The sequence below is a fragment of the Taudactylus pleione genome, unplaced genomic scaffold (genome assembly GCF_031769625.1).
Source record: "Taudactylus pleione unplaced genomic scaffold, aTauple2 ptg000592l, whole genome shotgun sequence".
In the NCBI taxonomy this organism is placed as follows: Eukaryota; Metazoa; Chordata; class Amphibia; order Anura; family Myobatrachidae; genus Taudactylus; species Taudactylus pleione.
The window spans coordinates 3,765,213-3,909,391 of record NW_028284994.1 but is presented as its reverse complement, the minus strand read 5'-3'; the positions used below and the strand labels follow the sequence as shown (position 1 = coordinate 3,909,391).

The 144,179-nt window shown below is 41.1% G+C and overlaps 1 protein-coding gene across 1 annotated transcript; it reads left to right on the top strand.

Moving 5' to 3' along the window:
* Nucleotides 1–25,796: 25,796 nt before the first annotated feature.
* LOC148481212 (vomeronasal type-2 receptor 26-like) lies at nucleotides 25,797–117,761 on the top strand. Its single transcript, XM_088453820.1, has 4 exons — nucleotides 25,797–26,005; nucleotides 30,642–30,933; nucleotides 103,929–104,046; nucleotides 116,842–117,761. The coding sequence occupies exons 1-4, from the start codon at nucleotides 25,797–25,799 to the stop codon at nucleotides 117,759–117,761; spliced, it is 1,539 nt and encodes a 512-aa protein (XP_088309946.1).
* The last annotated feature ends 26,418 nt before the right edge of the window (nucleotides 117,762–144,179 follow it).

The following is a 144,179-nucleotide window of genomic DNA, read 5'->3' as shown; positions in this document are numbered from 1 at the left end:
CTAATAGAGCCGGAAGCTCTCCCACTGACATCACTTGTGATGTCAGTAGGGCCGCCCACAAACGGCAGGCATTCGCTTGGGAATGCCTCCATTTGTGAAGCCACCCCCTGGCCACGCCTACCAAATGGGGCGAGCTGTCACTCACTATCGACAGCTCGCCCCCTTTGGTGCGAGACCCAGAGTGATGGAGCACCTGTCGCTAGCCAGGTCTCACGCATGCGTACGACGGAGACGGCTCCGTCGTGCGCATGCCCAGTGGGCAAATATCGACCCGGTTGTGAGCGCTCAGTGCTTGTGTCCGGGTCATCAGGCCCTTTATACAATGTTTCACTATATTAATTGATACTATTTCATGATATTTTGTCCTGAATGTTGTGGTGTAAATGTAAATTATAATAAATATGGAACCACAATCAATTTGGCATCATATCTAACCTACATGTTAAATGTGTAAACTTAGGGTTATATCAACAAAAGTGTTCTTTTTGAGAAGGACAGATTTTGGCCAGAGCAAATAATGATAGTAAAAATAACCAGAAATAAATATATTTGTTTTAAAAATGTTATATATCTAAACTTTGTGGTTGTTATGGCCAATGTATACACTTCTAGAAACTTACACTTGAGTAAATGAACCAAATACTATACCAGGGAAAGCTAGACATCACTATATTTTTCAAAAAAGTAAAATGTAACTTTGTAAAAAGATATAATGCAAACCATAATTCACCATAGAAGTAGTAATGCAGTTCATGTTTAAAACTGAAATAATCATTGAGTAAAACACACAACACATGTGTTTGGTTTATAGTATTCAATATTTACTATCATAAAATTACATGAAATTTGGCCATGTTGCCAAACACATTTCCCATGCAAAAACAGATAACGAGCTGAATAAGTGAATTTTTTAATAACAACAAAAAATTAGCTAGACATCCTTGCAGCCATGGAGAAATCTTAATTAGAAATATGGAGCTACATTTTTGCTTACTTGCAGGCTGAGTTCTAGATGGTGGTGTTGCCAGCTGCTGGCTGGATCTGTGAGAACCCTAGCCAAAGGTGGACTGTTCCTGGCCAGGGCCGGGAACTTTATTGCCAACAAATTTGGAGCCGAATCCTTGGATGTAAAGAGAGGAGTGCTCCAGTCTGTTTTCCCAGATGGCGATGGTGTTCTCTTCCACAGCCAGGATTAGCTGTTGTAAGAGCTCATTCTGTTGCCTTGACAGGTTATTCATTTCCCTTGCGAGGTCATTCCTTTCCCAAGACTCTGCAAATTCAGGGAGATTAGATATTGCTTTCCTACAACTTCCTCATGCATATCTGCCAGCAATTTGTCATCAGAGGTAGGCTTGAGAGGCAGAGCAGATGTATTGTGTGGAGGTGTAGTTTGTAATGGTGACACCTCCACAGAACAAGCCCCCACAACAGCATCATCTGGCCCATGCACAGTTTCTGGCACATCTAAAATATCAATGTGAAATAACTTAAAATTATGCACTAAAGAATATTAGGTATCCCTAAATGTTCTTAATTTACCTGTTTGAGTAACTGGAGCTACATTGATAGGCATGTCAGTGTCAATGTTTGACACACCTACCACCTCCTCTACTTCAATACACCACAAAGATCTTTCCTCCAATGGGGTGTATTCGAAGGATGGGGGTATTCCTCCACCTCCCATCACCTTGCATGCCTCCAACGGGCTGACATTTTGACCTTCAGCCTGCATCAGAAATCTCCCTATCTGTCATGAGTCTACAAATTGCCAAATATTACTATTGTATTTTTTTCTGTAAAAAAAACAACAAAATAGAATATAAAATAAAAAAACACATTAAAGCGGACATTTAGCCTACCAGTATAGTAATTTTTACTAGAAAATTACTGTCCCAGCATGTCCTTTTTTTAAAAATAGGTAGGTAGATAGATAGCTAGATAGATAGATAGATATTAACTACCACATCAAACACACTGCAAACCATGTTACATTTGTTTCTTAAATGTATCATTTAAATGCTTTACTCAATTCAGTATGTAAGTTACAGGTAGCTTACTGATTTCTGGTTCAAATGTAAATCTTAGTTTATTTTATATCTTTCCATCTTCTCACTTCACCAGTTGTCCGGATGATGAGGGCCCCCATGTTGACCGCATCAGTTATCTCTTACCATATTTTACCTTTTTGCCCTGCAAAAACATCAATATTTAAGTCAATTACTAATGAAAATTATAAAATATTTACGTTTCACAAAAGGAGGGTCAAATAAAGTTTGTATAACTAATAAATATATAATCTCACAAATCTGTTCTATAATTATCTTACAATCCAAAAGTTAATGCTTGATGTATTCGTACCTGCACCCATATTCCTTGGCCCATGGTGTAATTTCTCCATGGCTTGAGTGACAAGAATGTTTAGCTCCTTTTGGCTAAACTGTGACTGCCTTCTCTTGATGTTTGGAGTAGCTCCAATTGGCCCAGCTATTTCTTCATTTGTGTGTCCTGCACACTTGTGCTTTGGGATTGTGTGAAAGTGCCTTCCTCTCCCATTTGGTATGCTTTTGAACACTGCCTATGCTGCGCTGTGAAGTTGATTTGCAAATGTACAGTCTTTTATATCACTTTCAAAGCAAATGGGTGGATTACTGCACTTGCGTTGTTACACAGGGGCAAACGTCATCATCATGCACCCGCTACATAAATGCCAATTCTGACACTGCTTCATCTTCATCCTCTTGCTTGTGGCTGCTATAAGTTTTGACATTGATGTTTTATATCATTTTTTAAGGTTACATTTTTAGAAGCAGGTGAGTAGGTGTCTTGGGATATTTTCAATATGCCCTCCTACATGTAATGGTCTTCACATTGAATTGTTTTGCCTTAATTATCAGTTTGCTAGACTTTTCTGTTGACTACACCCCTGCATTTCATTGCCTTCATTATTGTGTTTAATTTTTAAGTATTTGTATTCGGTGAGTAGTTGTGTGTATCGAAACTCCAATTTAATTTTATTCGCTTTTATTTTTAATCTTTTTTTATTTTTTTCACTGTAAGAGTGTGTCTTAATGGAAGAGCAATATATCATGGTAATACCTAATTGTTATAGTTTAATTATTTTTTATTTTTTTTTTGGTTATTTATTTATTTTTTTTAAATCACTTTAGAGCCAGGCATGTATTGGTACACTGCCAGCCTCCTCCACACAATCTCAGGCAATGTAGGTGTCCAAGGTAAAGAATCTACCACACCCGTATTGTCCTTTTTGGAATGCCAGATGATGTGGTGAGTTATCGATAACCTAGCTGTTACCTTGAGAATGGGGTTCTGCGCAGTCCTGAAATGTCGATTTATGCTATATGCATAAAAATTTATATTGAAAAGCCTAGAGTGACCTGTGTGGATATTACTTTCATTGTTACTAACCTGAATTGCTATATTATTACAAATGGGAGCACCCAGGAGGTTGTATATGTAATAATCAGGAGTGCCAGACTATTGGACAAGTATATTATAAGGGCACAGTCGTGCCCTTATATTAAGGCTGCATCTTAAAAAACTGATTTCTCCATAGATAATTCCTAAAGGGAGGGGCAGGGTGTTTAAGGGGCTACACCTCAAAAGCTATAGGAGGTACGGATCTGAAATTTGGCATGGCCAAATACAACTGTCGCTCGGTGCTGCTTGCCAAATTTCCGGGCAAAAATATAAAAATTGAGTACTTGGGAGTAATCTAAAGCTCAAATTGTCACATTTTTCTGACATTCTCAATTAGGAACCTTTTTCTGTTTTAGTCCATGTTTTTTTTTTGGGAAGGCAAAACTCAGGGTAGGGGTGCAATTTAGACTTGGGGTTTGTGCCAGGGTACATGCTTTTGGGGTTCAGGTAAATTAGAAAGTTACAGTTTTTAAACTATTACCTCAAGAATGTGCCATTATAAAGATGTGACTTTTCAACTTGTTGCACAGCCACAGTAAGAGCCTCCAGCAGGTGTAGTCATAGTGGCTTCACTTGGGTGCAGCAAAATGGCTGTCATTTGTGGGCAAAAGCGGGTGCTGGAAAAAACAATAGATGCGGCAGCGGGTGCCATCGGCGGTGGTGGTGGGTCCGGTGGTGGTGAGGGCATTGGCAGCAGGCCTGGATCAAGAGGATACAGTCCCAACCAGCCATTCTGCCAAATACAGCAGCGACACCAATTTAAAAAAAGGCGCCTCAGTGCCATTTGTGAAATTCAAAGATTGCCGCCACAAGCCAATCATGGCTCACGGTGGCCATCTTTGAATTTCAAAAATGGTGCTGAGGCGCCATTTTTGAAATCGGCACCTCTGCAACACTCGGCAGAATGGCTGGCGGGGACTGGATCCTCTCAGACCCAGGACTGCCACCGACACCTGGACAGGTGCTAGTCCCGCAGCTGCCAGTTGCCAATAATGATGATGTTGCATGCAGTAATTGGCTTGCGGCGGCCATCATTAATCTTCAAAGATGGCTGCCATGAGATAAATCATGACTCATGATAGCATTGGAGGCGGTGGCACCTGAAAAAGACCACAGAAGCCCTGGGGAGGTGGCAGCCACCAACCAGGTGAAGACACCAGAGGCCTTGGTGGTAGGCCGCCCACCAGGCAAAGACACCAAAGCCCTGCTGAGTTGGCGCCCACCAGGCAAAGATGCCAGAAGTCCTAGTGGACGGCAACTATGAAAAAGAGCTGACACAGGCTGCCACTCACTAGGTGAAGATGTCAAAGCGTTGGTTGGTCAGCGCCCATGAGATGAAAGCACTGAAGACCTAGTGGGTTGGTGCCCACCAGGCGAAGACACCGAAGCCATGGCGGGTTGGCGCCTGCCAGGAGCAGAAGTCCTAGTATGCTGCAGCCATGAAAAAGAGCTGACACAGGCTGTCACCCACTAGGTGAAGACATAAAAGCCCTGGCAGGTTGCCGCCTTCTAGGTACAGACACCAAAGCCATGGCAGGTTGGCATCCGCCAGGCAAAAATGACTGGTTGCCAGAAGTCCTTAATGGGAGGCAGCTCTTTTCCATGGCTGCAGCCCACTAGGTGAAGATGAGCGAAAGAGAGCTGACACAGGCTGCCACCCACTAGGGGAAGATGTTGAAGCCCAGGCAGGTTGGTGCCCACCAGGTGAAGACACCATAAGTCCTAGTGGGTGTCAGCCATAAAAAAGAGCTGACACAGGCTGTTGCCCATTAGGTGAAGACATCAAAGCCCTGGCGAGATGGCACCCACCAGGTGAAGACGCCGAAGTCCTGGTGGGTTGGTGCCAACCAGGCGAAGACACCAGAAGTCCTAGTGAGAGGCAGCCAAGAAAAAAAGCAAACACAGGCTGCTGCCCACTATGCAAATACACCAAAGACCTCACCGGAAGTCCTAGTGGGAGGCAGCCATGAAAAAGAGCTGACACAGGCTACCACCCACTAGGTGAAGACATCGAAGCCCTGGTGGGTTGGCGCCCACCATGTGAAGATGCTGAAGCCCAGGTTGGTTGGCGCCCACCAGGTGAAGACACCAGAAGTCCTATTGGGAGGCAGCCATGAAAAAGAGCTGACACAGGCTGACACCCACTAGGCAAAGACACCAAAGTCCTGGCAGGTTTGAACCCACCAGGCGAAGACTCCGGAAGTCCTAGTAGGCAGCAGCCATGAAAAAGAGATGACACAGGATGCTGCCCACTAGGTGAAGATGTTGAAGCCCTGGCAGATTGCCAGGCGAATAGGCCTAAGCCCTCGGGTGGTGGGGGCAATGTAAAAGAGCTTAAAGGCCGCCCTCCCCCAGATAAAAACCTGTAAAATAAAATATTACAATTTTAAAGTGTGTTGTGTTATTTAATATTTAAGTGGCAGTGGGCACTAATGCCCAGAATACTGGTACTTCTGGTTTTCCAAGAACCAGCAAGCAGGGAGGCATGCTGCAACCTATAGTTCACCTGCAAATGAAAATATTACTTAAAATGCACCACATCACACAATCAACCTGGCACCCACTGCCCAGGAGTGCTGGAGATAGCCCCAGGCTATCAGTCTAGGTCTGGGATGCCCTGAGGTGGGGGACCCCTTTATTGGGGGGTCATCAGCTCCTCAGGCATCCCTGGCCTGAACTGACAGGCCAGGGATGATGCTGCAGCTGGGTGGCCCAGTGAAAGGGCTCCCCTGCTGTGGCATCAGCCCTCCATTAGAAATAGTCCGGTGCAGGTCCTGGAGAATACAGGGGGACCCTACTCATTTTTACCCCTGTATTTCTAGAACCAGGACCGGATCAGCGGCCAGTGCTGGTTGCATAATTTACAGGGAGACCAATACATCATTTGTCCCCCATATTTTGGCAACCAGGGCTGGTTCTGCCAAGCCCGGTGCTGGTTGCGCTTAAATATGGGGAATCCTATGTCTTTTGTCCCCTGCATTTAAGCACAACCAGGACTGGCCCCACCCCCCAAAAAACAACCAGCACAGGACTTTGGAACCCCAGCACTGGTTGTGCTAAATACAGGGGACAAATGACGTTGGGGTCCACTGTATTAAGAACAACCAGCAACAGGCTTTTCAGAACCTGTCCTTGTTGCCAAAATATGGGGGACAAATGACGTTGGGGTCCCCTGTATTTAGCACAACAAGCACAGGGATCTGAGACGGTTCTGGTTCTGGAAATACAGGGGGAAAAATGCATAGGGCCCCCTGTATTTCCCAGAACCAGCACCAGACTCCTTCTAGCAGAGGGGTGATGCCATAGCCAGTTGAGACCTTTCACCGGGCCCACAAGCCACAGCAATACCCCTGACCACTGGTTAGCCCAGGGAAATGTGGGGAGTTGGAGACCCCCTAATATAGGGGTCCCCCTCCTCAGGGCACCCAAGGCACAGTCTGATAGCCCGTGGCTATCCCCAGCACCCCTGCATGGTGGCAACCAGGACCGGTTCTAAAAAGCCGGGTGCTGGTTGTGCTTAATACGGGGGACCCCTACGTCATTTGTCTCCTGTATGTAGCACACTCGGTACTTGGGCTCCAAAGCCGGGCACTGCTTATCTTCTAGGGGGCATGGATATGTCTTTATTTTGCACATTTTTAACAGATGCGTACATGGATCTCACTGTTGCATTAGTTATTCTGTGACTTATTGATTTGATTTTCTCAGGTGCATACACACTATCAATGAGCACTCTTATGCCCACTGATGCCCCATTTGCACTGCGCCGCTGCCACTGCTCTGCACCACCACTGCTGCCACTACCCCACACACCTACAGCCATCTTGCACTCTGCACCTCCCAAACCAACCTCCTGTGTGCTTTGCCCTCTTCCACCTGCCTTAGTGTACCATTTTGTTGCCCTTCTCCCCTGCAGGTGGCCCGGTTTGCTCATTCAAACACTGATCGTTAATACATTTTAAAAAAGCTATGAAATTCCATAGACAAAAAAACTTACAACTTCACATGTCCCATTAAAGCTGCTTAAACATGATCTAAAAATTCACAAAACCTATTGATTTTCTGCCACTCAAACATCAAAAAGCAATTAAATTACAATCATGGACATGTTCCTTGTGCAATTCAGATATGGTATGCCATCACACCCTGTGGTTAACTGCAGATTCAGCACTCTCACAGAATTAGATTGCAAGTCACTCACAAAATGGTGGAGCTGCTAATTTACAGAATTGTCTGCTCATTGGAATACACACAGGCAGTCTATGCATCTGAGTCAAAGCAGAAAATAGAGCTGTGCAGATGGGATAAAAGGGGTGTGAATGGGGAAAGAGACACAGCAGCATGGATAGGTGAGACACAATGGCATGTAAAGGAGGGAAGGTTAAGCAGTACAGAGGGGGTAGCCAAAGTAATGCAGATGGATGGAAAACAGTGGTGTGGATGGGGGAAACAGAGTGGCATGGTTTGGGGGGACAGCAACATGGATGAGGGAAGAGAGTGGCATGGACATGGGAAGATAGAGCAGTGCAGATGGGTAAAGACAGATTGGGCCAGATAAGGGAATACAGACTAGAATAGGAGAACACAACTGTAGGGGTTGGAGAAGACAGATTAGTGTGGATGGGTAGGAACCCTAAGCATTTTGTCTTTTACCAAGACTTCATCAGGGGTAGATCTCAGAATAAATATTCTTACATAAGGTCATAGTATGAAAGTGTTCTAGGTGATTTTCAGAATCAATTGATATATGACCTCACAATTGATGTATATACTGTGATATATCTGATCTCTTAGATGTCTAAATAGACTATACAAAACTCTATATGTCTTTCTGCCTCTCTGTCCCACTGCCACAATCAGTGGGACAGAGAGGCAGAAAGATATAGAGAGTTTTGTCATACTATGACCTTAGGTAAGAATATTTATTCTGAGATCTACCCCTGATGAAGTCTTTGTAAAAGACAAAATGCGTAGGGTTTATGTGAATGGTGGACATTGCACTGTAAATATTCCCCTCATTTGGAAGGTGTAGAGAAATCTGTTGTATATAGTGGATGTTGACATATCATCATATTCATGTAAGATCAATTGTCCATCTGAAATTGTGTTATTTTAATAAAAATCTATTTTAATGTTTATGAATTATTAATATTGGCCTTCGGGACTATTTTGGGTGTTTTCTGATATGAGGGTATTTTTTAGAACCTCAAGGAGGATGATAAACAAGCTTTACAATTTGGACTTATCAGCCAGTTCTAAAAAACAAACATGAATATTGGTATTTAAGTCTCCAATAGAATAAGAATTGGAACCTTGAAGCATTGAAGGGATTGTTATATACAGTTTAAAGAATATAAGAACTGTTTGTATCTGTTATTTGGTTTGAAGTGCCTCGACAGTAACTGTTTTGTATATATATATATATATATATATATATATATATATATATATATACACATTTTTAAAAATATTAGAGTTCTTTATTACAAAAAAAAAGATGTTATCATAATATTTCATTTCCTAGGAGAAGACAGGAGACATCTTCATCAACAAAGGAGAAGAGCATGAAATGCTCCAGCCTTATCACCCTCACCTGTAACATTGCTTTCCCCAGCCCAAAGTCCGTCCCCAACCCAAATTGCCTCCCCAGCCCAAAGACCCTCCACTGGCCAATCTTCTACAAGCCAGTCCTCTTCAGGATCAAACATGGCAGTTTTAGAAGGACTGGTATCTGAAGGTACATGATAAAGGTAACATGTATAAACGTACTTCTACTCATGGCAAAATAATGTTTGCATTTTGCTACACTTAAATTACCATATGTTTGTTAAAGATAGACAATTACCAGGTCTATCTTAGGGACATATTCTGAGAACAATGGATTTGTACAACAACACACAAGCAGCTGTGCAAATCCATCCATCTTAGATGCAAATGAGGAAACTTATGTCACACACCTCATTGTTGAATATGCATTATACAATCACTGCTATGAATGTTGTAGAGTATTTTGACACATTTGACAAAACCCAACATCTGTTGTTGTTAGTTGAAATTGGGCAAGTGTGTTTGTTAAATGTTTACTAAAAGCATAGTTTGGTCATGCTCATGCAAGATGACTGTATTGCACCTCCAGTTGTATAGAGCATTACTTGGCAAATGTAAAAATAAGGATGCACATGTTTAGTATAATAAAGTGTATGAAATAGGACTTTCCATTTTGAGTCTTTCAGTGGACATTGACAATTTTCTTCAGTTGATCTGTGTATTGCAATTGCATTTTGGGTATGGCTACATTATTGTACTCTGTCCTAGTCTAGTTTATGTGATATATATATATATATATATATATATACAAAACAATTAATTCAAGGGCGCTACAACACACTTAATAATACAGACAATTCTTATATTCTTCATAAATAACAATCCCTTCAGGGTTTGTAGGCTCCAGTTATTTCTGTTTTGTGAATGTAGATAACTTTCGTGCTCGCTTTTCAGAGCTGATCGGAGAGTTCATATGACAAAACTTGTTTTAACGTCCTTCTTGAGGTTCTTACAAATGAATGAAGGTTTATAACTTAATGTCCACCATTACTGTAAACCCTATGCTTTTCATCTTATGTCAAGACTTCATCAGGGGTAGATCTCGAAATACATATATTTAAGGATATAGTATGACAGTGATCAGAGCGGCTCTCGGAATCAATAATTAACCTCACACTTGTTGTACATATTGAGATAAATCAGATCTTTAGATCATCAACATTAGGTTATACAACACTTTTTAGGTCCTTCTTCCTCTCAATCCCACTGGCACAATATATATATATATTAGGGGTGTGCACCGGCCACTTTTCGTGTTTTGTATTTTGCTTTTGGATCTGGATCTTTCTTCGTGTTTTGGATCTGGATAGGTTTTGCCAAAACCAGCCTTCCGTGTTTTGGGTTCTGGGTTTTGTGTTTTGGATCTGTATTTTTTTGAAAAAAAAAGCATAAAAACAGCTAAAATCACAGAATTTGTGAGTTTTTCTGCTCCTATTCTATTATTAACCTCAATAACCTTAATTTCCACTCATTTCCAGTCTATTCTGAACACCTCACACCTCAAAATAGTGTTTATATGTCCAAAAGGTTGCACCAAGGTAGATGGATGACTAAGCTAAGCGACACGAGTGGGCGGCACAAACACGTGGCCCTTCTAGGAGTGACAGTGCAGTGGCAGACAGGATGGCAGTTTGAAAAACTTTGCCCCAAACATTACATAATGCAAAGAAAAAAAAGAGGTGCAAGATGGAATGCACACTTTAACAAACCAATCATTTCAGTGCCAGGGTCTGCCACACAACTTTGGCTGAAATGATTGGTTCATTTGGGCCCAACAAAACAAGCTGGCAATTAATCTGTCCCTGAATAAACTGGCTCTATGGAGCCAAGATGTCGTCCTCATCCTACTCATCCACCGATTCCTCTCCCTCTTCAGTGATGTGTACATCCTCATCCTCACAGAGTATTAATTCATCACTGCTGGAATCCACCACCACAGGTCCCTCTGTACATTCTGGAGGCTGGTCTCCCTGGAAGAGTTGATAATTCATTTTTATGAACATCATCTTCTCCACATTTTGTGGTAGCAACCTCCTACGCCTTTCGCTGACATGGTTCCCGGCTGCACTAAACACTCTTTCGGAGTACACACTGGAGGGGGGGGGCAACTCAGGTAAAATAGAGCCAGTTTGTACAGGGGCCTCTAAATTGCCTCTTTTTCCTACCAGTACAGGTAAGGACTGTCTGACATGCCTACTTGGATGCTGTCACCAATGTAATTCTCCACCATTCTGTCAATGGTGACAGTAACATATACAGTGACAGTAGACATGTCAGAAATTGCTGCCAGGTCCTTCAGTCCGAACCAGATGTCCAAACTTGGTCCTGCCTGCCCTGTATCACTGCCAGCGGGTTGCTTAGGATACCTAAGTTGTTTCCTGGCAGCCCCAGTTGTAGGAGAAAATGAAGAAGGAGCTGTTGATGTGTCACGTTCCACTTCAGCTGACAGTGTTTTCACCAGCAGGTCTTTGCACCCCTGCTGGCTTGTGTTGGCTGGAAAGAGAGACACCACAAAGGCTATAAACCTAGGTTCGAGCGAGGTGGCCAAAATGTAGTGGTCTGATTTCAACAGATTGACTACACTGGAATCCTGGCAAAGCGAATGAAGGGCTTCATCCACAAGTCCCACATGCCAAGTGGAATCGCTCCATCTTAGCTCCTCCTTCACTTTCTCCAGCTGCTTCTGCAATAGCCTGATGAGGGGAATGACCTGACTCAAGCTGGCAGTGTCTGAACTGACTTCACGTGTGGCAAGTTCAAAGGGCTGGAGAACCTTGCACAACATGGAAAACATTCTCTACTGCAGTTGAGTTAGGTGCATACCCCCTCCTTTGCCTATGTCATAGGTGGATGTATACGCTTGAATGGCCTTTTGTTGCTCCTCCATCCTCTGAAGAATATAGAGGGTTGAGTTCTACTGCATCACAACCTCTTGCTTCAGGTGATGGTGGGGCAGGTTCAAGAGTGTTTGCTGGTGCTCCAGTCTTTGGCACACAGTCACTGAATGGCAAAACTGGTCAGAAATTTTTTGGGCCACCCAAAGCATCTCCAAAATGCCCCTGTCGCATTTCACAAAATTCTGCACCACCTAATTTATTGTGTGAGCAAAACATGGGATGTGCTGGAATTTGCACAGATGTAATGCCCGCACAATATTGGTGGTGTTGTCAGATATCACAAATCCCTGGGAGAGTCTAAGTGGGGTAAGCCACTGGGTGATGATTTCCCTTTTTCTCTAAGAGGTTGTTGGTGGTGTGCCTCTTACTGAAACCGGTGATACACAGCGTAGCCTGCTTTGGAATGAGCTGGCATTTCTGAGTTGCTGCTACTGGTGACGCTGCTATTTTTGCTGCATAAGGTGATACAACTACCCAGTGGGCTGTCACAGTCATATATTCCTGTGTCTCCCCTGTTCCACTTGTCCACATGTCCGTGGTTAAGTGGACATTGGTTACAACTGCATTTTTCAGAACACTGAGGACACTTTTTCTGACGTTTCTGTAAGTCTCGGTATCGCCTGCCTAGTGAAGTGGAATCTAGATGGGATTTGGAACAGGGGACACACTACCTCCGTCAATTGACTAAATCCCACTGCACTAATGGCGGATACCGGACGCACGTCTAACACCAACATAGCAGTCAAGGCCTCAGTTTTACGTTTTGCTTCAGGATGACTGCTGTCATACTTCATCCTCCTAGCTAAGGACTGTTGGAGGGTCAATTGTTCAGTAAAAGTAGTGGTGTTCCTACTTCCTCTCTGTGATGATGAATGACTCCCAGCAGCAACAGCAGCAGCGGCAGTAGTAGGCGTAGCAAAGCAGGATCATCTGGAGGAATCCCGGATAGGAGAGTCAGTCATGCCAGTGACATGGCCTGCAGTAATACTTCCAATCCTGACTAAGGAGGAATTTGATGAGGAGGGAGGTGATGGTGTGGTTTGCAGGCGCTTGGATACAACAGGACAAAGGGATTTAGGTGTCCCTGGACTGCTTACAGTCTTAGCCAAAGTTTCTGAACTTGACAGTAACTTTTTATGAATGTGCTGCAGGTGATGTATAAGGGTGGATGTTCCCAGGTGGTTAACGTCCCTACCCCTTCTTATTTCACCTTTACATATATATATGGCAAGACAGTTGTTTTCTGGATTTGGAGAGATATATTGCCAGACCAAAGAGGTGGAATGTTTGGTCTTCTGCCCAGGCATGACCGTGATGGGCTTTTCTTCCCTCAGACAACAACTGTCTCCCCTGGAGCCTGATTTAAATAAACCACATCACCATCAGAATCCTCCTCGCCAACTTCCTCCTCAGCGCCAGCTACACCAGTATCCTCATCATGTTGTACTTCAACAGTGACATCTTCAATTTGCATATCAGAAAGTAGACTGTGGGTGCTCCTTTCAGCACTTACAGAGGGCGTGCAAATGGTGGAAAGAGACACCTCTTCCCATCCAGTGCTGGGAAGGTCAAGCATTGCAACCGCCACCACACTTGGACTCTCCTTTGGGATTTGTGATATTTCTTAGAATGCATAGAACAACAGTTCTTTGCTGTGCTTTTGCCAGCTTAACTTGTTTGATTTTTGTAGCTGGAGTTGGGCTACCATCATCATGGGAAGCTGAACCACTAGACATGAACATAGGGAAAGTCCTTAGCCGTTCCTTGCCACTCCGTGTTGTAAATGGCATATTGGCAAGTTTATGTTACTCCTCAGATGATTTAAATGGTTTATTTTAAGGTCATTTTCCTGAACTTTGTTATTTGGGATTTTATATGCCCTCTACTATGACATTGGGCATCAACCTTGGCAGACGATGTTGATGGCATTTTATCGTCTATGTCATGACTAGTGGCAGCAGCTTCAGCACTAGGAGGAAGTGTTTCTTGATATTTCCCTAATTTATTTTTAGGTAACAAAGTTTGGTCCTCCATTTATGTTATATTGAATGATATAATTATATACGTGCGGCTAAGGCGCACACAAACACAGATAAGAAGAATTGAAAATTTTTTTGGGTGTGCAATTTGAGGGTTACAACACCCTTTAATGGTCAAGCCAGCCGACTCTTGATTTAAGGCACAGGCGCACACTTGGCACTGCTCCTTTATTGATGGACGTGCGGCTGCAGCACACACAATTCACAAAACATAAAATAATCATTTAAAAAAAAATTTGGACTGCACTTTGGGGCTTACACCACCCTTTAAGAGATGAGCCAGCTGGCACTTTACTTATGGGACACTGGCACATGCTTGGCGTTGCTCCTTTGTTGATGTACGTGCAACCACAGTGCACACAATTCACAAACACAGAAAATATTTTTTTTTATTTTTGTTGGAGTGCACTTTGGGGGTTACACCACCCTTTAAGAGATGAGCCAGCCGGCCCTTTACTTATGGGAAACAGGCGCACGCTTGGCGCTGCACCTTTGTTGATGCACGTGCAACCACAGTGCACACAATTCACAAACACAGAAAATTATTTTTTATTTTGTTTGGAGTTTACTTTTGGGGATAAAGCACCCTTTAATGGTCAAGCCAGCCTGCGCTTTACTTATGACACAGGCGCAGGCTTGGCGCTACTTTGTTGATGCACGTGCGACTAATGGGCACACAATTCACAAACACAGTAAAAAAAAAATTTTTTTTTGGAGTGCACTTTGTGGGAGCACCCCTGATGGACATATTACCCCAGGACAACACTACAGCACCCCTACAGGACTACAGCCTTAATGGGACACTGCACAACACAGTCCAGCCAACCTCTATATACTTTGGAGTGGACACAGCCCTTATGGACAACTGACTGCACCACACAGCCCAGCCAGCCCCTATGACAGCAGCACAACACAGCCCAGTCAGTGCCTATGGACAACAGCAGCACAAAACAGCCCAGCCAGCCCTAGCTCCCACCCTCCCTCTTCACTGTCCACAGTTCCGATTCAGGCGGGAAAACCCGAGACGGACTCGGTTCCCGGCTCGGATCTGGGGGGCTCAGGGCGGTTTGGATTTCCAAAATCCAAACCTGCTCATCCTATTATATTTATATTTTTTTATTTATATATATATATATATATATATATATATAATGTATGTGCATGGTCATGCAAGGTGACAGGATTCCATCTCCAGGTATGTAGATCATTACTCAGCTCATGTAAGGCCATAGGCAGAGGATTTACAATATTACTCCAGTTTTGTTGTTGTGCAAGGATGACTACAGGACCCATTGTCAACATGTTTTTACAGTATCTTACAACATAAACTGTGGTTTATGTTGCAGGGCAGGTTCCTAGAAGTGGGGATGTTCAGCATAGCAAACAATCTGTTTAAATTAAAATTTATTATGTTTTAGATGGGGTATGATAGATATTAGCACAAGTTTAGAATGTGTTTACATGTGCAATATATACACTTACAAAAACATGTAATTTTGTACAAATAGCCCCAGGAGTCCCGTGTGTGATTCTGCAGCATTTCTAAAACCAAAAAAGCTTCATGCATGCAGGGTGAATAAAGATTTAACAGGTAATATCGCTGACACTATTTGAGAGTGGACATCATCCACCACATAGCCAGCACACACTGGTTGATGCAGAGGGTTTTCATGTTATAGTTATTTGCATTGTAAATTATGTATTGCCAATGTTGTAATTACTAATGAATATTACCATTACATTTCAGATGCAGAACATCAGAGGGAGGCAGTAATTTGTGGCAAATTTCTACTAATTCAAGCTGCACTACAGATGTGCTTATATTCTTTAGATCATTTGCTGTTTATTGCTTGAAAGTTGTATTTAAGGATACAAAGTTATTTACAAAAATAAACATTTAAGTTAAATATAAAATCTGTAGTTTGATTATTTTAAGGTATCTTAATCTAATTTATACATGATAATCTTTTGTGGCCATGATTCAGCAAGTAAAGCAATTGTATAGCTACACAATGACAGTTTTACGATGGACAAGCTTTATAGTATCCCAATGCAGCAGGTGGTGTATGACACCCCCTGATGATATTGTGATCCCACTACTGCAACAGAGGTTACAGGTTGTTCTCAACATAGCAAACATTGGCACCATTGTTTTACAATGTTGGACGGTGCCAGGATGCACACTTCCTGTATGGGTTATGTACAAACACAGAGAAATCTGTGATAAACAGTGCAATTGTGTGCAATCAGGCCCTATACACATAACCTGTATCAGGCAGAGATATGCAAGGGAATGCATTAATATACAACATACATTTTTGGCCTATGCAGAATGTGTTGGTAATATGCAACATTAATTTTTTTTAGAAAGATTGTACATTTAGCCTTGCACACAAGTGCAATAATGTATCAAGATAATGCTCAGAGGGACTAGGGTTTTGGATACTAACATTATATTACACACAAAAATATTAATGCTTTGAAACATTATTTAATAGTATATAATGCAACAGAGTAGAGGGGGGGGGGAGAACCAGTGCAGCTAGGATCACAAACATTTTAGTGAGAGTTTTTTGTTGTGTTTATAAAAATGTAATAGTACATGTAATTGATTCAAGTATTGAACACATCAACATTTTTCTCAGTAAATATATCTGTAATATCAGCAACAACCCATGCAATCTACACATGCAAAGAAAATAGGGATGTCAGCTGACCCCTCTTGTTTTGGTTTTGGATCTGTATCTCCTCTTGTTTTGGATCTGGGTTGGTTTTGCCAACACCACCCTTGCAATTTTTGGTTTTTGGTTTTGGATCTGAATTTTTTCTAAATAAATCATAAAAACATCTAAAATCACATAATTTGGGCATGTTTTTGTTCATACTGTATTAGTAACCTCAATTACATTTATTTCCACTCATTTCCAGTCAATTTTGACCACCTCACTTACAATATTGATTTTCTTCATCTAGTTAAGGGCCAAAAGGTAGCATCCAGCTATCTGGCTGACTAAGCTAATCTACATCAGTGGGCGGCACTAAGATGTGGCAATTTAGCTTCGAACATAGCACAGAGTGTCATTGCAGTAGTAGACAGGATGGCAGTTTAATAAACTATATGACCCCTAGGAATTTTAAAAACCAAGAATGTTTTCCTTAACTAGGTCAGAGGCCCGACGGAGTTGGAATGTTTATGGACTGAAGACAAGAAAAGGATGGAAGGATTGATTAGTTTTTAATTTACTTAATTTAATAGTTTGATTCTTAAAAAAATATGAGGGAAGATCAATCTAAGATCAAGTTCTTCAGTTCCTAAAAGACATTTTTGATCTGGAGGAAATCTGGAGGAGGTTTTTAATTTTTTATACATGATCTAAAAAAAATGAGGTGGCCTTGCTTGTGGAGGTGCTGCTAGAACATACTGTAAATGGACATTTGCTAGTTTGTACTCAGGGAGGTTGTTAGGGATAATGGGACCAAAACTTGCTGTTTACATCAGAGGAAAGCAGCATGTAGTTCTCCGGCTAAATTAGAACTCCCAGCATCTGTGATGTTTGCTGGGCATACTGGAAGTTATTTGTCAACAACAGGTGGCATGCTCCATGTTACTTCAGCCTCCTGTACCATGTAAATATATTTGTATGTGAACAAAATTCACAATTATTTTTTTTAGTAAATGTATTTGCAGTGCAGTTTATTGCACACATTCTGGCAGGAAGATACTCTGTGCTGCTGCTGCTCATATTTGCCCACCCCATAATTTTGCTGGTTGAGAATTTTCTTTAATAATATGAAAGGGACATGCAGGAGATGCTGTCTGTGGTCATTACAATTTCTGGACATTCATAAACCGTAAAATTAAAAATGTCAGGCAGCAATGCCGCAAACAGCACATAATGCAAAGAAAAGAGGTGCAAGATGGAATTGTCATTGGGCCCTCCCACCCACCCTTATGTTGTATATATGAAACAAGACTTTCATAGTTTAACAAACCAATCACTTTAGCGACAGGGGCTGCCACTTGTGGCTGAAATGATTGGTTTGTTTGGACCCCCACAAAACAAGATGCCAATGCGCAGTGGACATTGGTGGCAATGATCCCATACACAAACTGGCTTTACAAAATAGGTAAGATCAAATGTTGTCATTGTCATCCCCATCAGTGTGTACATCCTCTTCTTCAAACAATATTATATTTTTCCCACTGGAATCCATCATTACAGACTCTTCTAAATTTATTTGACTAAATTGATGGCAAAGGTCTTCCTCATGGAATTTGTAATTCATTTTGATGAACATCATCTTTTCCACATTTTGGGGAAGTATCCTCCTATGCAGATCACTGACAAGTTTTCCGGCTGTACTTAAAACTCTTTCAGAGTACACACTGGAGGGTGGGCAACTTAAGTAAAGCAAAGTCAGTTTGTGTAAGGCACTCCAAATTGCCTTTTTTTCCTGCCAGTAGTGAAACAGACTGTCTGACATGCCTATTTGGATGCTATCAATATAATAATTATCCACCATTCTCTGAATGGTGACCATATCAGAAAAAGTATTGGTAGACATGTCTCTCATTGTAGGCAGTTCTTTCAGACCCAAGCAGATGTCATTAGGTTTTGCTGGCTTGTCTTCATCAACACCAGAAGTGGGTCTCTTAGGAAAATTTTGTTTTTCCCTGGCTGCTGCAGAAACCAAAGGAGGACATGCTGCCGTGTCATGTGCTAATTGAGCTGACAATTTTTTCACCAACAGCTCTTTGCATCTCTTTAAATTTATGTCCATCAGAAAGAAAGACACAAGTTATGACTTAAACCTAGGATCAAGTTTTGTCAGCAAAATATAGTGATGTGATTTGAAGAGATTGACAACCTTTGTATCCTGGTAAAGTGAAAGAAGGGCTTGATCTACAAGTTCAACATACTTAGTGGAATCACTCCATTTCAACTCCTCCTTCACTTTCTCCAGCAGCTTTTGCAAAAGTCTGATTAGGGGAATGACCTGACTCAAGCTGGCAGTGTCTGAACTAACTTCACATGTGGCAATTCCAAAGGGTTTGAGAACCTTGCACAACACAGAAATTATTCTCCACTGCACTTGACTAAGGTGCATTCACACTCCTTTCCCTATGTCATAGGCCATAGTGTAGCCTTGGATGGCCTTTTGCTGCTACTTCATCCGCTGAAGCATATAAAAGGGTATAAATCAATTTAGTTACTACCTCTTGCTTCAGATGATTTCAGGGAATATTCAAAAGTACTTGCTGGTGCTGCAATCTTCAACATGCAGTTGCTGAATGTCGAAAATGTCCTGAAATCTTTTGGGACACCGAGAACATCTCCTGCATGCCCATACCATTTTTTTTAAATATTGCACCACCAAATTCATTGTGTGAGCAAAACATGGGATATGTTGAAAATGTGCCCACATGTAATGCTCACACAATATTGCTGGCATTGTCAGAAATCACAAATCATGAGGAGAGTCCAAGTGGGGTAAACCATTTTGCAATGATTTCCCTAAGTTTTTCTAAGAGGTTCTCAGCAGTATGCCTCTTAGTGAAACCGGTGATACACATAGTAGCCTGCCTCTGAATGAGCTGGCATTTGTTAGATGTTGCTGCTGCTGTTTGCACTGTTGGAGGCAATACACATACCCAGTGGGCTTTCACAGTGTCATGTAACCTTTAGTGTACCTCTATTAACTTTGTAAAACCCACTGCATTAATAGCAGATACTGCACACACATCTAATATCACCATATATGTTATGGGGTCAGTAATCCGCTTTGCAACTGGTGTCTGCTGTCATACTTGTTCCCCATAGCAAAGGATTGCTATACAGTCAATTGTTTAGCTAAACTAAATGTAGTCTTCCTCCTGGTCCCCTGCTGGGATGAAGGTCCATTCGCAGCAGCAACAACAGGCGTAGCACTCAAGGATCCTTCTCAGGAACCATAGATAGGAGAGGAGTCAGTCATTCTTATTATATTAGATGCAGGACTACTTCTGATCATGGTTGAGGATGTTGATTATGATGCAGGTGTTGGTGGTGGAGATAGTAGGGTCTTGGATCCAGAGAGAAGGGAGCATCTAGGTGACACTGGACTGATTGTTGTTGTAATTTTTTTGCCAAAGTTTTTGAATTTGAAAAACCCTTTTCAATTAGATAAATGCACTGCAAGTGTTGTAACAGGGAGGAGGTTCCTAGATTATTATTATTATTATTATTATTATTATTATTATTATTATTATTATTATTATTATTATTATTATCCTTTATTTATATGGCGCCACAAGTGTTCCGCAGCGCCTTACATAGTACATAGAACTAATAGGTGAACAAGAAACAAGTAACTTACAGTACATTACAGTGCAGGACAAGGACACAACCTATAGACATTGCAGAAATAGTGATTAAAGCACTCACAATAAGCTGCCGGGAGTTGGAAGTCACATGTTAGGTGCCCTAATGGGGAGTAGAGAGTAGAAGAAAATGTAAAGAGAAGCACCTGAGGGAAGAGGTCCCTGCTCGTAAGAACTTACATTCTAAGGGGAGGGGCAGACAGACAGGCATGACACAGAAGGGGAAAATAGGAAGGAAAGAGCATGAGGTGGGTTAGGATGAGTGCTGGAAGGCCTTGATGAAGTAGTGGGTCTTGAGAGCCCGTTTGAAGATTTGTAGAGAGGTGGAGAGTCTGATGGGGAGAGGGAGAGCATTCCAAAGGTAGGGAGCAGCACGGGCAAAATCTTGGATGCGGGAGTGGGAGGAAGTAATCAGTTTGCAAGAGAGGTGGCATGCATTAGTTGAGCGAAGTGGGCGGGCGGGAGTGTGAAGGGAGAGAAGGTCAGAAATGTTTGCGGGAGAGGATTTGGTGAGGGCTTTGTAGGCGAATGTAAGAACCTTAAATTGTCATCTGAAGGGGAAGGGGAGCCAGTGTAGGGCTTGAAGGAGAGGGGAAGCAGATGTAGAACGTCTGGAGTGGAAGATGAGCCGAGCAGCAGCATTGAGAACAGATTGTAGTGGAGAGAGGTGAGAGACTGGGAGGCCAGCTAGGAGAAGGTTACAGTAGTCCAATCTGGATATGACCAGTGAGTGGATGAGGGTTTTAGTGGCATCCTGGGTGAGGAAGGGTCTAATCCTGGAGATATTTTTTAGGTGAAAATGGCAGGACTGAGAGGTGCTGAATGTGCGGTTTAAAGGAGAGGGAGGAGTCTAGGATAACTCCAAGACAGCGCACTTTGGGGCTAGAGGAGATAGTTGTGCCATCAATAGATAATGAAATTGTGGAAAGTGATGTAGTGGAAGTGGGTGGGAAGATGATCAGCTCAGTCTTAGACATGTTAAGTTTAAGAAAGCACTGGGACATCCACGAAGAGACAGCAGAGAGACAGTTGGAGACACGGGTAAGGAGCTCAGGGGTGAGCTCAGGGGTGGAAAGGTAAATTTGAGTATCATCTGCATACAGATGATATTGGAGGTCAAAGGAGTTAATGAGTTCACCTAAAGAGGATGTATATAGGGAGAAAAAGAGAGGTCCAAGAACAGAACCTTGGGGAACTCCTACTGTTAGTGGAAGTGGAGGGGAAGAGGAGTCATGAGAGGACACAGCGAAGGAACGATCAGAGAGGTAGGAGGAAAGCCAGATGGTCAAGGTCCTTACCTCTACTCACTGTTATTTGGCAATGGTTACAGATGGCTTGACAAAGGTTGCTCAGATTAGGGTGGAAATAATTCCACACATGAAAAGAGGAAATTTGGGTCCTATGCCCAGATGTCACAGCAATTGGCTTTTTCCAACCATGGGCAACAACTGTTGCCTGATTTACAGTTTTTATACAAACATCTTCGGCATCAACATCCTCATCATCATCAACATCCTCATCATCCTTGTTAGAGCCAAATACAGAAATATCCTCCTCATCCTCCTGGTGCAATTCCACAGAAGCATCCTTGATTTCTACATCAGCATGTTGACTTGGCTACTCATCCCCACATTTGCAGAGGGCACACAAATGGTTGAAGGAGGATCCTCTTTATGTAAGTTTCAGAAAGGTCAGGCTCACACATGGCAACCATGGATATTCTTGGACTCTCATCAGGGATCTGTGACTTTTCTGAGCACACAGTTTGTTCATGTGCCTTAGCGATTTTAATTTTTTTTTACACTTCTACAGAGCAAATGGCTTACATCATTATAACAAGATGAAGAACTATCAATCATAAATAAAGGTAAATGCCTTGGCCTTTCCTTGCCACTTCGTGTAGTGAATGGCATATTGCTAAATTTTTCTTTCTCTGCAGATAACTTAACTTATAATGTTTTGTCTTTAACACTTTAAAACATTGCTTACTTGATTTTAGATGCCTTGACTTTAGCCATGTATGCCCTTGGGCATCAGCTTTAGCAGATGATGTTGATGGACTAGTATCATCATGACTTGTGGCACCGGCAGCAGCTCCACCACTATGGTTCCTGCAGTCTCAACTGATCATTCTCCATAACAAACACAAAACAGCACACACATCAATTTGTACCAATTGTATATATTACACTGCAGTAACAATGACCTACAGTGTGACAATATTTTTTACAAATACACTGCCTTTTCCACTTACTGTGTGACAATATTTTTTATGAATACACTGTGTATCCACTAACAGTGTCAATATTTTTTACAAATACATTGTTTTCCACTTAGTGTGACAATATTTTTAACAAATACACTGCGTTTCCACTAACATTGTCAATATTTTTTATGAATACACTGCGTTTTTCACTAACATTGACAATATTTTTTATGAATATACTGCATTTTGCACTTACAGTGTGACAATATTTTTTATGAATACATTGTGTTTTCCAGTTACAGTGTGGTAAGATTTTTTACGAATACACTGCATTTTCCACTAACTTGTCAATATTTTTTATGAATACACTGCATTTTGCACTTACAGTGAGACAATATTTTTTATGAATACATTGCATTTTCCAGTTACAGTGTGGTAATATTTTTTACGAATACACTACGTTTTCCACTTATAGTGTGACAATATTTTTTATGAATACACTGGATTTTGCACTTACAGTGTAACAATTTTTTCTACAAATACACTGCATATCCACTAACAGTGTCGATATTTTTTTCAAACACACTGCGATTTGCACTTACAGTGTGACAATATTTTTTATGAATACACTATGTATCCACTAACAGTAAAAACATTTTTTATGAATACACTGCATTTTGCACTTAGTGCAGGGATGGGGAACCTCAGGCCTGGGGGCTGTATAAGGCCCACAGAATCATTTGGTCTGGCACTCAGAGCTTTATTCTGCTAGTCTCATCTGGCTAGCAGGGTGCCTATAATGGCACCCTATGGTCAGAATATATACAGCAGTGCCACCTGGTGCATCCTTCGGACACTTTAGATGGTCACACCGCTGCCCATACTGCTGCCCTTACAGCTCCATGCATTGCTGTAATTGCTGAAATCTCCGGTGATTGTGGCCTTGCCCAATGTCATGTAACACGGAGGGGGCATGGCCTGCACTGGATCCACAAATAATGTTATATATATCAAAATGGCCCTCGGCACAAAAAAGTTCCCCACCACTGACTATGTGTGACAATATTTTTACAAATTTTTACAAATATTGACACACTTACAGTGTGTCAATATATTTTACAAATACATTGCATTTTGCACTAACAGTGTGACAATATTTTTTATGAATACACGGCGTATTGCAATTACAGTGTGACTTTTTTTTATTTTTACAAATACACTGCATTTACAGTGTCAATATTTTGTATAAATACACCCCTGCAGCCCCTGCCCCTGGATGGACACAACAACCCCTCACACAGCAGCCCCTAGTGGATGAAGCAGCAGCCCCTCGTGGATGAAACAGCAGCCCCTCATGGATGAAACAGCAGCCCTGACAACCTGGGACTCAGCAAGCAAATGGCACTGATCACCATGGGAAGGGACTTTTATACATTCCAAAACCCGCAAAAATCCAAGACCGTAGGAAGATGATGTTTTGCCTCGCTTTGAGATCTGAGTCAAGTGGGAAAACTCAAGCCAGACTCGGATCGTGCATCGGATCTGTAAGTTCGGGTGGGTTTGGTTCTCTGACATCCGGACCCGCACATCTCTAAAATAAATCAAACCATAGATGTCCATAAATTAAGTTATGTGTAATAATGTGAAATGACAAAGGGAAAAAGTATTGAACATGCTTACTGAAATTTATTTAATACTTCGTACAAAATCCTAAATTGGTAATGACAGCTCCAAGATGCCTCCAGTATGGAGAAACTAGTCACCTGTATTGCTCAGATGTGAGTTTGCAACATTGTTACAAACAAACAGTCTTCAAATCTTGAAGGTTCAGTGGGCCTCTTATATGAACTCTGATCTTTAGTTCTTTCCATAAATTTTCAATTTGATTCAAGTCAGATGATTGGCTGGCCCATTCTAGCAGCTTTATTTTCTTTCACTGAAAACAACTGTCCAAGGCTGTGTGTTTGATATCATCGTCTTGCTGAAATGTCCACACTCGTATCATCTTTAGCATTCTGGTAGATGGCAGCAGATTTTTATTAAGAAGGTACATTTTTCCATTCATCCTATCTTCAAACACATGAAGTATGCCAGTACCGCATGGTGAAAAACAGCCCCACTCCATGATGTTCCCACATCCAAACTTCACTGTTGGTATAGTGTTTTTGGGGTGATGTGCATTGCCATTGCTCCTCCAAACATGGTGTGTATTATGGCATCCAAAGAGTTAAATTTTAGTCTCATTTGACTAGACTATATTCTTTCAGTATTTCACAGGCCTGTCCAAATATTGTGCAGCAAACTTTAAATGAGCTTCAAAATGCTTTTTCTTCAGCAATGAAGTCTTTCATTATGAGTGTGAACACAGACCATGGCGGTTGAGTGCATTACTTATTGTTTTCAATGAAACAATTGTACCTGCTAATTCCAAGTCTTTTTAAAGTTCTCCACAAGTGATCCTTGGCTCTTGGACAAATCTTCTGATAATTATTTTCAAAACTCTGTTAGAAATCTTGTGAGGAGCACCTGGTCATGGCAAATCCAGTTCTGTATTATGGCCCCAACAGTGCTCACTGGAACAGTTAGAAGTTTAGAAATCCTTCAATAACCAATGCCATAAGTATGTTTTGCAACAATAAGTTTGAAAAAGGACTTGAGAGAGCACTTTTACCCATCATTAAATGTTTCTTGTGTGACATCTTGGTAATGAGACAACGATTTACAGGCCATCAGTTAGGACTGAACCAGCTTATATTAATTTGCAAGAACAAGGGGCAGGATTGCATTTTAATTAATGATAGATTTCAGCTGGTGTCTTGGCTTTCCATGCAATTTTGCACCTCCCTTTCTTTCTATGTTCAATACTTTTTCCCAGTGTCATTTCACTTTATTATATATATAACTTAAATTATGGACATCTATGGTTTGATTTCTTTGCATGTGTGGACTGCATGGGTTGTTGCTGACATTTGGTGCAAATTTTATTACAATATCTCCATTACAAATATATTTACTGAGAAAAATGTTGTGTTCAAAACTTTTTTTACATACAATGTCAAATATGTAAAGATCAACACATTCTTAATGCATAGGTTCCACACACACACATCTATATAATACATATATGTTTTCTCTAAAAACAGATTAAAAGAGGTTAATGCATCTAAATTAACTTTTTCAATTAGTATAATAGACTCTAATTTAGTAAATCAGCCAGAACAAACATTCGCTGACCTTTGGGAATAACCATGTATATAGAAAACAACTGCACACAGGTGGCTGCAATGGGGAACTGTCAAAGGAGGGTCATCAACCACCCAACAAAAACACAGTCGGCAAAAGAAGTAGCCAGAACCTATTGCTGTGCACTGCCATACAACAACAATGATCTATTACAAATAGATGGTCCCAAAACACCACATTTCCAGTATCATGGAGAGGCTATTGTCTTACTCGAGTAAGTTGAAAAGTCCATCCATATCAAGACAAAAAATTTCCCTTCCAGTAAGTCTCCAATCAGTCCCCTTCTTTTCTCAATTGTTCTTTTGGAATGTGGAGAAGAAAAGAAAACAAAAGAAAAAAACAATAGTGTAGTATGTTACAACAGGGTACTTGACTTATAACTGTCTGATGAAATGGGGAGTTACTAGTTTGATCCTTCCCCTTTAAATAGAAGTAACAAATAGTAGTACCATACTCAAGCAATAGTGTTACAGTTTCCTCATATAAAAGCTATCTTTAATAGTGTATCACCATCGTGCTCTCATCCAGTTATTAATGTCACCCTCGTGAAGTGAATAATAAGGAGCAGAAAAATGGGCATACAACAAATCAGACAAGTAATCAAGATGATATGTCCATAAATGTATCTATTAATGTCCCAGTTTCTTTTCTTTATGATCCTGGATACTTTTTTTCTATCTAATCTAAAAGGGATATAGGTCCGAACTTTCCCACTACAGATGAAAAGTCTCAAAGTTAAAGAGAAGCCCTGTGCCATTCCACCAATGCATTTCGATGTTCAGTCTTTCCCATCTAACAAAGAGGTGCTTGTATGGTTAAAATTAAATCGTTAAACTATTTTGGTATCACAAAAGCTACTAATTTGATTTTTTTGGTGTTTTCACTAGGCATAACAACATCTACTTATCATGGGCATGAGGTAGGACCACTAACGGCTTACTTCATCATCATCAAGTATAAGTCATTCATTATCATAACCATTATCTATTCTACTTTTAATTAATTTCTAAAGTTTTCATTTTTATTTAATTATTTTATTTTTTTAATTTGAATTGAAATTGTACTGGTTTCACTTTTGAATATGAGTTCTGGTACTAATCCCTTGTTTATGTAGCATTTTGCTGCAATCTTTGAAACTTGCTTAATTGCTCTATTAAGTATTTAGCCTATACATTGCTGATTTTACTAATGTTTTCTCCACTATTTAATGCATATATATATATATATATATATATATATATATTTGTTTTGGAATTTTCAATTTTGATTTTCAACAATGGTTCTTCCACTAATTGCATGTAACATTTTTCTGTGATCATATATGCTCCCTTAATTATTCAATTAATTATTGAGCCTATATATTCCTACCCATTCTTACTAGCTTCATTTATCAACACTGCCTGAGATAGCAGTCAGATGCTGTGAAATGCATGGCAATTTTAGGTGAAATTTTCATTTTTCTCCTATGCTTTATTTTTATGCCTGATTTTTAATTTGTGATACTGTGTTTTTCAATTATTTTTAAGTTATTTATATTTTAAATTATTTATTTTACCATTGTAGTTTGCAAAAATGAATACAATGTTGTTGTTTTAAAATTTAGTTTATGCATTACAATAGTATGCTAACTAATAAATCATTTAATTATTGATTGTCAATTTTTTATTAGGTCATCTCTTTTTTGTTAATTGCAGCCCATATTTCATGTTTGGTTAGAATAGTGTTTGGCTACTTATATATAAAGTCAGAGGATCCCAAACTCGTTCCTCAAGGCACCCTGAGTACAGGTTTTCAGGATATCCATGCTTGACCTCAGGTGACTTACCCCTTTTCCACCAAAATTCCGGGTCTGACCCGGAGTTGGAACATGGTTCCTATCTGGACCAGACCCGGAATTTAGCCAGTGCCGACACGGGATATTCCCAAGTCGGCGCCGCAAACACCACAGTCAGGTCTGCATAGACCCGGCTTTTCTAGCAAGAAAGTGGACGCTTGGAGATGACGTCATCTCCAAGTGCCACTGAAGCCGGACCAATCGGCCGGCTTGTGGTGCACTGCAGGTCATCAAGACCTGGAGTGCGCCATACACACAGCAGGGTTTCACGGGTTACTCTCGTGTTAAACCCTGCTATTTACCTGGGTTGGATTGCTGGGTCACTTGACCCGACGATCCAACCCTCACCCCTTTTACACTAAGGAGCTGCCCAGGTTAGCTCCGTTGTAAAAGGGGTATTAATTATTGCCTAAGTCAATTATGCTTAACCATCTGTGCTCAACCATGGATATCTCTAAAATGTGGAATGTTGGGGTGCCTTGAGGACCACAGTTGGGGACCTCTGTCTTAAGTGCTGACACTATAGTTAATAGTCTTACAGTAGTGCTTTAAAGTTTATGATCCCTTTAGAATTTTCAATATTTCTGCTGAAATTTGGCCTAAAACTACCTCAGTTTTTCACACAAGTCCTAAAAGTAGATAAAGAGAACCAAATCAAACAAATGAGACAAAAAAATAGACATGCTCATTTTTATTCTGGAAAATAATAAAAAATCACATATCTGTAAGTGGCCAAAATATGTGAAACTTTAGGCTTAGAATATATTTTGATGGTGTAATTAGAGTTGGGTATTTTTAATCAAAGGATGGATATCAGGAGTGAGTAGACAACCTATCTTTTTAAAAGCACAGGGATCTATTGAAGTCTGATAATCAAAACACATGTGTATCATGCCACAAACAAAAGAGATTTCTGAGGAAATCCTGTTAGAGGGAAATATCTGCTTGTGCTTTATTTAAATAGATGATAATTATCTTACTGTCACATGCCACCATACTGGAATGCAGGGTGAAAAAAGAACGCAGGGCGAGCTTTTGCTGAAACTCCTCCTAGCTCCTGTCCATCATTCTGGTAGTTATCTAGATTGGCTTCTGCATCTATATCCTTCTGGAACAAACACTTACCTGATGCCGGTGATAGCGTTTCATGTGTTTCCGGTTCTGGCATGTCTCCTATAATCCATTAGAATTCCCAATATCCAGTCAGTTTTGTTGTTCCTGCTGTTTCTGCCATCCATGCGGCATGGTACACACATATACCTGCCATTTGTGTAATCTTGGTGGCAAATTCTGCATTTCTACTTTCTGACATTTGTCATCCAAGCGGCACAGACCACACTCGGTGCCCAGATTGCACAACCCAGCATCAAGAAGCTTGTGTCAATCTGGCAACACAGGTTGCAATCCAGCATATGTGATTGTGTGTACTGCCACTAGTGTCATCCCAGTGTCACTAGGTGCATATCAGTGTCCCAAGTATGCAATCCTATGTACTGCACTAGTGTCATCCCGGTGGCACTTAGCGCAACTTAGCATCCCAAATATGCAAACTTGTGTACTGCTGCTAGTGTTGTCCCGGCAGCACTTAGCACATCCTGGGTAACTATCCCTACAAACCCTAACATTATCACTGGTCAAACTATATTGGGATAGTTATTATGATGGAGCCCACCCAAAATCCAGCCAAATTTCTGGCCGTGCAGATTTAAGTCTGCACCCAAATAGTGCAAGATCTTTCCCTTTGGGTTGAGGAGACTCGTGGCACCTCTGCCCCTTTTGTGCTTGAACCCAAGTTGAATCTGCCTGATCGGTTCTCAGGAAACCAAAATTATTATTTGAATTTCAAAGAGAGCTGTCAGATCCTGACTATGTCCACACAGCACCTGTCTCATGATGGAGCACAGGAGCCAGTGAGTAACACAAGGGTGCGGCTGTGGGAGCGGGTTGTTGCACACTCCGTGGTGCGCTAGTTTCTTAATGGTAAGTCCAGATCTCCAGCCAATGTGTTGACAAGTGAGATTGTTTTTCTTTGATGCAGCGGAGAACAGCCGACTGGACTCTAAACTTACCTTTTGTGCTAACCCACTACCTTCTGGAACACCAACCATGGCTCCTTTTTGAGGTGCAGCCCGGAGATCTGGACTTACCATTAAGAAATAAGCACACCACAGACAGTGCAATAGCCCACTCTACCACAGCAGCACCCTTCTGTTTCTCACTGGCTCTTTGGCGCCATCATGAGATAGGTGCGGTATGGACGTAGTCGGGACATGATGGCATTCTTAGGAAAGACAAGGGGAGTTTGCCGATGTCAGCAGGTGGAACTCACTCTGATTGGTCCATAGCTTGCTCACAGATCTTGTCGTCATTTACTTGGTGAAGTGAGTGAAGTGTGCCATAAGCCGCAGGTATTTTCACTATAATAACTTTGAGTCCTTATAATCACGGGGATCACCTGGAATTTTTAAATACTAATTTACCCACCAGTATCTGTGCTGGGACGCCAGCATAGACAAAAATAGACTTTTTATAACTATACTATTATGGGCAGCTGCAAAATAACTTTCAATCAACCTTAATTGCATCATTGTTATTTTTTATTTTTTATAGACAGCTGTCTGGTTTACACATTTATATACATCTTATTGCATGTGTTTAGTTCCTAGTACACATTATTTATTGCTGACATTCATGAATGTACCACATATTTCATTTCTATATTGAATGTATCAAAAATACTGTGCTATTGGATTGTGTCAATAAAGTATACTTTCAGAATAACTTATTCTCTGTTATATTCTTAATATGCCAAAACTAAGTGCTGTGTACTTCTTTTTTTCTTTCATCTTTAGTAAGACCTTTTTGCAATTTGCAGTAATGATGTTACTTTTTACTATACTTTTAATATTGTCAATAATACATTATTATTTTTAAGCAACTAAATGAAAATAAAAATGTATTTAACATATATTGCTAAACATTATTGCAAAATTATTTTTGTTTTTTGTTTCAACAGTGCACATCTTTCTATGTACAGACACCTCCGAGCTTTTATTTTTATAATTAATGAGATTAACAGGAACCCAGATATTCTGCCCAATATTACTCTGGGCTATAATCTGTATGATTCTTGTGCTCATCCGATTAAAGCTGTAACTAATGTCTTAGAGATATTATCTGGACACAAGAAATTAATTCCAAATTATTCATGTGGGAAACAAGGTAAAGTGGTTGGTTTCATTGGAGATCTCAATTCTTTAACCACCATTCCTATTGCCCAAGTGTTGAATATATATGGGTATACACAGGTAAGTGACCACAGTGTTTATATGTTTAAGCAAATGTAATATTTATATGAATTTGAATGTTACAAAGAACCCAACTTAATTTTTAGACCAAGGTGAGGATTACTAAAACATTCAGGTTGGATTTACCTCCAGGAATACAGAAATTTGTGCATTAGTTTATATTATCAGTATAAATGTTACAAACACAGCTCATTCCTGTGATACAAAAGAAAGCAAGTGGTGTAGCGGTGTCTGTATTAGTCACAGATTAGGCTGGGTGTCCTAATAACCTAAACATGAAATACAGATATAGATTTAGTAATGATGTCACTGTTTTTTATGTCTCAGTTTGTTCATATTTATTTTCGTTTCTGAAACTCGTACTCTTTTTTGTTTTTCTTATTCTGACTCACAGACAGCTCTGTATGTGGCTGCATACGGAATGCAGATAATTTGCTAATAATATATTAATGTGACTAAAAGAACATCTTCCAGTGTACCCATTGTGCCGCCCACTAGTTTTCTGCCCACATTTGCAGCCTCCAACACTAGTATGGGAACTTAAACATTTTCATGTCCTGGGTGCAAGAGATCCATCTGAGACACTGTAGGCAACCTCTCAGTATACACACAACTAAGAATAGGAATCATCTCTGGCTACACACCCATATCATTCGTACAAAGAGGAGAGAGAGCAGACTCTCTTTTATGGGGCACTCTTATTGATTTGTATGATTCAGCTAAAATATAACCTTTAATAATGTATTAGTTAAAATGAATGAGTCAAAAAATTATTTAGACAAACTATGGCCCTGATTCAGACCCACTCGCGAGCGGCTGCTGCGCCAGACACGGCGAGCGAAGGAAAGTCCTTCGCTCGTTGTGTCTGATCAAAGTGGGCGTGCTGTCGATGTTGATTGACAGCAAACCCCCTTTGGTGGGCGTGCCGGCGGTGTGCCTCGCTGACGGGGGCTGTCCCATGGGAACACCTCCCGTCAGAAGCCGGCCCACTGACATCACTAGTGATGTCAGTGGGAGTGATTTTGGCTCTGATAGAGCCAAAATCACTCCGGAGCTTGCGGTTGAAAACCTCAACCGCAGGCTCCGGCTCGCAGTTTCGATGGCCGCGATATCGCGACCATCGCGGCCATCAAACTGCACGCTCATATAGGCTGTGGGTGGTGACCCACAGCTATACGAGCGTCCAGGAGGACGCTCCATTTTTATGGAGGGCGGCCCTCATTCAGAGCGTGCGCTCTGCTCAGAGCGTACGGCTCTGAATGAGGGCAAATGTTAATAATTATGCTCAGGGTATACACAGCAACATTTTTTGTTCAAAAACATGAGATCCGCAATTATCACTTGACATGAGTTTAGTTTCTCTCATAAATAAATGTGGCTACCCAATTCTGACACTCCTACTAGTCATCAAATATATAGGTAGGACATGCAAGCAACAGCAAATTTTGAGTTCCACATAGATGCACCTACATGTAATAAATTGCGTATTAATTGCAAAATAAAAAAACTCAAAAGAAAAAACCTTTAGTGCAAAACCCTTCAGTTCAGCACTAAATCATATAGGCCGACAGAGCAGGCCTGATTTCTATCATATCACAAAACCATGTAATGGACACATAGTTCCAACCCGGTTTATCACATTCATTAAATATACCCTGTAACTTTTTATACTTGTGACATCTACCACATTTGATGGTAACTGAATACCTAGTGTTCTCAGAATATTATCATAGGATTAAATCCTGTTTATAGTACCACAATTACCACATCCATATATCAATTATAAGTATGAGCTGTGGTGTTTGATATCTGAGTACCAGTGTCATATGTATCACTTTATACAGAGAAAGCTGGAGTTTGTGAGGAAGTGAGCAAGCTGCTCAGGCGAAACAATCGTCTTCCATTTACCTTAGCCGGGACCAGCCGACATGGGAAACAGCCCTGCAGACACTGCAACTTATTAGATGGTGATATGCATTTGTTCTAATACCTACACCCACTAAACGAGCATTAATCTCATGTGATACAGGAACCGAGAGCTCTGAGAGTCCTATCTCAATTAGAGCACTCATTAGCATGTGTGGTGTGATGTTTTATATTCTGACGTTATGTTTATATCTATGGGCATGCTGAGATTAGATGAGATGCGGGCATGCTGAGATTAGATGAGATGCCATGAGAGTGGAGGTTGTTATTTCCTTTTCCCTTTATTCAGTTACTAATAATATTGTGGCAATTGATATACGGACAGTAGTTGGAGGATTTAACACTGACGCACAAACACAAGCTTTCTCTGTATAAATTGATACATATGACACTGGTACTCAGAGATCTAACACCGCAGCTCATATTTAAAATGGATATATGGATGTGGTAGTTGTGTTACTATAAAAAGGATTTAATCTTATGATAATATACGAGAACACTAGTTATTCAGTTACCAGCAAAGGTGGTACATGTCACAAGTTTGAAAAGTCACAGGGTATATTTAATGAATGTGATAAACCGGGTTGAAACTATGGGTCTCATTCAGACACACTCGCAAGTGCCTGAGCACTCACAAGCGGGTCTATGTTGTGCTCTGTGCACGTGCAGCGGCCCCAGAGCGAGAGAATTTCTCAATACAAAAGGGGCAGCCGTCGATGGTGATCAACAGCTCACCCCATTTTGTAGGTGTGGTGGAGGGGTGACTTCAGAAATGGAGGCATTCCCAAACTAACGCCTGATGTTTGTGGGTAGTCCCACTGACATCACCAGTGATGTCAGTGGGAGAGCTTCTGGATCTATTAGAGCCAAAAGCTCTCTGGGGCTTGCGTCAGATGAGACCCTACCACAAAGGTCTTGTTGCAAGCCCCAATTGTCGCGATGGTCTTGACCATTGTGACCATCAACCTGGCCACTTGCTAAAGCTGTGGGTTCTTCACCCGCAGCTTAGCGAGAGGCCAGGAGGCCGGCTCTTTTTACAGATGCGGCCACCCTCATTCAGAGCGAGCGCTCGCATTTTGCGAGCTGCTCTGAATGAGGTCCTATGTGTCCATTACATGGTTTTGTGATATGATAGAAATCAGGCCTGCTCTGTCGGCCTATATGATTTAGTGCTGAACTGAAGGGTTTTGCACTAAAGGTTTTTTCTTTTGAGTTTTTTTATTTTGCAGTTAATATGCAATTTATTACATGTGGGTGCATTTACAGTTATGTGGAACTCAAAATTTGCTGTTGCTTGCATGTCCTACCTATATATTTGATGACTAGTAGGAGTGGCAGAATTGGGTAGCCACATTTACTTATGAGAGAAACTAAACTCATGTCAAGTGATATTTGCAGATCTGATGTTTTTTGAACAAAAAATGTTGCTGTGTATACCCCGAGCATAATTATTAACATAGTTTGTCTAATTAATTTTTTGACTCATTCATTTTAACTAATACATTAATAAAGGTTATATTTTAGCTGAATCATACAAATCAATAAGAGTGACCCATAAAAAAAGAGTCTGCTTTCTCTCCTCTTTGTATGAATTTTGTGTATTCTGACTCAGAGGGAGCACCACCAACACTTAATTTAATACAGGTTTTCTGTATATGGAATACTTTGAGTTGGTTTTTGTGTAACAAACATTTATGTACAATTATAGGCTCATCTGTATAGACCAATATATTTTTTCTAGTGTGTATTCAATTCCTTGTTGTTGTGTGATACATACCCATATCACCCAGAAACACCAATTTAACAGCCGCAGAGAAATATACAGTACAAGATCTATCTAACTCAGAATTGGCAACACAGATGGTGTATTTGTTGCCATTAATTCCTCACAGCACTGTGGTCTTTGTTTTGGATACCACCATGGCTCTAACTGTGTGGTATTCGTATATCCCTCCCCATGAATGCATGGCTTTTCTCACAGTATTATTGTGGTCCACTGGGTGTTGTGAAACTCCTGCATTATTACATAAGACCCCTAAAGTCTCTCCATGGAGGGTCTTGTGCCTATAACAACCACCCGCTGTTCCCTTAGTGCTAGACGCACACATTGGTACTCAGGAGGCCACTAGGTCTTATACCTACAAATATTAGGGGCTTAGTAGTATTGTATAAGCAACAGTAATATGGCAAGAAAATAGTAACTAAAGTTCTAACAGCAACCACTATTTTTTTCCAGTACACTGGAACAGGTAGCATCAATGGTATAATATGCAGACAGAGGATATGGACATCATGTAGAGTAATGTGCAGCACAGTAGTTAGCCACAGATGGAATGGTGTGGACAGAAGCTTACGTCCATGCTAGGCAAGTGGTTAATGCAGTAGCAATGGTGAAACACAGCCAATATTTTTGCAGCAGCAGCATAGCACAGCAACCCAATATAGAAAAACATGGTGTTAAAACAGTGATTCCAGAAAGGCACAGGATGATTTCTTAGCAAATAATAAATTCACTGGTCACACAGCAGTATACTAAGGAGTAAATATCAGCAGATGTAATGCATAATAGTGAAACACTTAGCTGAGGATATCCTTCAGGAAGTCAGCAAGGATATCAGTTACAGTAATCAAGAACAGGGACCAAATTACAAGGCTCCAAGAAGAACTATCACATATGGAAGTGTGGAACTGAATACCTTTTAAGAGCACTGAAAACCAATCAGTATTTTAATTAAACAGACAAATTGCAGCTGCTGGGCAGCTTGTAGCAACAAAGCCAGGACTAGGACTGCAAAGAGTCCTGATAGCCTAGCAACTACTGGGACCACAAGATAATGCATCGTGTGGCATCCCGGTCACCTAGACCGCAATGAAGGAGAGCAGGCATGATGGTTCGGAACACTTTGGCATGGACTGATGTAAATGGCATATTAATCTCTGTAATAATACTGCAGAATAAGTGTATGCTCTAAATAATTAGTGATGTACACCAACCCCTATGTTTTCGTATTAATAGTAGATTGCTTTTGTATCTTGGTTTTGCAAAACCACACACATGTGTTTTGGTTTTTTTCCAAAAATTATTAAAATAGCTACAAAATCACATAATTTGGGCCTGGGCTAATTTCCAGTAATTTCCTGTAATTTTGACCATATTAAAGCTCACAATATTGTTTTCAATACTTTTCACTAATGTAAGACAAGGGCTGCAGCAAGCTTGCTGGCTAAAGTAAGCAACAGAGCAGTGGCACAAATGCAAAACAGTTTCAAAACATATAGGACATCTACAAAACATTACCACACAGCAGTGGTAGGCAAGATGGCAGTTTAATAAACTATAAAAATGTCAGTCAGCAATGCCCTAAACAGCACATAATGCAAAGAAAAATGGTGCAAGATGGAATTTTGCTTGGGCCCTCCCTTCCACCATTATGTTGGATTTTTAAAAGGAGTATAACAAACCAAGCACTTCAGCAACTAGAACTGACACATTTGTTGCTGAAATCCTATGTTTGTTTGGCTCCCATAGAACAAATTTTTGGAAAGACTATTTCCAATCATTAAGCAGGAAGTTGATGATTAGTGTGTTGGTGGTTGAGATTTCATTTGCTTTTCAAAACTGCTGGTAGCATATACTGGACTATTTGTTATTATTTTATAAATTATTATAATTTTTAAAATAAATTACATGAACTCGCTGATGTAACAGGAATGAGGTGACAAGATGGTTAACATCCCTGCAGTGCCTCTACTAACTTCAGAAATGGTACTGTACAGATGCCTTCACAAATGTTCACAGGATTTTGCTTGAAATAATTCCACACCAAAGAGGTGGCTTTTCTGGTCTTAGCCCAGGCAGTAAAATGGCTTTCTTTTTATCACAAGCAAGAACTGCTGCCATTGGAGGCTGATTTACACAAACAACATTCACATTATTAACATTCTCATTAGCATCAGACAGTACACAAATATCCCCCTTATCCTCTTGTTGCACTTCCTCAACACTATCATCCTCAATTTCTATTATTCCACCATCTGATATAAACATAACCATTATGGTGTCAGTGATACAATGTGCAACTGTGTGACAGCTGTCATACTTTCTTGCTCTATCTAATTGTACAGTCATATGCTTTTTAAACTACTACTAGTAATAGTCTTCATGGTCCCCTTCTGGGTCTAAAGATCCACCGCCCTAGAAGCAGCAGGCCCAGCACTCATGGATTTTTCTAAGAAATCATGGATAAGGAAGGACTACATAAGCCTTATGACTTTGAATGCAGGAATAGTTCCGATCATGATTGAAAATATTGATGATTAAGGTGTTTGTGGTGGAGATGATTGTAGGTGCTTGGATCTAGCAGAGAGAAGGGAGCTACAAGACTTTGGACTTCTTTGTATACAGTGAGTTTTTAATTTTGCCAAAAACATTTTATGCATGTGCTGCAAATGACATAACAGGAAGGAGGTTCCTAGATATTTTCAGTTCCTACCTCTGCTAAAGATGGCAAAATATTGTTGTCCAGATTTGGGTAAAAATAATTCCACACATAAAAGGTGGATTTTTTTGTATTATGCCCAGTTATGATAATTGCCCTCTTCTTATAATGGGCAAAAACTGCTTCCACTAGTGCCTCACTTACTCATACAACATTGTCATCATCAAACTCCTCATTAGCACCTGTGTCAGCGACACAATTATCCCCCTCATCCTGGTGCACATCTACCATAGCATCCTTAATGTCTGGGTTAGAAACTTCTTGACTTTTGATGCTCACCCCCCATTGGCAGAAGTTTCAGAAATGGATGACAGAGGCTTTACTATGAGTTCAGAAAGGTCAGGCTTACACATAGCACTTGCAAACACAATTGGACTCTCCTCAGGGATTTGTGATGTTTGTAAACACATATTTCATTCTACTGGATAAGTGGTTTTAATTATTTTGCACTGATTTCCCAGTTTTCATTTTTTTGATGCCTCTTCTGCACTGAGTGAAAAGGGCTTGCATCATCAAGAGAAACAGAAGATGCCTCATTAACAGCAGTTACAGAACCTCCACTCAGCCACTGGACACAGGGAATGGATGGACACAGCAGAGCATCCACTGAACACACTAACATAGACTGGAGTCAGTGTGAAATGTTTCTCAAATCACAGCATTAGGGACTTATATAAAAAAAAAAATCCATAAGAATTGTACTCCATGATGATGATGTTTTGTCTTGCTTCAATGTTTCAAGACCTTTTATTATCTCGTCTTCAGGACGTCCTGAAGACGAGATAATAAAAGGTCTCGAAACGTTGAAGCATTATTCTGCCAGAGTCTGGTGACTGATTTCCGAGTGCCGCCTTTCTGTTCATATATATATATATATATATATATATATATATATATTTATATAAATATATCTACAAATAAAATATATACATATATTTTTATATGTAGATCCAGTAAGTCCACACTGTCAAGTTATAGTCCAATAGTGCTGGGGTAGCAACCAAATTAAGCACAGTAGATCCAAAATTCAGAAATAAGGTGCACTAACCTTATTTATTTATTTATTTATTATTTTTTTATTTAGGGCAGGGTGCTTTCCTTTTAGGTGTCACTGTGGTCTTGACAAAGGTGCCAAAAAGGACAAAAACATTGACATTCTCCATATAAAATTCTGCTATGAGTGAATAAACTACATGTTTCTTGTATAAGAATAAGAAATCTGCGTTTAAATTTACTAAAGTTCGACTTTGTTTTCTGTTTGATTTCACATTAGATTTTGGATCAGTTTTGGTTTGATTTTTAATGAATGGATTTACTAAAGGCAAAATCGAATGTCAAATTGAACTTAATAAGGAATTTGAAAGTAAATCAAATTTCTGAAAATCATTTATGTTTTCACATAGAGGACAATAGGATCCCTTCAATTACTAATAGTTGATTTGTATGAATGAAAAATTAATTCAAACTGCAAATCCCCAAATGAATAGAAGAACATCAGGCATTCTTTTTCAGCATGAGCAGTTCGATTTCACAGATACATGCATACATTAGTGAAATGCATGCATGTATCTTACTGTAACAAGCTTGTAAAGAGTTAATATTTTTTTAAAAATTACATTGGGTCCCCCCCTAAATAGTCAACCAGTCCCAGACTTTTCATAGCCAGTCCTGGTTAGGTAAGTACAGGGAAAAAATGTGTAGGGTTCCCCCTGTACTTAACACAACCGGCACTGGGATCTGATCCAGTCCTGGTTCTGGGATTACAAGGGAAAAAAAGCATAGGGCTCCCCTGTAGTTCCCACAACCAGCATCAGACTGTTTCTAGAGGGGGGGAGGGTAATGTTACAGCCAGGGAAATCCTATCACTGGGTTCTCCAGCCAAAACATTACTCCTGACCACTAGTCAGCCCACACCGGTGATACCTGGGGAGTTAGGGACGTCCCCCTATATATGGCACCCTGGGCTATCTCTACCACCCCTGGGCATTGGGTGGTGGGTTGATAGTGTAAGTGGCATGTAGAAAAAGATAAGTGTAAACATTGTCCTTACAGTATAATTGCAGGTCCTGGCAAGCCTCCCCTGCATGCTGTTACTTGGAGAACCACAAGTACCAGCATGCAGGGCATTAATGGCTTACTAGTACCTGTAGTTCACATGTAAATAAAATTTAAATAAACACACTACACACATACCATGACTATATAGCTTTATTACTTTCAAACACACACACTCACCTACATTACCTTGATTGGTCCCTTTCTCCCTGCAGGCATCCATGATCTTTGCAAAATTAAAAATGAGAAATGCGATCCATGCAACAGGTAACAAGCATGATGGTTGTTACTTTCCAAATGAAGAGCTCTGATGTGACTTCTCACTTTGTAGAGCCATGTTTGAGCATTCATTGGCTGAGAGACGTCAGCCCCCGCCTCTCTCAGCCAATGAACGGCTCCCTCCATTGAAGTCAATGGTGAGAACCACTTAATAAACTTTAGTAACCCTGGGGCTCTCCATAGATGTTTGCATCCATGCATTCCTTTACAGAATCAGGCCAAGTATGGCACACAGTACAGTGAACTGATTTAGCGAGGAACGCACGGATGCAGACGTATGCACCCGGCTGCTGCTAGAATATGCTAATGAATGCATACGCATGGCCATCACAGCAGAATAAGCAGCCACCCAGCACTACATAATGCCACCCACTTCCCTTTACTTGCATCCTCTATACCTGACAAGACAGTGGTAACATTGAGAACCATCGGACCCATACACACAACAGTAATTAACTTGACCCTCCCATGACCATAGCAAGACTTCCTGTGTGCAACTAGACCTCAGGCTGCATCTGCCGCCGCAAGGGCTTAATAATGCCCAACACTGAAATGCCTTCCAAATGTACAGGCACACCTGCATTTTCCCGATCACTCACCTGTCACCACCCACATACGGCACTTCATGTCATCCACTTGTCCCTGGGTCTTGGGACTCCCTGCATGTGCATATTTCATCGCACTGCCCGATTTGTGCATGCGCAGAGCTAAAACATCAACCGATTACGTGCATCTGCATCCTTGCATTCCTTGCTGAATCAGGCCCTTTGTGTCCCCATACAATCATAATCATCATATTATATACTGTTGAGCTGAACATTGATGCTATAGTCACTCCAGATATTCTTTAGTCGCACCTTTAGTGTGTTATGCAATTATGGGCTTTTCACGCTAAGACCTGTAGTACCAACTGGCTGTTAATTCTGGAGCATAAGAAACAACAAATAAACCATCTTAAAGTTCCTGTTTCCGTATACCCATATTAACCATATTATACTGTATTCAGTAGTAGAGAAAGCCGCACATACACACACTGATCATTGATGCTATTATCTCACCCACTATTCTGCACTTTAGTCCCACCTGCTATTATTAACTGACATCCACTATACTGTACTAACACTCACTATACTGCACTAACACTCACTATACTGCACTAACACTCACTATACTGTATTAACACTCACTATACTGCACTAACACTCACTATACTGTACTAACACTCACTATACTGCACTATCACTCACTATACTGCACTAACACTCACTATATTGCACTAACACTCACTATACTGCAGTAACACTCACTATACTGTACTAACACTCACTATACTGCAGTAACACTCACTATACTGCAGTAACACTCACTATACTGTACTAACACTCACTATACTGTAGTAACACTCACTATACTGTACTAACACTCACTATATTGCACTAACACTCACTATACTGCAGTAACACTCACTATACTGTACTAACACTCACTATATTGCACTAACACTCACTATACTGCAGTAACACTCACTATACTGTACTAACACTCACTATACTGTACTAACACTCACTATACTGCACTAACACTCACTATACTGCACTAACACTCACTATATTGCACTAACACTCACTATACTGTACTAACACTCATTATACTGTACTAACACTCACTATATTGCACTAACACTCACTATACTGCACTAACACTCACTATACTGCAGTAACACTCACTATACTGTACTAACACTCACTATACTGCACTAACACTCACTATACTGTACTAACACTCACTATACTGTACTAACACTCACTATACTGCAGTAACACTCACTATACTGTAGTTGCACATTCAGTGTGTCATACAATGATTGGATTTTAATTCTGGGACCTGTAGTTCTACATGGTTGTCAATTCTGAAGAAAAATAAAAATAGTAATCAAGTGTGTAAAACTTGCAGATGTTAAACAATTATCCAGCATCTGTCTTTAATGGGTGATGAACCAGAGTTTGAGGATTTGTTAATCATTGATCATAGAACTAGACCAAGGTAGTCACATAGGTACTGATTTAGAGATGGTCGGAATTTCACAGCTGCACACAAGCACAGACAGGCAGCTGTGCAATTCTGTCCATATAATATGCAAATGGAGAAGAAGGTGTCACATACTTCCCTGCTGCATTTGCGTGATCCCAGCACTGCGACCAAGGTTGACAGGGTTCACCATCAGAACAATCGCAACCATCAGTCGTGATTGTTGTCGATGTCCCTTTGGCCAGGCTGCGGGAGCTAAACCTTCCTCCAGGCTGGCCTGGTCCTGGCAGCTTGAGAGTCTTGAAAGTCTGTGTGCACCTACACAGACTCTGGCCTCGTCCCTCCCAGAAAACAATATGCCCCCATTTCCAGGAACTTGCCAGGGAATGCCTCTGCTCTGCCTCCCAAATGCTGCAGCCTGTCAATCAGGCTGCAGCTTGGAGACACTGCAAGCAGACTCACAGATGGATGCTGTGCATGTGCAGTCCTCCCACCATCAGAGATGTGCACTAACCATCGGGTTAGCGTACATCTCTGAATAAGGCCCATAGCCTGGTCCTGCACACCTGCAGTGACATAGTGATGTTATTGATTGTAGTTAATATCTTTTTTCTTTGTTGTGTTTCCCAACCCTGCCTTGACTTTTCTGCATCAATTACTCTGTGTGTGCGACTTTCTGTATTTGCAGTTAGCTATTGCAGCTGCTGCAAAGGTCACACGAGCAGATTATAATCTAAACAGAACTTTTTCTTTGCTGATACTTGTAATTGAGCAATTTCATAGAGCCCCACTCAACCCCTTCATTCATTTGTAAGGCATGTCAGCAGTGTGAGTGCGGAAATTTATGCTAGGCACATACAGGAGAATGTGCAGATGCAGAATTTATTTTATTTATTAACAGTTTATTATATAGCGCGGCATACTACATTGCACTTTACAATTTGTGACAACATTAATAGAACAAGACTGGGTTGTAAGAGACAGAAATAAAGGTATGAGGGCCCTGCTCACAAGCTTACAATCTATAGTGAAATAAGTGTTGATACACAAGGATAGGTGCTACATATTGCAAATTGGTTCAGCCAGATTTCAGAGATTCCTGGTGAACTGTATGATCCAGTCACACAGGAAAGTTGGCCTAGGATCAGGAGGATGTGAACAAAAAGACTATGGGGTATATTTACTAAGGTGCAGGTTTTTAGAAGTGGTTTTGTTGCCCATAGCAACCAATTAGATTCTACTTAACATTTATCTAGCACCTTCTAGAAGGTAATAGCTAGAATCTGATTGGTTGCTATGGGCAACAAAACCACTTCTAAAAACCTTCACCTTAGTAAGTATACCCCTATGTGTGAGTTTATGTGTGGACTGAGAGAGGTGATATAATTAGATATGGAAGCAATGAAGGTTATGTAGGAGATTCTAGAATCTGATAAGCTTGTCTGAACAGGTGAGTTTTCAGGGAATGCTTGAATGTTTGTAGACTAGGGGAAAGTCTTATTGTGCATGGAAGGGCATTCCACAGGGTGGGTGCAGACTGAAAAAAGTCCTGTAACTGTTAGTGGGAGAAAGTAATGCATGGGGTTGAGAAACTCAGATCTTATGCTGAGTGAAGAGGTCAGGTTGGGAGATATTTTGAGTTGAATGAAGAGATGTATGTTGGTGTGTTTGGTAAGTATTTTATATTGAATACAGTAGAAGACCAGTAGCCAAAGGAGGAACTGACAGAGTGGATCAGCAGACAATGAACGTTTGGCAAGAAAGATCAGCCTTGCAGCTGCATTCATTATGAACTGTAGTGGTGAGAGTCTGTTTTTGGGAAAACCAGATAAGAGACTATTGCAATAGTCTATGCTGTAGATAATGAGTGCAAGGATTAGATCTTTGCAGTGTCTTCTATAAGTTATGGTTGAATTTTGGTTATGTTTTTTAGATGTATGTAACATGATTTTGAGACAGATTGAATGTGGGGAACAAAGAACAGTTCAGAGTCAAAGGATGACACTTTGACAATGAGCTTGTGGGGTGGGGTTCAATGTTGACAACAGTGGTAGAGCTATCAGTTTGGTAACTATTATTGGCCGGTGGAAATATAATTAATTCTGTTTTGTATATAAAGGCTGAGTCTCCCATATCAAAATATTCTGAAATATGGAATATTCCGAAATACGGAATATTCCGAAATACGGAATTATTTTTACATGACTTTGATAATGACACATTTGATTGTTGATGGTTCAATGTACACAAACTATGTCTAAGGCACAAATTATTAAAAATATTTTATAAAATTACCTTCAGGCTGTGTGTATAGGGTGTATATGAAACATAAATGAATTTCATGTATGTAGACAAACTTTGCTTGAGCCACAAAATTATTGAAAATATCGTATAAAATTACCTGCAGGCTGTTTGTATAAGGTGTATATAACACATAAATGCATTGTGTGTGCATATTTGGGTCCCAGTACCAAGATATTTTATTATAATATGCAATTATTCCAAAATACGGAATATTCTGTTATCCAAAATACCCCTGGTCCCAAGCATTTTGGATATGGGAGACTCAACCTGTATTAAGTTTGAGGTGGTGAGAGGCATCCAAGATGAAATGGCAGAGAGACATTCAGTGACACAGACCAGCACAGATGGTGACTAATCTGGGGAGGATAGGTAGATTTGAGTATCATCTGCATACAGATGATACTGAAAACAAAAAGAGCAGATTAGTTTGCCAAGAGAGGTGGTATAGATTGAGAAAAGAAGAGGACCTAAGACTGAGCCTTGTGTTACTCCAACTGATAGATGTAGCGAAGTGGAGGTAGAATCAGATAAGTGAACATTGAAAGAGCGATTAGATAGGCAGGATGAGAACCAAGAAAGAACTGTGTTCTTAAGATCTAGGGACTATAGAGTTTCTAAGAGAAGAAAGTGGTCAACAGTGTCAAAAGCAGCAGAGAGATCTAGAAGCAATAGGAGTGAGTAATGTCCTTTAGCCTTGGAGGTGACCAGGTCATTTACTACCTTAGTCAGTGATGTATCTGTGGATTGTTTGGAACAAAAGCCTGACTGAAGTGGGTCCAATAAGTTGTGGGTGTTAAGAAAGTGTGTGAGGCGAGTGTAGGCAAGTCTCTACAGTAGCTTAAAGGGGCAAGGGAGCTTGGAGATAGGATGGTAATTTGAGAGAGAGTTAGGGCCAGAATTTTGTTTTTTCAAAATGGGAGTGATCACTGCATGCTTGAACAATGATAGAAAGATACCAGTAGAGAAGGAGATATTACAAATTTTAAGGGTGGGATGAGCACAGGAGACATAGATTTACTGATTTGTGAGGGTATAGGATCAAGAACAGAGGTAGTAGAGTAGGAGGATGAGAAGAGTGTAGATACTGTACTTCATCTTCATTAGTGGGGTCAAATGAAAAGAATTTGCCAGCGGGTTCATGTAGGGAATTGAGCAGGTCACTGGCTGAGGAAGAGCCCACCATTTCATTTTGGATATTATCAATCTTGTCCTTGAAATAGGAAGCAAGATCTTGTGCACCTATAGTAGCAGGTGGGTTGGATGAGAGAGGGGCAATAAGTGATTTAAATGTATTAAAAAGTTGCTTGGTGTTAGCGGCATGTGCAGAGATGACAGTATGGAAATATGTTTGTTTGGCAGTATCTAGTGCTTTACGATAAGAGTGGTAGATAGTCTTATAAGTGAGGAAGTCACTTGGAGTATGAGATTTGCACCATTTTCGTTCTGCTTTACAGTATGGTAGCAAAGGTTAAATGTAAAAGATAAACTGTATACTGCAGATAAAAATATATTGATTACAAAATCACATTGTTTAATGTTCACTGACCCACTAAGGCTGCTGGCAGAATACGTCATACTGTACCTATTGTCTATGATTTGCATATTCACCATATGATAGTGTATACAGTAGTAAAGAAAGCAAGATGTACACACACACTCTAATTTGTCATGCCATAAATAACTTTTGATGCTGGGACTTGTACATTACTGTAGTTCCACCAAGTTGTCAATAATGGAGCATATGAAAAAAAAACTATTAACCTTCTTACAGTTTGTGTTTCTCTATACCCTAACTCACCATATGTTACTGTATTCAGTAGTAGAACAAGCAACATGTGCACACATTGATCATTGATTCTATAGTGGCTCCTGCACTATGGCAGTCACGCCACCTATACAACAGTCACATGTGCTATAGGGCAGTCACACTCACTATAGAGTGAGGTCATAAAATTATGTTTTTTTTAAGCTAGGATCTGTAGTTCCAGCTGGTTGTCAATTCTAAAGTACAAGAAAATAAGTAATCATAATAATGTGTTTAAAAAAAATGAAGAGTTATTTTCCTAAAACTTGCAGATGTTAATAAACAATTATCCAGTACAGTATCTGTCCTTAATGGGAATTAAACCCCAGTTTGAGGAGTGATAAGCATCAACCATACCATTAGACCAAGGTAGTCACATAGTCTGGTCCTGCATACCAGCAGTGACAAAGTGATGCCATTGATCATAGTTAATATTTTAGTTTTTTTGGTGTGTTTCCCAACCCTGCATTTACGTTTCTGCATCAATTACTCTGTGTGTGCAAATTTCTGTAATTGCAGATACTGTAGCTATTGCAGCTGCTTCAAAGGTGGTACAATCAGCTTGTAGTCTAAACAGACCTTTTTCTTTGCTGATACTTGTACTCTGGGCCGTAGCTAGGGTAGTGCGGCCGGTGTCATCGCAAAGGGCACCGCAGGGCAGAGGGCACTGTTTGGGCCTGCCAAATTTCTGTTTATTATCATTCTTGCTTGTAGCTTCCTCTTATTTCATCCCCAGCATCTCCTGGCCTCTCCTATCTCTTCCCTGGCCCTTCCCCATGATGCCATTCCCCTTTTTGGGTGCATTATGTCTCTTTGAAAAATGAGGGGGGCGCCAATGCTCTTTCTGGCACAGGGCACCAAAAAGTCTAGTTACAGCCCTGCTTGTAATTGACTGATTTCATAGAGCTCCCCTCTACCCCATCATTCATTTGTAAGGCATGTCAGCAGAGTGTGAGTGCATGAAGGGCCCACCAGAAGAATGCAAACATATTTATAGTTTATTATAGGGGTGAGAGGGTTCGGATTTCTTAAATCCGAACCCCCCGAGCCCCCCCAATCCAAGGCGGATCCGAGTCAGGCTCAACTTATCCCGCCTGACTCAGATCTGAAATCGAGGCAAAATGTCATCTTCCTGCCTTCCGGGTCTTGCGGGTTTTGGATTCTATATAAGGTACCCGCGTTGGCACCATTTTCTCACTCAGCTGTGGCCAATGAAGAGGGAGGGTGGGAGTTAGGGGTGGCTGGGGTGAGCTGGGCTGTGTAGTGTAGTGTAGTGTAGTGTTGTGCTGTGCTGTGCTGCTGTTGCCCATAGGGGCTGTGTCCACTCCTCCAAAGTCCATAGGTGCTGGCTGTGTTGTGCTGTGCTGCTGTTGTCCATAGGGGCTGTGTGCACTCCTCCAAAGTCCATAGGGGCTGGATGGGCTGTGTTGTGCAGTCAGTTGTCCATAGGGTCTGTGTCCACTCCAAAGTCCTGTGTTGTGCAGTGTCCTGGTCCAAAAGGGGTGCTTAAGTGTTGTCCAGGGGGTACTCTGTCCATCAGGGGTGTTCCCACCAAGTGCAAAAAAAATATTTTTTCTGTGTTTGTGAATTGTGTGCACAGCAGCCGCACCTGCATCAACAAAGTAGTGCCAAGCAGGCGCCTGTGTCTTAGGTAAAGGGCTGGCTGGCTTATCTGTTAAAGGGTGCTGTAACCCCAAAAGAGCACTCCAAAAAATATTTTTTTTATTCTGTGTTTGTGAAATGTGTGCACTGCACGTGCATCCTCAAAGCAGCAGCGCCAAGCGTGCGGCTGTCTGTTAAAGGGTGGTGTAACCCCCAAAGTGCAACAAAAATAAAACACTTTCTTCTGTGTTGTGAATTGTGTGCACTGTATGTGCATCCTCAAAGCAGCAGCACCAAGCATGTGCCTGTATGTTAAAGGGTGGTGTAACTCCAAAGTGCACTCCAACAAAAATAAAACATTTTCTTCTGTGTTTGTGAATTGTGTGCACTGTACGTGCATCCTCAAAGCAGCAGCGCCAAGCGTGCGTCTGTCTGTTAAAGGGTGGTGTAACCCCTAAAGTGCACTCCAACAAAAATAAAACATTTTCTTCTGTGTTTGTGAATTGTGTGCACTGTACGTGCATACTCAAAGCAGCAGCGCCAAGCATGCATCTGTCTGTTAAAGGGTGGTGTAACCCCCAAAGTGCGCTCCAAAAAAAATCAAAACATTTTTTCTGTGTTTGTGTGTGAAATGTATGCGCAGCAGCCGCACCTGCATCTTCAAAGCAGCAGCGCCAAATGTGCATCTGTATATTAAAGGGTGGTGTAACCCCCAAAGTGCACTCCAACAAAAATAAAACATTGTCTTCTGTGTTTGTGAATTGTGTGCACTGTTCGTGCATCCTCATAGCAGCAGTGCCAAGTGTGCGTCTGTCTGTTAAAGGGTGTTGTAACCCCCAAAGTGCACTCCAACACAAATAAAACATTTTCTTCTGTGTTTGTGAATTGTGTGCACTGTACATGCAACCTCAAAGCAGCAGCGCCATGCGTGCATCTGTCTGTTAAAGGGTGGTGTAACCCCCAAAGTGCGCTCCAACAAAAATAAAATAATCTTTTTTTCTGTGTTTGTGTGTGAAATGTATGCACAGTAGCCACACCTGCATACTCAAAGCAGCAGCACCAAGCGTGTGTCTGTCTGTTAAAGGGTGGTGTAACCCCCAGAGTGTGCTCCAACAAAAATAAAATAATCTTCTTTTTTTCTGTGTTTGTGTGTGAAATGTATGCGCAGTAGCCGCACCTGCATCTTCAAAGCAGCAGCGCCAACCGTTGTGGTGCAACCCTCAAAATGTGCTACACAAAAAATAAATAAATTCTTCTTTTTTTCTGTCTTTGTGAATTGTGTGGGCTGCAGCCGCACCTGCATCCTCAAAGCAGCAGTGCCAAGCATGCGTCTGTCTGTTAAAGGGTGGTGTAACCCCCAAAGTGCACTCCAACAAAAAAAACATTTTTTTCTGTGTTTGTGAATTGTGTGTACTGTACTTGCATCAACAAAGGAGCAGTGCGAAGAGTGCGCCTGTGTCCCATAAGTCTGTTAAAGGGTGGTGTAACCCCCAAAGTGCACTTTTTTTTCTGTGTTTGTGTGCGAAATGTATGTGCAGTAGCCGCACGTGCATCAACACAGCAGCGCCAAGCATGCGCCTGTGTCATAAGTCAAGGGCCAGTTTGGACATCTGGTCCGGACTGAAGGACGTGCCAACAATTTCTAACATGTCTACTATCACTGCATATGATACTGTCACCACTGATAGAATGATGGAGGATTACATTGGTGACAGCATCCAAGTAGGGATGTCAGACAGTCCGTACCTGTACTGGCAGGAAAAAAAGGCAATTTGGAGGCCCCTGTACAAACTGGCTCTATTTTACCTGATTTGCTCCCCCTCCAGTGTGTACTCCGAAAGAGTGTTTAGTGCAGCCAGGAACCTTGTCAGCGAAAGGCTTCCACAAAATGTGAAGAAGATGATGTTCATAAAAATTAATTATCAACTCTTCTAGGGAGTCCAGCTTCCAGAACATGCAGAGGGACCTGTGGTGGTGGATTCCAGCGGGGATGAATTAATACTCTGTGAGGATGAGGATGTACACAACACTGAAGAGGGTGAGGAATCGGTGGATGAGGAGGATGAGGATGACATCTTGCCTCCGTAGAGCCAGTTTGTGCAGGGACAGATTAATTGCCAGCTTGTTTTGTGGGGGCCCAAATCATTTCAGTCAAAGTTGTGTAGCAGACCCTGGTGATGAAATGATTGGTTTGTTAAAGTGTGCATGTCCTGTTTATACAAAATAAGGGTGGGTTGGAGGGCCCAAGGACAATTCCATCTTGCACCTCTTTTTTTTCTTTGCATTATGTACAGTTTGGGGCCTAGTTTTTCAAACTGCTATCCTGTTTGCCACTGCAGTGTCACTCCTAGATTAGCCACGTGTTTGTGCCGCCCACTCGTGTCACTTAGCATAGTCATCCAGCTACCTCGGTGCAACCTTTTGGACATAAAAACACTATTGTGAGGTTTGAGGTGTTCAGAATAGACTGAAAATGAGTGGAAATTAATGTTATTGAGGTTAATAATAGCATAGGAGCAGAAAAACCCACAAATTCTGTGATTTTAGCTGTTTTTATGTTTTTTTTCCAAAAAATACAGATCCAAAACACAAAACCCAGAACCCAAAACACGGAAGGATGGTTTTGGCAAAACCAATCCAGATCCAAAACACGAAGAAAGATCCAGATCCAAAACCAAAATACAAACATGAAAAGTGGCCGGTGCACACCCCTAGTTTATTATACTGTCATCCTGTCTACCGCTCCAGGACCACTCTTGTTTCTTAGATGTGCCATGTTGGAAGTAGCACTGCCACAGCAGCTGACATCTTCTACATGTGGTTGATGAATCCCAAAAATTCCCAGCAATTGTAATGGCATGGTCATTGCACAATATATCTCTGCTTAGTTTTATATTAATATTTGCCTTTTTTGTCTATTAATAGAATTTAGTAGAATAGTAATCCTGAGAGTAAAAAAGAGATGAAGGGGAAGAAAGACTGAGGGCAGATGGGATAGAGAGAGACAAAAAAGTGACAGGAGGAAAGCAGCATGACGGAGAAGGGGTATATAGAGACAGTAGGGCTGATTTAGCAGTGGACAGAATTGCAAAGCCACACACAAGCTGCTTTGCAATTCTGTCTGGGTAAAATTGAAATGCTGCAGTATGTGTCTAAAGTGAAGAGACATCTCCTTCAGCATCTGCGATCCCATCACTGCTACTAAGGTTGCAGTCTTGGATCACCATTGTTATGCAGCATCGGCAAGCTGAGTAAGGCTTAGCTTACACAGGTTCAGCCTGCGATGCCAAGAAGTCTGCATCCATGGACTCATCCCTCCCAGAAAATATGGGCAACACATATTGGACGTGCGGTGAGGTCAATGGATAGGGAGGCAGTGGATAATATTAGAGACAGATTTACATACACATATATGAACCTTCCCCAATTGCACAGATCTCCCACCTCACACAGATCCCCCCACACATACAGATTCCTCAGAGCACAGATCCCCCTAACACATCCTCACACATATTTCCCACTAGCACAGAATCTCCCACCTAGCAAAGAATATTCCCCCAGCACAAGAGATTTCACACACACATACACACACGACACACACAGATCTGCCCCTAGCAGCAGACCCTCCTCACCTTTTTTCCTTTGTGTGTTTCCTCTGTCTCCATTTGCTATATGCAGTGATCTGATCAGCTCTGGGATCCCTGATCAGTACCTACTGGAAGAGAGTTATTGGCCTCCCAAGGTATAAGAATTAGCCATCTCTATTAGAGATTAAATACGTGAACTCTATTGCTACACTATTCACCTATTGTCTGATCGGCTGTGACGTTTTGAGCTGTGTTATTGAATTTAAGCTTGATGGAGTTAGTGGTTAAAGCTCAAATATACAATATAGGTTGGGTCTCCCATTTCCAAAATGCTTGGGACCAGGGGTATTTTGGATATAGGAATATTCCATATTTTGGAATATTTGCATACCATAATGAAATGTCTTGGGAAGGGGACCTAAATATACACACAGAATGCATTGTATATACACCTTATACACACAGCCTGCAGGTCATCTTATACAATATTTAAAAAAAAATTGTGCATCAAAAAAAGGTTTGTGTTCATACTTGAAATTCATTTATGTTTCATATACTGTACACCTTATACACACAGAATCAAGGTTATTTTATATACTGTATTTTAATAATTTTGTGCTTTAAACAAAGTTTGTGCACATTGAACCATCTGCAAGTAAAGGTTTCACATTTTCAGTCATGGTAAAAATATTCCGTATTTCGGAATAATCCATATTTCGGAATATTTGGATATGGGAGACTCAACCTGTACTGTCAAACTTCATTGGTTCAGTGCCTGATAAGAAGTGTTGGTTATACACACCAGTTCTCCTTCTTGAGAGCATTATTATGCTAATAGAGGTGTGAATACTACTAAGGAATAAAGTACTATTCAATGCAGAAATCACCTGATACTTAATGGTTATTTTATTTCAATTCACATAAGATGTTCCTTCTTAATTTGGGCTGCCATAAAGATAGAAGCTGTTTACATTTTTTTCTTATTTTAATCTAATTTTTGTTTATAGATGTATTTATGTGTGTTTATGTATTTTCTCTCTGAATCATAATAATATTTTGTCTATTAAATCTGACTTTTCTATAACAATGGTCTCTATATTATGACAGCACTCCATGTTGTTGTCATTTTCTGTTTTTGACACTCAAGAGGGTCTGCTCCTTTATGGTAGCAGTAGTCTTACAGGCCTTTACCTATTTTATCAAATAATTGTATCCTCTGCCATATAATTTACCTTTTTTATTTAACAGCATTATTGTAACAATCAAACTTATTATTCTTAAGCTGGCCATACACGCTATGACTATCGGGGCGATCCACCCAATATCGCCCCGATAATTGTAGCATGTGTGTGGGTGACCGAGGGTTAAATATTGCTCGGTCGGGCATGTCGGATTGTCCAGCATGCCCGTCTGATGCGATATTTAAGAGGAAATTTGTCGGTTACAACAGGCAGTGTATGCCCAGCCATGGCTGACAGACAGACATTTCCTGAGTTCCTTCCCATGGAAGGAATAGGGAAATGTCTCCTCCCCTGTGGGTGGAGCACAGATGTCAGGCTAATACACTGTGAGTAATCTGACCGTGTAAGAAGCAGACATCTGCAGCTGGCAAGCTGCCAGATAAAATGTCTGTCGGTCTGAGAGGTATTTTATCTTGACGTGTAAGCCCAGCTTAAGTCATCTATAATATGCCACAATTTTGAGGACAGGGAGCAGCCACTTTAAAAACTGTTTTATTTTTAGTTTCCTTTCACTCTCTAAATATCTATACTTTTAATACAGTATTTTGCTTATATTTTGCATAATATATAAAATTTATCTTGTATATTTTTCTTTTTTTTTATAGAATTTAGTCTGATACCATGGTATTTTAAAGCATATGGGCCCTGATTCAGACCCACTCGCGAGCGGCTGTCCGCTCGCAAGTGGGTCGATGTTCTGCACTGAGCATGCGCACGACGGAGGGAGCTCCGTCGTGCGCATGCGCCAGACGCGACGAGCGAAGGAAAGTCCTTCGCTCGTTGTGTCTGATCAAAGGGGGCGTGCTGTCGATGTTGATTGACAGCACGCCCCCATTGGTGGGCGTGCTGGGGGCGTGCCTCCCTGACGGGGGCATTCCCAAGGGAACGCCTCCCGTCAGAAGCCGGCCCACTGACATCACTAGTGATGTCAGTGGGAGTGATTTTGGCTCTGATAGAGCCAAAATCACTCCGGGGCTTGCGGTTGAAAACCTCAACCGCAGGCTTCGGCTCACAGTTTCGATGGTCGCGATGGTCACGACCATCGCGGCCATCAAACTGCACGCTTGTATAGGCTGTGGGTGGTGACCCACAGCTATACGAGCGTCCAGGAGGACGCTCCATTTTTATGGAGGGCGGCCCTCATTCAGAGCGTGCACTCTGCTCAGAGCGTACAGCTCTGAATGAGGGCCATAGTACCAAATAAACAATGATTTATTTTTTTTTACAAAAATTGTGGATATTAATATATGATATTAAGTGCACCTACTGGAAATGACTCCACCCTCTTTTTAATGGTTCATATTTGATATTTTGGCAAAAATCTAGCAATATTGAATCTAATAATGTAGAAAAATATTGAACAAAATTGGGCAAATTGCTCTCTATAACAATTTTGTGTTTATAAATCATAATCCCCTCATTAAATCTTCATAACAGTTTGAATGTGTGAAACAAACATGGGGATTCACTTTTTATAGACACATTTATTCCATTGTAATGAAAACTTGTACACTAAAGGGTTCATAATTCAAGAAGATAATAGTGGGACATTAAAGAAACAGGATAATTATGTCATCATTGTGCATCCAAAAATGGTGAATCTAAAAATCATCATACAAAGGTCCTGTTTCAGTATGGATCACAGCTGCGATTACGCACGCAGTCTCACTATGATGATATGCTAATCCACTGTGATCACTAAGCTGTCACAGCACAAATAAGGACACTCACCTAACCTTACACATATCAGTAATACTGAGTACCATTGGAGAATCAGGCACACTTGCACAAGGTCGGACCTTACTCAGGAATTGCTAACTTAATCGCACTAAGTGAAAGCCCAAGCTGAGCATGGCAACACAGTGGATAATTTATGCACACCCCTGCAACGGCATTCAAACACACTGGTACACCTGCTTTACGGTCACCTCCCCCATCACTTCCTGCAAATGGTAATTTCTGTCAATCACACTACAATGGGTCTTCGTGGTTGCTGTGATTGCTGTCTCAATCGCAATGGCTGGCTTGTGCATGTGCACAATGCACACATATTCGCAGAATGCAATAAATGGGCTAATGCATGCGCAATCACAGTTGTGATCCTTGCTGAATCAGGCCCAAAGTACACCCATACAGATAAACCTCCAATATGTTCAGCAGAAGTGCGCTCCTATATTTCTGTCCAAGTGTAAAATAATGTACACAAAAATTATTTGCTACAAACTGTTTTTTTACCAGTTTTTTATTCATTCTTGTTTCATGTTTTTTATTTGTTCTCTGAGATTTAAATTAATTGCTATTAATTATTGCTGGTCAGGATTTTAACTAGGGTTGTGCGACCAATGCCATGGCACAGGGCATAACATGGCATGGGGCGCTGTTTGGGCCTGTCAATGTTCCTGTTTATTATCATTCTCGCTTGTAGCTTCAGCTTCCTCTTATTTTATCCCCAGCATTTCCTTGCTCCCCTATCTCTTCCCTGGACCTTCCCCATGAGGACAAGGACCTTTTTCAGGTGCACTATCATATGTCCCTATTTAAAAAATGGAGGAGGGGGGCACCAATGCTCTCTCTGGCACATGGCACAAAAAAGTCTAGTTACGGCTATATTGCTGAATACTAGTAAATATATTTATTAGCACAAATACCCATAGAATATAGATATTGCAGAATACATAGTTAGGCTGGGTACACAGATTGGTTGGAATGAAAATCTGGTAAGGTATGAAAGCAAATGACAATCAGCAATTTGCTCCCAAATGCCAGAAAATAGACAAAAACTGTTGTTTGAACAAATTGTTTATATCAAACATTTAACAAACTTGTCTGACGACCATTTTCATCTGTTTTCTGGCATTTAGGAGCAAATTTCTGATCATAATTTACTCCCATATGTTACCATATTTTCATTCCAACCAATCAACTAGTTGGTTGGTTGGACAGAAAATCTTTAGGTGTGTACCCAGCTTTAACGTAACATTTTCTTTAATTGAAACTAATAATGTTGCAAATATCAATGAACTGTACACATGAGAAAATAAAAAATCCTTATTTACTGTAATCATTTTGCTTATAAATATACATTTATATCCATTCTAGATCAGTTATGGAGCAAGAGACCCTGTGCTGAGTGACAGAAGGATTTATTCACGTTTTTTTCGAACAATTCAAAACAACCAAATAGAATTTGAGGTCATTGCACATTTTTTGAAATATTTTGGCTGGAACTGGGTTGGAATCATTTCTTCGAATGATGATAGTGGAGAGCGGGAGCTCCAGCAGCTGAGCAGACAGTTAGCAAAATTTGAAATATGTACAGAATTCAAGATTCAAGCAGTTGCTCTTAAGGATCCTAAACTGTCAGCCATTAGAAATATTATCCATAATTCTGTTACTGACATTATAATAATTTGTGGCACACATTATTGGGTCTCTGTACTCTTTATCTATAGAATAGCAGAACTTATTGTTAATAAGACATTCATTTTTTCAACTTCATGGTCAGATGTATCAACACATATAGTGAATATTAGATCATCAGTTAACTGCAGTATTATGTTATCAGTTCCTTACTACAACATCCCTGGAGCCAAGGAATTTCTAAATGGTTTGAAACCATGCAGTAACTCATTATTGGAGGATATCTTGACATCAGTATTTAATTGCATTTCTAAAAATAAGTTAACAAACATCTCTGAGCCCATTAAAAACTGTACTTTAAAGGAGATTTCTACAAATAAGAAAAATTACATTAGGGATGCACTTCCTTATAGAGTGTACCTTGCTGTCGCTACTATGGCCAAGGCCTTGCATGATATGTATTTATTTTTAAACAATAATGGATCAAAAAACTTATTTAAAACACATTTAAATAAAGTAAGTAAATTCTGAGGTCCTTGTGCACAGTTGGTCCTACATCTATATTAAGTGCTTACAATACGTATATATATATATATATATAAATATACTAGGGGTGAGCGGGTTTGGATTTCTGAAATCTGAACCCCCCTGAGCCCCCCCGATCCGAGGCCGATCCGAGTCAGGCTCGACTTTTCCCGCCTGACTCGGATCTGAAATCGAGGCAAAACGTCATCATCTCGCGGGTTTTGGATCCTATATAAGGTACCCGCGTCGGTGCCATTTTCTCACTCGGCTGTGGACAGTGAAGAGGGAGGGTGGGAGTTAGGGCTGTCTGGACTGTGTAGTGTTGTGTTGTAATGTAGTGTAGTGTAGTGCAGTGTAGTGTTGTGCTGTGCTGCACTGTGCTGCTGTTATCCATAGGGGCTGTGTCCACTACTTCAAAGTCCATAGGGGCTGGCTGGACTGTTTTGTGCAGTCTGTTGTCCATAGGGGCTGTGTCCACTCCAAAGTCCGGTGCAGTGTCCCAGTCCTAAAGGGGTGCCTTTAGTATTGTCCTGGGGGTGCTCTGTCCGTCAGGGGTGCTCCCCCCAAGTGCTAAAAAAAAATATGTTTTCTGTGTTTGTGAATTGTGTGCACTGTGGCTGCACGTGCATCAACAAAGGAGCAGCGCCAATCGTGCGCCTGTGTCCCATAAGTAAAAGGCCGGCTGGTTTGTCCGTTAAAGGGTGAGGAACCCCCAAAGGGCACCCCAAACAAAATAAAAAAAAAAATTTTTTTGTGTTTGTGAATTGTGTGCGCAGTAGCCGCACGTGCATCAACAAAGTAGTGCCAAGCGTGCGCCTGTGTCCCATAAATAAAGCGCCGGCTGGATTGATCGCTAAAGGGTGCTGTAACCCCCAAATGACACTCCAAACAAAGTAAAAAAATATTTTCTGTGTTTGTGAATTGTGTGCGCAGTAGCCGCACGTGCATCAACAAAGTAGTGCCAAGCATGCGTCTGTGTCCCATAAATAAAGGGACAGCTGGATTGACCGGTAAAGTGTGCTGTAACCCCAAAAGTACACTCCAAACAAAATAAAAAAATATTTTTTGTGAATTCTGTGGCTGCACGTGCATCAACAAAGGAGCAGCGCCAAGCATGCGCCTGTGTCCCATAAGTAAAGGGCTGGCTGGCTCATTTCTTAAAGGGTGGTGTTACCCACAAAGTGCACTAGTCTCCAACAAAAATAAAAAATTATTTTCTGTGTTTGTGTGCGCCTTAGCCGCATGTATATATCAATATAACATAAATGGAGGACCAAACTTTCTCCGATAAAAATTAAATAGGGAAAGATCAAGAACCACTTCCTTCTAGTGCTGAAGCTGCTGCAACTAGTCATGACATAGATGATAACATGCCATCAACGTCGTCTGCCAAGGCCGATGCCCAATGTCATAGTAGAGGGCACATACAATCCCAAATGACAAAGTTCAGGAAAATGACCTTTGAAGAAAACATTTAAATCATCTGAAGAGAAATGTAAACTTGCCAATATGCCATTTACAACACGGAGTGGCAAGGAATGGCTAAGCTCTATCCCTATGTTCATGACTAGTGGTTCAGCTTCACATGACGATGGAATCCCTCCTCCCACTAAAAAAATCAAACGAGTTAATCTGGCAAAAGCACAGCGAAGAACTGTGCGTTCTAAGAAGATATCACAAATCCACAAGGAGAGTCCAAGTGTGGTGGTGGTTGCGATGCCTGACCTTCCCAGCACTGGACGGGAAGAGGTGGCTCTTTCCACCATTTGCACGCCCCCTGCAAGTGCTGAAAGGAGCACCCACAGTCCTCTTGCTGATATGCAAATTGAAGATGTCACTGTTGAAGTACAACAGGATGAGGATACTGGTGTAGCTGGCGCTGAGGAGGAAGTTGGCGAGGAGGATTCTGAAGGTGATGTGGTTTGTTTAAATCAGGCTCCGGGGGAGACAGTTGTTGTCCGTGGGATGAAAAAGCCCATCACGGTCATGCCTGGGCAGAAGACCAAACATTCCACCTCTTTGGTCTGGCAATATTTCTATCCAAATCTGGACAACAACTGTCTTGCCATATGTACCATATGTAAAGGAGCAATAAAAAGGGGTAGGGACGTTAACCACCTAGAAACATCCTCCCTTATACGGCACCTGCAGCGCGTTCATAAAAAGTTACTGTCAAGTTCAGAAACTTTGCCTAAGACCGTAAGCAGTACAGGGACACCTAAATCCCAATGTCCTGTTGTATCCAAGTGCCTGCAAACCACACCGTCAACTCCCTCCTCATCAATTTCCTCCTTAGTCAGGATTGGAAGTAGTCCAGCAGGCCATGTCACTGGCATGACTGACTCTCCTATCCGGGATTCCTCCAGAGGATCCTGCATTGCTACGCCTCATGCTGCTGTTGCTGCTGCTGGGAGTCATTCATCATCCCAGAGAGGAAGTAGGAACACCACTACTTTTACTAAATAATTGACCCTCCAACAGTCCTTAGCGATGAGGATGAAGTACGACAGCAGTAATCCTGAAGCAAATCATATAACTGAGGCCTTGACAGCTATGTTGGTGCTAGACGTGCATCCGATATCCGCCATTAGTGCAGTGGAATTTAGACAATTGATGGAGGTAGTGTGTCCCCGGTTCCAAATCCCATCTAGATTCCACTTCACTAGGCAGGCGATAGGTCATTCCCCTCATCAGGCTTTTGCAGAAGCAGCTGGAGAAAGTGAAGGAGGAGCTAAGAAGGAGCGATTACGCTCGGCATGTGGGACTTGTGGATGAAGCCCTTCATTCGCTTTGCCAGGATTCCAGGGTGGTCAATCTGTTGAAATTAGACCACTACATTTTGGCCACCGTGCTCTATCCTAGGTTTAAAGCCTATGTGGTGTCTATCTTTCTGGCTGACACAAGCCTGCAGAGGTGCAAAGACCTGCTGGTGAACACACTGTCAGCTGAAGCGGAACATGACACGTCAACAGCTCCTTCTTCATTTTCTCCCGCAACTGGGGATGCCAGGAAAAAACTTAGGTATCATAAGCAACGCGCTGGCGGTGATGCAGGGCAGGCAGGACCAAGTTTGGACATCTGGTCCGGACAGAAGGACATGGCAACAATTTCTGACATGTCTACTGTCACTACATATGATACTGTCACCATTGTCAGAATGGTGGAGGATTACATCGGTGACAGCATCCAAGTAGGCATGTCAGACAGTCCATACCTGTACTGGCAGGAAAAAGAGGCAATTTGGAGGCCCCTGTACAAACTGGCTCTATTTTACCTGAGTTGCCCCCCCTCCAGTTTGCACTCCGAAAGAGTGTTTAGTGCAGCCGGGAACCTTGTCAGCGAAAGGCATAGGAGGTTGCTTCCACAAAATGTGGAGAAGATGATGTTCATAAAAATTAATTATCAACTCTTCCAGGGAGACCAGCCTCCAGAACGTACAGAGGGACCTGTGGTGGTGGATTCCAGTGGGGATAAGTTAATACTCTGTGAGGATGATGATGTATACAACACTGAAGAGGGTTAGGAATCGGTGGATGAGGAGGATGAGGACGACATCTTGCCTCCGTAGAGCCAGTTTGTGCAGGGACAGATTAATTGCCAGCTTGTTTTGTGGGGGCCCAAACGAACCAATCATTTCAGCCACAGTTGTGTGGCCGACCCTGGCGCTGAAATGATTGCTTTGTTAAAGTGTGCATGTCCTGTTTATACAACATAAGGGTGGGTGGGAGGGCCCAAGGACAATTCCATCTTGCACCTCTTTTTTTTCTTTGCATTTGCATTATGTACAGTTTGGGGCCTAGTTTGTCAAACTGCCATCCTGTCTGCCACTGCAGTGCCACTCCTAGATGGGCCACGTGTTTGTGCCACCCACTCGTATCGCTTAGCATAGTCATCCAGCTACCTCGGTGCAACCTTTTGGACATAAAAACACTATTGTGATGTGTGAGATGTTCAGAATAGACTGGAAATGAGTGGAAATTAATGTTATTGAGGTTAATAACAGCATAGGAGCAGAAAACCCTCACATTCTGTGATTTTAGCTGTTTTTATGCTTTTTTTCCAAAAAATACAGATCCAAAACACAAAACCCAGAACACAAAACACGGAAGGGTGGTTTTGGCAAAACCAATCCAGATCCAAAACACGAAGAAAGATCCAGATCCAAAACCAAAACACCAAACATGAAAAGTGGCCGGTGCACACCCCTAATATATACGTAGTATGCATACTTTAGGTGCGTATGCATTTATATGGAGTGACTATTTCTACTTATAGGCTAATATCATGCATTTGCAAAACTCAACAAACTATAGACATCTAAATATAATGAATAATAAGAAATACCTGGGCATTTGCATTGTATGCACAGAACTAAATGGGTCTATTTGCTTTTATGCTGAGTTATATACATCTACATGACTGAGCCTCCCCTATCCATATGCTTGGTATTATAGCCATACTCATTATAAGCACACATGTACCAGCATGGCCTCGGTGCAGAAGCTGCATCAGAATACAGATAGATCACTGCATATGCACAAATCTGCCTACCCTGCATTAGCCCCACATATTCTACATCAGGGGTTCCCAACCACATTACTCAATGCACACTAACAGTCCAGGTTTTAAGGATAGCCATACTTTTGTGCAGATGACATAATTAGTACCTGAGTTATGTTGATTTAACCACCTGTGCTCAATCATGGATATCACAAAAACCAGGACTGTTAAGCTGCGTATCCACTACGCGACCTTACAGAGCAATTGCACGATTACGACATCATTACCATGCAATTGCCTAGTAATCGCTGGCAAATCAGGCAGTTAAATGTTAAAAACAACCAGCAATGCGCGTGCCCGCTGATCGTATCATCGCCCGACCATGACAGTCAACCTGACAACCATCATCAGGTTGCCAATGTTCAGGGATGATTGATGTGCGCTACACTGAATGAGAGAACGTTCAGTGTAGGTACATCACAGACATGGAAATGACAGCACAATTACAATGTCGTAATCAGCCTGTTGTTTCCATGTCTAGTAATGGATACGCACGTTTAGTGTGCCTTGAGGACCGAGGTTGGGTATCACTGCTCTACTTAGTGTAGTAGGTTGTAAAACAGACATAAACCTCTAACAGTATTGCAGGATATCCCATAATATACATGTTCCAAGGGCTTTTCTTAATCAGAAAAGGTTCAATATGTCAACTGCGATCCCTTACACAGCCTGAGGCCTCATAGCGTGCGCGGTTGTTTGCAATTTCTGAGTAAGGTCAGTGCTTCTGCAAGTGTGTGTGAGGCTGTGATGGTACTCAATGTTACCAATGGTTTCTCAGTCTTGCTAAACATGATGTATATGTGTAAGGTAAGGCGGGTGTCCCTGTGTAGTGCTGCGATGGCGTACCGATCGCAAAGGATTAGCATACTATCGCAGTTGGACTGCGTGCATAATTGCTATTGCATTCGCAGTTGCAATCTTAATGAATCAGGCCCATAGTCTGTAACAAGACAGTTAGGAGCTGATGACTGGTAGTTTATCACTCTCCAATTTATCACCTTCCAGACCTTCACACATCTGCCCCTAAGAATGTTAAATGAAACAGAATCTAATATTTAATATGAATTAAGGACTTTATATGACTTGTGATAATTATTTTCAGATTTTCATTAATAAATTTGCCCTAATGTATATAAGACATTGGTTACTGTTAGAGATGAGCAGGTTCTGTTTCCAGTAAACCAAACCCACCTGAACTTACCAGATCCAGGTTGATCCAAGCCTGGACTCCCATCTCTCCACCATTTTTGGATTGCAAAACATCATCGTCCTGGCATCAGATTTCAATTGTTTTGAATCCAAAACATAGTAAGTAACTCCTGTGTTGATTTTGGGCACCATGTGACACAAGACTCCCAGACTTGTTGGATGTTAGATTGGAGGAGTGATGACCCCACATGCAGGGCCAGATTTTCAACAAGGTAACCTATATGTCTGCCTAGGCAGCCCTGACCAACCCATTGCTCTCTAGCTGTTCTGAAACTACACATCTCATCATGCCCTGCCACTGTTTCAGCATTCCCTAATAACAAAACTGTGGCAGGGTATGTGGGGACTTGTAGTTTTATAACAGCTGGAAAGCCACAGGTTGACCAGGCCTGGCTTAGGGCCTGGAGGGTCCCAAGGTCCTTGTGGAAGGGCTCTACGAAATCCGGCCTCTCCATCATAAACTGTAAACCTAGGCTCAATAATGGTGCTCATACCAGTATTAATATCACATACTGGCACTGGGCTCCATGATGTCACATGGACCCGACCTGCACTCCCAGAGTCCCAGTTGGCACAGTGTCTGCACTCTGCAGTGCATTAGAAGGCCTGTTTAGGGTATTGAGGTTAATTTAGGGGACAGTGTATTAGTATTGGTTTGTGGTATGGGTTAGGGTATTAGGGTTAAAGGTTATGGGTGGGGTGGGGTTTGCTGTTAGGGTTGATATAGGGTCAGGATTAGGGTAAGGATGCAGTTCATGACCATTTCTGGGGAGTGTTTCTGCCTTTGGCTAAGATCATGTATGCAGAGAAACAAAACATTACGTGACCACAGCTCACTGGGAAAGTCGATGTTCCTCATTTCTGCACAAATGCTGCACATATATATGCAGTTGCTGTGGACTTTGAGATGGCTCCAGTTGGTGTCTCTGTTTTTCTTTGGACAGCTTCTTCACTTACGATGCTTAGTAAGTATGTAGGCCTCAACAATCTAGGCTGCATATACATTACCATATTAATCTGAATCAGGCCCCTGGAGGCCAGTTACTCAATGAGACAAGCCAAAATGATGCCACTTTTATTCCCATAGTAAAAAAATTAAAAAAAATGTGCCACTCCTGCATCTTCAGTGCAGCCTCCTATTACTATTCTACTAGTGTGTGGTCTGTAAACATAACTAAATGGTTGTTGTTGTTGTTGTTCTGTGATACAAATAATGCATTTTAGCTGCAAATGTGTGGGATATACTATTGGAAAAGACTGGGCCTTCTGGTTTTCTTGATTTGAGCACCATGCATAAATATAGTAGCATGTAATGGCAAGTGTTATCCAGGTCAAGAAACTTAACAGTACACAGCTACACCCTCTTCACTAACTGTGCCCAATACACAGCCTCTTCTTCATTAATTTATACACCACCTTCTTCACTCACTCTCCCCTATGTGCAGTCCCTCTTTTCTCCAAAAGTTGTCCCTTGCTTGGTGGTGTGGTGAAGCCTACTTCTAGACAGCCATGTGTACATGGATTGAGGCTTTTCCATGAACAAAGTACAGTTTGAAAAAAGAACCAGTTAGATTAGTTAATAGAGAGGGCAGGGTGAGGCCATCCTTCAGCGAGAGTGTGAGCTAGGTTTGTTACACCATTTGGCGCAAATTAGGTGAGCTTTAAAATGTTGAAAATAAAGAGTGAAAACTGCAAATAATGTAATCAGGAATGAAAATATAGTGCTATGGATTTTTTTAGGGAGTGGGGCTCGAAACCAGTTTATTGCCTAGGACACCATGAGCTCTGCCAACGTGTCCCTTAGTATAGTACTGGCTGAGATAGGTTTTGATGTAGGCAGTTAGAAAAACATTGTTTTTTATTTTTTTACTGCAGGAACATCTATTATATAATATTACTTACTAGTACTACTACTTGTTCTCAGTGTCACTTAAATGATCAGCATTAAACTTGGTGCACAACTGCACACTGGTGTTTCTTTTGTCACTGCCCACAGTGCAGCATTCACCCTTTATCCACCGCCTTAATATAATCTGCGCAGTGCATCACAGTTGGTGGGCAGTTAAACAGAAAAAAAAATGTCTACTTTTAAAAAACTTCAGGGCATGTGTTTAAGAAAACTAATGATTAGTAATGGTTAATTTATATTATCTGTGCAGTGCCTTGCAGTTGGTTGGCAGTTTATTGTTTTATAACAATAGAAGTTTAAAAAAATATTTGTGTTAAAAAAAATTCAGGCTGTGATATTATGTTTAAGAACACTAAATGTCAGTAGGTTAAGAGAAATTGCGTTATATGAAATCAAAATAATATATTACCAAAAATAGCATCACCTCCTGCAGAAATAAATATAATTGCCGACATGCAATACACAACACAAATCTGGTCTTGGTTTTTATTTGTGAGTGGAGGTCCTGCAACTGCTGTTAGTCAGGCATATTTTCTGTAACCTCACGCAACATTGCAACACCTTCTCACTCAGAGTCTAGAAGAGGTGGCAAATAAATTAGAACAGGAAAATCAGTGCTAAAAAACACTATGGCAGAAGAACAAACTGTGTGTTCAGAAATGTCAAAAAGCCCTGATAAGAGTCTATGGAGTATATTTACTAAAGTGAGAGTTTTAAAAGTGGAGATTTTGCCCATTGCAACCAATCCAATTCTAGCTACAGGTTGTCTACCATATCCAAAATGCTTGGAACCAGGAGTATTTTGGATAACGGAATATTCTGTATTTTGGAATAATTGCATATCATAATGAAATATCTTGTTTAATAGAACCGAAATAGACACACAGAATGCATTTATGTATTATATACAACTTATACACATAGCCTACACATAATTTTATACAATATTTTCAAGAATTTTGTGGCTCAATCAAAGTTTGTTACAGAAATGAAATTCATTTACTGTATGTTTCATTTACACCTTATTAACAAAGCGTGCAGGTAATTTTATACAATATTTTTAATAATTTGTGCCTTAGACAAAGTTTTGTACATTGAATCATCAAAAATCAAAGGTTTCATTATCTGAGTCATGCCAAAAAAATTATGTATTTCGGAATATTCTGTATTTCTGAATATTTGGATATGGGAGACTGAACCTGTATTACCTTCTAGAAGGTGTTAGATAAGTGTTAAGTAGAATCTGATTAGATTTTATAGGCAACATCTCAATTTCTAAAAACTTTAACTTTAGTTAATATACCCCTAAGATTTTTATGAGTGCTATGTGTGAGTCTGACCTTTCTGATACAAGACATAAAAAACAATGATGGGCATGCTTGTATTAGATATGCAAGTAATATCTGTCATTAATGCATCTGGTTTTAGACAGTTAATTGTGGTCCTGTGTCCCCTCTATTGAATTCCATCTAGATTCCATTTTACCAGAAAAGCAATTCCGTGCCTTTACAAGGACATAAAAGAAACAATTATTGGTCTTCAAAATGCCACTTTACCCACTGTCCACCTAAACACAGATATTTGGACAAGCATAACTGGGCAAGCAAAAGATTACATGACTGTGACAGCCCACTGGGTGGGTGTATCACCTTCAGCAGTAGCAGCAATAGGTAACACAAAACACCAGCACATTCCCAAACAAGCTACTGTCTGTTTTACTGGCTTCACTTAGAGGCATAATGGTGTCAAACTGTTATTAAGGGATGCCATAGCAAAATGGCTTAGCCAGCTTAGACTCTCCTCAGGATTTGTCATTTCTGATAATATCATAATATTGTGAGAGCATTACAGCTGGGTCAATCTGAACATGTCACATGTTTTGCTCATGCAAAAACTTGGTGGTGCAGAATTTTTTTCAAAAATAACAGGTTCGTGCAACAGATACTGAAAATTTTTCAGACATTTTTGCCATTCAGCATCTGCATGTAGAAAATTACAGGGGCTGCAATAAAAGTTAAATTTGTCATGCCACCAACTGAATCAAGAGGCATGTAGATAAATGGAATCCAATTGCACAGGAATAATCTTAAAGATCTCTTATAAGGACCCCCTACTGTATATACTGTATAGTATTGAATCAAATTCACATGGGGTGCTATCACTAACATATGTAATTTACATAGAAATATAACTTTTATTAGAAACATTTTAATACGTATATATAGATAGATAAAAATCAATTTTTTTTGGATATTTAAAAAAAAAAAATCACTTTTTTATCTATCTATATACATATTAAAATGTTTCTAATAAAAGTTATATTTTAAATAATCTGTGCACCACAAATGACAATTCTAATCCTGCTCTTCTATTATTCTTTAAATCAAGAGGTAGTAAGAATGTGGAATTTCAAACTTTATATTCTTCAGCAAATGGAGGAAGAGCAACATGCCATCCAAACATACACAACAAGCCATGACTTAGGGAGAGGAGGGGGATTGTACCTCAGTCCAGTGCAGTGGAGAGGTTTTAATGTTGTGCAAGATTCCGAAACCACCTGCGAAGTGAGTATAGACTCTACCAGCTTGAGTAAAGTGATTCCCCTGCTTAGAAAAGCAACTTGAGAAACTGAAGAAGGAGATGAAACAAAGTTATTCCCCTAAGGATCCAAAGATTGTCAAAATCTTGATCCTAGGTTAAAGTTGTACATCATGCCTTTGTTTCCAACTGATACAAATCTTAAGAGAAGCTCCTGGTGAGCAAGTGGCACATGAAATTACAACATTTCCTCCTTCAGCTTCTCCAGCAACTGTGGCAGCCAGAAAAAAACTCAGATTTCCCATGAGACCCACTAGTGATGCAGATAATTTAATAAAACATTTTGACAGCTGGTCAGGTTGAAAAGAATTGACAAAAATTAGTGTCACCTCTACCATAAAGCAATCTTATATGGCTACCATTCATAATATGGTGGATGATTATTTTAATGACAATGTACAAATAGACATGTCAAACATTCTGTTTGACTATTGCGAGGAAAAATATGTGATTTAGAGACCATTGTACAAACTTGCATTGCTTTAATTAAGCTGCTTCCAGTGTGTACTCAGACAGTTTCAGCATAGCAGGAACCTTGTCAGAGATTGGCATACTAACCTACTTCCTCAAAATGTGGAAAAGATGATGTTCATAAAAATGAACTATAAATTCAAAAAGGAAATCTTTTACGACCAGATGCATCAAAGTACAGAGAATTATGTAATGGCAAAAATCCAGAGAGGATGAGTTAATATTGTGGAAATGATGTTAACAATGGTTAAGGAGGAGGATGACAATGACAACAACTTGCTACTGTAGAGAAGAGATCATTGACAGCACTGTTAGCTGCCTTAAACTGATTATTATGTAAAAAAAAGTTGTTCTGAATGTGGGATGGTGCTGGTGAGGTAAAACATGGTATATAAACAAAAAATAAATTGATACTTAAATTTTCATTGTATCTAATCCGGACAAGGTTTTTCACCAATGCTCATGACCCTCATGAAGTCATATTGTAGAATTTTTTTTTAAACAACTGAAAAAAATATTATGCAAATGTATTTGAAGTAAATTAAATTTAAGAGGTCCATCCAATACTGGTATCTATCAATGACAGTGTAATAATTGGCATACCCCACTCATAATAAGAGGGGGTAAAGCCTGGCTCATCAAGCCTTCTTTTGTAACATTTAAATATTCATGCATTCCTTTACTAAAGAATACAGATATGTAAATAAGGGTGTACCCCACTTACTCTCAGCTAGTTAGTTGCCACGTATATATAAAAGATATCTTTAGGAGTGTCACAATCTGGATCAAGGAATTCCTCTGTGGAGGTCATGGAGCCGGGGGGTTAGAATGGCTAAGAGACAGCTAACAGAGTGACAGTACTAGTATTCTCTATAAAAGTCAAACCAAGGTGTTGGCAAAACCGAACCAGAGGTGTGGAGTCTAACCCACTTGGTCGTCTTTACCAGTGACCTCTCTTATTGGGATTTGGGTTTGCTGCACCAAGAGAGCACATCACGGCCCTCTGGTTAGGTACCTGGGAGGGACAAGGAGACTAGTGAATGACACTATTTCAATTAATGGAATAATGCACTGGTATGCTTTATGATATATTGCAGGATTTGGAGGCAGGATACACCAGAAAGTGACACAGGAGATCCAGGTACAGACTAGTTGAGAGTGACGAGGAGTAATGGAAGGTCAGATACTGGATCCTAGACACAGGGCAGTGTGAAGACACTCTGTAGATCCAGTCACAGAATGAAGATAACAGTGCATGTAACTCAGACACAGGCTAGTGTATAGGCACTCTGTAGATCCAGTCATGGAATACAAGTAACTGTGCAGGGTACTCAGATGAATGTGACTGAACTTGGTACTGTCACAAGTCACCGTGCTGCCAATGCTGTGCTGGGTGAATGCCGGGCAAGCGTTCGCTGAAGTCTGCTCCTTCCTCCTGTTTGGATCTGTGATTAGCAGCATGTTGTTTGCAGTTCCAGTCTTAGGCTGGGTACACACATAAAGATTTTCTGTCCAACCATCCAACTAGTTGAGATCGGTTGGAATGAGAATTTGGTAAGGTACGGGAGTAACTGATGATCAGCAATTTGCTCATAAATGCCAGGAAACAGATGAAAATGGTCGTCAGACAAGTTTGTTAAATATTTGATTTAAACTAGGGGTGTGCACCGGCCACTTTTCGTGTTTTGTGTTTTGGTTTTGGATCTGGATCTTTCTTCGTGTTTTGGATCTGGATTGGTTTTGCCAAAACCACCCTTGCGTGTTTTGGGTTCTGGGTTTTGTGTTTTGGATCTGTATTTTTTTGAAAAAAAGCATAAAAACAGCTAAAATCACAGAATTTGTAGGTTTTTCTGCTCCTATGCTATTATTAACCTCAATAACCTTAATTTCCACTCATTTCCAGTCTATTCTGAACACCTCACACCTCACAATAGTGTTTTTATGTCCAAAAGGTTGCACCGAGGTAGCTGGATGACTATGCTAAGCGACACAAGTGGGCGGCACAAACACGTGACCCATCTAGGCGTGAAACTGCAGTGGCAGACAGGATGGCATTGAAAAACTAGGCCCCAAACTGTACATAATGCAAAGAAAAAAAAGAGGTGCAAGATGGAATTGTCCTTGGGCCCTCCCACCCACCCTTATGTTGTATAAACAGGACATGCACACTTTAACAAACCAATCATTTCAGCGCCAGGGTCTGCCACACAACTGTGGCTGAAATGATTGGTTCGTTTGGGCCCCCACAAAACAAGCTGGCAATTTATCTGTCCCTGCACAAACTGGCTCTACGGAGGCAAGATGTCATCCTCATCCTCCTCATCCACCGATTCCTCACCCTCTTCAGTGTGTACATCCTCATCCTCACAGAGTATTAATTCGTCCCTGCTGGAACCACAGGTCCCTCTGTACGTTCTGGAGGCTGGTCTCCCTGGAAGAGTTGATAATTCATTTTATGAACATCATCTTCTCCACATTTTGTGGAAGCAACCTCCTACGCCTTTCGCTGACAAGGTTCCCGGCTGCACTAAACACTCTTTCGGAGTACACACTGGAGGGGGGGCAACTCATTTAAAATAGAGTCAGTTTGTACAGGGACCTCCAAATTGCTTCTTTTTCCTGCCAGTACAGGTACGGACTGTCTGACATGCCTACTTGGATGCTGTCACCGATGTAATCCTTTAACAGACAGACGCACGCTTGTCGCTGCTGCTTTGAGGATTCAAGTGCGGCTACAGCCCACACAATTCACAAAGACAGAAAAAAAAAAAGAATATTTTTATTGTTTGTGGAGCACACTTTGAGGGTTACACCACCCTTTAACAGACAGACGCACGCTTGTCGCTGCTGCTTTGAGGATGCAAGTGCGGCTACAGCCCACACAATTCACAAAGACAGAAAAAAGAAGAAGAATATTTTAATTGTTTGTGTAGAACACTTTGAGGTGTCACCACCCTTTAACAGACAGACGCACGCTTGTCGCTGCTGCTTTAAGGATGCAGGTGCGGCTACAGCCCACACATTTCACAAAGACCGAAAAAAAAAGAACAATATTTTAATTGTTTGTGTAGAACACTTTGAGGTGTCACCACCCTTTAACAGACAGACGCACGCTTGTCGCTGCTGCTTTAAGGATGCAGGTGCGGCTACAGCCCACACAATTCACATAGACAGAAAAAAGAAGAAGAATATTTTTATTGTTTGTGTAGCACACTTTGAGGGTGTCACCACCCTTTAACAGACAGACGCACGCTTGTCGCTGCTGCTTTAAGGATGCAGGTGCGGCTACAGCCCACACAATTCACATAGACAGAAAAAAGAAGAAGAATATTTTTATTGTTTGTGTAGCACACTTTGAGGGTGTCACCACCCTTTAACAGACAGACGCACGCTTGTCGCTGCTGCTTTAAGGATGCAGGTGCGGCTACAGCCCACACATTTCACAAAGACCAAAAAAAAAAGAACAATATTTTAATTGTTTGTGTAGCACACTTTGAGGGTGTTACCACCCTTTAACAGACAGACGCACGCTTGTCGCTGCTGCTTTGAGGATGCAAGTGTGGCTACATCGCACACAAGTCACAAACACATTAAAAAAATAGTTGTTTTTTTTTTGGAACACTTTGAGAGTTACACCACCCTTTAACAGACAGACGCACGCTTGTCGCTGCTGCTTTAAGGATGCAGGTGTGGCTACAGCCCACACATTTCACAAAGACCGAAAAAAAAAGAACAATATTTTAATTGTTTGTGTAGAACACTTTGAGGTGTCACCACCCTTTAACAGACAGACGCACGCTTGTCGCTGCTGCTTTAAGGATGCAGGTGCGGCTACAGCCCACACAATTCACATAGACAGAAAAAAGAAGAAGAATATTTTTATTGTTTGTGTAGCACACTTTGAGGGTGTCACCACCCTTTAACAGACAGACGCACGCTTGTCGCTGCTGCTTTAAGGATGCAGGTGCGGCTACAGCCCACACATTTCACAAAGACCAAAAAAAAAAGAACAATATTTTAATTGTTTGAGTAGAACACTTTGAGGGTGTCACCACCCTTTAACAGACAGACGCACGCTTGTCGCTGCTGCTTTAAGGATGCAGGTGCGGCTACAGCCCACACATTTCACAAAGACCAAAAAAAAAAGAACAATATTTTAATTGTTTGTGTAGCACACTTTGAGGGTGTCACCACCCTTTAACAGACAGAAGCACGCTTGTCGCTGCTGCTTTAAGGATGCAGGTGGAATCTAGACGGGATTTGGAACCGAGGACACACTACCTCCATCTATTGTCTAAATCCCACTGCACTAATGTCGGATACCGGACGCACGTCTAACACCAACATAGCAGTCAAGGCCTCAGTTATACGTTTTGCTTCAGGATGACTGCTGTCGTACTTCATCCTCATCGCTAGGGACAATTGTTGGAGGGTCAATTGTTTAGTAAAAGTAGTGATGTTCCTACTTCCTCTCTGGGATGATGAACAACTCCCAGCAGCAGCAACAGCACTAGGAGGAAGTGGTTCTTGATCTTTCCCTATTTTATTTTTATCGGAGAAAGTTTGGTCCTCCATTTATGTTATATTGATATATATACGTGCGGCTAAGGCGCACACAAACACAGAAAATATTTTTTTATTTTTGCTGGAGAGTAGTGCACTTTGTGGGTTACACCACCCTTTAAGAAATGAGCCAGCCGGCTCTTTACTTATGGGACACAGGCGCACGCTTGGCGCTGCTCCTTTGTTGATGCACGTGCAGCCACAGTGCACACAATTCACAAACACAGAAAATAATTTTTTTTTTGGTTTGGACTGGAGTGTACTTTCGGGGGTTACAGCACCCTTAACGGTCAAGCCAGCCGGCCCTTTACTTATGACACAGGCGCACGCTTGGCACTACTTTGTTGATGCATGTGCGGCTACTGCGCACACAATTCACAAACACAGAAAATAATTTTTTTTTTGGTTTGGATTGGAGTGTACTTTCGGGGGTAACAGCACCCTTAACGGTCAAGCCAGCCGGCCCTTTACTTATGACACAGGCGCTCGCTTGGCACTACTTTGTTGATGCACGTGCGGCTACTGCGCACACAATTCACAAACACAGAAAATAATTTTTTTTTTGGTTTGGACTGGAGTGTACTTTCGGGGGTTACAGCACCCTTAACGGTCAAGCCAGCCGGCCCTTTACTTATGACACAGGCGCACGCTTGGCACTACTTTGTTGATGCACGTGCGGCTACTGCGCACACAATTCACAAACACAGAAAATAATTTTTTTTTTGGTTTGGACTGGAGTGTACTTTGGGGGTTACAGCACCCTTTAACGGTCAAGCCAGCTGGCCCTTTACTTATGACACAGGCGCACGCTTGGCACTACTTTGTTGATGCACATGCGGCTGCTGCGCACACAATTCACAAACACAGAAAATATTTTTTTTTTTGGTTTGGACTGGAGTGTACTTTGGGGGTTACAGCACCCTTTAACGGTCAAGCCAGCCGGCCCTTTACTTATGACACAGGCGCACGCTTGGCACTACTTTGTTGATGCACGTGCGGCTACTGCGCACACAATTCACAAACACAGAAAATAATTTTTTTTTTGGTTTGGACTGGAGTGTACTTTCGGGGGTTACAGCACCCTTAATGGTCAAGCCAGCTGGCCCTTTACTTATGACACAGGCGCACGCTTGGCACTACTTTGTTGATGCACGTGCGGCTACTGCGCACACAATTCACAAACACAGAAAATATTTTTTTTTTTGGTTTGGACTGGAGTGTACTTTTGGGGGGTTACAGCACCCTTAATGGTCAAGCCAGCCGGCCCTTTACTTATGACACAGGTGCACGCTTGGCACTACTTTGTTGATGCACGTGCGGCTACTGTGCACACAATTCACAAACACAGAAAATAATTTTTTTTTTGGTTTGGACTGGAGTGTACTTTCGGGGGTTACAGCACCCTTAACGGTCAAGCCAGCCGGCCCTTTACTTATGACACAGGCGCACGCTTGGCACTACTTGTTGATGCACGTGCGGCTACTGCGCACACAATTCACAAACACAGAAAATAATTTTTTTTTGGTTTGGACTGGAGTGTACTTTCGGATGTTACAGCACCCTTTAACGGTCAAGCCAGCCGGCCCTTTACTTATGACACAGGCGCACGCTTGGCACTACTTTGTTGATGCACGTGCGGCTACTGCGCACACAATTCACAAACACAGAAAATATATTATTTTTTTAGCACTTGGGGGGAGCACCCCTGATGGACAGAGCACCCCCTGGACAACACTACAGCACCTCTTTAGGACTGGGACACTGCACAAGACTTTGGAGTGGACACAGCCCCTATGGAGAACTGACTGCACAACACATTCCAGCCATCCCCTATGGACTTTGAAGTAGTGGACACAGCCCCTATTAACAACAGCAGCACAGCACAACACAGCCAGCCCCTATGGACTTTGAAGTAGTGGACAACAGCAGCACTACACTACACTACACAGCCCTAACTCCCACCCTCCCTCTTCACTGTCCACAGCCGAGTGAGAAAATGGCGCCGACGTGGGGACCTTATATAAGATCCAAAACCCGCGAGACTCGGAAGGCGGGATGATGACGTTTTGCCTCGATTTCAGATCCGAGTCAGGCGGGAAAAGTCGAGCCTGATTCGGATCGGACTCGGATCGGGGGGGCTCGGGGGGGTTCGGATTTCAGAAATCCGAACCCGCTCACCCCTAATTTAAACAATTTGTTCAAACAACAGATTTTGTCCATTTTCCAGCATTTGGGAGCAAATTGCTGATTGTCATTTGCTTTCATACATTACCAGATTTTCATTCCAACCAATCAACTAGGTGGATGGTTGGACAGAAAATGTTTATGTGTGCATGCACCTTTAGTTGCTACTGAGGATCTGCACAAACTACTGCCTGTCTGTGTGCAGTGTTAGGTGCACACTGATTGATTATCCTGTCTGTACACAGGCTGTCATTAGAGAAACTTGCTCTGGTTGGGCCCTGTTTCTGTTAAATTCCAGCCAGCCCTTCACTTCATGCTGGTGATGACATTTCCCATGTATTTCTGGTTGTGGCCAGTCTCCTGTTTGCTTCAGTCGAGTTCCAGTGTTTCTGTTTGCTTTTTTCTTGTCTGCCATTTGCACGATCCAGGCGGCATGGTCCACATAACATCTCCTGTTTGTTACTTGTGTCATCTAGGCGGCATGGTGTGCATTCCTGCTCCCAGCCACTTGTGTCATCTCGGAGACACAGAGTGCACCCGCAGTCCTGAGTGCGCAATACAGTGCACCAATGCTTGTGTCAACCTGGCAACATAGGTCGCACCTCAGCATCCTAAGTACGCAATCTAGTGCACCAACAGCTGTATCAACCTGGCAACATAGGTCCCACCTCAGCATCCTAAGTGTGCAGTCCTGTGCACCTACGTCTGTGTCAACCTGGCGACATAGGCTGCACCTCAGCATCCTTAGTGCGCAATGTAGCGCACCAATGCCAGCATCTACCAGCCAAAGCCTACCAGCCCTCAAGGCTGCTACCCTGTCAAAGCTGCATCCAAGTCAGCTCAGGGGCTGCTTCTCGCCAAGACTTACCAGTCCTCAGGGGTGCTACTTGGCTAAAGCCACATCCTATTCAGCCCAGAGGCTGCCTCTTGCCAAGACCCTCCAGTCCTCAAGGTTGCAACACCTCGCTAGCACTCAAGTCAATATGGCCATCACTAGCCAAGTACTCAAGCCCTCAGGGCTCTGGTTGGACTGTCATATTGCATACAGTTGTTATCATCACCAGTCTACAAGGGTTACCCCCAACCAAACTCCTCACCTAATCCTCCACTCTTCAGTCATTGGCATAGATTCCATTCTGGAATCATTACATTATCATCATCCAAAAAAAATCAGTCATAGAGCTGCATGATTAACCATGGAGCTTGGTCAAAATCCAGCCCAAATTCTTGCGGCCCAGATCAAGGTCTTGACCCAAAAAGTCCAGGAACTTTCTCTCCTTGTCGAGGAAACACAAGGAACTCCAGTTGCAGCTCACACTCTTGAGGCCAAACTTAATTTGTCAGACCGCTTCCCTGGAAATCGGAAGGACTTCCTGAATTTCTGTGAAAGTTGTAAACTTTACTTTTGGCTTTGGCCTGAGTCATCAGGATCAGAGACTCAACGAGTCAGCATTGTTATCTCCCTACTTCAGGGTGACCCTCCGACCTGGGCCTTCGGTGTACCTTCTGCACACAGTGCTCTCCAGTCAGTAGAAGCCTTTTTCACTGCCTTAGGCTTTCTCTACAATGACCCAGACAAGGTGTCATTGGCCATGTCGAAACTTCCGTCACTCATACAGGTCCAGAAAGCTGGAGAGGACTACTGTAGAGAATTCCGCAAGTGGTCGATTGACTCCAGGTGGAATGAAACAGCACTTTGGATTCAGTTCTGCCTTGCTCTATCTGACCGGATTAAAGATATCCTGGTGTAACATGCTGTTCTGGAGACATTGTATGACTTCATGCATCTAGCAGTTCACATAGACCGCCGTCTCTGAGAATGGAGACTGGAGAAGGAGTTTCCTACATCTGCTCCTCAATCACCAGTTTGGGTTACTCCACCTGATTCAGAACAACCAATGCAGTTGGGTGCATATCGTCTCTCTGCCAAAGAGAGATGGAGAAGATGCTCTTTAGGCTTCTGCCTATATTGGGGAGAGATGGGGTATACAGCTGCAAATTGTCCTGTGAAATCTGTCTCTCCCAATAATTCAGTCCTGACATGGACATCACCTTCTTTCACACTTTGGGGCTGGCATCTGAACCTCTAAAGCAACCTCTCTCCGTGGTCAGGCTTAATGGTGAAGAACAATCCAGGATAGCCATTGTATAAAAAAATTATTCCCATTAGTCTGTCCATTGGTGCCCTACACTCTGAAGAAATTACATTCCTGTTACTCCAGTGTCCGCTTGCACCTTTAGTCCTAGGCCTCCCTTGGCACAGGAGACATAACCCTGTCATCCATTGGCAAACTGGAGAGATTCTTCAATGGGGTGACTCTTGCTCTTCTACCTCCATCAAATTCCCTATCTGTCTGGTTGCTGCCATCCAGCCTGAATTGGCTTCCAAATTTCTGTACCCTTATTGAGATTTGGCAGAAAATTTTTCTAAGAAGAAGGTGGATTTCCTCTCACCTCTTCGCTCCTATGACTGCACTATTGACCTTCTGCCCAGAGAAAGGCTTCCCAATTGTAGACTTTATGCACTGTCTCTTCTGGAGAGCAAAGCGATGGAGGAATATATCCTGGAGGCCTAGGAGATAAGCTTTATTCAACCTTCTAAATCGCTGGTTGGAGTGGGCTTCTTTTTTTGTGCAGAAAAATTATGGTTCTCTCTGACCATGCATAAACTGCTGAGGTCTAAACAATATCATGCTGAAGTATTCATACCCACTGCCTCTGATTTACATCTTGTTTGATCAGCTCCGGGAGGCATCCATCTTCACCAAGATAGATCTCAGAGGGGTGAATAATCTGGTTTGCATCAGAGAAGGCAAAGAGTAGAAGACGGCCTTCAACACCCACTATGAATACCTAGTGATGCCATTTGGCCATTCCAATGCCCCAGCCATCTTCCAGTACTTTATCAATGAAGTGTTGAGAGAATATCTCAGGGTATTTGCAGTAGTTTACCTCGATTACATCCTGATTTACTCCAACTCCATGGAAGAACATCGTAAGCACCTGAGGCAGTTGCTGTTAAAACTCATGGAGAATAATCTATATGCAAAATCATAAAAATGTGACTTCAAAGTCCAGAGGTATCATTTTTGGGATACATGATCTCCTCTCAAGGATTTTTGATGGACCCAGGCAAAGTCAAGGCTGGATTGGGTTCAGCCAACCAATCTAAAAGCAGTCAATGCTTCCTTGGCTTTGCCAACTACTACAGAAGATGTATTAAATCTTTCTCGTCCATAGTCATACCTATTGCAGAGGAGCTTACAAATAAAGGAGCAGATGTGGTGAACTCTTCAAGCTTTCAACTCCTTAAAAACTGCTTTTAACTCTGACTCTCTCCCAATCCATATCTCCCATTCATTGTTGAGTTAGATGCCTCTGAAATTGGCGTGGGCACTATTCAATCACAGAGGGACCCTGAGAATGGCAAACTACATCCCTGTGCTTTTTTCTCTCGAAAGTTTGCCTCAGTCGAGAAGAACTACGATGTTTGTAATTGTGAGCTTTTGGCCATCAAATGGGCATTCAAGGATTGGAGGCACTGGCTGGAAATAGTTAACCATGTAATCACGGTGCTTATTGACCATAAAAATTTGTCATACAGTATATCGAGTCCACCAAGAGACTGAATGCCAGACAGGTCCGATGGGAATTTTTTTCACCGGTTTCATTTAGGGATGAGTGGGTTTGGTCTTACTCAGATTTACTCAGATATATTCGGTTCTCAAAACAGCATTTTATTGGCTATCAACTATGAGATGTTTTGGATAGCTAATAAAATAAATTCAAACTAATCCAAACTTTGCTGTAAAGTGGCGATAAGAACCAAGTAAATCCAAAACTGCTCATCCCTACTTTCAATTATGTTATCTCATTCCAGCCCAGCACCAAGAACTTAAAAGCAGATGCGCTGTCTTGCAGTTTTCAAACTGTCCAGCCGAACATTGTCTTGGATGATACCATTGTTCCCACTTCTAACATCCATTTTGCTGTGACCAGAAATCTTGTGGATCTCATTTGTGCCTGTCAGTCGGAGGCTGCAGCAGGGATGCTACAAGGAGTCCTGTTTGTTCCAGAGATATTTTGGAAGGTGGTTCTGCTGCATTTTCATTCCTACAAATCATCCGGGCATTCAGGCATTACTTGGAGTTACTGTCTCGTTCAGTATGGTGGCAGTCTATGGGTCAAGATGTCTGGGAGTTTGTGTTAGCATGTAACATCTGTGCTCAAAACAAGTCTCCTTGTACAGCTCCTCCTGGTCTCCTGTTTCCTTTTCCTACTCCTCCTTCCAAGCCGTGGACCCATATTGCCATGGATTTCATTGAAGCCCTCCCACCCTCCTCCCGTTGCTCTGTTAGCTTGAAGATTGTGGACCATTTTAGAAAGATGGTGCATTTTGTTCCTCTCACCAAGTTGCCATCTGCTAAGGATTTGTCTTCCTTATTTATGCTTCATATTTTCAAATACTATGGCTTACCCATTGACATCATCTCTGATCAAGGTGCAGTTCTGGAAGAATTTCTGTTCCACCCTAGGTATCATCATCAGCCTGTCATCCTGATACCATCTGCAGTCTAATTGGCAGATAGAATGGGTAAACCAGTCTCTGGAGCAGTACCTCCGATTCTTAATCTCCAAGCTCCAGAATGACTGGGTGTCCCTTTTTTCCATGGCAAAGTTCACCTTCAACAATTCCTGTCACTCCACATCATCTGTGTCACCTTTCTTCTGTAACTCTGGGCTGCACACTAAAGCAAACTCCTTTGAGACTATTTCAACTGATATACCATCCTCCTCATCAGTGGAAGGGATATGCTCAGTTTGGAGAAAGGTTCACCAGTGTCTGATCAAATCTTTGTGTCCTCTTCCCAGTAGAGCATAATTACAATGTGGGATATTGTGAACTATTAGCTCTTAAATAGACTCTTGAAGAATGACACCATTGGGCAGAGGGTGCTAAGCATACTATTACTAGCCTCACAGATTACAAATCTCTAGAGTACCTTTGCTCTGCTAGGAGGCTTACACCTAGACAGGATAGGTGGTCACTGTTCTTTACAGGTTTAATTTTGTATTATCTTTTTGTGCTGGTTCTAAAAATATTACTGAGAATATTTTTGATGACTGTCCTATTCCTGCTCTGTCATTTTTGTTTCATTGTCTCCTGATCTCGGCAGCAATCTCTGCAGTTCTGCTCCACCTGAGATCACAGGGAGACTCTTGTTTGTCAATGTTCTTAGACAAAAGATACTATCTGATCAGCATGACCATGGGATATCTTTTGATCCTGCCATAGGAAGATGTTGTCTGTTGTTTCAAAGTTGGTCTGGTGGCCAATTTGGTGACAGGGTATTTGTGATTTGTGTTGTCCCACATCACTTGCTTTAGGAACAAGGTGCACCGTGAGGTTAGATATGGTTTGCTGCAATGACTTTCCATTCCTAAACTGCCTTGGACACTAAAGTGGGTAAGTTCAGACAACCAATAGGAGAATGAGGTGTTGCAAGCAAGTAAGCTTTTTATTACTGGCTTGAAAAGGCAGAGCCAGTGTAATGGCTTCTTCGATAAGGCTAACACAGTTCAGAATCAATAATTCAGTTTACAAGAGATATCAGTTCAAGCAAGTAGAGTATTCACAGTACAGTCATGGTTCAGATTGTCCAGCCTAGAGAGAGCTTCTAGAGGTGCAACCTCTCCCTCACATTTTCACTAACTAACTCGAGTTACCAGGTTTTTATATCTTAGTTGGTCTTTACTGAGATAAGGATGTGGTTCTGCCATGGCTACAGTAGGTTAACTCTTTCCACAGAATGTGGGAGAGACCCACTCTGTCACAGACACACAAACTGTATCTATGGATTTTGTAGGTGAGTTACCTCAGTCCAAGCAAATACTGTTATCTGGGTGATTGCTAATAGATGTCAGAAAATTTCCAACTTTATTCTATTAACACCATTTTAATCTTCAGAAATTTTGGCCCAAGTATTTATGCAGCATATAATCATGCTTAATGGTGTTCCTGAATAAGGGTTGCTGTTTACAACCTGTTTCTTGAAATAATTCTGTAGTCTCTTAGGGGTAACTTTGAGTTTTTCATAATCATATCACCCGCAGTCTAATTGGCAAATGAATGGGTAAATCAATCCATGGATCAGTTTATTAAATGCTTTTCTTCTGTAGTACATGATGAATGGTCTGGTAAGTTAGCATGTTCAGAATTTGTCTACAATAATTCTTTACATTCTATATATGGTTCTTTCCATTTTTATGTATCTGGGCTTCAACCTAAAGTTGTTTCAATCAGTTCTAGTCGTTGAGATGTATCACCAGAGACCTGTAATGTATTTTACTCACTGAATGAAGGGCCTGATTCAGAGCCGGACACAAGCGGCCGTACGAATGGAAATATGTAAAACAAAGTGCTCACACGTTTGTTCGCTCGTAGCTAGGCTTCCACCCCATATTCACCCAACCCCTCCTCTAGCTAGTGAGCATTCAAAATAGTGAGCGGTCTACTCATCTTTGGCTGATGTCTGCACTTGCACAAGTAATTTCCGGAAGTTGGCCTGTCAGTTTTCGATTGCCTTGTTTCTTGTTCTGCAAACATACTTGAATCGATTGGTGGCAATTACTTAATTGAACCTCAAATGTTTTCAATCTTGTTTTTTTTTATGAAATGTCAATAAACTTTGTTGTTTGTGTTGTGTGACGTTTGTACTGCTGAATCCGTATGGTTATAAGGACAAAGCAGATTTATAGTATAATTCCAAAGAATGTTTCCGATATTAATGTTTTCCTTTTTGGTTTACATTCAGATTATATGGTTATTCCATTTGTTCTGACCTTTGCTAACGCATCTAAATGCATCAAGCCAATCATAAGTCCCAATATATTTTTTTGGGTTTTTCACATGACTCACACATTAACTAATAGAATTGTTCCTTTTAATTATGAAAGTACATTAGCCAATCAGATTTTTCTTGTACCTTTATTAAATCTGTTTTTTGTGAAAAAAATCATTGCCATCATGAGAGCCAGAGCGTTCACTTGCCGTGAGTTGCTGGTCCTTACTGAAGTAATGGACCAGAGAATAACCACACGACAGCCCCCCATCACCAATATAATGAAGAGGTGGGCATACACGGAGGTGCGGCATCATCTGTGTTCCATGGGCTACCACCGGAACATCGGCCAATTGGAGCGCAGATGGTCTGATCTGCGACGCAGGTCACCATGCCTGCTCGAGTCTCTCCTCGGATCAATCTGCGTAAGTGTATATGTGAATGGTTTAATCTTAATCTTATTTGCATAATGTACTTTGCTAATGTAGATTATCATTAATGCGTGTGCATGTTTGCAATATGGCCTTGTTTTGTTATAAATTATACCTTGTATTTGTGTATGTGAATTTAGGCTAAATTGTTTTTTGTTAATTTTTTAAATGTATGCCAATTTATTTAATCTTTTGAACTATCCATCATTTAGGTCAAGAGCAGATAGTGAGGTGGCGAAGAAGGCCGGCCCGACCCCTATCCCCCATTCCAACCCTCTCTTCCCCTGCCCACTCCTCCCCAAATTCACCACCCTCCCCTGACCTTGCCATCCATATTTCCCCTCCCTTTCCTAGCCCCCAATCCCAAACCACCCCTCCCTCCCCTGTCATACCCATCCATATTTCTACTCGCTCCCCTGATCCACCCTCTCCATCTTCCACTCCCTCATCTCTTTCCTAACTCACCCCTCCCACATCACATCTCCATTGGCCGACATCATCCGAGGATGAGATTGGCCACTCTGCCCTGGTTCTGGATGCTGCAGGTATTTTTTTTTTTTGGTGGAAGTAATATTTTGAAATGTTCCCTATATGCATACACTTTGTTTGTTTTTTCTTTTTTTGTTTTATGGACATTATATTTCTTTTTTATCCATTTTATATGATTTTTAAATTTGCCCTGTGTACATAAAAAATTCAGTTTAGAACAAATATGCTATTTATTTAAATAAATAAAAAATGTTGGTTTAACATTGTGCATATGACACATGCCAAACCACTACCACTTGTGTCTTTCATGTTTTTGAATTAATTTTAACATTGTCAACTTGCGTTAGGCTTACTTCATGTGCAAATGTTTTAGTTCTAACCACTGTTCTATATATATTTTTTTCTTACATTTGCTTAGTGTTTGAAAGTTTACAATGTGGAGTTTATTTTAATAAATGTGAAATGTTTGCCCCATTTTGCATGGTATCTTATCTTGTTTTATATGTTAATCCTAATGACCATTAGAAAAAATATTAATGTCTACATTTTAGTAATACACACATTTCTCTTTCAACAGAGGCACGGATGCAGAATGATGCAATATTTGAGGAACTTGGGTGTCTGCGTGGCCATATTATTGGCATTCTAGTTTGTTTGGACCATTTGTTGGCCTTAAGGAGGCCTTAATTGTGCTTTATTTGCTTTGTTACAGTTGGTCATTTAAAAAAAAAAAAAAAAAAAATGGTTAATAACTCTCTTTCCTTGCCTCTATCATTTTAATCCCTGGATAAATAATAAGTTTGCATTTGTTGAATGTGTTTTGACATTTTGAAAAGGAATATTTGGAAACTCCAAGTAATTATGAAAGTCGTCATTTTAATACTATTATATTTAATAAGAATTTTTTCAAATTCCTTAACACACATTATGTTTTATTTTTATGGCTACATTGACATAAACATGTTTGTATTAGTCTTTCCCTCCATACTGCTTTGCCATAATACCTATTGTTGTTATATAAAAAAACCTGTGTAAAAAGTGAATTTCTTTAAAAACATTTTAGCCACATTTGCAACAGTTTACACTTGGGCCAAAATTAAGAAGGTATTGTCCCGTTTTTAAAATTCTAAAATTTTGTGTAACTTATTGCAAAAAAACAAACACATTTTTCAAAACAAACATTTAATAAACACAAAACAAACATGCTTAATATACATTTTAAAAAAAGGACATCAAGAACTGGATGTAGATGTAGCATGCCAACATGTTTCCACAATTTATGGTAATAATTCATTTGTCCAGATGTAAAATCCCATTTTGGAAAATATTTGTCACAGTCGTTTATTTTCAGGTAGTATGCAGGTTGTTTATTTGTTGGTAAAAAAAAGAGAAGAAAAAATAAAAAAAATTACCACATTGGAAATTTAACAGTAAAAAAAAAATCAGATAACATATGTTTGATTAAGTAAATGATTGAAAAAAATTACCTGAAAAAATGTGCCACAACGTCATCACGTATGGCCCCGCCCAGACACTCTCCTCCGACCAACCTTGGGGGGCCATCCTCAGGCAAGGCATCCTCTGGCTGCATTGGGACACCACTCCTTATGGTGATGTTGTGAACTATCCCACACAGGACCACAATTTTGGAAACCATAGCCATCAAATACATTAGGTCACCACCAGAGCGGTGGAGGCATCTAAATCGGCCTTTTAAAAGGCTAATGCAGCACTCCACCACCTGCCTGGTGGCAGTAAGTGCAGAATTATGTTGACTTTGTGGCCCTGGTGTAGGAACCAAATAAGGAGTGAGCAGCCAGGGCATGCAAGGGTAACCACTGTCAGCTGTGAAAAAAAAAACTTCAGTACCATTTATAAGTCAATAGTGTTTGTTTTTAAAATTAAGGCTACCACTTACCCAGAAGCCATGCATCACCAGCTTGTAGGTTGTTTAATTTGTGCCAAAGCCATGATTCCCGGATGACAAAAGAATCATGTGCACTTCCTGGAAATTTGGCATTCAGGGACAGGATCTGGAGGGAGACATCACATACCACCATTACATTCATTGAATGGAAATGTTTGCAGTTCCTAAATATTGCCTCCAGCACTGCTGGAGGCTGAAGTGGTATGTGAGTGCCATCCACAACCCCTATGATGTGTGGGAAGCCTGCATTTTCGAAAAATGTTTGCTTAACCACATTAAGGGACCCCATATCCAATGGCATATTAATAAAATGATGGAGGTGTTAAATAGGGCATCCATTACCACCCTCAGGATCCTTGAAAAGGAGGATTGCGAAATTCCCACAACTATGCCTACTGTGGTCTGGAAGTATCCTTAGGTGCAAAAATGTAACACTGACATTAACTGTGTAAGTGGTGGTATTGCTGTTGGATTATTAATTTGCCTTTCAAGATCACTCTGTATTAATGAAAGAGTGTATTGGATGATTTTGGGTGGTAAGCGGTAATGCCTTAAAACAACATCATCAGGGATTCCAAAAAGGGTGACACGTGTTCGAAATATCTGGGGCCTTGCGCACCTACGAGACCTATGCCTAGGAGGATGTCCAGGTTGGTCGGGGTCTGGGACCATCGCCATTATAGTTCACCCAACATCAATCTGAAATGTTAGACAATGTAGTTATGTATTCGAAATTTAGGAATGTTAAAATATACTTATCTTTTTTTCATATAAAGAAGAATCTTACTGGGTTGGGCAGTGACATCTTGCAGTAAACCTACAATTTAGATTTTGTAAAGAAATAAAAACTTTAATTTAAAAAAAACAAGACAGGCTAAGGCCAATGTTGAGTTATTCTTGGATTCTACAGTAAAACTGTAATGTACGCATAACCCACAGACAGGAGATGGTCAAACTATATGCAATACATTAAAAAATGAATGCTTAATGGTACGCTTAACCCACAGACAGGAGACGGTCAAACTATACGCAATACATAAAAAAATTTGAAACAAAAAAATTGCATTGCAAAACCAACATGTTTTTAGGTACACCAATCTGCATAGCGTGACCCCTAAAAAACCCTAGAAAAATTTACAAAAATAAAGGGTTATAATGTAGAAAAAAAACACCACACAAAGACAAACACACAAAAATAAATGAAATCCCAAAAAATAAATGAAAACAATCCAAAAAATAAATAAAAGTAAAGTAAACACATATTAAAATTTAAAATGTGAAAAATATTACCAAGTCATAATAGACCCCAGTTAAAAATTACAAACTTACCCTCCAAAAATATGAAAAAAATTATAGTAAAAAAACCCACTAAAATGCTAACGAAAATAACCAAACCAAACAAAAATCTCAAAACAAACTCCAAACTCTCCGCCAAAAACCATGACTCACACTCAAACTCCAACGCCAACTCCAACTCCAACAACAACAACAACTCCAAACAACCCACCCCGAAAGAAGGCCACAAAAATGCCTTAAATAGCCAGAACTTTCCAGCTCAAATCAATGACGCACAATAGATGCGCCCACATAATGCACACACATCTATAAAAACATCACGAGAGCCCACATTGGGTCTGCTGAATTCAAGGGTCTCATCATGACCACTGAACAGTAGCAAAGCCAAAATCCAGGAACTCACAGTAAGTAGCTAAAAAATGAAAGTTATAAAAAATAATAGACAAATAATGTTTTTTTTTAAACTTTTTGAAAGGTGTGGTGACTGAGAATGAGTAGGCTGCGGGGCCTAGTACCCAGGCCAGGGCCAAATGCAAAAGGCAGCCTCAATTCACAAGAAAGGAGATGGAGGCTTTGGTGCAAAAGTACATTGATAACCTGGCACAGGCACCCCAAAATATGGGTGCAACACAGAGATGGAAACTGTGGGAGGAAATAGCAAGTGCTGTCAATGGGGTTGGTGACTTTGTCCGTTCAACCAAAGAGGTCAAACGCCGGTACGTAAATGCTGTAACCTATTTCCAAAGTTTATTTATATATTTTTTTAAATATAACCCGACATTTTTTAACAACAGATGGAGTGACTTCAAATATCGGCTAAAACAAAAATTGGCAAATAGGGCTAGGCAGGGGGGACAGGTGGTGGGCCAACCCCTTTGTCATTGGAGCTTACAGATTTGGACGAGCTGGCACAGAGGTGTGTACAGGAAGAGGAGGTGTTTGGCGTGTCCAACATGGACACAGACATGCCAGACTTTGCAGCTCCACATGTTGCCGCAGGTAAAAATTTTTACATTTTTTCTAAAAAATGTAGAAGTAAAGTTTCAAATGTACTAATTTTATTTTATTATAATCTTTTCGACACAGGCACAGAAGAGGACGAGTCTGCTCCAGAGGTTAGCTTTGGCCGCAGCATATCTGCTGGCTCCGCAGGGGAGGAAGCAGTATATCCGGCTGGAGACCCTGTGGCAGACAGTCCAGGGCATTCCCCCTCGCAGGCAGTGGCCCTCCTCACAGATCTCAATGAAAAAACGGATAAGAACACCGAGATTCTGATGAGGATGGACGCCAATCTGCTATGGGTGGCGGATGCCCTGGAGGAAAATGCTGCGGCCAATGTGAGAATAGCAAATGCCCTGGAGCAGCTCATCCACCTGCGCATGTTGGAGCCGGCCGCACATGCGCAGTGATAGCCGGACGCATGATTGGTTGGAAAACATCGAATGCGTACGAGCGAACAAAGAATTGCGTCCGGCTCTGAATCAGGCCCTAAGTTTGGATGGGAGTCAATAGAGCATTGACTTAAGCTGCTAGTAAGAGCCATTTTGGTTCAAGTTTTGAGTACAGTATTTTGTTTGGCTCTTTACTAAGATTATCGACATTCTTCAAATTATTGCTAAATTGGGTCCTAGATTCATTAGTCCATATACAATTCTCACAAAAATCTCATAAAATGTAATACACTTACTTTACCTCTTGCTTTAATCAGAAATTTTAGAATTCCTGACGCTTTTCATTGTTCTGTGTTCTGACAGAGGACAGTCTCAAACACTCCTGGCCCTGCCATTATTGATGATTCCCCTGAGTATTCATTAGAGATGATTATAGATTCTCAGAGAGTCCTGCAACAATTTGCAGTACCTCATGCATTTGCAGGGTTCCTGGTTATGACTTATTGTGCTATCTGGCTGCCCACCATATTCTAGCCTGGCTTACAAGCACACAGTGTTTATTTCTGGCTGAGTTGGAGGCGTCCAATATTAACACATCTGCAGAACTGTTTCCCTTCAGCTTTGCTTACTCCTTCAGTTGACATCTGGTGGTATATATTTTAGAAAGTCACACTGGTATTTAGCTATACTTCATCCAGTCCAATCTGCATTGTTATAACCATCTGCACTTCTCTCAGTTATCAGCATCCACATTGAGTGGTAATAAATGTGCTAGACATAAAGTACCTTTGGGTCTCCTGATGATTATACTGAGGATATTTTGACCCATCTAAGTCATTGGATTTACCTGGACTCTGTTAATGCATATATTATACTGACTCCTATACCCTTACCATGTATGCCTAATAAAGAAGTGTACTCCTGAATTGTGTTGGCATCTTAAAGGGACAGACCTCAGATTAGCAGATATTTTTGAATGCCTTTAGGAAGCAGAAACATTAAAATCTATGATACAATATGACAAATATGCGCTTCACGAAAAGAATGTGGTTGGAAAAAGAGCATAAAAATTAGATGCTTTTTGCAAAAAAAGAGCAAGAAATTGTGGAGTTGGCCAAAGGTGTTTGGTACTTCAGAAGTGGAAGTGTTAAAGAACATCAGAGTGATGCAGAGGTGTTGAAATAAAAAGACACAGAGGTTGTCCTTCTTCAAGCTAGTCTGCAAGTTAACTCTGCATGAAACAGCATATCAAAGTGAAGTTTTGGAAAAAGAACTGTACCATGTATGGGCTGTGGTGGAGGATTTGCAAAAAAAGAATGTGATTATTGAGAAGTGTCTTTCAAGTACACAGAAACAGTTGCACAGTCTGCTGGTGAAAATGAGTATCTGAGGACAAGAGCTTGAATGCAAAGTAAAAGTGACAGAGTATGAAATAGCCAAACAATACTTGACACGTGTTACATTTGAAGATGTGGAGAGCAGTGTTCTGCAGATACAGGATAAGTTGGAATATACAATGGGAAAATTACCCAGCTGGAAGAACAGCTATTTGCAATTCAAGAAAAGTGTCACATGGAAGAGAGAAGCAAGTAAACCAGCTAAAAAGAATCTAAAATTAAAGAGGTGCAGTCTGAGTCTGTGCTGATGGAAAAAGTTGAAGATGTTCACCATATTTACAATGGCCAACACAACAAGTGGATGACCAAGAAGATTTGAGAAATAAGAAGAATATTGAAGTGGTTGATATCCATCCAACCCATGAGATGAAGTTTGTGGGTCATTGGATTAAATATTTAATTATGTTATGTGGACTAGAGAGTATAGAATCTGAGAGTGGCAATATCAATACATCCTTTGTTTACATAATGCCAAGTTCTGTATATTATAATGCTGGTGGCTCTCAGTTTGATAATGGATTTTTGAAAGAGGACCAGTTACCAATAAAGCATGCTGGTAACCATATAGTGTTTCTAAACTGAAGGTTAAAAAGAGATTTCAAACAGAAGCAGAAGTTGGCTAATGAGTGTGACTGTAAGAGGTTTAAGATAGATAAACCTCCGTCTTGTTAAGAAGAAAAAAAAAGAAGACACAATAAAGCCATTATTTGAGCCAGAAGATTCTGAGGAAAAGAATGATTTTATGATTTTCATGTAGATGACTATAGTGCTGATTAACTATGTTAGTTTGGAAAAAGTTACTTAATGTTCTTAATGCCTAACATGGTATAATTAGAATTAATTTCAAGTACTATATATAGAAAGCAAGTAGTTCAAGAGCTATCAAAAAGTTAGAAAAAAATGAAATACCAGATCCTTGAAGATGAGACCACCCGATATCAGATGAGTCTCTAAAAATGTCATGGAAATGAATGGAGTGTGGAAAGCTGAGGGACTGGCTACAAGAGAACCATAGTTTGGAATAGAAGGGGACCTGCTGTGTAGGGTAGTGGTGGTTCAAAGTAAGTTAAACATCTCTTGGTGCCATGGTTACATGTTCCTTTGATATTGACAGCAGCCCATTTACACCCCAAGGGTGGTCATGTGGGAGGGATAAAAGCCTCAATTAGGTTCTCCAGAGATTTTACTGGACAGGCATCCACATGGTTGTTAGGAGAGACTAAAAATCTTGCACAGTCTGCCAACAGACCATACCTAGACTTAATTATAGCGATCCCCAGGTACTCCTTCCTATAGTCCCATTCAAAAGTAAAGCAACACAGGGGGGGAAATGGCAACAAAAGTGGGGTTCTGATGCTCGAGTCTTCATACGCTCTTTTTACCAAGGTGACAAAGGGCTTGACTGCAATTGGGCTGCAATTGGGCTGCACCAGGCCCTTTTAAGTGATATGACTCCATAGGCCCTTCCTTCCTCAACCCCCACCTCAACAAATTAAAGAAGGAGATTACAGTAAAATAAAACCTGGGGCTCCCCAAAACAATATTGATGACCTCTCACGCAAGTTTGAGCTGTATAGTGCAGCTGAGACACCAAAGTTGGTGAAGCTAAGTGAAAGGGAGGTGGGAAAAAAAAAATCCTTTTCAGTTAAAGGGTCCACTTCATTAAGCATGGCAAAGCTAAAAAGAACTTATGGAAATAATTAATTGGCAGATGCTATATCAGACAGGACCCACTTCTCTAATGAAAAGAGTATTCAATTTGACCTCAGAATTACTGTATGTTCTGTGTGTAACACTGTCACTCAGCGGTGCTTTGGATCACTTATATTTTCACCTTGTGAGATCATGTTGGAAGGAGTACACAATTAGCTATTTATATTGTGTGAACACTTACACCTCTTCCCATCTTTATGCATTAAGTACATACTGCAATTAGGGTTTATAGAAATGGAATTTTTAAGAATAAAGAGTCAACACTCATAGGGGGGAATTCAATTCAATGTGATGATGAATATTCACGGGAGGAAGCTCCCACAGCTATTCAATTCAATGTGCTGTGTGCCTTGTCGGGAAGCAGGTAAGTCAGAGAATGCCAGTTCTTGCGATGGTAACTGGCATTCTCCAACTAAAGTGCCAGTCATGTGGCAGTTAGCATTGAGATAAGCTGGCAAACAGCTGCGTGCCTGGCACTTTTGTCAGATTTCTCCTCGCATCCCCAGTGGGGGGCGAGAAGAAATAATTTGCCCGCCCAAACTGCACGTTGTATTGAATAACTATGGGAGCTCCTTCCCGCAACTATTCTACATCACACTAAATTGAATTCCCCCATAGAGACTTATTAATATCATATTTTACTGAATTATGTATTAAAAGTTATTTTTAAAACAAACATTTATTTAAAAGTGTGCCCCCCAAAAAATAGTCTATCTCTTTTTTTTTGATGGTCTGTGGCAATAGGAACAAAATATAAATACTTACTGAAACAGAGATACTGCTGACTAATATTCTGCAGGCAACCAGGATAATGGTGCATACACACGATCAGATTTTTTCTTCAGATATGGACGATAACGATTTAAAAATCGTTCAGTCGTTCATATCTGATGGAAAATCGTTCATATCTGACATGCCTGAACGATGGACGATCAACGATGCGCGTTCCCGTTTGTCAGATAACGATATCTGACATCTGATGGGTTTGCAGTCTGACTTGGACGATTCCATTCATTTTAATGCAGTCAAAAATCGTTCAATCGTTCAAATCGTTCAAATCGTTCAAAACGTTCAAATCGTTTAATCGTTCAGTCGTTCATCTGACAAATCTGACAAGTCTGACAAATCTGACCGTGTGTACGCTCCATAAGTGCAAGCAAATGTGAGTAGCAGAGGGGTACGTGAGGCTAAGAACGTCAATGTGGGACAGGTACCAAATGAAAATAGCTCTCTGCTACCTCCACAGGGCACAGTACAGGCAAAAGCAGCACCATGATAGCCAAAAATGAGCCATGGAAATACATATCAGGCAATAAGTCCTGGTCCTTGTTCACACCAGAAATTATAAACATCAGACACTACTAAAAGTGTGGAAACATTAGGTGAAGGAATATACATTAGCAATCTCTATAACTATTTGGTAATCAAACTCCAGGCATACATGGAGAGTGAGGTAGGAGCCATTCAATATATTTTCCCACTACTGACCCTCTTGCTGACTAGCTAACACCATGCAGGACAGGTGAAATGAACATGTGCACTAGTGCCCAAAATGACAGACAAGCAGAATCTGAAGATGTATGAGGTTTTGGAGATACGTAAGTGTTAATTGACTAGTTTCTCTTGGTGCACCCATGTGTTCACCCATCATGGTGATACATGAAAAAGTAAGACCTTCAGGCACACAGCAGGTTGCTTATGAAATGATGGAGATAATCAATAAAGTAGACAAAATGCTTTAATGTGGGATAATACAACCTTCCACAGGTCACTGGGCCACAAGTGTGGTAATTGTCAAGAAACAGAACCAGACCCAGACAACCAGGTTTTCATACATTTACCATAATTTGATTATACAAAGTGAAATGTGACAGATGCATAACCTAACCAAAAATTATAGAGGTGGTGGCGATGATAATGATGATGATGATTTTAAACTATCAGGTGCTTGTTATATACCTGTTTTAGAGTCAAATTTGCTGGCGCATTCCATGCTTTCAAAAATAGCTGCAAAATTCTACCTATATGCAGAGTTGGAAATCAGGATCTATGTGGCTGCACTGCCCCCATACATCTACTTGTGGGAGCAGCTTCATTATTAGCATTTGTACTAACCATATTCTAAAATGACTTGATCTGTGCAGATGCTCACCAATAAATAACCAAAATTCCATCTTCATGCCCACAGCAAACAATGTATACTAAGTGTGAATGCCTCATCACCACCATGTTACACTCATTTAAAAACACGTTGACATATCTGTATATTGCTATTAACTTTATCTTTGCTGCATAGAATCCCCATCACTATATTGTATTCTACCATCTGTAAACTCTTGTATAATAGTTGTGCTCATAAATGGTTCTCTCTAACATGTTTCACTTCTCTTGTTTTTCTTGGAAAGCTCCACAGATACTTAAAGAAGGTTATGTATAATGATCATTATGGTAACAAAATATTTTTTAATAAAAAAGGAGAAGTTTTTACTTTTCTTACATTTGAAAATTGGGTAACAAAAAAAATTGAAGGACAAACTTTCTTAAACTTTAAATTCATAGGAACATTTCAGGATGACACATTAGAAATTTACCCACAGTTAATAGTCTTGAAAAATGGAAAGGTATGTTATACTGTAAAATTACAACGATATGAACAATTGAAAATTTAAATTAATTTTAACATTTTATTCTATTCAGCAACTTGTCCACAGAAATATATATATATATAATAATTCCACAATGCTCCTAGTTATAGTAGGGATATGCAAGAGCTCCCAAGCTTTGGTTTTTGTTTTGATTTTGCAAAATCTCCCTCATGTGTTTTGATTGTTTTTATGATTCTGAAATGGTTAAATCAGGTGAAATCATGTAGTTTGTTTTTGTTTATTTCTACCTGCATTAGTATTTACATCATTAACAATTATTTCTAGTAATTTACCAACAATGGATCAATATTTTTTATCCTTTACACACATTGCTCTCTGAATATTCCTTCATGTTTAAAATAATTATCTGATAACCAGGATGCTCCAGGACCTTCCCAGAAGATTCTGCCCTAATGTCCGTCTTATTTTAGAGATGTCTGTATAAGTTTTGATGAAACCTGAAGGACCTGTCCATCTTCTTGCACTACAGGAAACCACCCTTCCCTATCATAATCATTTTTAAATTATTATTTTTTTCCATGTTCAAGGTAACTGGGATTGGTTTATGTGGGTCAGATTGTAGGTCTCCTCTTGGTCTCAAACAGTACTAAATTTCCATCTACTCAAAAACAGTTGAAGCCAAAGTTGTAATACAGTATTTATCGCTATGGGCCTTATTTACAGTATCTCACTATGGGCCTCATTTACAGTATGTCTCACTATGGCCACATTTACTGTACCTCTCACTATGGGCCTCAATAAAACAATATCTCAATATGGGCCTCATTTACAGTATGTCTCACTATGGGCCTCATTTACAGTATGTCTTACTATGGGCCTCATTTACAGTATGTCTCACTTTGGGCCTCATTTATAGTATATCTCAATATGGGCCTCATTTACAGTATGTCTCACTTTGGGCCTCATTTATAGTATATCTCAATATTGGCCTCATTTACAGTATGTCTCACTATGGGCCTCATTTACAGTATGTCTCACTATGGGTCTTATTTACAGTATGTCTCACTTTGGGCCTCATTTATAGTATATCTCAATATGGGCCTCATTTACAGTATGTCTCACTTTGGGCCTCATTTATAGTATATCTCAATATGGGCCTCATTTACAGTATGTCTCACTATGGGCCTCATTTATAGTATATCTCACTATGGGCCTCATTTATAGTATATCTCACTATGGGCCTCATTTACAGTATGTCTCACTATGGGCCTCATTTACTGTATGTCTCACTATGGGCCTCATTTATAGTATATCTCACTATGGGCCTCATTTATAGTATATCTCTCTATGGGCCTCATGTATAGTATATCTCACTATGGGCCTCATTTATAGTATATCTCACTATGGGCCTCATTTACAGTATGTCTCACTAAGGGCCTCATTTATATTATATCTTACTATGGGCCTCATTTACAGTATGTCTCACTTTGGGCCTCATTTATAGTATATCTCAATATGGGCCTCATTTACAGTATGTCTCACTATGGGCCTCATTTACAGTACGTCTCACTATGGGTCTCATTTACAGTACATATCTCTGGGCCTTATTTACAGTATGTAACACTATGGCCTCATTTACAGTATGTCTCACTATGGGCCTCACTAACAGTAAGTCTCACTATGGGCCTCATTTACAGTATGTATCACTATGGGCCTCATTTACAATCTGTCTCACTATGGGCCTCATTTACAGTATATCTCACTGTGGGCCTCATTTACAGTATGTAACACTATGGCCTCATTTACAATCTGTCTCACTATGGGCCTCATTTACAGTATGTCTCACTATGGGCCTCATTTATAGTATGTCTCACTATGGCCTCATTTACTGTACCTCTCACTATTGGCCTCAGTTAAACAATGTCTCACTATGGGCCTCATTTACGTTATGTCTCACTATGGGCCTCATTTACAGTATGACTCACTATTGGCCTCATTTACAGTATGTAACACTATGGCCTCATTTACAGTATGTCTCACTATGGGCCTCATTTACAGTATATCTCACTATGGGCCTCATTTACATGACGTCTCACTATGGGCCTAATTTACGTTATGTCTCACTATGGGCCTCATTTACAGTATGTAATACTATGGCCTCATTTACAGTATGTCTCACTATGGGCCTCATTTACAGTATATCTCACTGTGGGCCTCATTTACAGTATGTAACACTATGGCCTCATTTATAGTATGTCTCACTATGGGCCTCATTTACAGTATGTCTCACTATGGGCCTCATTTACAGTATGTAACACTATGGCCTCATTTACAGTATGTCTCACTATGGGCCTCATTTACAGTAAGTCTCACTATGGGCCTCATTTACAGTATGTAACACTATGGCCTCATTTACAGTATGTCTTACTATGGGCCTCATTTATAGTTTGTATCACTTTGTGCCTCATTTACAATATGTCTCACTATGGCCTCATTTACAGTATGTATCACTATTGGCTTCAGTTACACTTTTTCTCACTATGGGCCTCATTTACAGTATGTCTCACTTTGGGCCTCATTAAAAGTATATCTCACTATGGGCCTCATTTATACTATGTCTCAATATTTAGAATTATTAAGAAGACTTTAATAAGAAATTTTGACATTCTCAGACAGGATCCCATTCTTAATCAAACGGCTGATCTTGGATTAAAGTAAATTTTAGATAGAATAGGAACTTGAAAAGCATATTAGCCACTAGTTCCCTAAGGCAAGAACAAATCAATATCACTGGATCTAATTCTAATTGGCTCCCTAGTGCACCTAGTGGGTGTTTTAGGTGTGGAGGTAATAGGTGTTTAATCTTTGGGTTTATAAACAAGACTACTAGAATAATATCCTCTGTCACTAAAGAAGAATTTGTCATACAAGAATTTATCAATTGTAATACTTTGTATTGCATCTACGTATTGCAGTGCCCTTGTGGCCTGCAATACGTAGGAAGGTCTACAAGATCATTAAAAACCAGATTCAGGGAACACAGACTTAACATTACAAAAAGTATGGCAATCATAGTGTTTCACAGCATTTCAGTGTTGCCCACAATGGTAATCCTACGGGGTTAACTAAAACGGGGGTCTAGCATATCAAGTTTACGAATAGAGGTGGGGATCGGTATAGAACTCTTTGTAACAAGGAAGCCTTATGGATGTTTAAATTACAGACATTGGCCCTCATTCAGAGCCGTACGCTGTGAGCAGAGCGCACGCTCTGAATGAGGGCCGGGCTCCATGGAAATGGAGCGTCCTCCTGGACGCTCGTATAGCTGTGGGTCACCACCCACAGGCTATATGAGCGTGTATTGTGATGGCCGCGATGGTCGCGACCATCGCGACCATCGAAATTGTGAGCCGGAGCCTGCGGTTGAGGTTTTCAACCGCAAGCTCCGGAGTGATTTTGGCTCTATCAGAGCCAAAATCTCTCCCACTGACATCACTAGTGATGTCAGTGGGCCGGCTTCAGATGGGAGGCGTTCCCGTGGGAACGCCCCCATCAGGGAGGCACGCCCCCGACACGCCCACCAAAGGGGGCGTGCTGTCAATCAACATTGACAGCACGCCCCCTTTGATCGGACACAACGAGCGAAGGACTTTCCTTCGCTCGTCGCGTCTGGCGCATGCGCACGACGGAGCTCCCTCCGTCGTGCGCATGCTCAGTCCATAACATCGACCCACTTGCGAGCGGACAGCCGCTCGCGAGTGGGTCTGAATCAGGCCCATTGTTTCCAGCGTGTCTCATTGATAATATCGATTTTGAATCGATTATCAAGTCTTAGATTCCCCGACCTATATACTTTAGAGTTTCAGTAGAGGGGTGTTCTGGGTATCTAGAGTAGTGTAGTATTTGTGATTAGCTACCTCCACTTAGATACAGCTGGTTGGAGTGAGATAGGTATAGTCTGTCCCACCCCTCTAGGAATAGATCAAGTCACTATTTATCTACATTCTTGTATTAATCAAAGTAGTATGGTCAGCTTGAGAGCTCCAGTGGTACGGAGCATGAGAAATGGTTTGAGAAATAGCTATAAAGATCGATGCAAGAAGTCTCTAATTATTCTCTATGTGATATAATACAATAAATAAATATCACATTGGACGGGCAGGCTGGATGATCCGGAATGCCCGACCAGTCGATATTTTACCCCCGGTTGCTCTACCTACATAATGGTCATGAGACAGGGTGGCAAACTGTCAAGGTAATAAAAGTTCTGGTGATGGGTTGGATCCAGTACCCAGGAAGATGGGTACATACCTTATATACCACAGTTCAGCTCGTGCATCCCTGTGTCCATCCCTGCGCCAGATGATGACGTCACTCTCATGCGATGCGGGCCAGAGAATCGATCATGGCAACCAATACACAGTCACTCCTTCTGGGTCCAGCATCTAGCGTTGCTCCACCCATCCCCACCTGGAGGGACAGCCCACGATGCCATGGAAAGTATCATCAATATCAATTACACCATAATATTAAGCTAAACATAATCAAACTGACATAACCCCCTGGAACCCTCTAGCATAGAAAAACAATAATAAATAGCACATAAGACATGAATAATGAAGCCACCGATGGCTCCAGACACAATATAAGAATCCATCTAAACGGCTAACAGCCAATCCAGAGCATGGTACACAATATAACAATAAGCATAATGTAAAGGTGCATACACACAGTCAGACACAGCGACGATCAGATAACGATCGTTATCTGATTGTCCTGCATTTGTTGGATGATCATTATCGAGCATCCAACACATGCATTAACTCCCTAACGACTATAATGACCCGCTATTAATGATCACGGGTCCCTATAGTAAACTGGCTAACCTGGTCAATATCGACCAGCTTGGCCTGCATGCACGGACTACGGACTATGGTCGATAACCCCATTCGTGCCTGGGCATCGACCATCGTTTGCAGGGGCAGAAACTGTCAGATTTTAACGATAGGATCGTTATTGTTAAAATCAGACAGGTTATCTGACCAACTGTGCATTAGAGTACTGCACTAAAGTTCAAACTCCAATAGGCAATGTACATATACATACATACACACACACACACACACAAATATATATATATATATATATATGTATGTATATATACACCTATATATATATATATATATATATATATATAAATATATATATATATATAAATATATATATATATATACATACACACATATATGTATATATATATATATATATATATATACATACATATGTATAAATACACATAAGTGCATATATATATACACACAGCACTTCAAGGGGGTTTCAGCATCAGCACCTACCTGATGATTGGTGCCGCTATTATCATTGACAGGGTCAGTGGTGCTCGAGTGATCATGTGGGATGGGGTGCTACTATGATAGTGGTGGGAAGAGGGGCGGCGGCACCCGCGGGGGCGCTGTTTTGATCGCGGAGGGTTATCTGCGGCGATGTGCACTGTTGTTATTGTGGGGGGGTACCCACGGGGATTTGGCGCTATTGTGATTGGGGAGGTGTGCACTTATGATGTGCAACATCCAAGGAACCAATAGCTCTGCCTCCAGCCAAGCATGTGCTGTAATACGGACACTAGAGCCCACCTCTCCCTCGGGGCTCTGGCTATTACAGGGTGGCCATTTTGGGAGGGATTTTTCTTATATAATTTTTTTCACAAGTGGTGTGCACCGGGCATCTTAGGAACCGGATCGGCCCATCTTGTCATCGGCCCTTCTGGCATTTGCCAGAATTGCAAGATGGCCAGTCCAGCCCTGGCTGCAAGTACAAGTTTTATTTTTTTTTGTTTGTGTGTTTTTGTACTGGGGCAGATTCTCACAACAGCAATACTCTATATATTTGTTGTTTGCTATCAAATATCTGATACTGCCCCTCACAACATATAACCACTTGGATTTTTTTTTAAGATACCAATCAGACTAAACTGATTATCAAAATATTTAATTTTAACATCTTTTTAACTACTTTTAAGTTTGGGGGGTTTCCTGTGCACATGCATAGAGCCTGAGTAATCAAATAGTCACATTACTCTGTGCGTGTATCCTTGCAAACAAAGGTGTCCTTACATTAATGCAGCAATAGGCTCCCCAGTAAAGTGTAATTATATATAATAAAAATTGTTATTTGACTGAATCAAACACCCCCATTAGTGCCCCAAATACTGTAGCTTTTATATACAGTACTTATATACGATAAGGATAGTGTAAGGCTGTGGCAATCTGTATGAGCCAGTTTAAACCCCGAGGTAGTATGAGCACTGTGCCTCTCAGAATTATAACTATTTTGACTAGTGTTCTTACTTTAATGTGTCTCAGGCTCTGAGTTTCTTTGAGGATGTGTTTGTTTGGTTATATCTCTTTGCTTCTTGAAATTTCCAGCCCAGAAGATAGGAAATTGCATTGGGCTATTGCTTATAATTATTGATCTTTTGTTATCATACTAGTCTTTAAGTTTATTATTTCTTCTATTCTGTTCCATATCCTTTTATCTATGTCACCGTGCCTTCCTTCTCACATTCCCTAGCTTACTACTTCTTAAATATTATTTTCTCATATTGCATTTTCAGATTTTCTAACTTTTATACTGCTTCATTTACATATTATCTTACTGATATTTTGCATGGTTTTACTGTTATTATGCCCTATCGCAGTTGTACCCCATAATGCATGCAATGAGTGTGATGCAAAGTGCCCCTCATTACAGTGTTTGTGCCATGTCACATATAGGGCTAAGCCAAGGCTGAGCAGGCTTTTGCACCCAGGTTGTGCCATAACTCTAGGTTTTGATGATGTGCCTATGAGTCCATTATTAACCGTTGCCACACCGTGGCTGGCCGTGGTGCCTTCTTGGCCCACAGTACTACAGTGAATCCAGTGGACAAGCAATGTGCTGCATTGCACTGGCTATTGTTGAGGGATGCAACTCATCTTGCTGCAAGCATATGCCTCTAATCCCCTACTCAGATGGTAGTGGTGAAGTTGGTGGAGAGTCCATCTACTTCTGCCACTGGATTCACTGCAATAGGCAGATTGTGTGTGCATTTGGGAGCTCCTATACAGGGGCAGACTGGAGCTAGGCTGCAGGCTTGTAATATTATTATTGTCCATCAGAGTTCATTTGCAGATTCATTGTACAGCAAGGTATAGACTGGTGTGGGAAAGATCCATTTCCAGATTGCCAGCTGAGACAGTTAGTACAAAGGCCATCCCATTATTGCAGCAGGTGCAGCATGTCACTTCCTTCAGTCTTGGGATTTTTATATCCATCTCTCACTGCCATCTATGTCACCTGGTGTGCAGCAATTAGCCCATCAGTCAGGTGTGTCCTCTAGTGCACAGCAGGTGACCCTCCCACCTATACCTTCCCAGCTTGCTCAGTCACAACCTGCTACAGATCCTTTGCCAGCCACCAATGCTCTGGTCACTTTGGCTGGTGCATTGGGGCAGTTATTGGTGACACAGTCCATTAACCTTGCGGTGGGTACAATCCCCAGTGCAGCTGAAGGTGGCACTATCCCCCCCTATTGAGCAGCTTTTGTGTGTATTAGGCTTACCTGCTCCTGCAGTTCTGATGCCCCCACAGAGTGCATGGGGTTCCAATCTCCATCTTGGGTTGTTGGGTGGATTGTGTGCCTTGTGTGTCTATCTCGTCTATTGCAGGTTGTACTGCTGGTGTGTCTTCTGCTTATCATGGTGGGACTCCATCAGTTTGTGCTGGAAATGAGTTGCTGGGGCCTTCTGGTGAGTCAACACAGGTTAGGACAGGGCTTGATAAGTCTATTGCTTGACCTCTTCTATTGACACTTTGTCTCCATCTGAGTCTAATACCCATGCAGGCTGTGAGCGAAGCATAAAAAATTAGTGCATGATTGTGCCTCATGGACACAGCTGGGAGCAGATTAACCAGATTTCCACTCCTTATATGGCTTATTATCACCTTTTGACCTTGTTAACATGCTCCATGTAGACATCCTGTGAACATAATAACTTAATCAACTCCCAGACCAATGAGGATCCATTTTTATTTTGGGACCCTCCTCCCAAGGAACATCCAGCCCCAGGGTAAAATCAATTTTTTTATTCCATGGTTTGAAGGGCTGGTTGGTGGCTGGTTGCTGTTAAGGAAGGGGTACCCCATGTTGTGTTACTTGCTGCTATAGAATTAGCAACCCCCTAGTTGGTTTAGCACAGCGCTGGTTTTTGGTAAACTTGGAAAACCCAACATAGTTTTTCCCATGATTTTCCAATACCAGCCAAGGCTGAAAGGTCCGTGGCTGGTTATTGATTTTGAGGAGACCCCATGCATCTTTTTTTTATTTTAACAATCTCTATTCTTTTTAACCTAACATTAGAAATCATAACATAATAGGGTCGATTACAGTGATCTGTGCAGTGCTTCTCTCAAATTCACCTGCCTCAGACAGGTATTGTTTTATGGTACATTTTTGGTTAGTTTTTAAACCGACCATTAGTAAATCTGTGGATCCTGTATTTTAGTCTAATGTGAAAGTATCTATTGTTGGTCTGATTTTTTTTAAGTGTTCTAAAATTGGGTTTTTGTTTAGTTTGTCATCAGTTTTGCCTTTAATAAACAATCAGTTTATAAACAGATGGTAAATTGCCCACAATTTTTTTTTACCTGTTTACATCAAAGTTAACATCTCAATGTTCCTGTTTATCATAATCATCAGTGAGCATCCATCCCGCAGAACATCTCTGGAGACCATCTGTCACACTCTGACTTCTGCAGGGTACAGATTCAACACTATTCTCACAAAGCTTTTGATACTTGTGGTTTTCCTATTTGTATGCTCCTCTGCAAAGTCAAGCAGCAGGCATTTCTCCATTCTTGTATGTTGGAGTCATATTACAGCAATGGTCCATCTTTCTTTTTTATTTACTGTTGCTCATGCTTCTACCAAATGCATTAACTTTGACCATAAACATCTTTATCATCATGGCACATATGTCTAGAACCATGTAGTTTATTCCTATTCACATATGATACCTGTGTTACATCTCTCTCTGGAATTAGGGTCAAATTTGTTGGCCCATTGCCAGCAGCAAAGCCAAATGTGCAGTGAGGTAAATGGCTATGCCACACTGGCTAGTTTGAGGCAGTTTTACATATATATATATATATATATATATATATATATATACAGTACATCCAGAAAGTTTTCACAATGCTTCACTTTTTCCACATTTTTTTTATGTTACAGCCTTATTCCAAAATGGAATAATTTCATTTTGTCCTCAAAAATCTACACACAATGAGATTTTTGCAAATTTGTTTTAAAAAAACTAAGAAATCACATGTACATGTGAGCTCAGGTGCATCCTGTTTCCACTGATCATCCTTGTGATGTTCCTACAGCTTAATTGGAGTCCACCTGTGGTAAATTCAGTAGATTGGACATGATATTGAAAAGCATACACCTGTCTACATAAGGTCCCACACTTGACAGGTAATTTCAGAGCACAAACCAAGCATGTGGTACAGGAACTTGTCTGTAGACCTCCGAGACAGGACTGTCTTGAGGCACAAATCAACAAAGTATTGAGTAAAAGTTGTGAATACTTATGTATGTGTGATTTCTTAGTTTGTTTTTATTAATTAAATTTGCAAAAATCACAAATAAAACGTTTTTACACGTTGTTATTATGGGGTATTGTGTGCACAATTTTGATGGCAAAAATGAATTTATTCCATTTTGGAACAAGGCTGTAACATAACAAAATGTGGAAAAAAAGTGAAACGTTGTGAATACTTTCCGGATGCACTGTATATATGAACCTGAGGGTTCATATGGGCATTATACAAAGGTGCAGCAGTTTATAGTGCTAGAAATTTGGTGTGTTTTGATTAGGGATGTGCGTAAAAGGTACACATGGGAGGCAGTGCCTCACCTGCCCTACTCATATTACTCCAGCATTTTGACTATACAATTGATTAGAATAATCAAAAGAAGAAGATATTTATATTATTTTCTTTAATTTTTTCTTATAACATTTTTATAGTCAAAACTTTGGAGTAAACCTAAGTATGACAGGAAAGTCTCTGCTAACCTGCCTCATCTGAACGCACATCACTGATGAGAATGCCCCATTTGTTAAAGGATGCTCAGGCTGGCAAATAATTGGACCTTGCAACTACTGTACTTCAGTGTGAGCTCCACTTCGTTATAATATGTTGAATTTGCAAAGACAAACCATTAGAGATGTACAGTTTGGTTCTCCGGAAATCCATATCCACCCAAATTTTGTGAATCCGGGTAAATTTGAGTTGCGGTTCTAATCTACTGAGAATATCCGGGTAAATCCGTGTCACAGTTCTGATCATTTTAGGGTTCAGAATTCGATTTTAAATCCAAATTTCGTGTTTTGGATTGCATAAATTACATGATTTTAGCTGTTTTTAAAACTTTTAATCTATTTTTTAATTAAAAAATCCAGATCCAAAACCATAACACTTGAGGGTGGTTTGCAAAACTAAATCCAGATCCAAAACCTTGAAGGAGATACAGATCCTAAAACAAAACTAAAACATGGGGGTAGGCATACATCCCTACAAACCATGAAGCCTTTAATGCAAAAACAATCTGACTAATGTATGTTCTTTATGTACAAGTTTATATTAGTTTAGTTTATATGAGTTTAACAGCTGCCTCGATCTATCATAAAGTAACATGTAATGAGCAATTAATTGTTGCCAATTTTCACTAAATATCACTGCTTCAAAATAACAATATTTAATGATTATTGTAAAAATAATACAATTCTCCAGGGTATTCGTGTACCCATAGACACTGATTATAGAATTATACAGAATATCCTGATGATGGGGAGATGATGAAGGAATGGAGCTGCTTCTAGGCTCTTACCCACCTGTGCTAAATCAGGGATATCCCTAATGACTGGAATATGAATTGTCCAGGAGGACCGGGTTAGGGAAACACTGTCCTAGACATAGCAGCAATATGTTTTGAAGGGAATCCTTCTTTGTCAATGTGTAAGAAGAATCTGATTAGCTGCCCTATAAATTCCCAGCTGCAGTGGTCATGTGACCAACATGTCACATGACAGATATATATATTGCCTTTCTAATAACTTTAGAATGAGCAAATTAACATAAAAAAATGTATACTATATATCTATACACTATATAAGTCTTTTGGCACACAGTTACCTCTTATTTGATTGTATTGTACCTAGTGTTTTTTTATATTTTTTTGTGATCATTCATGTTTGTTTATTAGCAATATATTTATTTAATAAGTCGTCTTTTAAATTTTATACATTAATATTGTGATTTTTGTTGCACTCCTCTGTAGTACACTTACATGGTTCTCTCTACACTATTTTTAGTGGTATGCTAAGTGCCCTTATTCTGAATATTTAGCATTTTTTTATATACTGCTTCCACTGCTCCATTTGCAAAAGCAGCTGTCATCACTATCATCAGCATTACACCTTCCCCATACTAGGTGCAGGAGGTCCATCTGAATTTGGCATTCACAATGGATCAGCATATCTCAGAATAGTGAGCACCGCTGACTACATGCCCCCTGACACACCAACATTATGGTTCTCTTGCATGTATTCCCTTTGTCATTGACCACTTAAAACTTCTAAATTCCCATTTATCAAAAACAGAGAAATGGCTGAGGGAGGTTCCACTCTCATTCATGTGTATGTTACCCTAAATATGTATACAGCCCAGGACAAATCCCTAGATGCTGCCATATTTAAAGTGTTGTGTGAATCACAATTATGACCAACGTCTTCAAAATCAACTTTGCTACTCTTCAAATATCTCCAAATCGGTAAATGTTAGAAACTTAATTTAATTTAAAGAAAGCACAGAGTCCAGCATAACATTTTCGAACATACCAAGTCTCATGGACAACACTTACTGGATGTCATTCTAGTTTTATTTGCTAAAACTTTAGATGGAAAAAGTTATGAAAAACTGTGATATGATTTTTCCACAAAAATCACCCTGATAATATCATTCTGCTGCCGATATTCCGGAATATTGGTTACACTGTTACAAACTTGTCATTATTATGAATAAGTTGGTAATGATTAAAGGCTATTATACAAACTTAACTTTCTTTTTTTGACTCTAATAGAGGCCTCAAGCTCAATGTTCTGAAAAATGTCACAATGGATTCAGAAAAGCCCCACAGGGAGGACTTCATGCCTGTTGCTATGACTGTGTGCCATGCTCTGAGGGAGAAATATCCAATGGTATTTGAATAAATGTTATTATTTTTTATAGCAAGTACAGATTGAGTCTCCCATATCCAAAATGCTTGGGGTCAGGGATATTTTGGATATCGGAATATTCTGTATTTTGGAATAATTGCATACCATAATGAGATATCTTGGGAATGGGACCCAAATCTAAACACAGAATGCATTTATGTATTATATACAGCTTATAAACACAGCCTGCAGGTAATTTTATGCAAGATTTTCAGTACTTTTCTTGCTCAAACAAAGTTTGTTCACATACATGAAATTAATTTATGTTTCATATACACCTTATACACAAAGCCTGAAGGTAATTTTATACAATATTTATAATAAATTTGTGCCTTAAACATAGTTTGAATACATCGAACCATCGAACTATCAAAAAGCAAAGGTTTCACTATCTCAGTCATGTGGAAAAAATTCCATATTTTGGAATATTCCGTATTTCAGAATATTTGGATATGGGAGACTCAACCTGTACAAGTGATTGGCAGAGAATTATATGCACACAGGTCTTTAGTTACCTATATGCATCCAGCCATATGTTGCTTAGGAAGTACAAATTATGTACTTACATAGGCATCTAACAATATGATGCTTAACAAGTTACTGTTTTAAAGAATTATAGTATATTCTAACCAATACTAACAGGTGGTCACATATAGAAAGACAATGTGATACACAGAAACTTGTGGTGTTCAACAATATTGAAACTCTTGCATTTTAGTTCACCAAGAGACATATTTATTTTATTCCCTTATTCACATTAATTCATCTACCCCTTATGTATTATTAGGGTATCACAGAAGATATTGGAGGTAACTGCTGTATTCCTGCTATTTTTAAACCCAAATACAGTTCCCATAGAAGTCTATATGGACTGTGACATGGGAAAATGTATCCAGCTCTAGGAAGCTGCCTTACAATACCTAAAGCTGAGTCTGAGCCTGGAAGCAGTGAGTTTACTTTTTAGACATCCTATCAGAGTCCGTGTTCCTTATCATTTTCTTTACACATTATCCTGATAATTAATTTCTTATTGTCTCAAAATGCCACAATAAGAAATACCTTTACCAGGGCTTTGTTGGGGTTGGTAAACATGCCCCAAATAGTTTTTATTTATCAAAGAAAGAAAATTGTAATTTCACAAAAAGACACTGTATGCCAATCCACTAGAGCTTGGTGGATTTAAAACAAACAAAATTCTGAACATAATGTTAAATATTGATTAACACTGGACAGTGGTATTATTTTGTGGGTTTTAGTATTGCTCATTTAATTTGAAGCAAAGGGGTTACTATTATAGAAATATAGGTGTATCCAACATTTGTATACTGTCTTCCCCTATCCCAACTATCTGCTGAAGATTCTGCACCTTACCAATTGTCCTATTTCTTAAATACTACCAACCTGAACCTTAAATAATTCACAATAAACCTTACATTATACAGTACTTTAATAAGAAATAGAAAATTGTGGTGAATAAAGTTGTCAAAATGTATTCAAAATAAATTAAGGCAGAAACAAAAGAATTCACCTAAAGGCTGCACTATCCAGTGATTACAATAAATATGCTGCAGCCTGAGTTGCACAGATATTTTTTCCCACTCACTATGTGCCCCACACTAGCATTGTGTCCTTAGCCGCACCTCCTTCAAACACCAAGCAACCACCATGTGCGTTACAGGTATCCACTTATGATGCTGCCTCTTCACCACACCAAGGTTACCTTATGTACCTACCATAACTACTTGTTATGACTGTACCAGCACTACTTGCATGAGACCCCTAGAGCTCGCTGATGGGGCTCATGCAATAGGCAGGGATCCACAGAGAATTCACCTGGAGTTAGCAGTAGGCAAGGCAAGAGTTAATTACAGGGAAAAAACAGATGCAGGTGTGTACTGGAGTCTGCTGCTGGAAACTAGCTGGAAGATCAGAAGTCTAGTAATTAACCTGCACAGGTGGATAGGCACAGACACAGACAGGGTGCAGATCTGGATAGCAGCAGGCCAGCTACTCCCAATGCAGGTAGGAATTGTGTAACAGAATCAATACTTGAAATGGTTGAACTGGCAGACATATGCAGGTTGAAGTTTATAGCAGAATCAATACTTGAAATGGTTGAACTGACAGGCAGATGCAGATATACGCTGGGACTAGACACAAACTGGAGGAGACATGGAAGGCAAGCTGGAGGGTCTTGGCGAGGCACAGAAACGTTGCTGGGATGGACACAGGAACAGAGCAGAATCCAGCAGGACACAGAGGCAGGACTGGCAGGGACAGGACACAGAGGACTGAATCTGGGTGCAAAAGAATACAAAGGTAGGATACGGGACACCGGAACAAGGGTAAAAGAGTAAGGAACTGCGCAGCATGCAGCGACCATGTGAACATCCACTAGGTGCAGGAACATAGTAAAATAAATTGCAGGCAGGAACTGACTTGAATTCCTAATAAATGGAGAGGTCTCCTGTGATTGGTCCATCAGGCTGAGGTCAGGTAATGAGACTACCAACAGGTGGGTAGCTGCACATAGCAGCCAGACTGTTTGGTATTTCTTACCAGTCTTTTCAAGATGCAGATCCCAGGACTGACAGGTTAGAAGTTTTTCAGAAAGTGAACATTTGGGAGTCTGGTCAGAAGCTGGATATTCAGAAGTCTGTTTTGGAGACCGGGGATGAACCACCACTCCTGGGGTTTTGACTGGAATCTCTCCTTCAGGACACTCAGCAGGATCTATCCCTCCTGGGGTTTTGGCTAGAAACTCCCCTTCAGGAAACATGGCAGGATCTACCCCTCCTGGGGTTTCCACTGAAATCTCCCCTTCAGGAAACTTGGTAGGATTTACCTCTCCAGAGGTCTCAGCTGGAATCTCCCCTTCAGCAAACTCGGCAGGATCTACCCCTCCTGGGGTCTCAGCTGGGATGTCTCTGTCAGGGGACTTGGCAGAACCTACCCCCCTTCCTGGGGTCTCAGCTGGAATCTCCCCTTCAGGGAACTCGGCAGGTACTACCTCTATTCCTGGGACCTCCACTGGAATCTCCCTTTCAGGGGCTACAGGACTAGACTTGAAGACAGATGCCCCTTCTGGGGCTTCATGACTTGACACATAATCATATATCCCTCCAGGGGCTACAGGACTAGACTTGAGGACAAATGTCGTTTTTAAGGCCACATAATCAAATCTCTCTTCTGGGGTAGACAGACCCAATGTAGATCCTGGAACTGGATACTTAGATACCCCCTCAAGAACCCGGACATTACCCCAATTATGTGGGGTTGGTATTTCAGGCTCTCCTTCTGGTGTCAGCACCTCAGGCAAGGCAGACATGGGTGGACCCTCTAGGACCTCTGGAAAGGCGGACACCTCTTTGACCACTGGCAAGGCAGACACCTCTTTGACCAATGGCAAGGCAGACAACTCTTTGACCTTGGCAAGGCAGACACCTCTCGGACCTCTGGCAAGGCAGACACCTCTCGGACCTCTGGCAAGGCAGACACCTCTCGGACCTCTGGCATCGCAGACACCTCTTGGACCTCTGGCATGGCAGACACCTCTTGGACCTCTGGCATGGCAGACACCTCTTGAACCTCTGGCAAGGTGGACACCTCTTGGACCTCTGGCAAGGCGGACACCTCTTGGACCTCTGGCAAGGCGGACACCTCTTGGACCTCTGGCAAGGCAGACACCTCTTGACCTCTGGCAAGGCAGACACCTCTGGTGCCTCTGGCAAGGCAGACACCTCTGGGACCTCTGGCAAGGCAGACACCTCTAGGACCTCTGGCAAGGTGGACACCTCTCAGACCTCTGGCACTCTTTTAGGATTCTGTACATTGCGTACTCCTCCTGGAGATTGGTCATTGACTAGGACATTGGTAGTGGTCTTTAAGACCTCTCCTGAGGTTGTTGACAAATCAAATGCCCCACTCAGGTAGTAGAACTAAAAGGCCCTCCACGAATGGTAGTGTTAGATGTATCTCCTAGGGCCATAGGATCAGGGATTACCCTGGGAATGAGAGATTTGCATTTCCTCATTTGGTTCCCAAATCTTTACTTGGGGCTTCGGGTCAGAGGACTCCAGTTATAGACCTGATCCCCTTCTTGGGAACTTTTGTCAACATTATTGGAAGTTAGGGGGTCTGACGTAACCACTTGAGGAGACATGTCAGTCTGTACCTTGAGATGTTGAGTGTCACTTTTTCTTGAGCTGCGGAAGGAGCAGTCTTCAATTAAGTGATTTGTGCTTCCGCAATACATGCATAGCAGGTCATTCTTTCGTCGCTGGCGCTCAGCCTCAGAAAGTTTTTGGGATGCCAAAAATGCTGGAATCTCCTTTATGACTACACGGAAGGAGTCACCCCTAGACTAGGGGAACCAGAATTTGTGGTCTTTTCTGCCTTAGTAAATAGGGAAGAGACTTTTGTGGCATCCAAAGAACTTCCAAATAATTCAGAAACTTGCTGACTTTTTTCAGGGAGTGATGTCATCAACTGCTCCACAGGAGCCTGAAAAATCCTCAGTTGTTCAAGACTCCCCTTACTGGAAAACTTAGGGGACAGAGAACAGTCACTTTGAAAGGTGCCATAAATTATTTGTTCACATGATTGACAAAGCTGAGAATTGTCAGGACAAAATTTATTTGCAGAAATCTGCTGCTGCAGAACATCTACATGGATGGATAGCCCTAGGAAGGCTTGTGATGTGAGAATTTGCATGTCTTCACAGATTTTCAATCTGCTAAACAAGACTTGAACTGGATACTCATCTGGATTCTGACTTGAGGTGGCCTGGCTTGAGGGTGAAGACTGTACCAGATTTTGCAGAGCTGGACTCTTGCTATACTCAAATGAATGGCCGTTGATAATGTTATGAATGTACCAGCACTACTTGCATGATCACCCTAGAGCTCACTGATGGGGCTCATGCAATAGGCAGGGATCCACAGAGAATTAATCTGGAGTTAGCAGTAGGCAAGGCAAGAGTTAATTGCAGGGAAAATGTGGTGCAGGTGTGTACTGGAGTCTGCTGCTGGAACCTAGCTGGAAGATCAGAAGTCTTGTCATTAACCTTCACAGGTTGATAGGCACAGACACATACATGATGCAGATCTGGATAGCAGCAGGCCAGCTACTCCCAATGCAGGTAGGAATTGTATAACAGAATCAATACTTGAAATGGTTGAACTGGCAGACAGATGCAGGTTGGAGATTGTAGTAGAGTCAATACTTGAACTGACAGGCAGATGCAGATATACGCTGGGACTAGACACAAACTGGAGGAAACACAGATGGCGAGCTGGATGGTCTTGGCGAGGCACAGAAACGTAGCTGGGATGGACACAGGAACAGAGCAGAATCCAGCAGGACACAGAGGCAGGACTGGCAGGGCCAGGACACTGAGGACTGAATCTGGGAGCAAAAGAATACAATGGCAGGATACTGGACACCGGAACAAGTGTAAAAGAGCAAGGAACGGCACAGCATGCATCGACCACGTGAACATCCACTAGGTGCAGGAACGTAGTAATATCACCGGCAGGCAGGATCTGACTTGAATCCATAATGAAGGGAGAGGTCTCCTGTGATTGGTCCATCAGGCTGAGGTCAGGTAATGAGACTACCAACAGGTGAGTAGCTGCACATAGCAGCCAGAGTCCAGGTAGCTAGGATAGCAACTGAGAGCCAATCAGGCAGAGAGCCACCATGGTACATGTAACACTACCAATCACAAGAAACAAAAAGGTTCATTCTGAAACAGCCCCACACTCTCCATATGCGGTTACATCATAGGCTACAATGTAGTGGTTCCCACCATAGACTTCAATGGAGATTTCTCTCCATTGAAGTCTATGGGAGAGACAGGCTAGCAGCACACAGCCAATCAGCGGACAGCTCCTGCAGAGGCACCCGCTGATTGGCTGGTGAAACTGGCAATGACTGGGCACATGTGGGTCCCAGTGATTTGTATTTTTATATTCAGTTATGCATGGATGCAACGTGGAAAAGAGGATGAGAATGGCTACAGGGAATAGGTGAGAATGTGTGACAGTGAGTGTGAGTGTGTATGTAAGTGTGCATGTTTGTTTAAGTAAAATTGTACTTTCAAAGTGTGTCTTGTCTTTATTTTAATATTTATTTAGCAGATTAACTACAGGTACCAATGGGCCCATATTGCCCTGCATGCTTGTACTAGTGTGGATCTCCAAGTGCCAAGATGTGGTTGGCTTCCAGGGACCTGTAGTTCCACAGCTAAAGACAATATTTACACTTCTATTTTTCACAACACATTTAAACTATCAACCTGGCACCAACCGGCCAAGGGTGTTGGGGATAGCCCTGGCCTATCAGCCCAGACTTGGGGTGACCTGGAGAGAGAAAGCCTTTTAATGGTGGTACTCACTTCCCAAGGGATCCCTGGCCTGGGCTGACTAGTGGTCAGGGGAAATGCTTTAACTGGGGAACCCAGTGAAAGTGTTTCCCTGGTTATGGCATTACTCCCCCACTAGAAAGATTCCAATGCTGAATATGGAAAGTACTGAAGACCCCTATTAATTTTGCCCCCTCTATTTTTACAACCAGGACCAGCTAAGAAAAGCCCTGTGCTGGTACTTAAAATACAGGGAGCCTCTATGCATTTTGTCCCCTGTATTGTAAAAACCAGCACAGGCTCTGCAGTGCCCGGAGCTGGTTATGCGTCTGGAGAGAGGGTGCACGTCATATTTTTTTTTAAAACACAGCCAGAAGCCTTCACTGATCTCACTGTTCTGTGAAAGCTTCTGTATAATTTGCACCTTTTAATGCTAATCACATTAGAAGGTGTGAGTTTACATGAGCAAATACTCGCACAGATTTCCATAGTGTAGTAGCCATGAGCTCAAAAGTTTCCTCAGGAGTCCTGAAGGGATGAAACGCATTGAGGCCAGCAGACCCAGGCTCTCTGTTTCCTTGGTTATGTAAAGAGGACTGGGTACCCTTATATAAGATAAGCCATTTTGTATTCTTTTATATCTTGTTTTATGTTCCCCCATACCCTGTAAACCTAATAAAATCCCCTGTTTGGAATATACTGACGAGAGATTGCACATGTATTCAGCTCTCATACACTGAACATCCAAGCACCTAGAGGGATTCCTAGAGGGTATTAGGCAGTCCCTGGAGGAGAACATACTACGGGCTATTTACTCAGCATTATCCGGTACGCAGCCTCTTCTTATAATTATTACATAATTTGCAAAAATATACTACACTATATATACTCTCTCTCCCATGAGCTTATATAAGCTCCCCCTACGGTGATCAAGTTGATGACATCCTATCTAAACTTATCCAGTGTGGACTACTCATCCCTGGAACACAGATAAGCTTTAAAGTGTATTTTTTTGGTACACACACTTATTCTTACGAGCACTCGGTACTATTCCTTTAAATACTACACTATCAGGCGCATGTCTTCTTAAACCTCTTTTCCATATACATATACAGTCAGGTCCATAAATATTGGGACATTGACAGAATTTTCAGATTTTGGCCTCTATTCACCACCACAATGGTTTTGAAATGAAACAAACAAGATGTGCTTTAACTGCAGACTTTCAGATTTAATGTGAGGGTAATTACATCCAAATCGGGTGAACGGTGTAGGAATTACAACAGTTTCAATATGTGCCTCCCACTTTTTAAGGGACCAAAAGTAATGGGACTATCAACTCAAAAACTATTTCATGGACAGGTGTGAGCTATTCCCTCGTTATTTCATTACCATTAAGCAGGTAAAAGGTCTGGAGTTGATTCTAGGTGTGACATTTGCATTTAGAATCAGTTGCTGTCGACTCTCAATATGAGATCCAAAGAGCTGTCACTATCAGTGAAGCAAGCCATCATTAGGCTGAAAAATCTAAACAAACCCATCAGAGAGATAGCAAAAACATTAGGTGTGGCCAAATCAACTGTTTGGAACATTCTTAAAAAGAAAGAATGCACCGGAGAGCTCAGCAACACCAAAAGACCCGGAAGACCACGGAAAACAACTGTGGTGGATGACAAAATAATTATTTCCTTGGTGAAGAAAAACCCCTTCACAACAGTTGGCCAAATCAAGAACACTCTCCAGGAGGTAGATGTATATGTGTCAAAGTCAACAATCAAGAGAAGACTTCACAAGAGTGAATATAGAGGGTTCACCACAAGATGCAAACCATTGGTGAGCCACAAAAACAGGAAGACCAGATTAGAGTTTGCCAAACAACATCTAAAAAAGCCATTACAGTTCTGGAACAACATCCTATGGACAGATAAGACAAAGATCAACTTGTACCTGAGTGATGGGAAGAGAAGAGAAGGAAAGGAACTGCTCATGATCCAAAACATACCACCTCATCAGTGAAGCATGGTGGTGGTATTGTCATGGCGAGGGCATGTATGGCTGCCAATGGAACTGGTTCCCTTGTATTTATTGATAATGTGACTGCTGACAAAAGCAGCAGAATGAATTCTGAAGTGTTTCGACCAATATTATATGCTCATATTCAGTCAAATACTTCGGAAATCATTGGACGGCGCTTCACAGTGCAGATGGACAATGACCCGAAGCATACTGCAAAAGCAATCAAAGAGTTTTTTAAGGCTAAAAAGTGGAATGTTATGCAATGGCCAAGTCAATCCCCTGACCTGAATCCGATTGAGCATGCATTTCACTTGATGAAGTCAAAACTGAAGGGAAATGCCCCAAGAACAAGCAGGAACTGAAGACATTTTCAGTAGAGGCCTGGCAGAGCATCACCAGGGATGAAACCCAGTGTTTGGTGATGTCTATGCGTTCCAGACTTCATGCTGTAATTGCCTGCAAAGGATTTGCAACAAAGTATTAAAAAGTGAAAGTTAGATTTAGGATTATTTAGTTTGTCCCATTACTTTTGGCCCCTTAAAAAGTGGGAGGCACATATAGAAACCGTTGTCATTTCTACACCGTTCACCTGATTTGGATGTAATTACCCTCAAATTAAATCTGAAAGTCTGCAGTTAAATCACATCTTGTTTGTTTCATTTCAAAGCCATTGTGGTAATGAATAGAGGCCAAAATATGAAAATTCTGTCAATGTCCCAATATTTATGGACCTGACTGTATATATACACTCACTTCTCCTTAGTGTCTTCCTGTGTATTTGGTTTCCTTGGTGATGGTGATTGTCACAGACATGCACAGTGCTGATACACTGATGACATCATTACTGTGTGCCCTGGCCCCGTGCCTCGATGCGGGATGCCGTTGAGACGCACTTTGTTCACATGCTGGGTGAGAGACTATAAGGTAAGACTGATTTTCATCTTTTGTATTTCCTGATGAAAATCTTTGAATAGATTGAAACATTGAAATTATATGTGTCTGAGTGCATTCTTTTATTTGCCCTGAGTGCTGCACCTTTTGGTACATATTATTTATATATATATATATATATATATATATATATATATGCACACAGTATATAAATATATATATTAATGTATATTCTCCCACTTATAATATTACTGAAAATTATTCAGGCAATAAAATCCCAGTACGATTTTTATTTATTTTTAAGCAAGAATATTTTAATATTTTAATACAAAATGACACTACAGGGCTGTTAGGTGTAAGAAATAACATTATTTATCCTTTTTTACAATGAATTGAATGAGAAGATAAGCTCCAGTTTTATTAAAAAGCAAAAATGTGTTGTGCTCCAGTAAAATGTGACCTGCCATTGTCTTTAATAGCCACTGTTCAGTTTATTTAGCTAATATAATTTGAAGTATGGTGTTTGGGGGGCTATCTAACATAAGTGAGTTTGGGAGAGGTATAATATATATATATAATATATATATATATATATATATATATATATAAACATATAAAGTTATATATATATATATATATATATATATATATATATATATATATAGAAATATGACATTGAAGGGGGGAGAAAGGTAAAATAAAAAAATACTTGTCACAGGGCAGGAGGGGAGTCAAAGCAAACTTTGGATTGGGGGAGGTATTATTATTAGATCTTATGACCCCTGTGGGGTCTACTGCCTATAGGGGGTAAAAAGTTATTTTTTTAATGGGGGCCTATGGACATGGGAGTTTGTAAAACACCCCCTAGATATATATTTTTTAAATAAAATATGTATATATATTATTACAAATTAATTTAAAATTAAATAATAAAAAATGACAATATTTGATGCAGAACAAAAACATCAGTTAATTTGTTAAGTCATTACTAAATATTCAGTAGTAAAATAATTACATTTTACACCTCTTCCTAAAAACCTAATTTAGATCCCAAATGCATGACAAACTACAGACCAGTATAAAACCTTCCATTTCTAATAAAGTTTTTAGAAAAAGTGGTTGAAACTCAACTGGAAACACATCTGTCAACCCATGATATTTATTAGCCATTCCAGTTATGATTCAGTAGAAGATATAGCACTGAAACAGCCATAGTATGTGCTATTAATGTTTTTTTTTATTTTAAGAGACAAAGGTGATTGTTCAATCTTAATCCTTCTGGATCTCTCTGCATCATTTCATATCATGGAATTCTAATTAAGCATCTGAACAATATATTTAGAATGGATGGCAGTCCATTCCAGAGTCATTAGCTGTTTCTAATCATTTCTCACCAGCAGGTAATAGAGTTTCTTAATAAGTATAGTCATGGTGACTAATGCCACTGATTTATGGTATTTCACAAGGTTCACTCATGACTTTGGCAAATAGAATACATGCATCAGTATCACTGGATAAAGTAGCCAGATGTCATGGCCTTGTCTACCATTGCTATGCAGATGTTACACAACTATACCTGTCTATTGCTAGAGGCACTGAAACCCAATACCATTACTAAATAACTTTCTAGCTGAGCTCCAGGAGTGGATGAGTTGCAGTGGGATGCTACTTAATCCTGAAAACACAGAGGTCCTTACAATAGGAGCTTACCATGAAAGGAGAAACATACAGCTTAGCCAACCAACTGGATTTACATCTGGGAGTTCAGAGTGTGCAAAACACTTATAATATATGGAATCTTTGTGTTGTCCTGGATAGTGACTTGACACGTAAATCACAGATATCAGCCACAATCATATCATTATTGTTTCAACTGAGGAACATAGCCATAATCAACCATGGTATGAATTAAGGAAGATATTCCTTAAATCACACATGCATTTGTATAATCATGCTTAGTCTACTGCAATGCCCTCTACTTGGGTGTCCCAGCTAAAGATTTCAACCATTTCCAGCATGTACAAAAATCAGCAGACAGGTATTAACTTAGCAGACCCATTCCAGTCACATAACACTCATTATCTACTCTCTTCACTGGCTGCCTGTAAGAGGGTGATTCTAATTCAAGATTGGCTTACTGACTTTGAAAGACAAATATAACCAGGGTCCAGGGTACATTCAGCAGCCTCTTATTCCTTACTGCCCCACTCACTTACAGTACTTTGATTTGTAGATGAAGGATGCTTAGCAGAACCTATAATCTCCAAAAATATACTGGTAGGTTAATTGGCTTCCAACACAAATTAACCCTAGTGTGTATGTGTGTGCGCATATGATAGGGAACATAGATTGTAAGCTCCACTTGGGCAGGGACTGATATGAATGGCTAAATATTCTCTGTAAGCACTGCGGAATATGTGTGCACTATATAAATAACTTGTAATAATAATAATAATAATAATAATAATAATAATAATAATAATAATCTCCCTTTATTACATTAGTGTTTGAGCTTTTAGCTTTGTGGCTCCAACTCTATGCAATATGCTTCCTCACACAATCTGAGAGTCCTCCACTCTAGAATCCTGTATAAAGAGACTCAATACTTACCAGCTTACTCATGCATTTCTATATTGTCCCTTTGAGTCCTCAAAAATTCAACCCTAATGCTTAGATCTTTTATCTGTTTATTTTGTATGCTGTGTTTTTGTAAGTGCAGTTGTCAAGCGCTTTGAGTTCTACTGGGTTAAAAGTACTATACTGATAATATTATTATTATTATTATTATTATTATTATTATTATACAAATTGAAATATTGTGGCCATTTTCAAGACAGACATATAAATGTAATGGGCACCACTAGTGGTTAACAAAATACATTTATTACTATCGAGACAACAATAATTAGTAATGTGTGAAGTGTCATATTGGTTCAGAATAATAGCAGAATATCAAGTACAAATATGTCCCTATACATCTAGCCTCAATATGCCATGTGGCAGAAGTGGCCTGAAGCCATGGTGTGACATGCCTGCATTTTTGCCACCAATACCCATTACTTCCCAACAATGGTCCTTGTCTGTCATTCACACTGCTGGTAAAAAGTCGTTGAGAGCAATTACAGAAATGTACTGTAGCTTGAAACATGTGCAGTAGACTCGGACACAAGCATAGATTACCAATCATGACTCAGATGACCTCGCTCAATCAGATTCTATAAGCATACTGAGGTACAGTAGATAGAATGAATTAAGAGGAATAAAATAATTATATCATAAAAAGGAGCTACATATTACCTTTCATTAGGACCATAATTGGAAGGTGTATTCAAATTGTAAATTTAGAACATATCTCTTATGGATAGTTTGTTAAAAAAAAGGTTTTAACCTTCTCCTCTAACTGAACATGTTCACTACTCAAGCTAGAGTGTGAGTAATACAAAGTGAGATATAGGGACAATGAGACTAACATTACTGCACAATATATAATTTATGTCACATTTTTTCCACAGATAATGAAGGTTGTGTGAAATGTGCTGATAATGAATGGCCTAATGATGCAAAGAACAAATGTATTGCCAAGGCTCAGGAGTTTCTATCATATGAAGTGGACCCTATATCCTCAGTGTTTTCTGTCACAGCTCTTTTATTTTCTCTGATAATTCTCTTCATAATTGGACTATTTTATTCATATCAGAACAAATCAATTGTCAGAGCTAATAATCAGACCCTCAGCTTTATTATCCTCATTTCTCTTATGTTGAGTTTACTCTGTGTTTTTCTATTCCTTGGTCGCCCAGTGGATATAACCTGCATGCTACGCCAAATCTCCTTTGGAATCATATTTACTATTGTGGTGTCCTCAGTCCTGGCCAAGACTATCACAGTTTGCATTGCTTTCAAGGTTACAAGACCCGGAAGCTACTGGAGAAAATGGCTGGGAGTCAAACTACCAAATGCTTTAGTGCTGATCTGCTCATCTGTCCAAGTCCTGAATGGTGTTATCTGGTTGTCAGTTTCTCCTCCATTTCAGGAGTTTAACATGGAAACATATCCTGGGACTATCATCATCCAATGTAATGAGGGCTCAGTGTTTGCCTTTTATTTCATGTTGGGTTACATGGGATTCCTGGCAGCTGTGAGCTTTGTTCTGGCTTTCATGGTGAGGACATTACCAGACAACTACAATGAGGCCAAGTACATCACATTTGGCATGCTGGTGTTCTGCAGTGTGTGGGTCTGTGCCATCCCAGCCTATCTGAGCAGTAATGGGAAACATATGGTCATTGCAGAGGTGTTTGCTATTTTATCCTCATGCATTGGGATACTAGGCTGTATATTTTTCCCTAAATGCTACAATATTCTGATGAGACCTGAAATGGACAGAAAAGAGCTTGTTTGCTTGGAAAAAAAAAACAATTCCTGATAATATGACCCCATATCCTAATATATTATTAATTAACATTCTATTCTGCTAATATTTTGTACTCATGAAGAAAATATGTAGAAGTTACTATTTTTGCATCATTCTACAGATGTGCCCAGCTAGTTTGTTGCACCATAAGCTATGTAGCACGCCATGCATGGCACACCACACACCATGCCATGACTCGCACCACACAGAAAGTTTTGTAATGTAGCGTAGCGCTAGAAAAAAGTCATAACATGTAATACAACTTTTTGTTCACCAGGTGTCACTTTTCCAAAACTACACAGTTCATGCGTCTGATTTCCAATGCATGTTCTGTATCAAAGCCCGATGATTGGCTGACAGAAGCGGTGATTCTGTACACTATACAGTAGTACAGCGTTTTCCATATGGAATCAGGAATGTATAATAAAGCTGTAGAATGTATAATAAAGATTGAAATCATTAAGTGTGTGAGTCCTCTACTTTTGTATAAAAATATTTCACATGCATGCACAGATCTGCATTACACACTGACTGTGTGGTTAAAGTTGCACACTTGCAGTAATGTAAGTACTATCAGCACTGTCCCGGACTTAGACAATGTAGTGATTTCATGACTTTAGGAACTACTGCAGTATCAAGTTGAGGCATGTGGGCTAGGGGACTAATGCCTAGCCTCACTGCTTCTACCGTCTTCTTTTTATGCAGGTTCAAGACCTTTAAAATATATATATATATTTTAAATCTTCACTAATTCAGTATTCAATACATTATCCACAAATCCTGGCATTTCTATGCTTATTTATGCCACTGTGCTCAAGAAAGGGGTGTATGGTGCTCCAGTACAGTACCCATGTAGTGCCTTGCTAGTTGCCGCAACAGTATGGCTTTTCGAGTATATTTCTTACTGCGCATGCCCAGTGTGTCAGGAGTCACACACTGCATCCCAGAATACTATATAGTGATTTCATGACTTAAGAAATTAGTAGTACTGTAGGCTGTTTAAAAGTGGGGTCTCTATATTACAAACTGATGCGATAAAGTGCAAACTTGCATCAATTTAAGCACGTCGATGCTGTGGTGGCTATCAGCTCCGAGTTGTAAAAAATGGGATCTCTGGCGATATGCCATAGCATATGGAAGATCACAGCACTGCGCATGCCCAGTGGGTTGGGAGTCAAACACAGCAAAAGTGGGATGTGTGTATTGCAGTACATACTGACTGTGAAATTACAGCGCAAACTTGCATCAATGTCAGCGCTGTCCTAGACATGGACACTGTAATGATTTCTCATGACCAGTAACTGGTAGTGGGCTCTGTTTGAGAGAGAGGTCTATTTATTACAAAATGATTGTTCGTTTAAAGCGCAAACTTGTGAGTCTGTGAGGAAACCTGGAAGACATGCACTGTTTTGGGTCCTGAGGACTGAGGGCCAGATTCAGACCCACTCATGAGTGCTGAGCACTCACAAGCAGGTCGATGTTGGCCCAGTGCGCATGTACATGATGGAGCTGGCTCCATCGTGCACATGCGCGAGACCCGGATAGCAATGCGCAAGCCGTTGCTCCGGGTCTCATACCAAAGGGGGCATGCTGTCGATGGTGAGTGACAGCACGCCCCCTTTGGTGGGCGTGCAGGAGGCATGGCTGCCCAGATGGAGGGGTTCCCATGGGAACGCCTACCATCTGGGGCTGGGCCCACTGACATCACAATTGATGTCAGTGGGAGTGCTCCCAGCTCTGATTGAGCCGAAAGCACTCCAGGGCTTGCAGCAATGAGACCCTACCACAAGGGTGTCGTCACAAGCCTGATGGTTGTGATGGTCTTGACCATCGCGACCATCTTCCTGGCCGATCGCTATAGCTGTGTGTGGTCACCCACAGCTATATGAGCGGCCTGGAGGCCGCTCTAAAAATTAAGAAGGATGGCCCTGATTCAGAGCGAGTGCTCTGTCAAAGCGTCCGGCTCTGAATAAGGGCCTGAGTTTCAGAACCTGTGCTCTATCTCAGGGGTAGCCAACCCTGGTCCACGAGAGCTACCAACAGTGCATGTTTTCCAGGTCTCCTCACAGAATCACAAGTGAAATAATTAGCTCCACCTGTGGATATTTTCAAATGTGTCAGGGAGTAATAACTGTACCTGTGCACCTGCTGCGTAACCTTGAAAACATGAACTTTTGGTAGCTCTCAAGGAGCAAGGTTGGTTTCCCCTGTTCTAGCTTATCTGTAACTCTGGCAAAAGTCCAAATTTAGATACTCTGACAGAGTGACAGCTTTCTAGTCCCAAATAAACTGCATTTCAAAAAGCAACTAATATTCACTACAAAGTGTCCTAACACTATTCATGAAACAGATTTAGAGTAGCTGCACCCTACCCTAAGTGTTTGTCAGGAGACTTCTTCATTTGCATGTGCTGCTATTTATACTGAGGTGTTTTTATAGTATGGTGCGCAGTGATAGACAAATAAGCAATTAACAAATGATTCCAAACACATTTTTGTAGCGTAATAGGTACATAAATGGGGACATTGTTGTCAAAGATAAAAGGTTCTTTCCAATATCATGGGTGTTACTTAAGAAGCTCTAGTGACTGAGGGCCTGATTCAGCAAGGAACGCAGATGATTATATGCATGCAATTGGCCAATTGTTGCATTCTGCGCATGTATATGCATTGCAGTGAGCATGTGCGAACTAGCTATTGCGATTGGGACAGCGATGGCAGAGGATGTGTAGAGCACAGAGTGATTGACAGGGAGGTTTATTTGTGGATGGTGATGGGGTGGGTCAAGCAATCACAGGCGTGCCAGTGCATTTCAACAGCGTTGCAGAGGCATGCATAAATTATCCACTATGATATCATATGCAGCCTGAGGCCTCATAGCATGCACTGAAGTCAACATTTCCTGACTATGCCTTAGCTGTGCATATGGGTCCGATGTTACTCAATGTTACAGATTTTTTCACTATGTAGCCAAAGAATACGGATGTGAGTAAGGGGAAGTGGGTGGCTTTATGTCAGCCTTCGATTGCAAACATTTACATGTCACCACTGAGTAAGGCAATTGCACTGCATGTGTATAAGCAGAATAGCGATCCATGATGAATCAGACCCTGAATCCCATACTCCCAATTCTATTTTATAGTGATTATACAGTAACATGTACACAATATTTCATTTCCCTTAGAGAGGAGGGGACAGATCTATATATTTTACTGTGGGCATATAAACCTCTACTTTGACTAGTAACACCAGTCATTCTAATTATACAGTATGTCACCATGTTCTCAGAAACTATCTATACATTGGTGTTTGCAGGGGTGATTTAAGAGAGGAGGGGGCCCTTGTGCAGCATCCATTTGGCCCCCCTCCTCTCTTTCAGTTGCTCAGCACACTTTTACAGCAGTAGATTCTGCCTTTTTTGCCAGAATCTACTGTGCATGCCTGGGTCTCTGGGAAAATGGCGCCTGTGCCTACTTTCTCAGGGACATCTTTTGTGTACATGCGCAAACACAGTGTTTACTGCTTTGCAGCACCGGTCCGGCATTGCGGAGCAGCACTTCAGGATCTGCGGAGGGGTAATTTTAACTATGGGTGCAGGGTGTGTGGTGTTTGCCCCAGTGGACCCAGGGGCCCATGTGCACTGAACACCTTGCACCCATAATAAAGATGCCTATGACCCTTTACACGCAATATTAATACACTCCACCACAACACACACAAACAACATTAATATACCACTATAGACAATATGAAAACACTGCATCCCGCAGTAAAAAAAAACAAATCTCAATACTCTCCCTCCAAATAACAACACCCTTAGATAAGAATAAAACATTTTTGACACCACCATCTACCTGCCCAGAGGGATGGATGGACGGACCTGCTCTGTGTTTGTGCACTGCACTGAGCGACTTTGAGCCTCTAGCAGCCTGGGCTCATTCCCCCGCTGGTTGCACATGACATCACAGGGGAAAATTGTAGGAACCTACTTTACCCAGGAAATGGGTGAAGCTTTGGCTGCCTGCAGGTGGGCAGAGGTTTATTGGCCATGGGTGGGGCTTCAGCAGGCTGGGGTCTAGTTCCTCACTCACCCATTTTGTTAATCAGGCCCTGATGGCAGTGTACCAACTCCCATTCATGGCCTGCTAAGCCCTGCCCCCTAGCAGAAAGGGGTGTGGCCACAATTCAATCCCCGGCCGCCCAGTCCGAGCCTACCTGTGGCACTGCACACCAAAAGCAGCAAATATCATTACAAAAAAGTCAACAACTTTTATTAATATAGACAATTTAAAATATGTAGAATGATCTCACTTGCACTTTAGATTGTCTCAACACTAGGGTTCTCATGTAAAGATGTCACAATTTCCACTGGTTCCAATTATGTAGTCCATATATAGATAAATAGGCAGAAAGGAAAATGTATACAATGGTGTACTACTGCTAAATAATATGACCCTTGTCTGCTTAGCAACATTTTGTGTTGTGCCAATCCAGCACACTGATAACTATGACAATGATGCATTTCGGTGCATATTCACATTACATCCCCAGTGTGTCAAGATGTCCATGGTGCCGGAAACATACATATCTCCAGAGGACGCCACTACCATGTGTGGAGGGGACCCATATCCAATCACATGACACAGCCATAACTAGACTTTTTGGTGCCCTGTGCCAGAAAGAGCATTGGCGCCCCCCTCATTTTTCAAAGGGACAAAATGCACCCAAAAAAGGGGAATGTACTCATGGGGAAGGGCCAGGGAAAAGATAGGGGGGGCAGGGAAAAGATAGGAGAGGCCAGGAGATGCTGGGGATGAAATAAGAGGAAGCTACAAGTGAGAATGATAATAAACAGACATTTGACAGGCCAAAACAGTGCCCCCTGACCTGTGGTGCCCTGTGCGATGGCACCGGCCACACTACCCTAGCTACGGACCTGACATGACACATGTCTGACCCAAAAAGCACAGCGGTTAAGGCAGCCATGGTACTCTCATGTAACCTGATAGCAGTTACAATGGTAACCATGCCTGCATGTGCATCAGACCAAAGTGCACTGCGGTACTAATACAAGCATGTTGCTAGAGTAGCTGTCTAACAAACCTCCACAATTTGTAGAAAGTATATTTTCATTAATCATACTAGCCAATATCCTGGCTGCCCTTTCCTGGAGGGAGCAGCCAGGTCGGCTTAGCAGGGTGGGCTGACAAAAGGGGTCAAGGACTGGCTATTATGTGCCATTTAGGGGTGGGTCTATTGGCAGAGCAACACACTCACATTATTTTGGCCCCACCCTGCTACACAGTGCCAAGATTTACGGCATTTTGGAGCAGGGGGCGGGGTCGTGATGACGTGATTCAGCGAGATTCATTTGTGGGTAGGTATTGCGGGGGGCATGCCTACTTTTCCAGGGGGCTGGGAGCAGCACATGATTTTCGGGAGGCTCCTGACCAAATCAGGAGAATAGGCATGTATGACATAAATATTGGGGATACTTCTTATATATAAAAGTGTAAAACTCCAATATGTAAAATAAAAATGTTAATAAATAACAACATACATGAATACTGCTGCAATAGTACAGTTGACTCATTAAATACACAGGACCGTATACAGATAAATATTGAGGAAAATACATTAGTTATGCACAACCAATCTAGCTGATGCAATAAAATAAATATCTATATTTGAGGTGGAATTAAGAATTAAAGCATAACATATAATAAATATAAAAATGTCTGTCCAGTTTCCATCTTTTACAATAAATATTTAGGCATAACATTTGCATAAGCCAGCTTACCCCAACATAAACTCTTTAACTCCTTTGTTGATCTATTATGTTTCCTTTAAAATGTAAGGACAAGGGGTGGTTTCCATTACTCTTATTGATATTGTTAATGTGTTCTGCCCATCAGAGATTTTCCTGTCTCTTGTTTTTCCCTATATAAATTAAATTGCATGTACATACAATGGCAGAAATATATTAATTTGTACAACAGTAATAAATAGGGGTGTGCACCGGCCACTTTTCGTGTTTTGGTTTTGGATCTAGATTGGTTTTGCCAAAACCACCCTTCCGGGTTTTGTGTTTTGTGTTTTGGATCTGTATTTTTTTTAGAAAAAAGCATAAAAACAGCTAAAATCACAGAAATTGTGGATTTTTCTGTTCCTATGCTATTATTAACCTCAATAACATTAATTTCCTCTAATTTCCAGTCTGTTCTGAACACCTCACACCTCACAATATTGTTTATAGGCCAAAAGGTTGCACCAAGGTAGCTGGATGACTATGCTAAGCGACATAAGTGGGCAGCACAAACACGTGGCTCATCTAGGAGTGGCACTGCAGTGGCAGACAGGATGAAGAACTAGGCCCCAAACAGTACATAATGAAAAAAAAAAAAAAAAAGGTGCAAGATGGAATTGTCCTTGGGCCCTCCCACCCACCTTTATGTTGTATAAACAGGACATGCACACTTTAAAAACCCTATTATTTCAGGGTCAGCCACACGACTGTGGCTGAAATGATTGGTTTGTTTGGGCCCCCACAAAACAAGCTGGCAATTAATCTGTCCCTGCACAAACTGGCTCTACGGAGGCAAGATATTGTCCTCATCCTCCTCATCCACCGATTCCTCACCATCTTCAGTGTTGTGTACATCCTCATCCTCACAGAGTATTAATTTGTCCCTGCTGGAATCCACAAACACAGGTCCCTCTGTACTTTCTGGAGGCTGTTCTCCTTGAAATAATTGATAATTCATTTTGATGAACATCATCTTCTCCACATTTTGTGGAAGCAACCTCCTATGCCTTTCGCTGACAAGGTTCCTGGCTGCACTAAAAACTCTTTCGGAGTTCACACTGGAGGGGGGGGGGCAACTTAGGTAAAATAGAGCCAGTTTGTACAGGGGCCTCCAAATTTCCTCTTTTTCTTGCCTGTACAGGAACGGACTGTCTGACATGCCTACTTGGATGCTGTCACCAATGTAATCCTCAACCATTCTGACAATGGTGACAGTATCATATGCAGTGACAGTAGACATGTAAGAAATTGTTGCTAGGTCCTTCAGTCTGGACGAGATGTCCAAACTTGGTCCTGCCTGCCCTGCATCACCACCAGCGGGTTGCTTATGATACCTAAATTGTTTCCTGGCAGCCCCAGTTACAGGAGAAAATGAAGGAGCTGTTGACATGTCACGTTCCGCTTCAGCTGACAGTGTTTTCACCAGCAGGTCTTTGCACATCTGCAGGCTTGTGTTTGCCGGAAAGAGAGACAGCACATAGGCTTTAAACCCAGGATCGAGCACAGTTGCCAAAATGTAGTGGTCTGATTTCAACAGATTGACCACCCTCAAATCCTGGCAAAGTGAATGAAGGGCTTCATCCACAAGTGCAACATACCAGGTGGAATCGCTCCATCTTAGCTCCTCCTTCACTTTCTCCAGCTGCTTCTGCAAAAGCCTTATGAGGGGAATGACCTGACTCAAGCTGGCAGTGTCTGAACTGACATCACATGTGGCAAGTTCGAAGGGATGGAGAACCATGCACAACACGGAAATCATTCTCCACTATGTTTGAGTCAGGGTCATACCGCTACCTTTGCTTATGTTATAGGTGGATGTATAGGCTTGAGTGGCCCTTTGCTGCTCCTCCAACCTCCACCATGTCAAAACCTTTTGCTTCTGGTGATGGCAGGGCAGGTTCAAGACTGTTTGTTCACACTCCAGTCTTCGGAATGCAGTCGCTGAATGGCGAAAGTTGGCAGAAATTTTTCGGGCCACCCAAAGCCTCTCCTGCACTTCCTTGTTATTCTTCAGAAAATTCTGCACCACCAAATTTATTGTGTGAGCAAAACATGGGATGTTCAGGAATTTGCCAATATGTAATGCCCACACAAGTCAGATATCTCAAATCCCCAGGAGAGTCTTAATGGGGTAAGCCACTGGGCGATGATTTTCCTCAGTTTCTCTAAGAGGTTGATGGCGGTGTGCCTCTTACTGAAACCGGTGATACACAGAGTAGTCTGCCTTGGAACGAGTTAGCATTTTTGAGCTGCTGCTACTGGTGATGCTGCTGTTGTTGCTGCATAATGCAATACATCTACCCAGTGGGCTGTCACAGTCATATAGTTCTTAGTCTGCCCTGTTCCACTTGTCCACATGTTCGTGGTTAAGTGCACATTGGTTACAACCACATTTTTAGGACACTAAGGACACTTTTTCTGACGTCTCTGTACATTCTTGGTATTGCCTGCCTAGTGAAGTGGATTCTAGACAGTATTTGGTACCGGGGATACCATACCTCAATCTATTGTGTAAATCCCACTGCATTAATGGTGGATACCAGATGCATGTCTAACACCAACATAGCAGTCAAGGCCTCAGTTATCCGCTTTGCAACATGATGACTGCTGTCGTACTTCATCCTCCTCGCTAAGGACTGTTAGAGGGTTAATTGATTAGTAAAAGATGTAGTGGTGTTCCTACTTCTTCTCTGGGATGATGAATGACTCCCAGCAGCAACAGCAGCAGTGGCAGCAGTAGGCATGGCAATGCAGGATCCTCTGGAGGATTCCCGGATAGGAGAGAAGTCAGTCATGCCAGTGACATGGCATTGCAGGGCTACTGCCAATTCTGACTCAGAAGAAAATTGATGAGGAGGGAGTTGATGGTGTGGTTTGCAGGCGCTTGGATACAACAGGACAAAGGGATTTAGGTGTCCCTGGACTGCTTGCAGTTGTAGCCACAGTTTCTGAACTTGGTAGTAACTTTTATGAACGTGCAGCATGTGATGTATAAGGGAGGATGTTCCTAGGTGGTTAACGTCCATAGCCCTACTTATTACACCTTTACATAAGCTACATATGGCAAGACAGTAGTTGCCTTGATTTGGACTGAAATATTTCCATACCAAAGAGGTGGAATGTGGTGTTCTGCCCAGGCATGACCATGATGGGATATTTTATCCCACGGACAACAACTGTGCCTGATTTAAAGAAACCACATCACCATCAGAATCCTCCTCATCAACTTCCTCCTCAGTACCAGCTACATCAATATCCTCTTCCTGTTGTACTTCAACAGTGACATTTTAAATTTGAATATCAGCAACTGGACTGTGGGTGATCCTTCCAGCACTTGCAGAGGGTGTGCACATGGTGGAAGGAGCCACCTCTTCCAATCCAGTGTTGGGAAGGTCAGGCATCGCAACCATCGCCACACTTTGACTCTCCTTGGGGATTTCTGATATCTTCTTAGAACACACAGTTCTTTGCTGTGCTTTTGCCTGCTTAACTCATTTCATTTTTCTAGTGGAAGGAGGGCTTCCATTGTCATGTGAAGCTGAACCACTAGTCATGAACATAGGGAAAGACTTTAGCCATTCCTTGCCACTCCGTGTCATAAATGGCATATTGTCAATTTTATGTTTCTCCTCATATGATTTAAATGTTTTTTTTAAGGTCATTTTCCTGAACTTTGGCATTTGGGATTTTATATGCCCTCAACTGTGGCATTGGGCATCGGCCTTGGCAGGCGACATTGATGGCATTTCATTGTCTATGTCATGACTAGTGGCAGCAGCTTCAGCACTAGGAGGAAGTGGTTCTTGATCTTTAACTATTTTATTTTTATCCAAAACATTTTTGTCCTCCAAAATGTGTTTAGTGTGTGCCTTAGCTGCATGTCTAAGGCACACACTAAACACATTTTTTGAAGCACTTTGTGGGTTACACCACCCTTCAGCAGACGAGCCAGCTGGCCCTTGACTTATGATACAGGTGCATGCTTGGCACTACTTTGTTGATGCACGTGTGGCTACAGCGCACACAAGTCACAAACACAGAAAATTTTTTTTTTTTTGGAGCGCACTTTGGGGGTTACACCACCCTTCAACAGATGAGCCAGCCGGCCCTTGACTTATGACACAGGCGCATGCTTGGTGCTACTTTGTTGATACACTAGTATGGGGAAAGAATTCATCAAGCTACAAAAATATAATATTTCAGATGGCGAGTGCTCCCACTACCCACTTCTTCCCTATGGGAAGGAGTCCAAGGTCATGAAAAGGAATCCTTTTTGATCCTCCACCCCTGTCCAGCTCCTTTTGCTGATGTCAGGGCTCTTGTACACATGCGTTACCTGTAGGCTACACATGTGCACTAGTTTCACTGCTCCAAAAGGAGCAGTCAGTGAAAAAAACTCATTGAAACAGCTGATTTTCGGATCCGCTGTTTCCACATTGGAATAATGATGAATTGCTCGAGTGCTTACATCGAGTAGGAGTATTAAGTATCGGGGTCCGATCAGACCACTATAATTAAGATGTTGAATAGATTCCTAAATGTACACATTGAATGATGATAATCTCTAAAAAAAACTTAATGTTAATTGTTAAATTGATTATATGTTCATTGATATGCTTATCCAGTATATACATTGAATAATATGATGGAATCAATAAATCCAGGATCCATTAAATAACCTGAAATATCCCTATACATATTAGTGAACGCTGATCATGTAATCAGCTTGGCTGCAATTGATAATTGCATTTTTTAAGATGGGTTTGGACACCCATATTGCAGACAACAATATTTTAAGATTAGAAGGTGAGATGTTACTTGCATAGACATCATATTAACCACTTGCCTGGCACAGTCGTATCTGATACTACCATACCACACTGGGCTTTCCCTGACATGGTCGTAACTGATACGACCAGTCAGTAACACATAGTGGGCGGCTTGCTGGAAGTTAACTTCCAGCAGCCACCCATCTCAGAGGGACCTGCCGGTCCCTCTACACCTGCGCCTCCTCCTCCTTTGTGTCCCGATCACTGCTGGCCACAGTGATCGGGCCCCGGCGGCACCACCCTAGAAGCAGCAGCCACGGCTCATGTAGCCGCTGCTGCTGCTGTGACCCGATCACTGTGGCCTGCTGTGATCGGGCAGCCATTTCAGTAATAGGCAGTAGCGGCTACTCTGGTAGCCACGCCTGCTGCTATGTAGCCATGTCGCTAGCGGGACACCCTCCCGCTGCGGCTCCGGATCACAGTGATCAGTGTGATCACTGTGTGAGAGAAGCAGCAGTGGCGGCTCTGGTAGCCGCCACTACTGCTATGTAGCCGGCAGCCCCTCCCACTCCTTTCCTGCCTCAGCTCCACCGCCCCAAGTCCCCATGTGTCCCGATCACTGCTGGCCACAGTGATTGGGAAAAATATAAAAATAGTAATAAAATATGTGCATATATACATATATTCATATGTGTGTATGTATATATATATACATACATATATGTTCTATATACAGTATATATATATATATATATATATATATATATATGTATGTTCTCAATATATATATATTTATATATATGTTCGATATATATATATATATATATATATATATATATACATATATGTTCGATATATGTATATATATATATATATATATATATATATATATATATATATATAATCAATAGATATCGCAGAGCCTCTGTTTAGAGATGTCAACCAACCATCGATGGTTTGCAAACATTGATGGTCTGACTGAAAACAAGTGGTTTGCCATTGCTGGTGGCCATCAATGTTGCACCATCGATGGTAGCCATCAATCGATGTTTAGGAAACATCAACAGTTGTGGTCTACACAGATCTTGCCCAATCGCTAAACAATTGAAAGATTCTAACGATGGTTGAACGATCAATGGTACAGCTGTCAATGGCCATCACTACAGTATAACATAAAAAATTCTATTTTTGTGGTATACTGGGTTTTAAAAAAAAAAAAATTTAAATGAAATAGTGATGGATAAGTTTAAAATTATGTTCTTGACCTAATTCAATCATAAAAGAAACCAACAATTTTGGAGCGGTTTTTGGAAAAAGAATTAGTCAGTTAAGTGGTTAACATTAAAAACAGCCACAATGTCAGTAATATGAGACGGGAGACAGTGATCAATTATTCTGGTCTTGCCACACTCTATGTATCTGAAATCCATTAAGAGACCTCATGTGGAAGATGTGAGATCTGCACTCACAGACTTAACTGTCAATCACATAAACAAGGCAAATACATTGTACGTGGCTGTAGATTATAGGCTAATGCAAATTAAGGTGTATAACACACCTTAATTTGCATTAGCCTATAATCTACAGCCATGTTCAATGTCTGTATGGTTAATGATGACACCCACGGGTATAAAGGACAGATGCAGCGGACAATGGTACCTCTATCAATTTAGGAGGGATTTACCTGATCCAGAAGTGTGATTAATTATCTTATACATATAATTAATCACTTGTGTGATTAGACCTCTAACTATCATTGAATCCTTTTGTTTAGCCCCTCTAGCCCTGCCCATTTTCCTTTCTTTGGCTAAAAGCTTCTGATTGAATATACTTTTAAATCTCTTCTCAAGTTCATTACAGATTGGGAGCATGACTTCCAATCTCTGGGCCTGATTCAGAGCCAGACGCTTTGACCAGAGCGCTTGCTCTGAATCAGGGCCCTCCTACCTCAACTTGGGGTGGCCTCCTGGCCGCTCGCATAGCTGTGGGTGACCACCCACAGCATATGTGAGCGGCCAAAAATATGGTCGCGATGGTCAAGACAAGACCCTGCAGAAGGGTATCGCTGCCGCAAGCCCTGGAGTAATTTTGGCTCTATCAGAGTCAAAATCACTCCCACTGACATCACTCACCATCGACAGCATGCCCCCTTTGGTGTGAGACCCCGAGCGACGGATTCCCCATCGCTCGCCGGGTCTCTCGCATGCGCACGACGGAGCTCCCTCTGTCATGCACATGCGCACTTGTGCACCATCGACCCGCTTGCGAGCATACAGCGCTCACGAGCAGGTCAGAATCAGGCCCTCTGGCTGGATCCAAAATATTGGAATAACTTTTTTCAAACCACACTTTCCTGCTTAGTGAGCTACTCTATTATTGAAACTCAGTTAAAAGTAGGGATGATCTTGTTCGGATTTACTCAGTTCTTATCACCACATTACCACAAATTCAGATTAGTTTGGATTTATTTTATTGGCTATCCAAAAGACGTGATTGCCGATAGCCAATAAAATGCTGTTTTGAGAAACAAGTACATCCGAGAAAATCTGAGTAAATCTGAACCCACTCATCTCTAGTTAAAAGTACTTTCCAGCTGGTATAGATGTCTTTAGTGGTCTTGAACATGTGCTTTCTGGGGTTCCTAAAACTTGTTGAAGATGTATCAGTGCTTTAGGCACCCCTGCATCATTAGATAGCCCAGCCCTATGCCCCTTCTGGGATTCTGTGCTAAGATTATCAAAGAGATACTGGGTCAGGATGTCCCTCAAAATCCATCCATCTGGATTCTAAACAAAATTGGGGGATCTATATCTTAATATAAGAAGTTGCTCCTTAAACATTCCATCAGTGCTAAGAAAGCAGCTACTGCACACTGGTTAATTGAAAAACTCATCTTCCACATTCTCAACATAGGACTGTATTACTATGCAAAACTATTATATGACCATAGATGACTTTCTCATGTTGGGTGTGGACAGATATACAGATTGTTTTGAAATCTGGTACCCTTGGTTGATGTTTAAATAGCTATATGAATGAATGCAACAGACTCATTGATGCTGCTCATTGCACTGCTGATATTAGTCCCTTCTCTCATGGGCTATGTATGTTTTCAGTATCTACACTTCTGCCTCAGATGGGTTTTCTCACCTACATTGTCCATATCATCCTTTCTTCTCCCCTGCACCTTATCCTTACTATCATTGCATGAATGTATTTTTTATGTTGGTCAACTATTGGTTTTAGTTTTGCCTCTGGCTACAAATCCTGCTTTAAATCTCCCTTATGATTTTCACTTATTTCACTATTGGATTATTATTATGTCTATATTATCTTTAATGGATTGGTTTTTTTTTTGCTATGAAATGCCACATTTATAAATATAATTTATTATTGTTATTTGTATATTCAATTTACAGGGTAGACCATAAGTGTGGAAATACCCTTATAAAACAAAATGTGTAAGGAAATATTAATCCAGTGTCCACACATATACTATGGGAGTGGGGGAAACAAATTTAGGGAATGTTACCAGTATGGCAGCCATCTTGAAGTCAGCCATCTTAGATGGAACTCTATTTTTTTAATTGGGAAGGTAGTCATGTTACATATCAAACAGATGCAGAATTTCATTGGATAATCAATGGTGTTCTTCATTTTAATGTATCTTTATTTATTCTTAAGTCTTAACTGAGTTTTCTTTTGCAGGTATTGACATTAATGACAGTGGCATTCACACAAAGAGAACATGTTGAGATTGCCTTAATATCTGGAGAATGAAACACACATGCTATTGCAAATTATTTCAACCAACATCACCCAAATAGGACACCCATTACTCACAATACAGTTGTCAAACTCCTTGCCAAATTTAAAGAAACCAAATTAATTGCAGATAAACCAAAGAATTCTAATTGAGCACCTGAATAATTTCTGTGGACTGGATGACACAGTCCATAGCTGGTTCAAATCATTTCTGACTGGCAGGTCACAGAGAGTTTCTTCTGGAGTAAACTCTTCATCTTCCATGCAGTGTCCCACAGGGTGCTATACTATCTCCCATGCTTCTTGCAGTATACATGCTTCCATTGGGTGAAATAATCAGACGTCATGGCCTGGTCTACTACTGCTATGCAGATGATACACAACTGTACCTGTCCTTTGCTCCAGGTACAAATAACCCATAACAACCCTAAATGGCTACCTAGCTTAGCTTCAGGAATGGATGAGTGCCAGTTGGCTGCGACCGAACCCTGATAAAACAGAGGTCCTTATGATAGGTCACAAATCAGGGCTACAGCATAGCCAAACAACAGGACTTACGCTTGGGGGATCTAATTACCAAACAATGAACATGTGCAGAATCTTGGTGTTGTCCTGGATAGTGGCATGACACTTAAACATCAGGTATCAGCCACAATCAAATCCTCATTCTTTTATCTGAGGAACAATGGCAGAATCAAGCACTTAATTCCCTCAGAAGATCTGCCTAAAGTCATACATGCATTTATATCAACACGCCTAGAGTACTGCAACACCCTCTACCTTGGACTCCCAGCAAAAGAATTGCACCACTTGAAGATGGTACAAAATGCAGCTGCCAGGCTATTAATCAACTAGCCCCATTCCAGCCACATAACACCCACTATCTACTCCATTCACTGGCTGCCTGTCAGATTGCGAATTGTTTTCAAGATTGGCTTACTAACTTTTCCATCACTGTTTTGTTTACCTATGCTGCCTAATTTATATATCAGCTACAGCCAGAGACCTCTCTTACAAATGTTGATAGGCTTAAATCTATTGTACTATGATTGGCTGGATTAACAGTCAATTCCCAATCCAGTCCGCTGATTAGGCACACATCCCTTAACTATCAGGAAACAAGAACTCAGCCCAATGATCAGCACCAGCACATGGGTTCCCGCACACACCACATGCAGCTCTGATCTTTTGACTTCTCTGGCAAGGTACTTTCCATCATCCTTTCATTGCACTCTCTCATTTGAGTTCCCTACATGCGACTCCCCCTGCAATGCCTAATAAGTAACAGGGGAGAGATGCAGCTTCTCCTCAAACAGCAGAAGTGCTTATATGTTGTTTCCTCTGTGTGTCACACTGTCTCACTCTCTCATCCCCTGTTAGAATTGGACAGGGGAAAGTAGAAGTGGTTTTGCGTTTATAGTACCACAGACCTTACTTCTTTCAGCAGCAATTTCACAGACTCTTGTCACTTTCTGACATATACTCAATATGTAGAATATTTATGTGACCTTATATTCTCATAAGTTTGATATTATCATTATTTTGTTATATGCTGCATGAACAACGGCCTTATTTACTATGCACAATACTATTGTGACCTTATATTTGCAGCAATTTGATATGGTCATGATGTTGTTATATGATACATGAACAACAGTTTCATTGCTGTTTGAGACCCTATGTCAATTTATGAGCAGATCAACTTTCCTTGCCTAAGCACTAATTATCATATAATTAGATGTGCTTGATAGTATATGCTGACTAATTATTTAGATTTTCATTAATATGATACTGTCATGATATGCTGCATGAACAACAGTCTCATTGCTATGTACAACACTAATATGACCTCATATTTTTATAAAATTTGATATTGTTATAATGCTAATATATACTGCATGAACAACGGTCTCATTACTGTTTGGTTTTTCTTCCTACCCCACTGAGAATTTATACAGTGGGTATTAGAAAATTAGAAAAAGGAACCTTTATATCTTCATATGTTCGCCTACATTTCTCCTTGTTAACCTAAGTAGCTATCAGTTACTGCTTTTCTGCTGATACCTATAATTAGGTGTACCACCAATTTATCTCTAACCTAATTCAAGTAGCAGAATTACGTTGATGTATGTACCTAAATTTTGTGAAACAAGGTGAATTAATTTTATGTGCATGTTACCAATGGTAATGTGATCCTGATTACCATATTTCTATTGTGTGTATTTGTTTGTTAATCTATCTCTCCTATATATTTGTCATCCCCTTTTTTTGAATAGAAGCTTATTTTAGCAAAGGTATTTAATTAAAATTTAAGTTTTAATTCCACTCACGTTACTTCTACAATATCGATTACATTTATTCTTTCAAGAGTGCCCCAAAAATACTTATTTGTCTTTTTCTTTAGTCTTTGCTCCTCGCAAAAACTGCTTTTTACATGTGTATTGCACAAATCTTTTGGGCGCACCACCAACAAGAAGTCATCCAGAATTCTTTATGTGTGATAGACTTCTATTTTGGTTCTCTAATTGATCTACATCAATATTTATAAATCATTATCTTTAATTATTTATTCTACCACTAGTGCGGACTCTCCCCCTTGACCTTTTAACTTACAAAGCCCTACATGACCATGGCCCAAGGTACCTAAAACAGCTTCTGATTCCTTACTATCCCACTTGATTACTGCAATCCATTGATGAAGGACTATTAACAGTACCTAGAATCTACCGGAATTTGACTGGGGGTTGAGCTCTCAGTTTTGGGGCTCCAACCTTATGGAACTCACTTCCCTGCACAGTTTGAGAGGCCTCCACTCTAGAATCCTTCAAAAATAGACTTACCTCTTCACCCAAGCATTTCTCTAATGTCCCTTGTTTAAGCTTATTTTTTACTGTAAAGGCAAATGTAAAGCACTTTGAGTCCTTTAGGAGAAAAGCGCTATATAAATAAAATTATTTTTATTATTATTATTATTATTATTATTATTATTATTATTATTACAGATGTAGCAGCAGCAACTCCTGTGCTAGCATCATATTCAAAGAGCCAACAATGTAGCACTCATTGGGGGCTATTCAATTAAGCTGTGAAAAGTCTAAATCGGTGATAAATTATCGCCGGTGACATAATTTTCGCATGTTTCAATTATCCCCGTATTCAATTTCAAACACTTTTCGACCCGGCGAAAAAAAGTGCAGAATTGGGGTTTAGGGGTGCAGGCTTAAAAAAAATAACCTGCACCACTCGGAATGTCATTTAAAAATAAACTGTGTCAAAAAATATTTAAAAAAAAATTGGGACCCCCCAAAAAATATACTTTTTTTGGGGGGGTGAAAAAAACAAGATGAAAAAACACTTCTAAAATAGACAAACTAAATCCGCAGGGGTTCACTTGTATGCAGCAGGTGTTTTCTTCTTTGCTCAGTGTAGCAGCAGGCGCATTTTTGCAGAATTTTTAAAAATAACTTTAAGGACTTAAAAATATGCTTAACCCCATTTTCATGTACCCCAAACTTGATAGGAATATAAATTTTAACAAAAAAAAACCTAAGTGCTATTCTTCACCCCTTCTTCATAGCCGAAAATATGCACCTGCCGCGGCTATTACAATCCCCGACTTCCATTAGCAGGCAAAAATAGGGGGAACCAATAGTGATCCTCCATGTCTGGATATCTTTAGGGGGGTCCCAGGTACATTTCCCGAAAATTCCCATTTTTTTTCCGTAGATGGTGCAATAAGTAAATAGAAAAAAACAAAGATACATTTTCATTTCCCTTTAGCAGGTGAAAAAAAGTGCAGAATTGGGGTTTAGCGGTGCTGGCTTTTTTATTTTAAAAAAATAGCCTGCCCCCTTGGGAATGGCCCCTTAAAACGAAAAGTGCAAAAAAAGTAAAAAAATAAATCGGGACACCCCATAAAAAATATTAAAATTTTGGGGTTAAAAAAATGGGGAACACTATATAAAAATAGTGCAATAGGTTCAGGGGTATTCTGTAAGTATGTGGCAGGTGTTTTCTAGAATAGGCTATTAGCGGCAGGTGAATTGTAAAATAATTTTTAAAAATGAGTTTAGGGACTTAAAAATATGCTAGTACCCATTTTCATGTACCCCAACTTTGATGGTAACACTTAAAAAAATAAAAAAACCTAAGTGCTATTCTGCATCACTTCTTCAATGTTGGGAAAAAAACACCTGCCGCAGCTATTTAAAAACCCGACTTTTTCTGCAGACAAAAATGGGGTACCCATAGTGATCTCCCAGGTATGGACATCTTAAGGGGGGTCCTACAATTATTTCCCAAAAATTCCCATTTTTTTATTGTCGATCCTAATTCGTCGGGTCCCATTTTCGGTCATTTTAAATTGAATACGGGGATAAAGCGGGCACGCGCCTGATACTTTATCCCCAGAAAATCTCCGATATGGAGCGAAAAGTCCAGCATGGACTTTTTGCTCCCATTTTGAATACGGCTCATCGTCTGTCTCATTAATGTGGGGTTAGTAATATGACTATTTGGAGAATTTTGTCTTCACATAAATGGCACCCCTATAGGATTCAGATGTTGCAACATTTGACTGAGATTGACCCAGGTGAAGTTTGCACACTCTGTTACACATCAACTTCATCTACATCCTCACTTTCAACATAAAGTAGTGTTTAGTGATGAGGCAAATTTATTTGTCAATGTTGAGGTTAAAAAACCAAACCACAAAAACCGGTCAGAAACAAACCCTCTTTGGATGGATGCATGTAGGGTTGTACTCTATGAAAACAGTTGGTGTGGTGTGGTTTGTGGGGTACTCATATTGTGGGCCATTCTTTATTGATGGAACATTAGCAGCAGCATGTTACAAGAGGTTGTTAGATGAAGAGATTTTTCCCTCATTGTAATGAGAGAATTGGTCATATCCTAATTTCTTCCATCAAGATGGGGCCGCATCACATTATTGACTCATTGCAAGGGAATTGTCATGCTTGTATTTGTTTGTGGAACCAGAGTTAGGTAGATATCTGTGTTAAAAATGGAAGGTGTATATGCAAAGCTGGAAGGCCTAAGGAGACCTCTTGACATGTAGTAAGATGCTTCCCTGACTGGGATTCGAAGCCAGGTCTTGGCAGAGATATGCTGGATCATACCCATCAGGGATGTTGGTGTTGTTGATGGTATGATGTATGTAGCAGAGGAGAGTTTAGCAATAGAATAAATTGGCTGAACTGGGTTACTTGATAATAATAAGAGCACTCTTCTTACTTTGTTCTGTAGTCCAGGACACCTGAGTGGCAGATCTTGGCAGAAAGATTTACCAGGCTTGGACTGGGTTTTCTCTGTAGTCTGGAGTCATTCTAATGATGACAGGACTGGATAGAGACCGAATATCAGAATGGATGGTAGCTGTGGAATAGTCTGGAATGGAACCAGGGAAGCAGTAACAGCAATATACTTCAGCAGAAAGGTGGATGTTTTGCACAAACATAGCACAGATACAGCACATTGAAAATAGCTGGGATTACCTGTGCAACTTGAGATGCTGATTATACAGGAGAAGAATAGCATGGAGAGTTAGTGCAGCAAACAACAACATAACTGCACCAGCAGGATAACAATATGACTGTAAATGGAGCACAGTTGTGCTTCAGTCAGTAATGGCTGTGCTAGACATTGTACTATCAATGACAGAGAGCCAGCAGCTGGAAAATATACCCCGGGGTTAGTCAGGATTGGATGAGTAGCATCATATGGTCCCGGCTGACTCAGACTGGATAGAGATTGGCTGAATCGGTCAGGTGATCAAACAGCAGTACTCTGGGGCTGGCTAGATGTGAACTGTGGCCTATTAGGCCAGAAACAATGAAGCCTGCATCTCACTGGGATGACAGTGGACATCTGAAACTGTGAGCTGGCTGGCCACAGGAGTGGTAAGAGACCCAGTGGCAGGGGTAACAAACAAGGGTTGTGACAGGAATATCTTGATGTGCAGTTTCCCCAATTGTGGAATGCCTGTAGAGGTCAGTCCAGTGGCCATCAAGATCCCCAGATTTAACTCCATTGGATTTCTGTCTGTGGGGTTACCTGAAGGAATGTGTTTATGCTGTAAAGATAAAATATTTTTATCATCTGCAACAACAAATTGTTGATGCTTGTGCTGAGATTCAGCCAGACATGTTGGTCAAGGTTCATGATGAATGGGAATAGAGAATAGCCTTAACACTGCAACATGGTGGACAGCACTTTGAACATATCATATCAACTTTATGTTAAAACTCGAGAATTAATAAAGATATATTAATTTGAAGAATACCATTGCTTTTCTTATGAAAATCTTCCCAATTTTAAAATTAGAGTTTAATCCAAGATGGCTGACTTTAAGATGGCCTCCATATTGGTGATATATGCAAAAAAGTTTTCCCCAGGTCCATATCCTATGTGTAGACTCTGCATTAATATGTCCCTACTCATTTCCTTTTAATAAGGGAGTTTCCACACTTATGGTACACCTTAAATTTAGCTGAATAAAAACAACTATGATGGGGTGAGAATGTAAAAGGGAAGCTTGATAAACATGGGCCACTCCAACATCCAGACAGACCTTGTGTCAAGGTTAGCTTAAATGTCAAAGCCAACCACCAGAGCAGGGGTGTATCTAGGGATCTGAGCGCCTCTGGCAATGTAATGGACTGGTGCCCCCCATGCAGTGCCCCCAGTAGTAACCCTCCAGTAGCAATCCCCCTATGCTGCATTGCCCCCAGTAGTCCCAACTATACAATGCCCCCAGTAGTAGACCCCAGTTGTAGTCCCCCTATGCTGCATTGACGCCAGTAGTAGTCCCCCCATACAGTGCCCCCAGTAGTAGTCCCCCCTATACAGTGACACCAGTACTGGCAACCCCCCTAAATTGCCCCCAGTAGTGGCCACCCTCTAAATTGTTCACAGTAGTAGCCACCCCTATACAGAGTCCCCAGTAGCAGGCACCCCCCATAAAGTGCCCCCAGTAGTGGTCATCCCCTATTTCAGTGGCCCCAGTAGTGGCCACCCCTATAGAGTGCCCCCTGTAGTGGCCATCCCTATACAGAGCCCCCAGTAGCAGACACCCTCCCATAAATTGCCCCCAGTAGCAGCCACCCCTATTTCAGAGCCTCCCTACACACACACAAAGAAAAAAAATACAACTTACCTGATCCCTGCTCCTGACGCCACCGCTGCTGTCCAGTCAGAGTTTCGCCCGCTCTTCTCCTGCATGGGAGAGACGTCATACATCATGATGTCTCTCCCATCACATGCTGCAGGTGGAGCCGGCACATGGGGCTCATTAGTGAGTTCCAGCTGGCTCCCTCCACCGATGACACAGCAGCAAATGAGAGTCTGACTGACTCTCATTAGCTGGCTGCTATTACAAACACACAGCCACCGCTGGCAGCTGCGTGTTTGTAAACTGTGTAGGGCAGACCACTATTATTGCATTCTGCCCTACACTTGTGGGGCAATGGGACTTGTCCACCCCTTGTCTGCTGGTGGCGCTCCTGGATGGTGCCCCCCCTTTAGTTAGCACCCCTGGTGAGTGCCATCATGGCCAATGGGTAGATATGCCCCTGCACCAGAGTATGGGCATGATTCTAAAGGTGAATATCCACTAGTAGACTGTGAATCGATTGCACGATTACAACATTGTAATCATGCAGTAATTTCACAGTCTGTGCTGTGCCTACACTGATTTATCAGTCATTCAGTGTAGGTACCCTCAATCCTCTCCAAACATGGTCAATCTGTCATTATATGCAGATTGACTGGCATGTTCAGCCAATGATTGATGTCGGAAACGAACAGCAGGAGCGCGCATCGCTGGTCGTTTCCTACATTATAGTGCACAATTTGTGCATGATTACTGAGCAATTGCATGATTACATTGTCTTAATTGTGCAGTCACTCAGTAATATCGTATAGTGGATATGTGGCATTAGGTGGTAGTTAGCAAAAAAGAGAAAGTACTGTAACTATGCACCTTGACAAACCATGTTGAAATGCAACAAACATTTATTTTTGCATGTAGGTTATATAGTAGCTGCTTTTGCATGTAGCCCACAAATACCGGCTAGCTTTATTTTTACACTGCAATTTAGATTTGAGTTTGGATACACCACTGTCAAATCCTTGCTGTTTTGTGCTTTTCTCCCACCTTAAAATCAAACCTTCTATCTTATGCTGGCCATACACGCTGCAATTATCAGGATGATCCGCCCGATATCGGCGCTTCGCCGCGATAATTGTAGCGTGGGGGGGCGACCAAGGGTTAAATATTGCTCGGTCGAGCATGCTGGATTGTCCAGCATGCCTGTCTGATGCGATATTTACCCGGTAACTGTCGGCTGCATAGGGCAGTGTATGCCCAGCGCAGCCGACAGACAGACATTCCTGTGTTCCTTCCTACGGAAGGAACAGGGAAATGTCTCCTCCCCCAGGGGCGGAGCGCAGATGTCGGACTATACACTGTGAGATTTCACTCACAGTGTATGCCGCGGACATCTGCGGCTGGCAGCCGGCCAGATAAAATGTCTGTCGGTCTGACAGACATTTTATCTTGCCGTGTATGCCCAGCATTAGTCATTGAGTAGTCTGTACAACATTCTAAATTCCATAAACACATTGAAGAAAATATAGAAAATACAGAACACAACATTAAAATGGAAGATTAACTTTGTAATTTACTTTATAGTTTTTTTTTTTTTCAAAAAGTCTTTACTAAGTAGTTGACTAAATTTTTTTGGCTTTTAACTTGCTTTAGATGGTATGATGGTTATTCCAAAAATATTTGTAATTGGTTGAGTCAAAATCTTTTTGGTAAACCTGAAAACAATCAGGCCTCCCTGTTGACTCCTAGGTAAATTCCTGTGCTGTCTGAGGCAAGGGCGGATTGTGAATTTAGAGTGGCCCTGGAAAATTTTCTGAAAATGGCCCCAGGTTGGCTGCCTAGAATTGTGGAATGGGACCTTTACACACGAGGAAAGTGCGCATCCTGAAAATGGGTGTGGCCTTGTGAAAAAGGCTTTGTACAGTGTGAAATTCCATGCCCACCTACCAGTTCCCTGTGGACATGCCCAGTACTCCAGTAGGTGCTGGACATGCCTCCAGCCCCTCTCTTCAGTGAATACTGTAGATGCCAGACATGTGTGCACAGCATCTATACACCATTTGCTCTGCTAAGTAGAGCAGTGGGTGAGAGGGGGCCTCCCAAACTCACTCCCCATCACGAGATAAGGATGCCTCATTTTGCAATGTTAAAGAGATCCTCCGTGGGCTGCTCTGATTACAATTATAGGCTCAGTCAGGCTGCCTGTCATGTAAGAGGAAAATCCTATTGGTGCCCCCTTTAAAAAAATATATGTACTTTTTTTGTTTAACAAATCAAAAAACAACTTACCTCTATGATGGTTTCTCTGAGGGCAATCTCTGAATAAATTGTTCCTCCCTGGGCAGACAGTGTATCAATTTGCTTTTTGTGATTCATGTGACCGGGGAGGTAGTCAGAGCCTTCGGTCAGAGGATAGAACGTGATGGTAACAAGCTGTGATGGTGGCTTGTGACAATGGGTCTTAGATGGACAAGGAGTTCCTTCTGTCATGGACACAATGTTTTATTTTTATTTTGTATACTATAGCCAGCATTCTCAAAAGTCTCAATGCCTCATCTATGTGCTGCTATGAGATAGCAATATATACCAAAGAAAAATACACAAAAAAAATCCCCCACCATTGCCATTATAATTTCAGTATAATAAGGTTTGCACTATGATTAATTAGCCTGGCTAGAAAAATAATCTTGCCTTGGGTTAATAGGTGACTACTTCTGTACCCAATCATGCATGCTTCCAGGTAACCTTTAGTCTTCTACCCACCCCTGAGAACCCACTTCATTGGATTAGGATACTCATCCAAGAAAACTGTTAGTATCAACAATTATGGACATGACTGGCCTGCTTTCAAACACTCATCAGATTACTGGTCGATAGCCTTCCCAATCAGAATCCTCAACAGTGCCCTGATAGACTCAGGCTAGAGATGTTAACACTGCTATCAGGTGTTAACACTAAACTCCAGCACTGATGATTCATGCAGGGAATGACCTATCAGACAACCACTTCAAAGACCTTCTTAGTGCATTTCTCCAGTACCTGAATATTAATTGTGTTTCCTTAGATGCTCCTGCTTCAGAACTATAGTTTGCTTCCATTGTTGTTTCAACTATGACGGTTGGTCTACTTAACAGCTGCACATCCATACCCACATTTCAATCAGTTGCGTTTCTAGGCCTCTTACTAGCTAAATACAATGTTGCTTTCATGCTGAGAACCAACTACACTGGGTATCAACTTGGGTCATTATTGAAGAAAGTCCATGTTCTCTTGTGGAATCCCTGGAGAAATTAGGGCCAGATTTAGAGCCGGATGCTCTGACCAGAGCGCTCGCTCTGTATCAGGGCTGTCCTACCAAATCTTGGAGCGGCCTCCTGGCCGCTCGCATAGCTGTGGGTGACCACCCACAGCATATGTGAGCGGCCAAAAAGATGGTTGTGATGGTCAAGACCAACGCAACCATCGGGCTTGCGACGAGACCCTGCGGTAGGGTCTCAGTGACCGCAAGCCCTGGAGTGATTTTGGCTCTATCAGAGCCAAAATCACTCCCACTGACATCACTAGAGATGTCAGTGGGGCCAGACCCAGACGGTAGGCGTTCCCATGGGAACGCCTCTGTCTGGCAGCCACGCCCGCGGCACACCCACCAAAGGGGGTGTGCTGTCAATCAACATCGACAGCATGCCCCCTTTGGTGCGAGACCCATAACGACGGCTACCCCATCATTATTCAGGTCAAGCGCATGTGCACGACGGATCTCCCTCCAACATGCGCATGCACACTAGGGCACCATTGACCCACTTGCGAGCGCTCAACGCTCGTGAGTGGGTCTGAATCAGGCCCTCTGTTCCAGTGTATATATTTGTGCTGATTTCACCTGTTTGCATTTGTGATATTTGTGCTTGGTTGTACCCTGATACACTTGCTGTCTGGTTCAGAGCTCCCTGGTTATTGCAATTACTCAATGTATCTTATTGCACATACATTCATGTATATTATTTAATGGTATGCACGGTTTCCATAGTGCCAACACATATAGGTCTTTCGTCATGTTATGTGCTGTTTCCAAAGTGCCAAGACCCCCAAGTACCTTATAGTATGCTGATCACTATGCCAACAGTGCCAACACCTCTGTGTTCCTTTTTGCATGCTTCACACTGTACAAACAATGCTGACAACAGTGTATCTTATTGCATGCTACTTGCTGTATAAACAGTGCCAACTCTGCACACCTTTTTCACGCTTTACGCTATACAAACAGTGTCAGCATATCTGTATACCATAACCAATCTAAAATAGTGAAAACCATATATACTTTCCTCAATTGTGTAAAATATGTTTTGTTTATTTGTTTATGAGGTTTCTGGAGACCTTCATCTTTTAACATCTACAGGCCCTTTTTTGCGGGGCATCTGATAATTCTCCATTTGATAACCATTTGCATATACCTTTTATTCTATTGTTTTGCAGTTATGCTGTGTTGGATATTATGCACTAGTTTTAATCTATAAATTGATTATGAACATATTACATAATGGTTTTTTCAAAACTTTTGGTTTTCATGGTATGATTTACATCCTCCATGACCAAGATCATCTGATAAATAAGACAGATTTCACATGATTAGTAAAATATGTCTATTTGTTTGGATATAATTACATGACACTAGCACATCCTGGTTTTCACTATTTTAGATTGCTTATTGCTTACAGGTTGTTTAGGGTGTAACTTTCTGATTACTAGTTTGCTGCTATTTAAGTGCCAGGGCATGTAAAGTTACATCAGAAACTATTTTTACATATCTGTCTGTATACAATATTGCACGCTATCAAACTATCACCACTCTGAGTATTCCAGCTACTGTATACCCATTTTGGTCTGTTTCACGTAGAAGCAAAATCTAAATGCTTAACAAAATTAATTTGACTTTATATTATAATTAGGGGTTATTTGGAAAAAGCACAT

Coding starts and splice junctions, on each gene's coding strand:
- LOC148481212 (XM_088453820.1), top strand. CDS start 25,797: ATGTATATAGAAAACAACTGCACACAGGTGGCTGCAATGGGGAACTGT. Junction 26,006..30,641: donor GAGGCTATTGTCTTACTCGA/GTAAGTTGAAAA, acceptor TTGTTTCAACAG/TGCACATCTTTCTATGTACA. Junction 30,934..103,928: donor ATATATATGGGTATACACAG/GTAAGTGACCAC, acceptor TGACTCTAATAG/AGGCCTCAAGCTCAATGTTC.